Consider the following 144,179-nt stretch of genomic DNA (forward strand, 5'->3'; position numbering starts at 1 on the left):
TGTGCGACTTTGGGTCTAGATTTGATGCAAGACAAGACGCTTTTCAGAAAAAAACTGTTTATTTTATGGTTTCAATAGTGTAAAAAATAAACTTTTACCCAAAAATGCTCTCCGACGGAAACGCGCTGTCAAAGTCGGTTGACCACATGGAGAAGCTTCATAAATGTATAATTTTTGCGCGAAAAAATTGCTGTTTTCTGTGTTTTATTTATACCGAATCAAAAAGCAGCACCGATCTCAGGAAACAACCTTGAGTCATGCTCTGTGAGTCATGCGTTTAGCCTGAAAGGGAACTGACCAGGTTAAATCCCCATTATTTTAAACGGAGTACGTCACGGGGATGAGCCAGACTGTAGTCTACCCTCATCTTTCCCCCAGGAGGCTCTGCTTCCCAGCCCCTTTGTTCAGTCTAGCCGGTGGGTTGAGTCAGTCAGAAGGAGGCTGTGCTAACCCAACAAATCCAAATCACTGTGGGAACACCGACAAGAGAAAGAAGAGGCCGAAAAATATATATATCTGGGACCTGTTTAGTGAGAGGCGCACCGCAGGGGGAGAAAAGTTGTTCTGAGTGTTGCTGATGCTGCGTTTAACGTCGGGAGCCGTCAGGACCTGCGTGCCATTTATCGGCTCATAAAGCAGCGGTTTAAGTCCGTTATCTTCGCTCTAGTGTAGCCGCCTGAGCTAACACGCTGTTAAATATGAACCGGCAGGCTACATGCTAACCCATCACCGGCATATTGCTGACAGTGTGCAGTTGTTGCCACCATCCATCCACTGATCCACGCTGGCTCTCCCTTTCAGTTTCTGCTCAGCATCCATATTTGCATCCCAGGGAGTGGCAGCCACTAATCCCTCCGTTTCCCGTGGCAAGAAATTCAAAGTTGGACTCTCCTTTTTGGACGCGGTATTTTCTCACAGGATGGTGAGTATTTTCCTGCATTTTTAATGCGTTTTTGTGCCTTTTTTTCCGCTCCCTGGGAGGGGACTCGGGGTGTTAAGTGAAGGACGGTCTAGACCACGTTGCCGCAGTAGCTACAACAATGGATCAAACTGGCGTTGTGTTAGATTTTGTTGAGGTGCGCAGTATCATCCCATCGCTCCCCTCCTGTTTGCAGTGAAATCAGGTGTCGATTGGGAAATTATTCGGTGCTTTAGTGTGGAAAAGCTCAGGAAATCACAGCCGGGGGCCTTTATTTTTGACTCCACTCATAAAACCATCATTCTCGGCAGGTTTGCTCTGATTGATTGCTCCAAAAATGAACATGCTCACCTTTTTTATTATCTGAATGCGTGTAAATAAGATGGAGAATGATTAGACTACGCCTGGAATATCTCCCTTTTCCTCCTAATGCCCAGTGTCTAGTTTAAAAGCGTCAGCCAGATGTGTGTTGTTTATTATAGGCTATAACAGCATTATATCTTCTTAATGGGCTCTGGGCCATGATTTGTAGGCCATGTTCTACTTGGGTAAAGGCCTGCATTGGTTTCCACTCATGACTCTGCTGAAACTGATAAGTTGATCATGGATGAACGTATGAAGCAATGGGGCGTAGATGAGAGTAATTTACTGTGGCTCATGTGAGGATAGCCTCACTGTAATAACACTTCGAAATGTGCAGCTGGATTGTTAGGTGCCAAATAGTTCAAGAAATAGACAAAAACACGATGCCAGCTGCGGTCTGTGGAAGTTTTCTCACTGCTGCTTCAACGTTTGACTCATGATTACTCATGTCTTGCTCAGTGGCACCCCAGCAGTGGTATAGTGTGAGTAATAACAGTGGAACAGCAGCATTTATGTCTCTACTTTAAGTTTTTCTTTGGTATTGTTACCGGTGAAGAATCCCATCTTAGCAGTTCCAGTTTGGGAGGACAGAGTCTACCCATCTTGAAGCACAGAAACCGCATGTGCAGAATCACCAGCTAAAGTGATTTTTTTTTTTTAAAAACTTAAGAAGTTCCTGACATTGCCCCAAATTAGGTTTTAAAATGCTTTAAAAGATTTTATATAAAGCAGGGTTTCTCGTATGTTTGGGGTCCTGTGAGAACATTTTTCCAAGGACCCTCATAATCCAAACACAGATTAAGCAAACACTGCATGGACACATCTCCTAATCTTTGAATACAGGTGTTTTCAGTCTCAGGTTTCACCACTTGTGACAAAATGGGTCTTTCCAAAGAGCTCACTGAATTTGAGCATGGTAATGTAATAGGATGCCACCATTGCAGCAATTCAGCTTGTGAACTTTCATCCCTCCTGGATATTCCAAGATCAGCTGTAAGCAGTATTATTGCAAAGTGGAAGTGTTTAGCAGCCACAGCAACTCAGCCACAAAGCGGCAGATCATGCAAAGATACCGAGTGATGCTGAGGTGCTTAAAAGTGAGTAGAAATAACCGCAGAGGTCCAAAACTCTTCTGGCATTAACATCAGCACAAAAACGGTGCTCTGGCAGCTTCGTGGCGTGGCTTTCTGTGGCTGAGCGGCTCCTCTGGGTGTGATGTGTTGTGCACCATTCCTTACTATCTTTTGTACTCTGAGAGGCAATTAAGATATTCTAAAAATTTCTGACCTAAATACTAAGGGAATGGGTTTATTGCACCCTGAGTAGAGTGAATCATTTCATTACAGATGAATGTCATGTGTTGCAGTCATATCAGGGTCTGGCCCAAAGGATAATGGCCACATGTTTGTTTTATTGACGTGAATGAATCCCATCTATAGATATACACTTTAACAGCGCAGTTATACAGCATAGCTTTATGATTTATAGCTAATTTTTTGGACCCTTTGGCTGTGGATGGGGGACCTCTGAGATCACAGAATTCCCACATTAGGATCCACTGAGATAATGATAATGGCCTAACAGACCTAACATCTGCCATCAGCTGACATCAGTGTGTCGGCCTGAGAGCTGCTGGCTCTGGATGTGTATTAATAATACGCTATCAGTATACTGTTTTAAATATCACTTTTATTTTTACTTTAGATTCTTAAAAGTCATCAACTTCCAGTGTGACTCTTCAGGAGGGAGGAAGACCACATGTATAGATGGAAGCTGGATAAAAAACATCATTATTTAAAGCAGCTTCCTGGTGTTAGGTCGTATTCGATTGCAGAGGTGTTCCTGATAAAGTGCTCAGTGAGTGTATATTGTCGTCTAACCAGTTTTCATTTGTTCTGCGTAAACAGTCTGGTCCATTCACACGGGGGTTGGAGGTTTGATGGCACATTGTTTGTTTAGCTATCATGCTGTCATTTGTTCCCATATTTATCCCATATTTGTCATCCCCGCAGCTAAACATGGAGAGTGACAGCCACCACTCCCACATCTAGTGCCTGATCCAAAAGCCTTCATCACCCAGGGAGGAGCTCTCAGGTCCCGGCCGTCTCCCTGCTAACGTAGAATGAACATGCTCAAGTCCAGCGGATTGAAAATCCCTGGGCGCGGGGCCAAGCATTCCAGCCCAGTGGGAAGGACCTCGGCGGGCGGAACGTCCAGCCCCGTTGCCCCTAAAGACAGTAAGTCACTTCCTTCTCCTGACCCCATGGAAAATAAAATGTTTCTTTCTCCCAGTTATTTCTTTTCATCGCCGGAAGTGGCTCAGACCATTTATTTGTGTTACTGACTCACAAATGCACAGCTGCCTTAGATTACATCCTCGTGGTTCTTTATGATAGAAAAAGCATGGAAGGAGGATTGTGCTGTGTCTCCCACTTCTTTAAAAAGATCCTCCTATGTATTTACATATCCTGAGTGGTCTTCAGGAGTTTGGAAAGTCATATTTATCTAGCAATGAATGTTGATAATGGATTTTTTTTTCCCCATCATCAACTAACCCCAGAATAAACATGATTATTTTGGTCAGTAATTGCAAACTTACATGTTTTTCATATGAGATTTCCTTGAATTGGCTGTCAGTGACAGGGTTATATGGCAAAGAGTAAAGCTCATGGTGGTATACCGGGTGAAGATGGCAGCAGGCTCGCATACCTCAGGTGACCCGCATGGCAGCCATATAGAGAGCTGACAGCTCGCCAACCAGCGCCTCAGTCATGCACTGCTGAAAGCACACTGGGTGAGAGACCCTCTAATCTAGAGTCAAAGAAATCTGCAGTCCTTAACGAGCCTTCCACAGGTTCACCTGTCAAAACCTTTTACAACTTTTACTTCTGCCAGACTCAGCTTGTTGACCAAAGTCCCTCTGGCTCAGTCTGAACTAATCACAGTGCATTTGGATGTTTAGTGAGGACCAAAACCGCTGCAATGTAAAGTGAAGGGGTGTGCTTGATTTGTAACACAAAACAAAAAGAGAGCTTATAGCAAAGATTTATGACAAAAGGTAACCATTTCATCCTGATGATCTGGTTTTATCATCTTTGGTAGCCAAAATAGCACAAGATCCATCCATTCCTTAAACTCTATCCGGTCTGGGTAAAGGGTTTGAATTGCATTCCTATGCTGTGAGTGTTGTAACTCTTGATTTACCTTACAATATAAAGCACCTTGAGGTGACTGTTTGTTTTGATTTGGTGCTATAAAAATAAAATTTAATTTAATTAATTAATTTCATACTTACACATTATTTTTTCTCTTGTTTAGTAACACTTTTATTAAAGCTCATCTAGTACCTTTTTTGTATGTAAAAGATTAAAGGACTTCACTCTCTCAGAGTGAAGCTCTCTGAGTGTTTTAGTGTCTTTCAGCTTAATGTTTTGGTTTTACCTCCCACAGCTTTACAGCTGCTTGATTCACTCTCGTTGCTCTCATTAACCCCATTAGCCTGTCTCCGGGCAGCAGACAAGATATAAGCAGAACTTTTCAACAGAACTCTTTAGTGAAAATACTGGAATATTTGGATACTAAATAATCAAGTGATGGTTGAGACCAAAAACTGACCTAAAAGAAGTGTAAATGTTGAACTTGCATTTATTGGATGGCCAAAAACATACCTGCAAATGAATGGTAGTATGTTACCGTGTCTGCAGAATGTGTAAATATCACATTTGCTCAATTTTTAACATGGTAATTTGTCAGTATTGTGTTTACATCTGGGTGAGTTGGCCACAAACAGCCCAAAAACAAGCCAACACAAAAATATACAGGGGTTGGACAATGAAACTGAAACACCTGTCATTTAATGTGGGAGGTTTCATGACTAAATTGGACCAGCCTGGTGGCCAATCTTCATTAATTGCACATTGCACCAGTAAGAGCAGAGTGTGAGGGTCCAATTAGCAGGGTAAGAGCACAGTTTTGCTCAAAATATTGCAATGCACACAACATTATGGGTGACATACCAGAGTTCAAAAGAGGACAAATTGTTGGTGCACGTCTTGCTGGCGCATCTGTGACTAAGACAGCAAGTCTTTGTGATGTATCAAGAGCCACGGTATCCAGGGTAATGTTAGCATACCACCAAGAAGGACAAACCACATCCAACAGGATTAACTGTGGACGCAAGAGGAAGCTGTCTGAAAGGGATATTCGGGTGCTAACCCGGATTGTATCCAAAAAACACAAAACCACGGCTGCCCAAATCACAGCAGAATTAAATGTGCACCTCAACTCTCCTGTTTCCACCAAAACTGTTCATTGGGAGCTCCACAGGGTCAATATACACGGCCAGGCTGCTATAGCCAAACCTTTGGTCACTCGTGCCAATGCCAAACGTCGGTTTCAATGGTGCAAGGAGCGCAAATCTTGGGCTGTGGACAATGTGAAACATGTATTGTTCTCTGATGAGTCCACCTTTACTGTTTTCCCCACATCCGGGAGAGTTACGGTGTGGAGAAGCCCCAAAGAAGCGTACCACCCAGACTGTTGCATGCCCAGAGTGAAGCATGGGGGTGGATCAGTGATGGTTTGGGCTGCCATATCATGGCATTCCCTTGGCCCAATACTTGGGCCAAGGGAATGGGCGCGTCACTGCCAAGGACTACCGAACCATTCTGGAGGACCATGTGCATCCAATGGTTCAAACGTTGTATCCTGAAGGCGGTGCCGTGTATCAGGATGACAATGCACCAATACACACAGCAAGACTGGTGAAAGATTGGCTTGATGAACATGAAAGTGAAGTTGAACATCTCCCATGGCCTGCACAGTCACCAGATCTAAATATTATTGAGCCACTTTGGGGTGTTTTGGAAGAGCGAGTCAGGAAAGGTTTTCCTCCACCAGCATCACGTCGTGACCTGGCCACTATCCTGCAAGAAGAATGGCTTAAAGTCCCTCTGACCACTGTGCAGGACTTGTATATGTCATTCCCAAGATGAATTGACGCTGTATTGGCCGCAAAAGGAGGCCCTACACCATACTAATAAATTATTGTGGTCTAAAACCAGGTGTTTCAGTTTCATTGTTCAACCCCTGTATCTTTAAAAGCACACAAAACGTTTGCTGTAAAACACATACAAATTGTACTTTTAAATTCCTTAGAAGTTTTTAAGACCCTTTGGGTATGAAAACATATGAGCCACATGTCAGGAATATAATTATTCAACAATGCAGTAGAGCCGAGCTTCATCAGCTCTATAATCAAGATAAAAGCATTTTACCTGCGCTAAGGTCTGCTGTTTATGTATCAGAGGTATGGCCATAGTCATTGTTTTGTATTGTAGAGGTCAGTCTCTGTCCAAAAATGCAAAAAAAACCCCTCAATCCTGTGTGAGGAATGTGAATAAAAAAAAAAAATGAAGCCATATATCTGTGACCCATTTTTCTTTTTAAAGATTTCTATCTACAGACAGGATAAGCTAAATCTCTTTAACAAAACCTGAATGGTGTAATAAACGTTGCTTTGCTGTGCACACACTTGGTCATGAATCTGCTGAAGGATTAACTACTAACCAATACCAAGACTCTCAGAATTACAACCCTTGCCTGCTCAAAGTAATCACAGCTGTTCACACGCTAAAATGCAGCTGCACTGTTTGTCCTCCCCAACTGTGGGCTCACGTGACTCTCCCGTCTCACCAGCTTCACGTGCACGTTAGCTCAGTTTCTGCTAAGTTAAAGCTTCACGCCCAGCGGTGAACAGAACCGAAGAATAGCCGGCCTTCTCCGGCTGACGGTATGCTTGATTATCGTTAGCAGCGGCTTGTATAGGAAGCCTTTTATCAGCGCGTGTCATGGTTCATGCTGAAGGGTGGGAAAATAGCAACACTCTCACAAGTCGCGCTGACATTTTGAGTTTACGTACTGTTACAAGTTTACAATTTTTTTCAGTGTTACGTGATGTTTTGTTAATTCCGTTGTAATAACTATTACTTAAAGGTAATAGGTGCTTAAAAGTCATAATTAGCAGCTTATTAACATCATGTTATGTTAATAAGAATAAGTTAATAAGTGTTTATCTGTTATGTCACTGTTTACTTTCCCAACAAGTGCATAGTTAACTGTTATTAAATACAAAAAAATATATATAATCATAGGCTAGTTATAGATTTATGTAGTCTTGTTAAAACTAATGTATTATGTTAATAAGCATAAGGACCTAAATGAATATTACGAGGACATTAATATAAAGCATCAGGTAATTTTCTTGGTTTTGCTATTTATACATGTTACTGTTTTATAACATTCTCTATTTCTTAGCTGAGAAGGAAATTGTGCCTCCCAGCAGTCACAAAAATCACTACACATTAAGAGCTCTACGATTACCGTGACAGTTGAATATGTTTGACTCTAATGAAAGAGAAATATTACAATCCAGAACTGTTGATGGCTGTAACTCTGTGAGAAATCTAAACACAAGAAGCATTCTGAGAGCAAATAAACAAGTCTTTCATTTATCTGCTCGACTTTATGTTTGGCCTGGGGAGGTTCTTTTTGTTCCTCTCTGTGTCAGAGCCATAGCAGCTCAGATTTTGCCTATAATTATCCTGAACGTGTCCATTAGCAGCGCAGAAAAGCGGATCTCCTAATGTTGCATGTGGGACTGAAGCCTTGTTGCCCAGGGCTTGTCAGCTGTTACCGTAGGTCGCTGTGACTTCTAAATTCTCGCCTGCGGTTTTAAACTGTTTGGTTCTTCCATATGTGAAGTCATTAGCTTGCTCACATCCTGTTTATGCACAAAAGACACAAGCGTGATGGATGTGGCACTGATTTATTTTCCCCGCCGTTGTTCTTCAACCATGTAAACCTAATTGTGTACTGACATCTAACAAATTTCTAACACAGACGCATTCTAACTTCTGAAACTACCTCCAATTGCATTTCAGTGATCTGTAATAGATGCTATCAGAAGCACAGTGTCCTTCAGCCTTGGTGCTTAGATGCCCTGGCTGCAGCAGTATTGGACACTGGTAGCTACTGTAATAGTCCTTTTATAAGGAGAAATTCAGATGTGAAAGTCACAGCTTTCGTGTGCCACATGATCATAGTTCGTGTCCAGGTTAGATCCTTTGTCTTCCTGTCACTGTTTTGGGTTTGTGTTTAGTTCATTACTTTTCTTGTCATTTGAAGCTTTAGTCTTGTGTTTTTGAACCCTGGTTCTTGCTTTAATTTCATTGTCATTTTAGTGACGATTAATTTTTCTGATTTTGGGTCCCTGTGAAATTATTGACCTCAGCTTCTATTATTATTTTAGTCCAGCGTTTCCCTGTCTGTCTGTTCCTTCCTCTGTTATCATGTTTAATGTGGGTGTTGCTGTATCTATGTTCAGTATTTATCTTGTCCTCACCTGGTGATGAAAGGTGTGTCTTCCCCCCCTCACGACCTTCCCTTGGGTCTTTTAAGACGTTCAACTTGCTTTGTTCTCACTTTCTGGTTTATTTGGGGTTTTTTTTCCCCCACATTATTTAATTTCACTTACACTTGATGCTTGCTTAAAAGTTCTTGGTTGGTTTTTGGAAAAAACAAACCAACAAAAAAACCCCAAAACTAAACATTGATATTTGAGCTCAAATGTGCGCCATTCGCAAGATTAACCCTTCATTGATGCTTAAGGTTATCCAGTGTTTTTAAATGTGATGGCATTGGTCCTGGATTAGCATCCATATTGGAAGCAATGATGTATGTCTTAATGCTGCCATGACTTATGACCTGGTGTGTCACAGCACCAACACCAAAGAGCACCCGGCTGATGTCTCTGATATCAGTGGTTCTGATGAAATGACTGTACTTAACACCCCAGGAATGACAAGGGTCTGGTTTTAGGTACCCAAAAGACAGTTTTCTTTAAACTACACCCATGCGATTCCACCCATCTATTTTCCAAACCACCTATCCAGTTCAGGAGCACAGAGGTGCAGGAGTGTGTCCCAGCTGTCAGAGGTGGGTTACACCAATCTACCAAAGGGCTAGTCACAGTCAAAACTAGACAAAGTTAATATTTTGACTATCTAGTTTTGATAGGCTAGTCAAAACTAGATAAGCTCGCTCTCGCCAGTGTGGTAAATACACAAAGCTAGCTCTGTAGCTTAGCATAAAGATATGAGAACATGAGGGCATGATTGCCTGGCTCAATCAGTAAGATTATTAAAGCTTTAATTCGTCAGTAATGAATTGCAGATATATTTAATGGATTTAATGTTAGTGCCAAATCCGATTGTGGCAACCATCAATCTGCAACTCAAAAATCAGCCAGAGTAGCTGGGAATAAGTCACCCTAATACTTATAGCACTTGGGTTACACAGGAGTTATTCATATGCTCAGTTTTAGTGCAAGTATCTCTGTTGGTCAGCTGAATGGTTAGCCAGTCAAACTACCTGTTTAAAGAGGCAGATGATTGGTATCTTTGATAAAATTGTTAATACCTAAAGGAGGCTTTAAAACACACTAATGAGACCTCTGTTTCTGTGCCTCACTGTGGACGTGGAGGGATTAGTTTCCTGTCCCAGATAGTTTAATCACTGACCTGCCCTCGTACTCCAAATCTCAACCCCCTGTTTGTTGGTTTTAGTTGGGAAGCCTGTGTGTGTGTGTGTGTGTGTGTGTGTGTGTGTGTGTGTGTGTGTGTGTGTGTGTGTGTGTTGGGGGGGGGGGGGGGGGGGGGCACTGTGTCGGAAGCTGGCAGAGTTTACTTTGCTAAATTTAAAGAACTGTTTCGGCCTCTTGAGGAAGCTGCAGTAAAAGGAGTGAATAGAGGAAAGTATCCAAGACTTCCTCTAGCCACTTTTGATGTGACAAAAAAAAAATATGGAGCTGTGCCACCTCTCGCGATGCAGCGTCTCCTGTGACCTTGGAAGCAACAGAAATATCTCAGCTGCAGTTGTAGGCTGCCTTTGTGGAGACATGCAGCCTGTTTTTCCCCTTAGTTTAACTCTGTGAAATACTCTGTTCAAGGTTTTCCCTTGTTTACTGCCTTTCAATGCTAGTTTGTATAAATGTTCTAGTTATCTGTTCGCTTGTCATTTGGGGCATTAAATGATAGCTTGGAAAGATGAGAACACATCAGTGAGCACAATAAATGTCCTAGACAGTGTTTATTAAGTTTACATAATATTCTAAAGACATTTTAAGCATATAAAGATATATATTATGGCGCTTACAGGGAATATAAAAGTTGGTCATCACACATTAGTTAGAGGTAGCTTTACGGCCATTGCCATCTTGCTTTTTTAGCCACAGGTGACTGTTTTTAGATGAGAAGTTGCAGTGCTAACCAAGGTTATTAAGTTAACTAGACGTGGAAAAAAATGTTTAGTTAAGTAAAATTAAAAAATAAGACTTTTGAAAAAATTTAAACTAACTGAAATGGTTTTGTGAACTTGGAAAACAAACTAAAATAAAATAAAAATATAGTTGCTAGCAGATTGCCATGGTTGCTTTTAGTTTGTGTGGAAGATGCCAGCTTGTCTGAAAACACCAGCTACTTGCTAAGTGGTGTGAAACTGTGACAAGTGCAGGGCCTTCAAAGTAAAAGTTGCACCTTTGAAAAGTGCTGGTTTCAATGGCAAGGCACAGCTTTTACTCTGAAGGCAAACAGTCTCCACGTACAGTTTGTGTTGTACTTTTTCAAGTTCCACTGCAGCTTGGTGGTTAGTTAGTGAATATTTACAGATAAACTGTTATTAATTGGTATTAATTATTGCTAAAAATCTGGCCATTTTAACATGGGAGTCTAAGATGACTGAACAAATGGAAACTGATTGACAGTTGTGCCAACACAGTGCTGTCTGACAGGCAAGTACCCTGATAACTATAAGACTTACACCGCTATTTGGTGATTCAAAAGTCATCTGATATATATATTTTAATCTTTTAGACACCATCCATCCATTCTCTTCCGTGTATCCAATTTACAGTCATGGGGAGATTGGAGTCTATCTGAGCTACCATAGGGCGAGAGGCAGGGTACACCCTGGACTGTTTGCCAGAGTGTCTTAGGACCAACATAGAGACAAACATTCACACTCATATTCATACCTACAGGCAATCATCGGTTAACCTAACACCACTAACCCTGACGATATATCCGTCAGGCTCTAGTATTCAGTGCTTATAACAGTCTGAAAATACAGCCAGTACTGGGTCCAGTAAACAAATAGGTTTTAGGCAAAATGCCATTACAGGCTTCAAAATGCAGAGTCCAAAACTAATTGGTGATAAATTCGCTTTTGGAACCAGCTTCAAGTGGTCATTTGAGAAACTGCAGACTTTTGGCCCTTCTGTGTTGGCTTTACTTTTGCCAATTAGTGACAAACATATTTTTTAAATGAATGCTTAAAGAACTGAATAACCTGTAGATTTACAAAAAAAATTCCCTTCACACCGTCCAGTAGAGTGTATTTAACCATGCAAGTCTGCATGTGAGTGTGCTGCAGCAAGCCCCGGATCCCCTGTGGCCTCTGCAGTGAGGCTAAATAAAGCAAATGTGCTAATTTGTCCTTCAAGTGAAGGTTATGACATCTCTCAAAGTTCATATAAAAGCAACAAGTTGATAAAAAGTCAGAAAACAGGTTCAAGCTCAGCCCCCTCCATCTGTCACTTTATGTGCTGCTCAGCCTTACACAGCTGCCACAGACACTGCTGAAGATGACTGCACAATGCCAGCCTTGACAAACTGATTACCCTTCATTTAAACAAAATAAAGAACAACTTAGATACTGGAGGTAATAGCCACTGTGGAAGATGATCATAAATAAACAGAGTTAAAGAGGCCACGGAAAGCAGGGAGAGATGGGGGGATAATTGGGAGGTGGAGGGGGAGGGGGAGGGAAGGGAAGAAGCTGTGGAGGTCTCATTGTGTGCAGCTGATGAATAGTGGGATTCAGATGGTGGTGGGAGGTGGCCAAGCACAATAGTGAAAGTAAGGGCTGTGTTTCCAGTTCTCCTTCTGCCGAGGATCCTTTTACCCTCGCTGTGCTGTTGCCTCAGCAACACAAATCATGGGTTAGCTCAGGTTTTAAACACCACCTTGGGTTTTGCTGGCTTGGATCACATGTTGCACTGTTTGGATCTGTGTATCCTGTGATTATTACAGTATGATTAGTCATGCTTCGGATTTAAGAAGTGGGGGTTTTCATGCACTCTCAGAGTTGCCCATCCACACAGAAGGTTGTAAGGTAGATATATGCTCGCCATTATTAGGGCATGTGTATGAAGAAACAGCAGGAGAGCAGTATTAAAAATGCTGGGGATTAGGCTCCATTACGTAATCTTATGCAAACATTTGCAGTTTATTTTCAACTAGAAAGTGTCCTGCGTAGTGCTTGACTTAATGACAGCTCTTTAAAAACATGTGCAAGTATGTTTTTAAATGGGGAAAATTACTGACTTTAAACTCTCCAATGAATGGGATTGGTGTCTGCGTCAAAAAATAAAAAATCCAGAATCTGCTAGGTATTATTATCAAGTTGTGCCATGGGAAATGCATGATTTGGTGGGGTTTTTTTTTGTAAAGCAAATTTTAAGGGAATTGATTGTTGAACTACGTACCACTGATCTATGAATCATTTATGCATAAAAAATACACCTAACTCAAGGGATGAACTAGTGTTGTGTCTACACATAACACACAACTTAACAAAGAACAAATGTGAAATGGTATCTTCGGGCAGTTTTTTTAGTAGCAGCCTGTGGCAAAAACACTTAATTTGTTTGCATTTCTTTAATTAAAGCTGCAAAAAAAATGCCAAAGGTAACACAGTTGGGATCATCTTGACAGAGGACGGAACAAAAGGCAGCCAAAGAAGATATTTGAATGTCCTTCAAGAAGCCTGGAGAACTATTCCTTAAGACCACTTAAAAAAATTACATGAACACTTGCTTGAGTGAGTTCATGCTACAGTGAAGAATAAAGGTGGTCATACCAAATATAGACTTACAAATGCAGTTTTTGCCTGAACAAAACTGTATGTTTACAATCAATCATTGCACCTATTTCCAATATTCCTAACAAAATATAAAGAAATGAGGTGATGGCTCAAGACTTTTGCACAGTACTATAGTATCTTGTGATGGAGTTTAAAAAATAAAAAAAAACATGATATTTTATGTGGAACAGCAAGGCTTGACTACAAGTGTTAAACTACAACCTTTTTTTTTTTTATCAATTATCCCTGGAGTTCATAGTCCAGCTGGGATACATAAAACACTATAAAAATGTGGGTCAAACACAGACTGACTGATTGCTGACGCTGATGCTAAATGTCAGTTTACCCTGGGCGACATCCATTTTGACACATAATTGATTAATGATCTGAGTGCTCCCATCCTGTCATCTTGTCAATACCTTTAGTTCAGCTGGTATATTTGTGTGAAATGGTAAAAAAAAATGCCTCAAAGCACAAACTTTCTCCCTGATCAGACAAAAGTGAGTCAAGCACATTTTTTGAAAAGGGTTCATCTTTATGAGGACCGCTTCTCGACACTGAGCAAAACTGTCAGTATCAGTTTTCCTTGGAATAACAATTTACCAGAAGCAGCAGATTCCTAAAAGCTCCTGAACTCTATAATTTAGCTAATTCCCCTTTTTGAAGTTGTACCCATTTGCTCACATAGCAACATATGGGAGCAATTGGGGCATAACGCGCATAGAGCACAACCACTGGGGCCCACAGAGCCCCAGGCACTCTCTCTCTCTCGGGGTGTCGGGGAGACCGTCCTGGCACCAACCATTCCTGCGCACATACACAGATAAACACACTTTTACCGGCAGCGCGGCGCACCAGACCGCGTGCTAATGGTGCCCTGCTCGGTTTACAGGCTGCTGCGGATAAGAACAGACTTCCAGCTCATCTATGTGTCAAACAGGCGATATCACAGGGCTGCATGGCAGGGTTAATCACCAGCGCATCACAGATACCATCTCTCTGACCCACTTTTCAGAAGGAATTAGACTATCGCCTAATCTTGCACAAACTGTTCTGTTGTGCTCGATGTTGCCACACAAGCTTTTTTTTTTTTTCTGTCTCTCTGCTGGCATGACCCGGTCAAACAGGATGAATAGTGTGAAGGCGATTCTGCTGGACTGTGAATGAGGAGGGTCTTACAATGTACACAGTGTTTGCAACTTAAATGAGAGTGTAATCACTGTAAGAACTAATGACATCGTTTCCATGCACCTTTTAGTTTTTTTTTCCATTTAAGCACATTTGTTACTGCTGGTACCCGTTCTGCTTTTGTTATATGAACACTTTAACATATGAACATGGCAGATAACAGTTTCCTTTCCCCCCCCAGGCACTGCACTGAAGCCCACCACACCAACTAAAATCTCTGAAGAGGGGGACGATGTTTTGGGGGATTACACTGTTGGTGAGCAGGTCTGGGTCAACGGTGTGAAACCAGGAGTTATTGCCTACCTAGGGGAGACCCAATTTGCCCCGGGACAGTGGGCAGGCGTGATACTGAATGACCTAGTTGGCAAAAACGATGGTTCAGTGGGTGGCGTGCGCTACTTCGAGTGCCAACCCCTCCAGGGTATCTTTACGCGACCCTCAAAGCTCACCCGACAGCCAGTTGGAGAGGGGAGCGACAGCCACTCCACCGACTCAACCCAGAATCAGACTCAGCAGGGTGGCAGCGGTGCCCCCACCGGCCAACGGGTGGTGGTACCGCTCAGAGAGGGCCTGCTCAACAGTGCCGTGAAAACAGGAAATGAGTCTGGGTCCAACATGTCTGACAGCGGTTCAGTTAAAAAAGCAGGAGATAAGGATCTTCGAGTTGGAGATCGAGTTTTGGTGAGTAGCCCATATTACAGGATGTTTGATCTGTTTTTGACACTCCCCCCAGGTACCAGTACCACAGCAGCATGTATATGGTGGTACGCAAGGCTCTGTGTAGCACCGATGGACTACCAGTGCACAACCACGTGGGATGCAAAGTCACAGACAGACCTGTATTGCCCTTTTCATGTAACGCTCTGTGTCATTAACAAATCTGAAGATGAATCATTTCCCTGCCCCTGCAAATGTGGATATTACAATTTCTTATAGTTTCATTTGATTTTCTGTAAAGATTTGAAATCATAATTCATAGTAGTAATTGAGTAGTGAGCCCAAGTGGGAGGCAAATTACAATTTCTTGCAGGCCTCAGTAAAAATGGATTCATGCAGTGTAATGTGAGACATTGGTTGATCCACTGGAGAAGGTCTGCTTTCCCTTATTCGGTCTTAGTGCTGGAATTTAACCTTCATCCAACCTCTGTTGCATCTTTTTCCTTTCCCATTCTCATCAGCACCACGCTGGTGAGAATGTCACTAAACCTCAGCAGGAAAAAGATTTTTATTTGCTTTTTGCATTTTTCCCATTGGCTCCTGTTAGTCTATACAGTGATTACTGTATTGAATTATTGGCTCACATGTCTTTCCATTAACTGATGGACACAGGGGATAGCTACATCAGATCCTGTGCTGTCAGAAACGTGGGAGCCCGAAAGCCTTCCTCCTGGTCAATATTGTAAATCACTTCGGGTTACTTTCAGCACTTAAGAGAGGAGATACCACTGCTGACACATTGATCTGTGAATCCATCTTTTTTCTAAGCCTCTCCTGTGTAATCCATCTCACTGCGGCAGCTTTGGTGTGCTACCGTGCAGTTGTGTCACAGTTAGAAGAACAACACTGCCTCCAAAATTTTGTGAAATGAGCACAAAGTGTGAAACTCAGATTACACACTGTGGACAAAAAGGAAAGTCTATTTTTCTCCATTAGGTATTGAGTTATTTGATAGTAGCAGGAGTCGACACTCTGGGGGCATCTTTAGTTCTTTAGCGGGGCCTCGCCCTGCTCTCTGGCAGAGTAATACTAAAATACTGAACTCTGTGTGTGCGTGTTCAAAAGTTTGCCTCAAGAGGATGTTACGCAGATTTTTTTTTTTTGTTACATGTACAGCCTCAGAGCCTTGGCACCTTTGATGTCTGAGCATCCATGGGAAGCTCAGAACTGCCTCTCTTTTTGTTAGCTTTTAGTATTTAACCAGAGGCTGTCCCCGGAGGCCAACTCTGCTACTGGAGAGATCAGCAGAGGTTAAATGAGCCTTTTCTTCCAGTGGAATTTCATGTGATGTGGCTGCTGTTTATTTTAATAACTCAAAAGAATTTTTTTCCCCTTTACACAATCTGAAAACCACTGTAGTATTATTAATTGGGTGTACATGGTGTTTTATTACATTGATTTTGAGATTTAAGTTGATCCAGTTTGAGCAAGACTTTAGCGGATTATAATCTTCATTCAAAACAGAAGAAGAAATCATCCAACATTACCTCCACCACTTGTCAGTCATTAGTGGGTCTTGGCTACATGTTTCCCTCTCCTTTTCTGTGTATAGCTGCTGGCTGTTCAAGTGTTGGTCATAGACTGTAAATAAAAGATGGCTGTAGCCACCGTGACCCTGCACATTGGTTTTGGAACCTGCATTTTGAAGACTCCATGTTAACATTTTGGTCTCTGCCATGTTGTTTTTGAGCCAGAAGTCAACGTATGTTTACGAAGCAGTGGCGTACTAAGATATCGGCAAAGGTTAGCCAGCTTCATCCACGAACTGTACGGGTGCAGTGCACACACACACCTACTGTATATCTGCTAATTAGTGCTAAGCAACAACCCAATAAAATACTGTCAGCTAATTCCTTTAAAAAGGCTTTGAAAGCCACCAGCATGACAAACACAGGCTAGAGGTTCAGTTCAATTCAATTTTATTTATATAGCACCAAATTACAACAAGTCACTTTATATTGTAGGGTAAAGACCCTACAATATTAGAGAGAAAACCCCAACAAACAGACGAGCAAGTCTTTGAGCAAATACTTGGCGACAGTGGGAAGGAAAACTCGCTTTTAATAGGAAGACACCTCCAGTAGCACCAGGCTCATGGAGGGGCAGCCATCAACTGTGACCAGTTGGGAGTGAGGAGAAAAAGAGAGCAGAGATAGGATAATGAATTACTAATGGTTGAATGCAGTAGTGGTGTGTAAACACATGGAGAAGAATTGAATTAGTGGAGGTGAGGCCTAGCACACAGCTGTAGGCTACAGCTTACTAATGATGTGTGTGCACAGGCTAATGATTGGTTAAGTAGTGCATTAGCGAGCAAATAAATAATATAAAACTAGTATTGGAAATCCTGGAGCCAACAGACATAGACAAGAGGGATTCTGTAAACGACAATACTCATAATTTCCTCTGCAGCCGTGTATCCACAGCAACTAGAGATAAAAGATGCAAAATCTGAAAAGGATTTTAAACAAGCTGTGGTACCTTTTGACTAGAGGGGTCCTGGAGGTCTTGGAGTGGCCTATCCAGTCTCCAGACCTCAGTCCTATAGAAAACCTAAAGGACATTCAGAAAACCTAAAGGATTTAGAGAGTTTCTGTAAAGAGGAGTGGGCCAAAATCCCTCCTGAGATGTGTGCAGATACTGGTTAGATACTGCTTTTTCACAATGGAAACCACATCAGTAAATTTCATCCACCGTTTGCTCTTCCTGTCAAATGGAGTCCAGCCAACGAGTGCTCCAACGATGCTCGGTGGAGCCATTTGTTTACTTTTGGGTCGCACATCAGCAGCTGTCCTCCTTCGTAGCCCGGTCATACTCGACAGTGTGTTTTTGCCTTTAGCAGGAACAGTTGTTGTGCTTTTGTGGAGGTTGTTGAAGTAGCTCACTTTTTGTATTAGATTCTCTGAATCCTTTGACGATATTATGCACCGTGGATGATGAGATATTCAAGTTCTTCAAAGTCATTCAAAGTCTTCACAATTTTACCCTGAGGAACATTATTCTGAAATTGTTCTACAAGTTTGTTTTTTTTTGCAGATTGGGGAACCTCTGCCCATCTTTACCAGATGTTTCTTTTTAGTTCCATTTGTTTTTCCAGCCTTTTGTGGCCACTGTCCCAACTTTTTTGAGATGTGTTGTTGTCAGCATATTAAAAATGAACCATTTTCCCGGCTTTGTTGGAATTGGAGTTGTAGTTGTAGTCCTTGCGCTATGGGGTGACATGCCATTTATTTTGAATCATTTTCTCATGTTTATGGTATGTTATTGTTTATTAGTTTGTTTCTTTTGGTTAGATTATCTCGGTTATAAAATTATATTGGGATAGATTTGTTATTTTGGCCTTTGCTCACCCTGATGCTAATTTTAACTCCTGAAGTTTTGTAAACCTGCTGCTGTCAAGTATACACAACATTTATGAAGTTTTAACAAGTTCTTCCTGTGGCTGCTTGGGATTTGGGGAAGGTGGATCTTTTTCGTGTTATATCTCAGCCACCCCTAGATGTGGCATAAAAAGGCATAAAAAAAAAAAAAGAGCTAAAAATGAGACGTTGTCAATGTTGGGATTTAGCCGTGTAGAACAGTTTTATCTTGAATACCTTTGAGGAAAGCTTTTAGATGACTCTGGGAATAAGAGGAGCCAAGATTGGGGCTTATGCTGACTGGCTGTTTTAGCCCTGCTGGCATTTTGACACTGAGTCACTGAGACATCACACACCCCAGCAGACAGCAAACCATCTCAGTTTAATAACTTGTGACACCACAGCGTTTCTTGGCACATCTTCCTCTTTGGCCTCGTGGTTTAAGAGAAGGACAGAGTCAGTTCAGGAGTAGAATATTAATTTGACAATAGAAGAGTGACTCACCACGCCTTATTTTGGTTTGTCTTTGTATTCTATTTTAAGCTGAATCCAGTGATGTGTAAAAATAGTTTTTAATATGAGCCTCTGATGGACTCCAAAACAACAATTATGGTTCTTAATTGTTAGATAAATGTTGCTGTTGAATGTTGCAGATGTGGTGCAGAAGCATCTGTTGCTCTAAGTATTTTTCCTCCTGTTCATTTTGCACTGGGATTTGGAGAATCGTAGTCAGATAGCTAAACAGATTCTGCTACAGGTGGAGATTCAGGTAAATAAAATGATCACAAAGGGAAAGAATACAATTTAGTGATACTAGTTTTGTCATCTCTGACTGTAGCGTGCTTCCTTGTCTCCCTATTCTGTCTCTTTAAAGGCCAGCCACCCTCTTAAATGTTGGATATCTGTACACGTGATTTTTTTATTTTTTAGATTTTTTTTGGTCATACATGTGGTCTCCATGTGTGAAGGACATTCTGCAGCTGTCATTTTTGCAGTGTGTGTGGATTTTAGACCATCTTACTCACCGGAAACCACTTTTTTTTTTTTTCTGGCTAGAAAGTACAGAACTGAGAGAAGTGAGGATCCTAAATATATCACCAGTGACAGCTGGTTTTTCCCCCCTTGAACCAGAATTCACATTTCTTGAGTTAGCCTTGTTAAAAATCCACGTTTCTAGAATGAGCTGAAACAGCTGATCAGTTGATTGGCTGAAAATCAATAAGTACCGAGGTTAAGTCGGTACTTGTTGATTTTAAGTCTGAAAGTCATGCATTTTTCTGCGTTTTGTTGAGGTGTTATAGCCTAAACAATGAATCGATGTCTTTGACTGTGTCCGTTCCTGTCACCACAGGATGTCATGCTGTGTCTAATATATTTCTAATGACACAATCTTACAGTACACGTCCTGCAGTGTTTGCTAAAGACATATCATATTGCATAAATATCAGAGGACTGACAAATGAGCACATTTTGACAGATTTGGTTCCTGTACTGGCATGTGATGGTGAATATGAACAGGAAAAATGTGGGTTGATGTGGTGGAGTGTCACAGCTGATGGATGGTTGGAGTCTTTTGGAAAGCATTTAATGTTTCCTTTCATCATGTCCATGACTGTATTTGAAGGGTTTTTGATTAAAGAATTATAGTTTTTGTATCTCAAATTACTTCTTTTCTTCTGTTATGATAATGTTTCACATTATTTATACAGCAGAAATCTTATTAGGCTTATTAGGAAAAAGTTAGGTGTCCCCGAAAGCAAACAATGTCTTCATTCTGTTTGATTATCCAGGTAAAACAGGCAGACAGTGAGCCCAACACTCTGAACCTGCTACATGGAATTCAGACACCATTAATTTTATTATGTGCACCTCTGCATTTTATACTGTGACTATTACACTGACCAACTAGCTAATTTTACTGTCTCCACTGCAGGAACCGTCTTGGCTGACATTTTTTATTAGCACATTTAAACATGAAGAGCATCCCTGTGCACGTGATGCTGAGACTGAACAGCACTGGATTTTGAGGCCATTTTTAATATAGATATTTAAGAGGAAGGTAATTTTAGTGTACAACTTCTTTAAGGCTGAGTTGACATTTCATGTTTTTCTTTGCCTTTGTGCATTTGTCATCCTCTAGTTTGTGGTGTATTTTCAAGCAGTTGAATATGTTTGTGTTGCTTTGCAATGCAGACACAACTCTACAGCATTCTTTGCATATTATTAGCATCACTTGCCCTAAATTCAAATGATTTCCAAAGAACAGATGATGATCCGCGCTGATGGACAAGCTCTGCACCTTCTGCTGATAGACTGACATGTTGGGGTGTTTTCTTTCCTTATTTGGTTTATTTCTTGTCTTTTGCTTTTCATGACAATTGACTTCAGCCGCTCACATTTTTGAATGAGCAGTTCCAGAGAAAGCTGCAAGCTGCAATCAACCTGAAAGGTGTGCTGCGAAGCAAGTTCAACATAGTCAGGCTTTCTTTGAGTTAGCTGGTTTGACAAAACTTAAAGCTCCAGTCAGAGATAATGGCTGTCACAATGGTTGTTTTTATCTTTCTTTGTTAATCCAGGTTTTCTGCACACTCTGGCTATTCTTGTGTCCTTCTAGCTTTCCTTGTTCCATAGGTGTAACCTAACAATAGTCTGCATGTGCCACATTTAGTGTGGGTTACATGCCCCGCATACGGACGCTGTATTAGTCAGTTTAAAATGAAAGCTCCATCTCAGTAAAGTTTGAAACGTAAAGGGTCCAAATATTTCCTGAATTGATTGCATCTTAAATAAGTTCATAGAGTGGACACATTAGCAACAGTCTCTATTTAACAGAGGCAGAAGGGATTATGGGAAATGATGTGTGAAATTACGAGTCAAATTTGATAATTGTGTGTTAAGGAAAACCAACAGCGTAAAACTCAGTGATTATTATTCTTTCTCAATAATTTAATCATGCTTATAAAATTATTTTTGTGTTCACTTTGTAAGTGTAACTAATTTTTTTTTTTTTTACCCCTTTGTTGTCGTCGTCATCAGGTTGGAGGCTCAAAGATGGGAGTCATACGCTACATGGGAGAGACAGACTTCGCCAAGGGTGAATGGTGTGGGGTTGAGCTGGATGAGCCTCTGGGGAAGAATGATGGTGCAGTAGCTGGTACAAGGTATATACAAACACTATGCATGCTCCAAGCTCCCCAAATTCCTGTTGTCTTTTTTTAACCCTAAAAGGAAATTGAGGGGAAGGATGTGGATCCTTCTGCTCGGCTGTTTGAGCTCTGATCTGTTTTTCAATGAAACAGTCCAACCCTCTAGTCCAGAGCTGGTCTGCACCATTTTTTTTATCCTTCATATTTATCCCCTCAGATGCTTGCTTTAGCCCAGCACACATTGTTGTCTCTCCCCACATTTTTTGAAAAATGATACTTAAGATCCAGTAGCGAATCCACATGTTCCATTCAATCTCAAATTAACAAAACAACATGAAATAAAAACACAACATTGGAGGTTGTTAAGTCTTCTAGAACTTATTTCTTACGTAGACGGAAATGTATTTTCTCTCGATTCATAAATTCTCTGTGTCATCCTAGCTGTTAGTGCTGTCTATGATTCAGCATCACTCTCCATTACTGCATGTACCATATTGTGCATTTTTACACCAACATAATGGCAGCTTTTACAAACCATAGACTGTACATAACAGGCCCATTCCTTTTGGACTCCCATTGCTCAGCATATCTTTATAGCTGTCACCATGTTGGCTTTTTGAAACCAGAAGATCATATACAGATAGCATGGCGAAGTAATACGTTATTAGCTTATTGTAGCTAGTTTGATTAGCAGGTTGCATCCATGTATCTGCTGTATGTCTGCATCACACCGGTGCAGATACCTGCTAGTTGGTGCAGTAAGTAACATGCACACAACGACTCGAAATTAAATAACCAGACCTGTTTGTTAGCTCCCTTTCAGTTTTGGAGCCAGTCTCAAGTGGCCACTTCAGGGACTGCAATGATTGTTACTTGTGCTTCCTAATTTTTCACTCTTTATAAACAAAGCCTTTTCTTCATTTTTTTTGTTGTTGTGTTTTTGCTTTATATACTGTATGATGCAGCCGGCCTTCCTACTCGTTTCATTTTATTGCCATAATATTTTTATTGAAGATTTTGTCCATGAGAGTACAACAGTCACCTCACTCTCATTTTACTGATGCATTATTGTACTACATGGTGTTTTTATTTAAAAGAACAAACAAAACAAGAGAAACACACAATAAATAAATAAAAATGCAAATTAAATCAATAAAGTAAGCAAAATGTCTCTTATCAACAAAGGTAATTCAGTTTTTCAGCTAAACTAGAAGCTGATTCAAGAGTGAATGTGGGTACAGATGTTTACTTGAACCATGGAACTGCAGGGTATCCATTCTCAACAGTCCACTGTTTCATCTATTAGGTCCACAGCCTTTACAAAATCAATTAAAGCTCTCCAAATCTTCTCAAACAAGTTGTTGCTTAGAGTTATGGATATATGTTATTTCAGTTGGAAGGCTAGATAACATCTGCTTTAACCACTGGGTGGCGCTGAAGGTGTTGATGTTTCTCCAGGATTTACTATACACCTTTCTGTGGTCAACACACTGAGATCTATAAATACACATTCAGTTTTATTATAGTTATGCTTCTCTGGGTATCAAGCTATCAGAAATAATTTTGGATCTAGTATAATCTGTTTAGAAATTATCTTTTCATTTATGTTCTTTACTTCCTCTTAAAATATTTTTATTTGAATTCCACAGGCAATGTATTGATGTTCCTCTGGATTCACACTTTATACATGTCTAGAATGTTTTTATTGTATTTATTTAATCGCACAGGTGTAACATGCACTCATAGGCCATTTAAATTGTAGTACAATTATTTATAGACACTGACAGGGTTCTAGCCAGAAATTTTTTTCAGCCTGGTTGGGGTAATGCTAATGCTAATTAGCAAGCTAATGCTAACCACTAAAAGCTGCTCCCACCTGTTAATTGAGTGACGGGGCCTGCATATGTAACCAGAAAGCACCTCTGAAGCCTGGGCAGTAATCAGTTTTTGTGGACCTGTAGCTACATTTCTTGAGGTGCATGTCAGGTTAGGGTCAAAGAGGATTTTTGGTTATGTACGTAGGACCGATGCAGAACTCTAAATCAGGCCTTATTAGATCAATAGAGTGATAATTTTTGCATATAATCCAGCAGAGTCACACTTATATATCATGCATTTAATGTGTCCCAGAGTGCCGTTTCCTTCCACTAATGGGTTTGCAGAAATCACGTAAAAGCATACACAACAAAAACATAATCCACATGTTTTATCGATCAGCTGCTAAAAGCATTTCCTATTTTGAATATCAGCCACCATGTTGTGTACATAAACTATCACGTTTTTTAATGCAACAACAGGAAGTGACATCATCTTGCTGGGAACTGTAGTTTTTTTCCTGAAGGCCTTTCACAGCTCCACTGGTGCTGAAAACTAATGTTTGACTCTGGCTTTCTGAATACAAGTAGGGCTGCAACTATCGATTATTTTAGTGATGATGATGATACTTTATTGATCCCACAATGGGGAAATTACAGTTAACAGAACACCCATCCAAAAAGACAAACAAACAAACATGGGGAGATAGGATAGGTGAACTGTGGCCATACTGCCCCCCTTCTGGAGGCGCTGCCATTAAAAAGACAGAAACAATAGTGAAAACATATAGGGATGAGTGAGGGGAAAAAAATCATCTAGTACTTTGTATACATATGCACATACATAGTATAAGGTTACAAAAACCTCTGCGATAGAGCAGAAACTTATAGCATGGGAGCAGTAGCGTGGGGAGGGATGGAAAGAGCAGTCAGCGGAGGCGAGGGGGGGGCTGACTCAAACTCCCTCCTCAGCTAACAGTTCTGATAAGATGTAGAGTTCCTCAGCAGTTAAGTCAGGGAGATCAGTCCAACACAGGTCAGAAGAAGACAGGACAGCGGGGGCGTAGAGCATCTATTTACAAAACATCCAGGAGACAATTTGATAAGCGGCAGTCCAAGGCCGCCAGGGAGCCAAATTCCTCATTCTACGACTTGTTTTGGTACAGACTGTACTGATTAATTTGTTAACAGCCTTCAGTCTTTCTGGCACCTCTCTGTGGCGAAAAAATCCAATTCATCTGAATCTTCTTGGTTCGTTCCTTTGCCGTGCAGAAACAGATACATACATCTCTACGTCTCTTCTAAACCAAATGCTCTTCTCCCCCCGTCCTCCCTTTCTGACTGTCTTTCTGAAATAAAAACATGGTTTTCTGACAATCTTCTCAAATTGAATAATGATAAAATGGAAATCCTGCTGATTGGTGCCAAATCTACCCTTGCAAAATCCAATCACCTCACACTCACCATTGATAATTTCACTGTCCCCATTTCCTCCCAAGTTAAGAGTCTGGGTGTCATCCTCGATAGCACTCTTTCTTTTGAGGCTCATGTCAAAAACCTCACTCGGTCTGCTTATTTTCACTTACGCAGTATTAATCGTCTCCGTCCCTCTCTTACATCTGCCAGTACTGCAACTCTTGTCCACGCTCTTGTCACTTCTCGTTTGGATTACTGCAATTCACTTCTCGCTGGTCTACCACTCAAACTTCTCCATAAACTCCAGATGGTTCAAAACTCTGCTGCACGTATCATTACCCGAACCTCCTCTACTCAACACATTACTCCCATCCTTCAGGACCTACACTGGCTTCCAATCGACTACCGTATCAAATACAAGATTCTTCTTCTCACCTTCAAATCTCTCCATAACTTTGCTCCCCCCTACATTGCTGCTCTAATCCATTCCTATACTCCCTCACGCCCACTTCGTTCTTCTTCGTCACTGCTCCTCACTATACCTTCTGTCTGCTTAGCAGATCTAGAGCCTTTTGTCATACAGCACCCCATCTCTGGAACGCTCTACCGCAACATTTAAAGGTCTTAAACAGCTTATCTCTTTTTAAATCTCGTTTAAAAACCCATCTGTTCAAACAAGCTTTTGGCCTGTAACTGTGTGGGTTCTAGGATTTTACCTTGGTCTTAACTAATCTGTTTTTTGTTTTGTTTTGTTTATTGTGTAATTGTGCTTTTTCTTTTGCTGTTTCCTCTTTGATTGTTTTTTACCTGTAAGGCAACCTTGAGTGCCCTGAAAGGCGCCCATAAATAAAATGTATTATTATTATTGTTATTATCTCCAAGATCTTACCCCTCCGACTCAGCTCCAGATATACAGAGTCTGAGTTTGAGTCTGCATTCCCGTCATAAGCAGCCTTACCAAGGCAAGACAGCTGCCTAGACTTCCTGAATTGCAACGACAAGCCAGGTATCTCCCGGTCCAATTCGGAGAAATCCCAGTGTCAATAAGCCAAATGTGTGTGTATTTCATTGACAATACGGCCAGGCAGGTCATCTTCCACACCACACAGGAACCATAACGTAGCCAGTTGGAATGTCAATTGAAAAGAGGGAATAGGGTTCTCCTTCCCCCAATCTCCTCATGGTGAAAATTTGATCAAAACAATGGCGTTGAGAGACCAGCTGAACAGATCCATAGTTATAAATTCCAGTTCGGAAGTTGTGTGAAGAGACGCTCTAAAGCAGCAAAGCAGGGGAAAAAGGAAGGGCTGGAGAGAGAAGAAAAGTGCGACCGTCTCCGCTGAGAGCTGAAGACAAAAAAAAAGAAGAAAAAATGAAGTATTCTATCGATTACTCCATCAATTAATCAAGTAATCGGATAAGAAATAATTTTTCTTATTAACAGTTCATCTACATATTTTAACTTCCATACTGCAGACGCAAGCAGCAATAAAAGCAGCAATCTAGCCGGGGCGGAGTCCGTGGGGTGAGCTCCTGTTTGCTAAATGCACCAACAGCAGAGCTCCGAAAGTGAAGGGGTGAAATCCTCAGCACTGCGCAAGGGCGTCTCAGCAAGGCACAGCACCTGGCGATCAACCGCTAGCTAGAACACTGCCCTGTATGAGCTTTAGCGCATGCTTTTTCCCCACTCTTGCTCATTTGTGACAAATCCCCGTTCCAGGACATTAATTTATATTTTGAATTCTCTGATGTGTTAGATATCAACAGTTTCATTTCATTTTACTATTTTATTGCTATTTTTATTCACAAATCAGTTAATGTTGCAAGAAGAGCTGTAAGGCAAATTCATTTGTATCCCAAAACAAAAACTTGTCTTGGCAACAGAACTGTAAAGCTGCTCTGTGACTTATAATGTCCTCATCCTCTTGCATATTTCTCTTCTTCTCTTCCTGCAGATACTTTCAGTGTCTCCCTAAGTTTGGCCTGTTTGCTCCGGTCCACAAGGTGATCCGCATCGGCTTCCCCTCCACCAGCCCGGCCAAGGCTAAGAAGAGCAAGCGGGTGGCCATGGGAGTTTCCTCTCTGGCCCACAGCCCCAGCAGTTCCTCCATCAGTTCAGTCAGCTCGGTGGCCTCCTCTGTTGGTGGACGTCCGAGCCGTGCTGGACTGGTAAGATGACTGCAGTACGCCTCAAATCCACCCTGAGAGCAAAAGGGCCGGTAATACAGAGTGTGATGTATGGTTTAAAATTTGGGGAAAATATTTTCTTTCTTGCAGTTAGATGAGAAGATCGATGCCACTCTCATGATTCAAAGCGGTCTCAGACAGTCCTGTTGTCTTCATAAGTACTGAAAGCAACAAATGGAAACACCTGTAACTCCCGTTAAACCACTTCTTGTCAGTTTTATCCATTTTTTTCAATTCAAAGTGGACTTTTTTTATTGAATGTCAGTTTTTTTTGAGACCCCAGCAGCTTTGCATAATTTACAGCTAAAGAAATGTTTTTTTTTTAGTTTTTTTTTATCTTAAACATGCATATTCCAGCTAAGCAGAAAATTCTCATATTGAGCAGGGGTGCGGTCTCTCCCTGACATGTCCATGTAAGGAAATCCATGCCAATTGACATCAGCAAGAGCCAAGAGTAGGAAAAAAAATATGGCGGAAGCTGAAACCTGAGCTTTTGACTCACATGGATGATTTGTAGATATACGCACGTGATTGTTTGAACCCTGTCCATGTCTAATATGAGTATCCGCCATTGTAACAGTTTTTTATATATATATATATATATATATATATATATATATATATATATATATATATATATATATATATATATATATATATATATATATATATATATATATATATAATAAGGAAACATATAATTAAAATGCCACTGAGGGGCTGCTGTATTTATACTAATCAATGCACGCTTCAATGCTAAGCTAATCTGACTGACTGCTGTCTATAGTGTAATATTTGCCACACAGACATGAGAGTGGCAGGACTCTTTTCATCTAAGTCTTTGCAGGTAAGCAAATGGGAATATTCAGTAAAATGTTCCCTTTTAAAGTCAATAAGTAAACATTATAACCACAGGATGCTTCACAGATATACATATAAAATACCATATAGAGTCAGGCCTGACCGAGTATCTCATTTCTCAGTCGCAAAGGATTTTTATCCAAGTATTTTTTAAAAATCCTCATATTTAAAATGAGTTTGTTCAATTACTTTTGAGCATCTGGAAATCTAGAAATGGCGAGCTATGCAGTAGGTTTGTTAAACCTCTTGAGTTAAAGCTGAAGGACTGCGCATCAGTCACATCTTGATTGCTTGATTTAAAAACCACTGTGGCATTGTACGGAGGCAGAATTCCAAAAAAAAATATCCCTTTCCAAAAACGTTTAAATGAACCATTAAAGCTAAACCATTAAACCATTACAATGTCTGAAAATCAATAAAAAATCTATGATAAAATTTTTTAATGTAATGAAATATCTTGCCTACAGATTCATACAAGAGGATGATGAGTTAGTTCATTGTACTGAAACACTCACTAATCTGCTGAGCACTTGATGTTTTCACTTAGGTGCCGTGTAGCGGGAGACTCTGAATGTCCAACTGTGCCTTTTGCTCCTGCATGGAAAAAAAACCAAAACAAATGCAGTCCTGCAGCTGAAAGTGAAGTCAAACATCTTGTTACATCACGCTGCGTCTTTAAGACTAATAACCTCAGCGGTAGTTGGCAGCAGACTGAAATGAATGGAACATCAGTGTATCTCCCATTGATTTTAGCATCTGGGTATGGGCCAGATCCTGATGGAGGACACTACCCTTTACTTTCCTTAATTGTTGGCAGTACTGAAGGCAACCTTTGTGAATTATCAGCCTGATGGCACAGCAGAAAATTGTCATTCCTAAAGAAGCCTCTTCCTCCGAAGTTCATTTTGTTAAGTGGTTAGAAAGTAGGCACCGTTTTAATTTGAATGGCTAATTGTAGGTGCAGATTTGTACAAAGCGCTTGGACTGAAATGAGCTTCACAAATTCACAATGTACCAATTGCTTACTTTACTTACATAATTAGTGTTGCATTCATAAAATCATGAATTGTTACCTTACTGGTTGCCAAATACAGAGATATATGACATTAAATTGAACCTGACTGACAGCTTTCACATAAATTTGTTACACAAAAAATTAAAATGCAATGTTTTATGTGAACGCTTCAATCTGGTTTGTTCTTAAAGAAACTCCATTAATGCTGCTGACATGAAATGAGGTATGTAGGTCTGGCAGAAATCCTGTCAAAGAGCATACTCTAGTGGCCAAATAAAATGTTGCATCTTTCACTGTGATTAAATGGTTGTTTTTGATCTCCTTGTTGCAGATACAGTACATTGCCAAATTGTTGTTGAATTGTTGAATTCAAGTGTTCCAGTCACTTCTATGGCCACAGGTGTATAAACCAGCACCCAGGCATGCAGACTGCTTCTACAAGCATTTGTGAAAAAATGGGTCTCTCAGGAGCTCAGTGAATTTCAGCGTGGTACCGTGATCAGTACTAAGTATTCCACAGTCAACTGTTAGTGGTATTATAACAAAGTGGAGGTGATTTGGGAATAACAGCGACTCAGCCATGTAGTAGTAGGCCATGTAAAATCACAGAGCAGAGTCAGCGGATGCTGAGGAGCATAGTGTTCAGAGGTCATTAACTTTCTGCAGAGTCAATCTCTGCAGACCTCCAAACTTCACGTGGCCTGCAGATTAGCTCAAGAACAGCGCATAGCGTGCTTCATGGAATGGGTTTCCATGGCCGAGCAGCTGCATCCAAGCCTTACATCACCAAGCACAATGCAAAGCATCAGATGCAGCGGTGTGAAGCACGCTGCCACTGGACTCTAGAGCAGTGGAGACGTGTTCTCTGGAGTGACGAATCACAGAGACTGCGAACCAGGCCTTCTCATCTGACATCAGTGTCTGACCTCACAAATGTGCTTCTGGAAGAATGGTCAAAAATTCCCGTAAACACTCCTAAACCTTGTGGAAAGACTTCCCAGAAGAGTTGAAGCTGTTATAGCTGCAAAGGGTGGGCCCATATCATATTAAACCGTATGGATTAAGAATGGGATGTCACTCAAGTTCATATGCCTGTGAAGGCAGATGAGTGAATACTTTGGGCAATATTCCCAAACAGTCAAATAATTCCTGAGATGAGAAGGACATTTAGATGCTTAAAAATATGTTTTTTAAGCCTTATGTAGCTAAATTTTTTTTTTTTTTTTTTAATATGACTTATTACTTAAAAAGCAAAGTCCTGTCACATCACAACGCAATCATGGTCCCATCATGAAAGCTTGCTGTCAAAGGCATGGATATATTGGATTCTGTTAGATCTCAGGGGGACCTGTATAGCTAACATGAGCAGCACATATCCAGTCTTTCTAAATGCATTAGGTCCAATCTGCCTTTCCTTTCTATTCACGCTTTCATCCTCTCCTTTGCCCACATTTCTTAAAAGTTTTATCTTCTTTACCCCCTTTAAAGCTGACAGAGACATCATCGCGCTATGCACGTAAGATCTCAGGCACCACCGCACTCCAGGAAGCCCTGAAGGAGAAGCAGCAGCACATCGAGCAGCTGCTGGCCGAGAGGGACCTGGAGCGGGCGGAGGTGGCCAAGGCCACGAGCCACATCTGCGAGGTGGAGAAAGAGCTGAGTACCCTCAAGGCTCAGCACGTGCAGGTACGAGGAAGTAGTGAAAAGATGATATTTTATCTCGGAGCAGCATTTGTGGAAAACAATTCAGAGCGAGGAATAGACACGAGGATAAACAGTGCGACAAAGATAGAGGGAGAGGCAAGGCTAACCCCTTTTCTCATTTCATTTGTACATCCTCGATTCCTTTCCTCACCTCCTTCCTAAGTCCTTCTAACTGGAGACACGAGTGGAGGAAGAGAGGAGTCAAGACAAAAAGCCTCTAATAAAATCAGATATCCTTGACTCGGAGCCTCATTTTAAGTGATTTCCATTAAATATGGCATGTGGCATAGCTGCATCATCCACGCATTTGAGATGTCATATGAGCCAGTTCAGTGTTCATTATATTTCTGCAGGAGACACCTTTGCATCCTCTATTATAGTTCTTCCAGAAAGCCTCCTCTCTCCTCACATCTTTCTTGTGCAGATCCATTTTAGGCGCACTGAGATTTAGGGTTGACTGAGGCTTACAGGGAGGGAAAGCAGCAGGGAGGAGATGAGGAGGCAACAAAACAGAATACAGAGACAGGAAGTAAAACGATGAGATGTAAACACTTTACCGAAATGATGCAAACACATGGAAAAAACAAACAAACTAAGAAATACAGGGAAGGATATTAATTGAACAAAAATCCAACACATGACAATTTTAACACAAAGCATTATTTTATGGCATGAGGAAGAATAAAAACCCTCAAAAGTCTGTGTCAAGAGGCAGAGGGCACTATTATGACCTCCCATCAGATTACAAGAGTCAGAGTCCACTATTTTTACACTGACATTTTACTTTTGTTTTTGGATTTATCTTTTTTGTTGCTGTTTGGTGGATTTGGTGGGAAAGAAAAGGTTTGGGTTAAAAGACACCATTTCACACACATTAAAAGGCAATCTCCCATCCACAACTAGCTTCTCTGACCACATCACCAAACCAGCAGTGCACTTTTCCCCACGGCCACCAACAGCACCTCATCGTCTCATTTCAAACTGCCCCTAAAGGCGCTTTACTATGCGACCCCTGCGCGTCCTGAATAACCGTCTGTATGTGACGACTTGGGAGTGACAGGTTGAAACAAACTTTTGTCATTGCGTACAGACGAATGTTGTTTTTCTCCCACAGTACGTCACCGAGAACGAAAATGCTCTTCAGCAAGTCAAAGCAATGTTGACCAGCACGCAGAAAGATAAACTGGAACTGGCCAATCAGCTTGAAGAAGAAAAAAGGTAATATCACTCATGCATACATCAGTGCTGGCACCTAGATTGAAATGTTAATTATTATTAAGTATTATATTTCAGAGTAACTAAAGCCTTTCTGGTTTTCTCATCAGTGTATAGAAATTTCATTTATCTTCATTTGAAAAGACCCGTGTCTCAGAGCTCAGGAAGTGACTGCGTGCAGCTTCCTGAACTCCTGTCATCACAGTGAGGTTACAGAAGCAGACACTGTCAATGAAGCAGTTACTGCCCCTAAATTCAGCTATTATGCATAAATGCATATAATGTATAATGATGACAACAAAGCAGGCGTATGCAATCTAATCTGATCCTTGCGCATAGATACAAATATAAGTGAATTTTGCTCTACAAAAGAAAACACTTTGTAGAAAACTGCTCAGTTAATGATCCTTTCTGGGTATTTTCCATAATGTATTCACAGGAAAGTGGAAGACCTGCAGTTCAGAGTAGAAGAGGAATCCATCACCAAAGGAGACCTGGAGGTATTTATAAGCATTAAAACAATGTGTGTGCTTCACCATGTGAATAACCTGAATACCACAGACCCGTGTTTCAGTAGACACTGTTTTCATGCTGTGCGACCCTGAGAGCGCCATCAGCCTAACGCATCGTCCTGGAGATCAGGACAGAGAGGAAGAAGAGGTGGCAAAGTGTTTGGGAAAAGGCGCTTGGAGGCACAAAGGCAACTCTGTGCAGAATTTCTGTGTGACACACACACACACCGAAATGCCAAAAGAAGAGTATCATTTTAGTTCAGTTCATTTGGTTTTAAAATGCATTTGTCTGCCTCTGGACTGAATCTCGTATTCCAAACAGTTTTAGCTCTTAGAAAAGGTCAATTGAGTTCAACAGCTTTTTAAAAAATAATACCGATCTTTGTTGTCATTTTTAGAAAATAGCATACTGATCCAACAGTGAATGAAAGCCATGTTTACTTACAAAAATGGAAAGCAGGCAGTCACTGTTAATAGACCTAGACATGCTCAAAGTGCAATTAAGGGGTTAGTTGGTGTATTTTCAGCTGTGGCTCTAATTGTATGTGCTTTAATTAGGTGTCAAACAAAAAGTACTTGTTTTTAACATATTCGTTTTCATTCTTCCAAGAGATTTGCTGACAATAAGATGAAATGTCAGCCTTATATAAAATGTATATGTTATCAAATTTTCCTGGTCTGTGCTGATTAATGTATTTCAGTCTGTGATGAATTAATCAGTACAGACTGACAAGATTGTAAACCATCTGCAGGCACAACTTTTGTGTTCTCCGGTCAGGTACCTGTGACCACAAAGTTGTGCTTAACGGCAAATTGCACTTTCTCCTGAAAGTGAAGCGTAACCTCAGATCTCCTCCTCAGCTTGTGCACCCTGCTGCTGTCTGCAGAGCTGCCCTTTCATCATCTGCTGTCAGCTGTTTTGATCACCTTCTTTGATCATTATGGGTGTCGTTTCCTTTTCAGCCTCCCTTTTTCTTTCTTCTTTGTATTTCTCTTTGTCTCTTCCCGTAGACTCAGACGAAATTGGAACATGCCCATATTCGTCAGCTTGAGCAGAGCCTGCTCCTCGAAAAGTCGAGAGCAGAGGCGCTCTACAAAGAATTAGAGAGGCGGAGGGTAAAAAAAACAAAACAGAACACAAGCCCTTTGCCTGTGGCCACTGTCCTGTGCGCTTCTGCACCTGTTTGCTTCTTTGTTGACGATAACTCACAAACTGCATAGGTCAAAGTCATGCCCCACCTGTCTCTGTGTCTAAATGCAAAAAAATACTTACAATCAATATGTATCAGCATACCGGCGCCATCTGAGTGCACTATAATTACTGTGGGCCCCACTAACAGGAGGAGGATAGGGCCGCAGTGCGCAGACACACATGAACGGGTTAGAGGTGTGAACTCCCAGCACTGAACTGCTATATAGCATTCACAGAATAACAGGCAATATGAGCATAATGCACTGTGGCATTTAACCACTCCATATCCTACAAAAGAAAAGACCAAAACCAACAGCCAATAAGCATTCGTCTGTAGATTTTTTTTTAACTTCCTCACTCTGAGACAATCAGGCCGAAGAATTTGGTTTGACTGATGGCTCGAATCTTTTACAAACAGTTAACATACTTGTATCATTTTACAAAGAGGGCTAAATACAGTTATAATCTGAGGTTTATATAAAAATATAAATAATAATTGATGGTCTAACCCTTTCGTACACATGCACATGTTGCAGTCCATCTGTTATCACGTGCTGAAATGACTGCACGTAAATGGTGAAACTGCACATAATGAGCGAGGGGTCACTGCGTGATTATGTAGTAGTGAATTATAAGTCACAACAGACCCTCTCTAAAGCAGAGCCTGCTCTTTTTTTTTTTAAGCCTTTTTAACTCTAATGAGGGTCATTGTGTACAAAACTGTACATGTTTTATTCAGTATGACTTCAAACTAGCCTCTGAGACCACAAACTTATCATAAAACTGTTTACTGAGGTCATAGATCAGGTGAGAAGTAGAGACATTTTCCCACAGACTTCTATACATCGCCCTCCTGCTGGTCAGTAGAAAGAATGCAACCACGAGGGTTCACTTTTTAGACCCGGAAGCTCTCCATCTTTTCTATAGTCCAGGGATCCTCAAATCCAGGCCTCGAGGGCCGGTGTCCTGCAGGTTTTAGATGTGTCCCTGATCCAACACACCTGAATCAAATGGCTGAATTACCTTCTCAGTATGCAGTCAAGTTCTCCAGAGTCCTGCTAATGACTTCTATATTTGACTCAGGTGTGTTGAAGCAGAGACACATCTAAAAGGTGCAGGACACCGGCCCTCGAGGCCTTGAGTTGAGGATCCCTGCTCTAGCTTTTGCAGACATTTTTTTCTGTCTTTAATCCAGCTGCTGTGTTATTTATTTAAAAATTATTTTTAGCCTATTTATTCTGTTAATGTAAATCAAAGTGATTACACTGAAAAAAGGTGCCAGTCATGGTTGCTGTATTGTATCAATTACAGTTTTTATTGGAGCTCAGCTCCCACATAAATTCAACCCAGGCTAAATAATTTCTCAGATCTGGTTTTGGTCTTTTCATGGGATTTGTTTACAATGATTTATCTATGGCATGTTACCGGTTCTCATTGTTTAAAATGTATATTGGAAAGTAGTAGGAATACAAGATTCCTTATAGTCAGTAATGGTCACAGTTCCTCAGCATGCACGTAATGAAAAACCACATCAACTCAATCAGGCTTTATCTGGTCCCTCCTCTCTTTCATTCCATCCCTTGTAATCGGAAAGATGGCGTCAGTCGAGGCTCGCAGCTGCTTCAGCTTTTCTTGTGTCTACTGTTAATTAATTTTTATTTAAATGGCGATCTTTTTTTTTTCTTCTTTTGTTTTTATGCAAACGCTGGCTTTCAGATCAGTCGCCTGCTGCACTTTGAGATGTCAGGATGTGTCATTTGAAACCGCACCCTATCACTTCAGCTGTAGAGGATGAATCTCCCCAAGCGCCGCACCAATTTTTGAGCAGTTATGTAATTAGTAACACATGAGAAGTTGCTAAATTATTTATGGGATTCATTACGGATTCTTCGATAAATGTTTCAAGGCAGATCATAGCGGTGATGCCCATTTTAGGCAGTGCAGCGAAGGACGTCCTTTACACCGCTTCGACATGCAGCGCTGCACTTCAGATAGAAAGTCTCTCTAATAATAGGCCGCGATATCACAAATCAAACTGCACACGCATGTGCTTTCAATTTTCAGCCATCAAAGATAACAAAACATTTTGAAAATGCTTGGATTCCTGTATGCAGTAAGGTCTGCTTCTGCCAACAGGGAAGATGCACTCATGAAGCAGTATCCTTGAGGTTGGGTAAGAGAACCAAGGTGAAAAAAAAAAAAAAAAAAAAAGATTTGATCTTGTTTTGGCTTTGATCCTCTCTTGAGCTATCTCAATTCTTGACTTCAAATCGACTTCAGATGCTGTTGAGGACATTAACCTTGCACAGACTCTTTTTACTCTTTTTACTCCTGTGTGTGTGTGTGTGTGTGAGCCGTAATCTGAATGCTACTCAGGCAGCGTCTCTGAAATGAATCGGCTAGTAGCTCTGGTCTGGTCAGCCGGGATCTGGGGTTGAAATTAACATCTGTGCACTGTGCAGCAGGTCTCCACTTTTTAATCTCCATTTCTTTCTTTTTATTTTGATTGGAAACAAATTTGTGGAGGATGTTTGCAGCTATGCATATGTCACTGTTGAGGTTTGCTTTATTATATTTGCTTGGCTGCTTCTAGATGATCAGAGAATGGCTGTGCTCGCCTCTCATTTTCCACCTTTCTGCACACACACAGTGAGCTGCACAAATGTTTGGACAGTGACACGTTGATCCTTTGGCTCCTCACTTTAATTATTTTGGATGGAAATGATACAGTGGCTTTAGCATTTAAGTGCGGCCTTTCAACTTTATTATGAAGCTAGCATAATGAGTATGATGTTTTATTTGGACTTTGATCCTGTGTGGAATGAAAACCTCGAGCGGTGCCAGTATTTTGATGCTGCTCCTCTAAAATTATGAGTAACTGCAATTATGGGCTGCCAGAAAAAAAGGGTAGTTGAATCCATCTGCCATCTGTAGAAGACTTAAACCCCTCTTAGTCAGTATTGTAAGATAAACAACAGATTAAATGACCATGCAAGTGGTTGCACAACCCACACAGAATTATTTCCCAGCTGTCCCCTCCATGCTCCGCCTTTTAGTGCCTTCCTGTTTTATTTTTTGGATTGCAAACTTAGTCCGAGTTAACCTCGTTTCCAGAAGAGCAAGGCAGCTATTATTAGAGGAATAAGTTCAAACAGGCAAGTTGCCGACTGACGAGAACTATGTGGTGTGTTTAGCAGTTTTAAAAAGTCAGGTTTCCTTATGGAGTTGGTTGGAGACAAATAAAATAATAATTAAAAACAAGGTGAATATTGGCAGATTCAGTAATAAGCAATGCTCCAATCTAATTTATTTGATATATTTCACTTATACTAATAAAATAAATATATTAATACAAAGTTCCCAACAGTATTTTCATACATTAAGATTTTATGTCCACTGTGTCATGGTTCTTGCTTTGATATTCATTATCTTTAAAGTATTACCAGACTTAATATTAATGGGAATCTTGAGGTCTTGTGGGTTTTGCATCACTTACATTTATGTTGCAAGAGTGAAACTCTCAGATGCCCTCAGCAGGATTGGGAGTTCCTAGCAGTTGTGTTCTTTCTTCACATAATGGGCTTTATTTCTGCCATATGTTGGCTTCATGTTATTTCTGACTAAATCTCAGTGTAGCCCCAGGCCACAGCACTGCACCAGGGAAGGATGTGGCTCTACAAAGCTTTATACACTAAAATGATATCTTAAAACTTGGCAATGTGGTTTAAGAAGTTGTTAAAATGAAAGGAGTAGTCCTCAGTTGACTCATTTATGCACTCTTTTTTTTTTGTTTGTTTGTTTTCACCAACTCCTGAAAATGTTTGAGCATTATAAGGAAGCTGCAGGGCTTTGATGGCCCATCCAATCTGACCTGATACCTGCATCTGGCCCTGTGCAGCCTCACCTTTTCCCCAAAATAAAGTTCAAGTTGATGGGATGCTGTTTTGACACATTTGAAGAGATCCGGCACATACAGCAGGCACACAAGTCCAACTGGTTAGAGCTGGACTTGTGGAGCATTGCTGTCCAAAGAGATGCCACCGAAGGCAAAGTCAGCCAAATTTAAAGCAGGTTTTGGATTTAACGGTGAATCAGAATTAGTTAGGGGGAAAATTTGCATCTTCTAGCACCACTAAAGCCCACCACAACCTGTGCCTTATTAATTTATTTATTGAACACAACCAGAAATGTAAAAACACTTTGGGGACAGTTGTGCTATAAAGTTTCCAAACAGGCCACTGAGAAAAATACTACAAGAGCCATTGTATTATCTTCAGTGGGAACCAAACTATCAAACAATCTGTTGCTGTCCACATACTTTATGTTCTTTGTACTGTTTATCCACTGGAATGCACTCTGTCATCTTCAGGACCTTCACAGGTTTCTCTGTTTTCCTTTTCTTAGTGGCTGATATCTGTTCTTAGTCATGTCACCTTTTCTTTGGTATGACACCAGTCTGTTGCAGGGGTTTCTACCTGTCGTAGTAAATATGATTCTTTTATAGAAAGGACATTTTTTTTCTCCTTAGAAAAACTTTCAAAAGCACTGCTGGATTGTTGCTTGCTTTCTCATCAGCAAACCACAGTTGAAGAGCAGAGTCGCATCATGCAGCTGGAGGAGGAGCTCCGCCTCAGGAGAGCCGAGATCGAGAATCTCCAGGCTCAGCTCAAAGGGGCTGACGCAAGCTCACAGAAAGCTGACCACGGCGATGCGGCCCAGGGGTCCGACACCCAGCCAGAGACCCTCCTGCTGCGCGAGCAGCTGCTGTCAGCGGGCCGGGAGCACTACAAGGAGAGCAGCGAGCTCAGAGAGAAGTACGAGACTGCCTTAGCAGCGAGCCAGCAGGAGGTGGACTCGCTGAAGGCTGTCGTGGAAAAACAGAATCTGGAGATCAGTGAGATGAAACAGAAAGTTCAACAGGCCACCAAGGAAAATGTGGAAATGATGGACACCTGGAAGGTACTCTGCTCTGCTTTTTTTAACTATTCAAGTCAGCCAGAGCAGTGTGGTCATGTCAGTGAACAGCTGTGTGTTTGTAACCATCTTTTCAAATGTGACGGTTTTCACATTTCTCAACTTCCCACCCACTCATATATATATATAAAATTAGGGGGGGATATTGACAAAATTTTGCTAATAGGATTTAAAAAAAAAAAAAAAAAAAAAAAAGATTAAACAAGGCGCTATAACAAGTATAAGAATGTTGGATTTAACCAAAATTTCATCCTATTAACAACTTTAGAAATCTCTCTGTGTCCCTCCATTCTTCACTGATCTTGTCGCTCGTTCATCCAACCCATTTCAAACTGCTGCTGACCCTAACCTAAACCTAATTCTAACTTTAACCCCTTAACTGGCAGCAAAAAAATCACCTGACAAAAACTACATAACGCCTTCTGGTTATTATTGGCTCTGAACAACCCATTTCATAGCCTATTAATCGGCTGCGTCTGGTCCGCGGGCCGAATGAAGTGCATTTATATGGCAGGCTAGACCCGCCCATTTTGACTGACACCTCATTCGGCCAATCATGTTAAGAAATGGGTTTCCCAGAGCCAATAATACTCAGAGGGCGTCACATAGCTTTGTCAGGTGATTTGGTGCAGCCAGTTACATGATTGGCCGAATGACGTGTCAATAAAAATGGGAGGGTCTAGCCTGCCATATAAAAGGGACTACAAACGGCCCGTCACCGGGCCCTTGCCAGTTAAGGGGCTACCCCTAAAACCAGGTCTTGAACTTCAAACTGTCCAGGTTCCTAGGAAGTCTCATTCTTTCAGTCAGTACCTGCAGCATGTGGTCGTAGGTGAGGGTAGAAACATAGATGATCCCATAAATCGACAGCTTTGCCTTTACGCTCAGCTCTCTTTTGAACAGACACAATCACACGCCCATTCAATGAGTTTGTATTTAAAGCTGTCCTCTTTTTAAAACAGTGACTTTGTGATTGTCTGCATGTAAAATCTCTGGGTTACATCATCACCTGAATGGGCACAAAATGATTTGAAAGTACTTGTTTTACAAATACAACCAGTGTAACCTAAACCAGCAATCTTTCTCTTACAGGCTAAATTTGACAGTTTAGTCAGTGACCACCAGCGATCCTTGGAGGACCTAAAGGCATCATTGAGCAGTAGTCATACTGCTCCCGAAGGTCAAGAGCAGGACGCCCAGGAGCTCAGGGCCACCCTGGAAAGCCTGAAGATGGAGCATCAGTTAGAGGTGGAAAACCTCAAGGCCAAACATAAAATTGAAGCCGCCATTCTGACAAAGGAACGAGAGGACCTCTGTGCTCGTCTGCAGGAGGCCAAAGACCAGCTGGCTGACGGCAGACAGACATGGAGGGCCGAACTGGAGGCCAAAAGTGGAAAGCACGCACTGGAGGAGGCTACAGATAAGCTACAGAAAGCGGAGCAAAGGCTGGCAGAGATGGAGAAGCTTCAGATGGAGCAGGACAAAAGAGCAGAGCAGCTGAGGGAGAGACTGGAGCTGTCAGAGAAGCAGATGACGGACTACCAGGCTCTGCAGAAAGCTCAGGAGGCAAGCCAAGAGGAGATCCAGAAACTCGAGGAGAAGCTGAGGGTGACGGCGAACCAGCTCCAGGCCGTCCAGGCAGAACGCTTCACGTCTAATGATGCTAATGTGAGTGGCTGAGGAGCGATAGACAAAGGCAGTACCTGCAGTATTTAGATACAAGTTGAACACCTAACACTTTCTCCTCTCTCAGGTGATAGAAGATAATGAAATTTCAGATGAGAAGATGAAGCTAAAACAGAATATAGAAGGTATGAGTTTGTGTTTCTCTTGATCCAGCTACAGCTTCATAAAATAACAAACCAACCACATACTTCAGCTGCTCTGCTTTCCTACTATAATCACATTTCTGCCGTCTGCTCCTTCTTCTTACTTCCCAGTGATGAACAGTGTTGTATTATTTTACACCAGATATGCAGATTTTTCTCATCATACTGTCCATTTGTGTTCATGAGAACTGAAGAGAAATTTAAGCTTATTTTATCCTTTTTTTTACATCCACAACAACAATTTTGGTGCTCATTCGCCTTTCTCCCGAGAATTGGACGTAAAGATTAATATTGTGTTGGTACCATTTCTAACGGTCTGCTTTCACCACTAATTTGTTTTTAATTTTTAATCAGAATTTTTTGTCAGTAAGAAAACTAAGCTTGTGTTTTCTGACACTTATTTGTGTGAAACACGAGGCTCCAGCCAGCAGCCACTTAGCTTAGCATAAAGACTTGAAGCAGGAGGAAACAGGCAGCACACAAGGAGCTCTGTCCACTCATTTAATAGGATTTCACAATATCCTTCTAAGTGACACGTAAGAGGGTAACAAAAAAAACTACAGGCCTAGCACCTTGGAAACTTTGTTGCACTCCAGTCACACATCACTGCGCTTATTTGGATTAACGCTGCATCCTCTGAGCGAGCTGTCTGATGACTGTTATTGTGTTTTTCTTCAGAAACAATGGAGAAGTTGTTGAAAAGGGAAAAAGAAGTCTCTACTCTCACTTCCCAGGTTGAAGCCCTCAAATCACAAATCGGAGGTAAACAACCGCGCGGTGCCCTTTTCCGAGCTCACTGATGTCTTTGTTTGTGACAAGATATCCTGAAATATTGAGTTTCTGTGGAGGCATCATGTCTTTTCACATACAGGTGTTTCTGTGTTTTTAGGAGATTTCACTTCAGGATACAGAAGGGCTCAGCTTTATTTGGCTGCAGCCGTTTCCTTCAAGTTTAGGCTTTAAACTGAAAAGTTTTCAGATCTTCCTCAATAAATAAATATGTGCGTTTGTGGGGTGACTCGAGGCTTCGCTTCCGACAGTCACGCCGAGTTCATCGTGCGGGGGATTGTGTTCCTCACCGTTCCGCTCTTTGATCATCACCCAGAAATCTTTTGATAAGCCTCATCACATCAAAAGGACCCAAAACATGCTTTATGTAGTTCAGATAATCAAATTGACACACTTTGAAGAATGGATCGTAAATAATTTAAAATGAGAAAAGAAAAATATGAAACTCAAGGAGAAGAATACTTGCATTTGTCTCTTATGCAGCTGTTTTAATGCTCTGAGCTTTAAGCCATCATTGGTGATGACCCTAACCTAGAACAAGGTGCAATTTTTGTTTTTCTTTAAAAAAGAATTGACAGATGTAAAAAAATGATTTACATTTTCCCTAAAGGGAAGTTTTTGCTTGTTTTCAGCATTAAAGCATAAAATAAAGGAAACCCTTGATAGATATTAGTAATAAGTGATCTACAGTAAAATGGTAAATGGACTAGTTCTTATATAGCACTTTTCTACTCTAGCTGAGCACTCAAAGCACTTCTACAGGAAAACGCCCACCATCATTACCTCATTCACTTGGCATCATCAGAAAAAAAACAGGATGCTTCAAAGATAAGTAGAAATGCCAGAGATCGCAGTATTATGTGAAATGGAAAGACTGTGCGGGCAAAGAGATAAACAAATTAAGAATAACATTTTTTTATCGTGAAGAATGAAGGGAAGAATTTGGGGATTTCCTCATTCAGTGACAAAGCTGATAACCATTACTGTGTGACCAACGCAGCGCTGCGTTAAAAACTGGGGGAATCACAGATCGCTACTAAGGGTTCCTGCCTCCTCCAGGCTACAAAGAAGTGGGGCCATCCAGGTTTTAAGAAACCCCCAATTCAAAAGCCAGAAAATCTGTGATGTCTTTGGGGTACTTTAGTACACATGGAAGAGGTAACCTGCACACCTGTGGGGGTATCATTAATGCCAAATTATATACATTAGTCAGTTTTGGAGCAACAAATGCTCTTTCAGAAAAGGCTTTTCTTATTTCAACAAGATGATGCCAAAAACATACTGAATGTACGAATGCAGCCAGGTGCCATTTAAAAAAGAAAAGAGAGTCCAGGTGCTCAACAGGACCTTCCTGTCACTAGGATGATGAGATGCTTCACCTTATGTGGGACCGCTTGGCATCTTTATCACTTGTCCATTGTCCTGCCTATTGTGACACATTTTTATTGGCTCTAGCTCAGGGATCCTCAAATCCAGGCCTCGAGGGCCGGTGTCCTGCAGGTTTTAGATGTGTCCCTGATCCAACACACCTGAATCAAATGGCTGAATTACCTCCTCAGTATGCAGTCAAGTTCTCCAGAGTCCTGCTAATGACTTCTATATTTAACTCAGGTGTGTTGAAGCAGAGACACATCTAAAAGGTGCAGGACACCGGCCCTCGAGGCCTGGATTTGAGGATCCCTGCTCTAGCTTTTGCAGACATTTTTGTCTGTCTTTAATCCAGCTGCTGTGAGGAAAGCAGGGAGAGCAGCCCCCCCGAGTTACAAGGTAAACACATTTCAGTAGAATTTGACAGGGAAATGACTTTGGTGGAAGGTGGTTTTTCTCCTTTGTGCAAAGAGAGCGTGACACAGTAAGTACACGAGAGCCTCACATTCTAGGCTGGATACATCAGGATTTCAGGCACCTTCTCAACACGCTGAAAACTTATTGTACTTTGAAAAGAAATGGAAAAAGACAACAGCGGAGGCCCCAAACTGTTGAGGACAAGTGGAAAAACATTTTGCTTTTGAGTTATAAAAGAGCATTCTTAAAAGAAGAGGTGATGAAATACAGTGGTAAACATGCCCGTTTCCCAGCCTTTTTTGAAACATGTTGTAGGCATAGAATTCAAAATGAACACACATAAATTTATCATAAATAAATAACACCTCCCCCCAGCACAAATATGATGATCTGAATAATCTGCATAACATTAAAAGAAAATAAGCTCTTTGTTTTTTAGTTCATAGATTAGAGTTTAAGATCTGCTTTTAATTGTACCGTACAGCTACGGTATATGAGTTCATGAGTTCAAATCTTCAAAATATTCATTTATTTTTCTCTTGCATTAGCGCTGGAGGGCAAAGTTCGCGGCGGAGAGAAGAAAGCCGAAGCCCTGGCCAAGGAGAAGATGCGCGTGGAGGCGGAGCTGGAGTCCATGACCAGAAAATCCCATGATGCCTCTGGGCAACTGGTGAGCATCAGCCAGGAGCTGCTGAAGAAGGAGAGGTAATTTGACACAGAGACTGTATTGATTTGACATTCTGCCTCAGCACTTTCTGAATAACAGAAGCGAAAAATTATACCCTTGTATTAAACATGCAGACGGAATTAAAAAAAAAAAAGAAACAGAAAAATCTTATTTGCAATTTGATAACGGATAACAGATACTTGGAAGCCGCAGACACCATTATTGATTTTGCTGCATGTATTATGAGCTCGAAGTAAAGGCAGTGCTCTTTTGCAGCTATTTGTCAGTTGTTCTTGCAGTTATTCTAAAGTAACGCCATCAAAAAGTATTATAGCAGGAAGTCCTGACTCGCCTCTGCTAAATGTAAAACTTTTCCATAAAGGAAATGCTTCATATACACACAGTATAAACACATAATAAAAGAGTAATACTCGAAGAGATGATCTTTATATTATCTGGTAAGACACACAGACTTAAAGTTCCTGTGATATTATGAATTCAAAGGTAAATTAGGGTACTGTTTAGGCAAAGAAATCAGGAAATAAATCATATTTGCATTTGAGAATGTTACATACAGTACATAAGACATTATCTCCTGCCTTTGTTTTTTTTTTTTTTTTAACCTGAAAGACTCTCAGATGTCTGAGGGGAACTGCAGAGTTTTCTCTGAGGAACCCCCTTTCACATTTCACACAGTCGAACACTGATGGCGCGCTAAAATGATGGATGACCGCATGTGCTCAGATTTCTGTCAGAAGCTTTATGAAAATATTTGTCTTTGTGCCAGCACATACGGCCACCCCACACCTCCTTTAAAGTGCTGCCTAAAGTCACTGGGAGCAGCTGGCTGAGTTTTCCTCTCCAACAAAGACCTGCCAGATGGCCACCTCTCTATACCGTAGAGTCTGACTAGCTTCACAAAACACCTAAGTCCTTTAGTGCACACTGTCAAAGAAAATTAAAAAAACTCTCCTTAATATGGTCATTATTTAACCACCGAAGCGTAAAAGGCAGTTGTCAGTGTATTGTTGCAGAGAGCAGGAGCGGGGTCTGTCCTTTGCTCATTAAGCCAGTCAGAAAATAAATTTTTCGGCGGTGCTGTTGAAAAAGTTATATTCCATTATTCTTACATTATACAGTCTCTACATTATTCATTTTTATGCTGTTAGTAAATGCTACACCACACTAAAAATCGGAGTTGGGTACACATTAGCGTCCTTAATGATAAAGCTGCTGTTTCAGCGTGTGATATACACTCACAGGCCACCTCTTCAGGTAAAACTTGCTACTACCAGGTTTCGCCTTCAGAAATGCCTTAATTCTTCATGGCATGGATTCAACAAGGTGCTGGAAATATTCCTCTGAGATTCTGGTTCATGTTGGCATGCTGGCATCACACAGTTTCTGCAGATTTCTTGGCTGCATGTCTGTGAGTCTGTGCAAAAGTGGTGAGTCTCAGTTTCCTGTCCTTAGCTGACATGAGTGGCACCTGGTGCGGTCTTCTGCTGCTGCAGCCCATCTGCTTCAAGGTTAAAAGTGTTGTGCGGTCAGTGATGCTCTTCTGCATAACTTGGTTATTTGAGTTACTGTTGCCTACCCATCATCTTAAAGGTAGTTTGGCCAATTTCCTCTGACCTCTGCCCCCAAAAAGGCATTTTTACCCAGAGAACTGCCGCTCACTGGATATTTTCTCTTTTTTCAAACCATTCTTTGTAAACCCCGGAGATGGTCTCAGTAGATCAGCAGTTTCTGAAATACTCAGACCATCCTGTCTGGCATCAGACGTGTCACATTCAAAGTCATTTAAATCACCTTTCTTCACCTTTTTTTCTGATGCTCAGTTTGAGCTTCAGCAGATCATCTTGACCATGTCTACATTCCCAAATCCATCAAACTGCTGCCATGTGATTGGCTGCTTAGATATTTGCATTAATGGGCAGTTGAAGCACCTAATGAAGTGGCCAGTTACTGTATATTCAGAGAGGGTACACAGCAACTAGTTGGTTGAAAGAAAAAAACATTTTAAGCTGAGGAAGCTGATAAGATAAATCAAGTAAAGCACCAATAACACTTTTCATATAATGAAAAAAGAGTCATGAATCATGCATGAGCTGCAGGGTGGGGTGGGGTGACTGAGGACATTGTCAGTAATCGTCAAGAACATTCCTTTAATAATGAAAAATTCAAACAACTTTTCATGAAATTAACTGATTTTGACTTAATGGGAAAAATTCTAATCAATCATTTTGGTCAATATGTTGATTACAGATGGACTCTATTAAAAATTTGACTTAACTCTTTAAAACACTGTCCTCTAAAAGCTGATCTCTTTTTATGTTAATGATAATTTAACTTACATAAACTGAACAAACTGAATAACTCTGGGAAGGAGTTGCACTGAAAGATAAAACAGGAGCGCCGCGGTGAGAGAAAATGTGCCACAATAATCGTTTTGTAATCGTTTTAGTAATCACTGGAGGCCCAAATAGCAGTTCACAATAAAATTTGATTAATTCCACAGCCCTGCCTCCACTCAGTTTAAAACAAGCTTTGCCGTATCTATCACCTCATAAACATCTCTGAGCAACAGACTCCCTCTTACATCACATACATATGATCTGGTAAAGGATCAGTTGTACGATGAAAATAACTGCACACATGTTAAAGTTGCTAAAACCTTTGGGTAGCATGCAGTGCAAAGGTGCACAAAACTGTTCTCCAGTGTTAATGTGGTTCATTGATGTAAGTATGTTGGCAAACAGCCAGCACACTTAAGATGATGTATACTGGGGCCTCGCAGCAGAATCAGTGCCGCCTCCACTGTTCCCACTGGCCTGTCTGCCTGATATATTCACATATTGTGAGTGCTTTTGGATAATAATGGTCTTTTAGCAAGGTCTGAGCAAATGGGGCGATTCATATGATGCTTGACAGCAAAACTGTAATACTTTTCTATCCATTTTTCCCACAGCAGAAGTTTCCTGTTCTCACTGCGATTCTGCAGGTCAGGAGAAAGAAATATGGACCAAAAAAACAAAAAAAAAAAAAACAACTTTTCCCTTGTGTCTGTCTTTTTTAAATCGTAGGAGTCTGAATGAACTGAGGGTGTTACTCCTGGAATCACATCGCCATTCGCGGGATATGGAGAAAGACCTGAACCGAGAAGTCCACAAGGCTGAGTGGAAGGTCAAGGAGCAGAAACTTCAGGATGACATCAAGACGCTGAGAGAAAAACTGCTTTTACTGGTGAGAACAAAGCCCTGTGGGGATGATAAATAAAAAAGAAATTAAATTTACAAAGACAATGAAAAACATATGATCATAGTTTTTTTAAAAAAAGAAAGAAGTACACCCTCTTTCAAGAATTTATGTTTTATGTATTAGGACAAAAGGAAATCATCTCTGGTCCTTAGTGGACTGTAAAATTATTGACTATGTTTCCACAGCTAAGAAATATTTCAGTGACTGCTATGCAGCAGCACCCTGACATGCCTGGCCTATATTTCGAGGAATGATACAACTGTTTTAACGCGTAAAATATAAATATAGGTTGAACAGCCTTATTAAAGATGTTGCGTAGTCAATAATTTTCCTCTCTTTTAAGTCATTATTTCCTCAATAATAATTTACTCATCCAATAACTGATTTCCAGTTTTCTAATAAAGACTAGAAAACTCTGTACATACTGTGAATACGAGTGATTCTCAGGTGCTTTTCAGTCCACGTTCAAACAGACTGCTGTGAAGGCCACTTTGTCTCATATTTACTGCAAAATGTGTATTAACTTAGATGATCCTGAGGTTTAATTTGCTTAGTATATTTGGTTAATTTCCATTTCATTATCACATATGAATGCTTTAATAGCAGACTTTATTTCTGGGTGTAACAGCTTTCTTATTGAAATTGCTGCTATTTCAGGCTATTTTATAAATCTGGAAAACAGCATGCTGAGGTATGCTCAGCCTTCCCGGGAAAGATCGTTTAACACTGTGAAGGTTTAGACTTTCACTTAAAAGAATTCTTGGCAGCTCATCTTTACAAAGTGGCCCGACTGTGTCTGTCAGGTAAAGAAATATTTACCGTGACTGCAGTAGAGTCACTGGCCTGCCTGCCTGCTTGCTTGCCAACTTATTTTCTTTAACTTACTCACCTATGTGCATATGTGTGTGTGGTTCTTTCAGGGTAGGGAACGGTCCTCCCCTGACCACCGGCGGTACTCAATGCTAGACCCCTCAGCTCTGGACTCAGAGGTGACCCGCCTGCGCCAGCGGCTGCTCAGTACTGAGGACGCTTTGAGGAACGCTTTGGAACACAACCAGCAAGTCGACCAGCTGGTCCAGGCCATGCGAAGGCATCCAGATAAAAGCCCGGTAAAAAATAAAATAAATCACAGTTCGAACCAAGAAAAGCCTTAAAAAAATGTTTATTCTGGGGATTCAAGCTTGTGACGGGAAGGTTTACCAGAATATTTCTGGTACCAAATCTCATCCCTCACCTACAGATGGATGACATTAAAACTGTTTTTAGATATTAAAACCAAGCTAACCAGCTCATGGCATGAGAGTGGTATTGCCAACATGCTGAACTGATCCTGTCTAATGATGCCAAGAGCAGGACTAAAATGATCATTTTTGGCTGTTTTTCAGGTGCATGGTGCAAATTCGGCTAATGGAATTCACCACCAGGAGTCACATAGCACTCAAGACGTTGGTATTCTTTCCTTCTATTTTTTTCAAGTCACTGATGTAATAATAATAATAATAATACTGGATTTTAATAAAGGCATGCATTTCTTTTTTTGTTAGGAACAACACTGATATGAGAGGCAGAGATGAGAGTGGGACGCTGACATGATGGGACACGCTGTGGTGGATGCCTGCAAAACGTCGCAGTTTACAGTTAATACCAAAACAGCGAATCGCTCTCTCAAGTGAATTTAAGTGTTGTTACAGAAAGCACCTATTAGCCAGTCATGAAGACCGCTTAAAGTACTACAAACGGGGAAAAAAAAGAAGAAAAAAAAAAAAGATATGGACGTGAAGAGATTATCAGTTCAACAACTGCTGAGAACTCAGTGTGGCAATTTGATGCTTTACATTAGTTAGAAAGTCTGAATCTACAAGTTGAAGTTTTATCATTCAGTGAAGTCTGACTGGCAGTTCTGAATTTTGATCAAGAAAGCATAAAGACTGATGGACAACGAGAAGAAAAACTGGGTCTCAGTCGCTTTTTATTTATTACTTTTATTTTGCTCCTTGGCTTTGTAATAATCCTGTCTACTGTACGTGAGCTGATGGCCTTTTTTTTTGGTTGTTTAAAAAGTTGGACTCATGTTTCACCTTGCTTGATATCTGATGAGGATTGGTAGCAAACATTACCCTTAATCTAGTATAATATTAACTCAGTTTTAAATACGCAGCATCAGGGTACTCTCCACAGTAATCCATAACACCTTACAATATTATTGAGAGAAAACCAACAATCGCTACTTAACCCTGTTCAGTGTTCACGCTCCTTTTTAAAATCAAACGTGGTGGGGTTAAAAGCCTTCATATTTATGGACAGGTTGAATGCATTTTAGATATTCTCCCAATACATCTGATTAATCTTGTCAAACCCAACAACTCAGTGCTAGCGAGGTAACTCCAACTACACGTGTCCTAAATGAAGTTTTAATTCAGTAACTGTTTGGGGTCGACAGTGTGTTGCAATATAGGAGAAGACGACAAAGTGGAGGAATGGTAAAAAGCAATGTTATGAAACAAGCTGTTTTAGCTCCTCCTCCTTTTGGCCAACTTTTTTTTTTTTTTTTTGATTGGCCGTCCCTGGCAAACAGGTTTGAGCAGCAGGTCGGTGGGCCTGCTGTGCTTAAAGTGAGAGCTGTTTGCCTGAAATGACCGTATTAAGGAAATCCCCTCTCACTGGTGTCATACAGAGCAGACAAATAGACCAACAGTGAAGTCCAGCAACACAACTTTGACTCCTGTACGGCCTCCGGCCGGCTGTTCAGCATTTCTGTTTGCAACAAACTGGAAAATTGCCCTTGAAGTTCTCACGTAGCTCCTCGGAACCTTTTGGTCCCAAAGCGCCTTGATGTCTGTAAACTGGTAGAAGCACGATGAGCACAAAATAGTTTAAGTGTTGACTAGAACTCTTTTAATAATCATTTCTCAGCCAACAATAAAACACAAATCAACCCCTTCCAGCCTTCGAATTCGCCATTCTGCGCCGGCTCATCAATACACATGAAGAAAAATCATCTGTTACAGAATTGATGGTGATGATGTTACTACCAATCCTCCTTTTAAGGTGTTAGTTAAGGTGGCTGCTGGGTACATCAATGAAAAAGTGGTCCTTCTCAGCCATTGCACGTGTGAGCCCCTTGTTCGCCTGAGCGTGATCTTAGTGGACGTGGGAGACCTGCTGAATTCAGCTCTATGGGACGTTACAGGACGTTTGTAGAACAAATACAGTGAAATGTTTCAGACTTTTTCATCATCTAAAACCGTCTGTGCATCAATACATCTTTTTCTCCGATCAGTTTTTTTATTTACTGTGGACTGTTTCAATGCTGATTCCTTCCATAGTTTTGTGTTAACTATATACAGTATGACATACAGTATGAACTGATGGCAATGTCCCTGGATTTCTTTGTTGTCCCTTTCTGAAGTCTGCTGAAGGGCTTTCACAAGAGCTAAAACCCAAACAATGGATGTGGGATGTTGCATTCGTCCTTTCCCAGATCGAAATCATCCGGATTTCATTTGCATCGAACATTTATACTCTTTAAGTCTTCCAAATATTGTTTTATCCATTTGTCAAACTGAACTAGGGGGATCCAGTTTGTAGTTGGTCATAGGGTGCTATTGCCTCACAGGAGACACTACACAGAGGTGGGGTGGGGGGGTAGAAAGCCTTGAGTAGTTTCCCCTGAGAACACATACAGGGCAGGCACTGGTCAGCTCAAATAAAACCTGAATTTTCCACTGGATATTGTACATGGCCTTTACAGCTGCAGGGTTCATACCCTTTGGAGTATTGCTGCAATGGTTTTGGAGATTGAGTCATTAAATATTAACCATGTGGGCAAGGGCTGCTGGTGTTTTATTTCACATCCCTTCGTGCTTATGCGACTTTCAGCGTGTTTGTTTTTGAGGCGAAGCACAGCAGACCGGAATATTTCTGCAGAGCTGGTTTAAAGCAGCGGTGTCGGATTTAGGAGCTTGGTGGTTTAGGAACAACCATAACCTACATGGCTAAATATTTATTAAAATGCAGTGATATCAACCAGAAGAGGTGGCAATAAATCCTTCATGAGGGAAAAGTTGCCTCATGGTGAAGATGAAACATCCAGATGCTGCACATTTATTTACGACCTCTGGCTTTCTAACCTCCAGATATATCAGTTTTATTTGTTGGCCTTGGCAAATGTCAGGGCTTATCCACATGTCCCAGTTTCTGCTTGAGGGCTGATTGGTTATGCAGGTGACATTTGAATAAGTGAGAAATTACTTATTTGTAAAAGCACAGCGCAGATAAGATGCAGATGTAATTTTTCCTTTCGGTGAAAGAGTATAACAGAGGAAAGAGGAAAAGTAACTGAAACTAATGAGAGTACAGTAGATGACATACAAAATTTATGATTCAAATTTATTTGAAATTGAGTACTTTTATAAGTATCCTTTACTCTAGGACAGGGATCTCAAACTCATTTTAGTTCATGGGACACATAACCAAAACTTGATCTCGGGTGGCTAAGATAGTTAAACAATTACATAGTGATGTTTTTTTTCCCCCACATTAAATAACCAACCAAGTAAAACTTTATTCATATAGCACATTTCATTCAAAGCAAAAGCTACCACAGAGTGCAGCACAACACTTATATAAATTTATCACAAGAAGTAAGGAAATTTGTGTTTATTTTTTGTTGCAACAGTGCTTCTCCGCAATAAATCTTACACTGTTGTAAAGCCTGTTTATTTCCCCTTAAATGGAACCACATTTGTAGGAAAATGCATTTGCGGGTTGAGCAGCAGAGTTGAGCATGTGGGTTGTGCCCATGAAAAACATGACAAAGCTTCTCTGCCAATGCCAAACAGCTTATGCTGCTACCGACTCTTGTCCTGAGCTTCTGCTATCCCAGCTGCTGATGATCAGGTTTGTCATCATTGGAGCCGATCTGAATGCAGAGAAATAACGAGATGAGATTCTGCAACCAGTGGCAATCCCGTATCTCCAAAGTCTGGGATTGAACTCTATTCTCCAAGATGACAATCCTCTGCCCCGCAGAGCGGGGTTTATCAGAGACTACCTCCAGAATTTGGGAGTAGAGATGATGGAATGGCCTGCCTGCAGTCCTGACCTCAACCCCAATGAACACTTGTGGGATCAATGTGGGCGTGCTGTTCGTGCTCAAGTGACCAACACAACCACGTTGACTGACCTGTGACAAATGCTGGTTGAAGAATGGGATGCTGTCCCACAGCAGTGTGTGACCAAACTGGTCACCAACATAAGGAGGAGGTGGTCCCATGCTGTTGTTGCTGTGTATGGTTCTTCCACATGCTCCTGAGGCCTGTTTGTTAAATGAATGAATTGTTAAATTGCCGAAATGTCTTGTTTCCTCAGACTTCAATCATCAAATCGAATAAACACCACCAAACAAGAATCAATAGAATAAGCTGTTTGGTGTTGACAGAAGACTGGCAAGTTTTTCATGGGCACAACCCACATACTCAACTCTGCTGCTCAACCCACAAATGCATTTTCCTTACAAATGTGGCTCCATTTAAGGGGAAAGGCTTTCCAACAGTAAAATTATTTTTTTTTTTTTTGTAACTTTATTTTTAATGGATTACACAAAGGAATACAAGAGAAAAAGAAAAGTAAGTTAACAAGTGACCAACAGTAAAATTTATTGTCAAGAAGCATAGTTAGAACAAAGAAATAATCGTCCAAACAAAAATTTCTTTACTTTTTGTGCCAAGTTTATATAATGGAAATCCAGATAAAGAAGGATATAAACAATCTATAAAATAAAAGATAGTCATAAGTAGAAAAAAAAAGCAGCAGAAATAACATGAAGATCAACAGTAGTTCAGTGAAAATTAAGAAACCTAAAAATTAAAAAAGTAGAAATTTGGTACGATGATAAGGTCAGCCACTATAGACTAACAGACATGGCTAAATGGGTATGTTTTTAAGCTCTGCTAATGTTATAGTGCGTCCAACAACATTTGGCACAGCATTAAAAGTAAAATTGGCTTCATTAGTATTTGTGGTGACCCAAGAAATAACCTGATCCGGCTGACCCGAGGGGTTGAGCTGGGTCATTGCTTACAAGAAAAATCAGCAAGATATTGATGTTTCAGACCATGCAGGGCCTTAAAAACAAGCATTCAGTTAAAAAAAAAAAATCAATTTTAACAGTAAATCGAGGTCAATAGAATGACCTCAAGACTACTTAAAAGGTCATACTAAAACTCTGGAGTTGATAAAGCTGATTTTTAAAGACTCCAAGTACAAGTTAACAGTCACATCCATTTACATAGTAGATGAGAAAGCCTGGGACACATTTTAAAAAGTTTTTTTTTTTTAAAAGTCTTATTACATGTTCATTGCAGATCACATTGGAGCTACAAAAGCAGGAAAACCTCACATGTAGCAGCTTGGGGACTAAACATTTTTACTCTGATTTAAACGAGTTTGTCACGATCTAGAAATATTGTTTTACTGTCCATATATTTTCACCCCTGCACAGAAATGGGGAAAAGAAAAACAGCCCTGCTCTAGGATCTGAACTTTACCCTATATCAAACAGACATGAGCTATTTTAGGCAATCACTACAGCTATGGCATAACTTCCAGGGCCACAAGATCCACGTAGCTGCTGTAGATCCACTTTGGACAGATCCTAATCCTAAAAATAATTCGGATACTGCACAGCTATCACATCAAAGCACCTACACACCAGTCAGGGATTTCTTAAAGCGGAAAAGTAATGTGTGAAGTTGCTGTCAAGTGGCAGACAGTGATTTAAATAGCCACAGTCCAAATGAGATATATGCACATAAAAGAAAAAAAATAAATAAATAAAATAAACACGTCTTTCCATGTACATTTTGCTCCCTGGGGTTTTTCCAGAGGTTCCTCGGTTAATCCTGTATGTAAATTGCAGCCAATAGATGCTGTTGTTGAGTTGGGCTGGGATTAGCAGGAGGCGAATGAGTTTCAATTTTACTGGATTACAGAACAAAGAAAGGGGAAAGGGACACCCTTCTCTGTTAAGGGGAAAAAACAGACATAAACTAAGAAAAAATATACACAAATAGCAGACAACTGGACGTGGGATCGAAGTCGTCGTGGTGATGATCCGGATTACGATGTTTTAGCAGATGGCACAGCTACATTGTGGATGGGAATTGTGAGCGTTTCTGATGGATTAAAACGGGGGAATAAACCTATTCCGGGATTGACAGCAGCAACAAGGCTATTTAATCGCTAATTAAGGTGAGATTTCGATGTCCGTTTTGATATTATTGTGGAGTTTTGTTGTGCGTTCTCGCGAAGCTTGTGGCTTTTTGTGATTGTGCATTTAGAAATTACAGATTATAACCTAATTTCTGGACTGGGGGAGGAGATGAAAGAAAAGTGCTAGCGCTAGCTAGCATAAGGGGGCTAACGCTGCACAGCTAGCTCAATGCTCTCAAGCTACCATTAGCTAATTAGCCAGCGATGATTAGTTAGACATATGGTAAGTAGCAGAGAAAGGTTACTGATAGTTAGCAGGTTTCAGGGACCCCTCCCTTTAACCTTGCGAGTGGAGCGCTAGCCTGTGTTTATGACTGGGATACAGCGTCCGTCTGTCTGCTTGGCAATTTATCCCCCATATTTTTGCTATCACTTACCAGAAGGTTACCCAGCTAATACAACAAAGCCAGCTAGCCGCATTAGCAAGTGTAAGAAAGGAGGCTGCTACACATTTTAACTTTAAGCCAAAGCGTTTGAATAACTAGCAGCGCTATCGACTTTCATTCCAGCCTCGATACACGGCACAGCGCCGCAGTTAACTTTAACGAGAAATTACTGGCTGTCCAATAATTGCACCCTGTTTTAAAAGTGTCATAAAACAGCGTTAGATAATCTAAATAACTAAGCCGGTCGCAAATATAATGCAAACATCGAGCGCTTAATTTGGACATTAGATTGCCATTTTCTCCTCGTTTTAATCTCAGCTGTCTTCTTGTAGTTTGAACAAGCGACCTGTTAAAGTTTGCTAAAAAACAAAAAAAAGACAGCTGACTGGAGTGAAACTATCAGCTTTAAGTGTTTGGAGAAATTCGCTGAAGTAGACACATCTCATGCATGTTTCTGTGATTTCACTGGTTTATTCTCCTCAGTCCGGTTTTTCCTTTTCCACTCAGCTGTGATGTGAACTTTTAGAAGTATTTCTCAACATGCTTTTTTTGTTTGTTTGTTTGTTTTTTAACTGCAGTGAAAAAAATCTGTTCACTAGTTTAATTTCCTTATATCACAGATATGCCAGTAAACTAGTGAGTTTTGACAGTTCCCGCACCAGTGAGAGAACCATGACATGCTTCCTGTTATTCTGGATAGTTTTTAACCCAGTGAAGTTTTGAGTATAAATCAAGCCTTGGCAGGAATCCTTTAAAGTTAAACTCCTTTTTAAATTTCTGCTTGACTTTGCAGCAATTAAAATCTCACCAGTGGTGACTTAAGGCCTCTGACACGGGGTGTAAACAAAGGGATTATGTGCTGTGTTGGAATGAAAAGTTAGATAAGATCTCTCAAACCACACCCTGACTTACTGCAAGGTGCTGTATGTTTATGGAAAAGAAAAAAAGAAATGCAGCTCTACTTAACTTTTCCTTCCCTCAAGAAATTGTGCACAATTTTCCAAGTGGAATTAACTTAATCTTAAGAGGTGTTTTATCTTTCCTAATCAGACCTCTTTCTGAGCACTGCACTTGATTGACATCTTACACTCGTGAGTTTTGTTGCACTTCTTTGGGCTGGAGAAACTAAGCATCTACAGACCTGCAGTGGCGCACACCACCAGTTGGAACTGGTTCAGTCTGTTCTCAGCTCCGTTTCATCACACACATGAAATATGCTGCTTACCAGCTTGAAACAGTGACTTTTGAGCACACCAATACATATCAGCAGCATCGTAAACAGTACAAGTAAACACTCAGCTCAGGGCTTTTTCTGGTTGAATCCAAGCATTTCAAAGCTATGAAAACGATGAAATAAAGAAAGACTTCGTTTACATTCAGTTCCACCCATGAGTAGTGCGTAACAAACTTGCTTTGAATGCTTTTCCCCTCTTTTTAAAAATCTGTAATTTTGTGAAATATTGTGTATCTGTGGACAGGAAAGGCTTGTTAAAAGGCACCTCCATTAACTGATACTGGCTGTAACACTGCGGAAATTTAACATCATGCAACACAGCCATTTATGTTGGTTCAGGAAGCTTTGCCATTAGCTTTAACCTTCACCCTGAGCACAGGCCTAATCAGCCACAATAATTGGAGACACCTGTGTGGGTGAGCAGGTGCGCTGGAAACCCATTTCTCTGTGCTGGTGGCCTTGAGTGATATTATCATTGTGTACTATTTAGAATTAAAAGTTAGATATAATTGGTGTTTATCTGCAGCCCCTTTTTATTTATAGTTTTCTTTATGTAATTTTGTCATTTTTGAAGCCTGTAGAGTATAAACACAACTTTGAGCCACAAAGACATAAAACGATGTCTAAATTTACAACGAGGAGTAGCATTGATTGTGGTAAAGCAGGTGCTGTCCCTGCAGCCATATAAGCTTCTACAAGAACACCTTACACTAAAATATATCCATATTGTATTTAATTCACTTTAGTCGACATGAAACGTGTAGGCACGTGTAAACATTATGAGTCACACTAAAGTTAATCTTGCCTGCCTCTGATGCAAGTTTGCAGTTTACTGTGTATTTATGGTATTAAAAGTGTACGGGCCTTCAAAAACAGTGGCTAAAGATGTTAAAGGGGACCTATTCAGCTCATTTCCAGCTCCATATTTCTATTCCTGGAGTTACACTGGAGTAGCTTTGCATAACTTACAGTTAAAAAATATTCCTTATTTATCATCACTCATTTGGTGCAGCCCAGCTCATCCTTCATTTTAGCTCCTCTCCCCTTTGATGCTGTGGCTCCGGAGATAGAGCAGGTCATCTTCTAATAGTAAGGTTGACGGTTTAATCCCCAACTCCTCCAGTCTCCAGTATTTTGAGTTTCTTTGGGCAATATACTGAACTCGCAATCCACTGGATGAATCCAATGGAGTGTGCATGATTCGTAAAAAGTGCTGTATAAGTGTGTGTGTGTGTGTGTGTGTGTGTGTGTAGTCTAAAAGTGCTTTGAGTCGTCAGTATGAGAAAAAAAGCTCCACATAGGTACCTCCCTGAAAGCCAACCCTCCTGATTGGCTGTGCCTCACAAAAAGAAGGTTTGAACAGCAATGGGAGGGGCTTCTGTGCTTACAGCCAGAGCTGTGTGTGTGTGTGAGATGACCATATTAGGTATATCCACACTCTTAATGACATCATACAGAGCCATAAGTAGAAAAAGTGTCAGAAACAGTGTGTTCAGAGCAGTCTGCAGTCTGAGCTTTTGGCTCTCAGGGATATGCTGACTTGATTGTCTGAACTTGGGGTATATTTAATATGAGCATCCACCATTGTACAACAACAACATTATATATATATATATATATATATATATATATATATATATATATATATATATATATATATATATATAGATATAGATCCTGCTGTTGGGCTTGAGGTGTAATAGCTATCTTGAGTTTCTTCTTGTGTTATGTGATTATAGAAACGTGTTTTGTATCAGTAAACAGCTTAACATTACAGACTATATTGGGTTGCATTTTTAATATGCATTTGAAACCCTTGTGTGATGACTATATCATAACCAGACAGAGGGGAAAAACATAAAGTGGGGTAGGCTGTTTCTGTGTCATTGGCTCTTCTAATCATATTTTTATGTCTTTCATGTCATATCAAGTTACTGAGCATATTATAGGCGAGTGCAATTAATTGAATTTTAATTTCAGTTCCAATTTTGGTTTCCACCGATCATTATAACAAAGTTTTGCAGTAATTCACGCATTTTGCAGTGCAGCATGCTCTTTTCCTTTATTTTTGCTCTTTCATAGATTCCAGATTTGCTCATTGCCAGGCTGGTGCTGTTTTAGTTCAGGTCACATTTATTCATTCAGTTTATTCAGTTGAACTGCAATCAGAGTTCCCGGAAATTCACTTAATAAAAAGAGGTTTTTTTTTTTGTTTTTGTTTTTTAAAGTTGGGTAAATCCACCATTTTTCTAAAGTCTGTGAGCAATCGCATTAAATAACCATGATGTCAATATTGGCCGAAATAATTATTAGGATTTTTGGTATAATTCAGCAACCCTAGAATATGAAGCACCCAGGAGCAGGAACTAAATTACAGTCCTTTCTGCAGGGTTTTCGTGGTTATCCAGGGTGATTATTCACCCAAGTACAACTGGTCTGCATATAGTTGAGACAAAGAGTCAGTGTTACCTTACTCAGCAGAAGTCTGAGCATTTCCCTGTTACTTTTGGCCAGTTGATAAATAAAAATGCAGTTTGTGCAACTGTTTTGTTTCATAATCCAAGGACAAACCCTTTTTTTGGCGGCTGACAAAATTTTTATATTCAGAAAAAAAACATATTATGTTAAATAAACTGAAAGACATGTAGCTTATAGTAACAAGGACCATAAGCTTCTTGTTGCGAGCTTAGGGAATAAATGGGCTTTTGTCAAAGTGACTGGATGAAGTCGTAGAGAATAGTCCCTGCACGCCTGTGAAGTTCACCTCATTCTCCATCAACAGCTGGATTTACAATAAATAATCTTGGCTTTCTTTTTTTTTTTGACTTCATAATAGACTCATTGATTCTGAGCAATGCTTTATTTATAAAAGCCGTTCCACGTTAAACTCTTCAATAGTCACTGAGAACCATAACAGCACTGTGACATTATGCTTGAGCTTCCTTTTGCAAAGCAATTGACATGGCATTATCCCGAGCCTCTGCTTATCCCCACCGTTCTTCCTCCCTTCTACTTCCTTTGCCTTTTAAATATGCAAGGGAAAGAGGCCATCTATTTCGAGGCCGTAATAATTTAGGAGGGAGGGGGGTAATGTTTGCTGTGGCCTCAGGGGAGGCAGATTTAGATGGCCAATAGACTTGGCACGTTCAAACTGGTGCAGCTGAACCCCACCACACCCACCCTCCTCTTCCTCCCTCTGCCTCTTGTCTGTCTCTCTCTGCCTCTCTGTCCTCTCTCTCTATTGAGTCAGTGGTTTGGGCTTGCCAGAGGCTAGTATAATGGTTCCCAGTGTCTGGAGAGATTAAAGGCCAGAGCTGCATTGTTCAAATGCCCCGAGATTAGTTTCCAAGGAGACGAGTTTCAGTTGCCATGAGAACATAGTGCCTGGCTTTAGCCGAGCAGCTTTCCTTTAACACTTCCTGTCTGTTTGCCTCTTCGTTTTTATTTACATGGCCCATTTTTGTTAGGTCTTATTTAGGTGATTTAGTTATTCATAGGATGCTGAAGTGCATTATGCAGTTATACCTGCAATCATTTATGTTTTGATAACATCAGGACTCATTTTAGTAATCTGAAGCCAGTACCTCTTTTTTTTTTTTTTCCTGCACCATCTGTTAAGGAGAAAGTAGAACCTCACAATGACTGAGTGCAGTCATTTATGACCCCAGCTTGTATGCACTGTTGTAGTGTTTTTAATCAGGAATTAAATGGGAATCTGCCCATTGGGGTCATGTCAATATTGGAGCAGAATCCCAAAGGTACGTCTTGTGGAGTACATTAAACTAAGGACTGAGGAATTACAGTAATGGATTGTGATAAGATTTTATTGATATCAATCCCACTGTCATTTCAGTTTGTAGCTCAGATTCTTTATTGATTCCCTTATTGATGTTTGTTAAAAAAAAAAAAAAGTAGGTCTAAACAGGTTTTTCAGTGTCAACACAACTTTTTTTTTGTTTGTTTGTTTTTTATCTTCGTGTCTAAACACAATGGGGGAAGAAAAGGTTTGCAGGTGACTCAGGTGTGCACTAGGGTTTAATCCCGGGATCCGGGATTCCCGGGAAATGCGATCAGAACCATTTCCCGTTTCCCGGGAAACGTTAGACGGGAAACCGGGAAAAAAGTCGCGCGCGTCGATTTGACTTTCAGAAAGAAAAGAAAGCTTCAGAATGTTAAATTTAAGGAAATATTGAGAGAAGGGTTCGTTTAATGCGAAAAGCATTACTCTTCATTTCAGGCACGTTCAGCCTCCGTTTAAGGCTTCAGCCTTCATCTCAAGCGTTTTAATAGAGGTATTACACAGTTGTGCTTTTTTCCTCTTTAATTTGTTGAAATCGTAGGCAATGTGTTTACCCTAAGGTATTTTGTATTATATAATTTTATATTATTATATATTGTTATATTGCATTATATAGCCTATAAAATATGCCTGCCCTGAACAATAAAGAAATATCTGTTTAACTTCGAGTGTTTCTTTTCCTCGTTTGCAACCGCTTACTAACAATCATGAATTAGGATGCGGGCCTAATGTGTGAAGAAATTATCATGAAATAGATTGCTTTAACATATTTCGCTTTTAAAATGGAGTTGAGTAAAATGTATATTTTTTAGGCTATAAGGATTGGCCAGTTTTTCAAAAGACGATTCACAGCGAACCTACTTTAACCCTCAGACACGGTGTTATAAATTTGCTGTTGCCAGAATGGCAATGACCAAGTCGTGGAGCATTACTCAAGGCCCTGTGTTATGCCATATTATAGTGTAGTACGGTAGTTAACTTTTCAATGACTATTACAGCGTTCCACTGGTGGAGATATAGCGCAACAGATGTCGCCACGACAGCGTGGCTGAGCCTTTATCAATGCTGTGGAGATGAACCGTATTGTTTTGCACCAGCAGTTGTAAAATATCTTGGTATAATTCCATGTACAATGGAGGAATATTCGAATTATATTTGTTAAGGGAGTGTTGAGGAACGATACAACACCGCATAGCTCGAGCACTCGAATGTCCAGATGTAGGTTTTATTGCGTTAATCAAGCCGACGTTGCCCCCTACTGGGCATAACAGGACATAGCTGGAAAGCTACCTCTACAATATCAGAATAGGTTAAGGCCGACACAGGCTACAGAAGGCCTAATTAAAATAAAAAAATAAATAAACTTTTTCCCGGGATTCCCGGGAAATGGCTCGTCATTTCCCGGGATTTGATTCATGTCATTTTCGGGAAAAATATTAAACCCTAGTGTGCACTGCTATTGAATTTGACATCATTATCTTGTAGGGCACAACAAACCTGCCAGTAATGAAAAGGATTTAATAAGTTTGGAGGCATATGATTCATATGGATTGGACAATTTGAAAAATCTGGAATCTGAATTTTTTTTCTCCCTGGTAGTCACGTTCTCCAGAGGATGAATCTTCCTGACTTTGCTTCCTCTCTTATAAAATTCATCTCTTTTAGTGAAGTCGAATTGTGCAAGTTGCATCTGGCAGATGGGAACAGCGGAGCAGCATGATGACTCTGGCATGGATCTGCCATTGCTTCTGTGCTCTGCAGACCCCCTGGGGCCCCTAAGAGAGGTGATATTGGAAAAAGAGAATAGAGGGGCGGGTGGATGGGGCATGGAGTTTGAGAACAAACAGGCGTGCATGGCAGGAATCCATTTATAGCCATATAACCGGAAGAGAAGTGTCTAAGGTGTGGTCCTGCTTCTGAACATAAGTTAAAATGGTTCCCAGAAAGATTTTGGTCTGCTTGGTGTTTTGTGATTATTTCAGCATACTGACACATAATACGTGGTGAATATATCTGCTCAACAATCACTTTAAAATTATCAGCATGATGTCCTGCTTAGTGTGGCCTGTGGACTCTTACTTGTTTAAAATAGGTGAAGAAAACTCTACCCCCTTTCTGAATTAATTAACCTACCAGATTCCAGTATCGGCTCAACATTCCGGATGCGAGCTTGTATTTGCTTAAAGTCAAACCACATGATGTCAGCAGAACCTGCTTTGAATGCAGGTCAGTGCTGCATGTGTACAGGAACGCATCCTCAGACACATGCAGGGTTTGTCTGTGTCGCTCTGTGGCTGCTTGTCTAAACTGTGTTCATCCGGTCCCTGCAGAGGCATGGCTCAGATCAGGAAGCTGGCATGCGATGGCATCAGGATGAACTCCCGCGGCGAGCCACAGGTCCCGCTGGTGTCAGCCAGACAGGAGATCCTCACCAGCCTGGTGTCTGCCCTCGACTCAGTGGTATGTTCGAGATTAAGCGTCACGCAGCATCATTTCCTGTTGAAGATTTTGATCTGTGCAGCCAAAATGACTAAGTTTTCCTAGAAATTTAGTGAAATCCACCATAAAATGTACATCCATCCATTTTCTTCTGCTTATGGGAAACAACAAAGTCACTGTGTGAAATAACTTAACTGGTCTAACTTAACCATGTGCATAGGCCTGATGTACACTGATGGAAGCCCTGCATTTATTCTTTGACTCATATTGGCTAATAAACGGGCCAGCATGCATCACGTTTTGGTCCGAATTTTTCATACACTCCAAAATTGACACCTTCAAGCTACCCGCATGGACAAGCCAAATGCCTTCTGGAGAAAGGTTTCATGGTCAGATGAGACAAAGATTGAGCTGTTTGAAGGAGTAAAGAACACTGTACCAACTGCCATGCAGTAATGATTGAATGTAAACTTTCTCACCACATCAGTAAGTTGTCATCAGGGCCTCTAATTTCCTCCATTTTTTTTTTTTCTGTTTAAGCCATCGGAGCCATGCGGTGCTTTCGTCCTTTGTAAACCTAAAAGCTTTCTTGTCTTGCAGTGCATGGCGATGTCTAAACTAAACGCTGAGGTGGCATGCGTCACCGTGCACGAGGACAGCGTGATTGCCGTCGGCACGGAAAAGGGGAGAGTGTTCCTCAACTCCAGGAGGGAAATTCAAACAGACTTCTACAAGTTTTGCCGTAAGCTCCGCTCTGAACATTGTTTTCCATAATTCATTCAGTCTTAGCAGAGCATTGATCACTCTCATTACAGCTGCAGCTGTGAGGCCGTTACTTAAAATCCACTTGTGTCCCAGTAGAAATCTGCAGTTTTGTGCTTGCACAGATGCAGATTATCTGACAGCTTTAATAACCACTGCGGCTCACTTTAACATCAAATGATGTCGCCATGAAATAAATCACCAGAGCAGATGCAGCGCCACACCCCCCCCCCCCCCCCCCCCCCCTCTTTTTTTCGAAAATAACAATGCATCAGCAAAGTGTCTCATCATGTCTTATTTAGCAGAGCCACTTTGATGCATTATGTTTGCAAATTTTCAGACGGTGCTTTTCACCGCTCTTTTTAAAAACCCAACGTGCCTCTGTAGGCGGAGACAGGTTTAAATTAATGTTCCATTTTTCTAAAAAAAAATGGAGCAAACAAACATTTTCATAGCAATTCTGACTCGTGCCACAGATTGTTTTAAAACAGCAATTTGGCCAATAACTGATACTTTTTGTTGTTTTGTTTTTGTTATGATTTATTGCTCCCTTTTGTGCCAGTGAAACAAAAAAAATGTTTTATAAAACCTCACTGAAAGTCAAACATTTAGCCAGTCCAAAATTCATGTGACACAAGAGAATACAAACATCGGTCACTGACATCTGTAAATATACTATTTGCTGATGGGCCGATTTCAGTCAAAAGGGGCCCATATCAGCTGATATATCATCGGATGCTGAATGTTTTTCACAGCGAAGTCATGACAGGAGGTGAAATACTTTATATTTTATATCTAACCAGGGGTCGGCAACCTTTAATATGGAAAGAGCCATTTGAACCCAGTTTCCACGAAAAAAACACTGAGAGTCGCAAATACTAGCGGAAGCCGGTAGCGGCTCCCGCGAGTGACGAAACGAAAATAAATAAATAAAATGATTTTATTTTAATATTTGAAGATCACAATAATGTTCCGATTTAGAACTACAACAAAAACCAAACTGACAAAAATAAAATGTACTTCAACTGGATGCTTACAAATTATTTCCGCAAGCCACACAGAGCCGCAGCTTAAGCCTGAAAGAGCTGCATGCGGCTCCGGAGCCACGGGTTGCCGACCCCTGCCATAGACAGTTTAAAAGATGGATGCAGCTTCCAGGTCTGAAAAGTGAAGCCAGCACCAAAGTGCTTTTCGACTTGTGATTGACAAGTCGTTACCCAGGTGAACACATAGTTTACCTTTTGTCTGGAGTGTCTCTCTGCTCTCTTCTTTTTCCCCCTCATCCCTGTCTGATTGTGGCTGCCCCTCCCTGAGCCTGGTTCTGCTGGAGGTTTCTTCCTGTTAAAAGGCAGTTTTCCCTTCCCACGGTTGCCATGTCCTTGCTCATAGGGGGTTGTGTGGTTGTTGGGGTTTCTTTTTAATATTGTAAGGTCTTTACTTTACAATATAAAGTGCCTCGAGGCAACTGTTGTTGTATATTGCTGCAATATCAATAAAATTGAATTGAAGGGTTTCGCAGTCAGATCTGTCTCTCGCTTGACACATCCAGCGTCAAAACACCAAGATGGTGACGGCGAAAAATGCTAGAGGCTTCACAACCCAAACCGCTGGGCGATGTCACGCTCGGTCGGTCCATCTTTTATACTGTCTGTGCCTGTAACACCAGTTTATCAAGTTTAATTTTCATAAGGCATCTGTTATTGAGAACATTGGCTCAACTTTGCTTTGATTTATTTGAGACTCAAACCGAACAGCTTAATGTTCCCTGCTTTATTGGAGATTATTTTCATTTATCTGCACACATTGTTGGAAAAACAAGCCATTCGTTTTCTATGACACTATTTTTCAAAAGGTGACATAGTCATTAGTTTTAGGAACCAGCCTCTCAGTCATTTGTGTTTTGTTTTGTTTTTAACCTTCAAAGACAAATGACTGACTTTGTTGGCGTGGGGGGTGGGGGTGGGGGGGGGGGGTGAAGAAGATAAAGTTTACTTTATTCTAAATCACACTGTAGCTCATTTGGACCTGTAAGCATTTGAAAGGTTCATATTGAAAGTGGAATGGGACTTTTTCTTTTATTCGGCGTCAGGGGTGCCATGCCTGCAAAATCTGACTGCAGCAAATTCCCATACCAAAGACCAGGAGGGCGATCTCAGCAAAGCGAGTAAGGATGCTGAGCACGGAAAACCGAGAGCTCCATCAGATGCCCAGTCCAACATCTTTGTTCTGAGGAAGATGGTGGAAGAAGTCTTCACTGTACTTTACAGTAAGTACTCATTGAAGCCATTTTTTAAATCAGATTTTTATAGAGCAGTGTTGAAGTAATCTCTTTTTGAAGCACGGGCAGCCACTTTTATATAGTTTCTTATAAGATGGGTAGCAAAGCACTCAATGCATCATGCGGTACGCAGGTGAAGCTGTCGGAAAGAGCAGCCTGGTCCCCGTGCCTTATGAGTGGATCCAGAAGGACCCTGGCTGTGTCGTGGCTCATGGTTTGCCTGAGGGAGTCACCCTGAAGAAGCCCTCTGAGTATGACACCAAGACACTGATGAAGATCCTGGAGCAGAGCCACCGCATCCACTTCACAGTAAAAAGGTGAGTCTGTAAAGAGAATTGTTGATTGTATCATATTCTAAAAGCAGCCGTTTCATGTCTTATATCTCCAACATGAAGATGAAAACTTGCGTGTGGTTGGAATCATATAAAATAATAGTGTCTGTAGTTTTTATTGGAAGTAGACAGACTGTGGTGCATTAGCTATGGATAGAGAGCTTTAACAGAGACATTCAGTGTTTCCACATAATTAGATTGTATTTGTGTGCACACTTGGTAAAGGGAGGTGCACGCATGCTTACATTTATAAATAAAACCATATATATGGAGCTATAATCAGCTGCCTCAGCAGTAAGTCTCCAACTCCACCGTCTTGGACTGCAGCTTGCAGTTGGTTCTCCTTGTTCTGGCTCTGCATAGCAGCATCAGCTCTGAGTGATCCTCAAGGTCACAGTGGCTCTACAGAGCCAGCTTACTTATAATCTAGTGGGTCAGCTGCTTAAATAAAAAAAAAAAAAAAAAGGTTATTTTAATGGATTTGACTGCTTTGTGTGAGCGATATTAGATGTACACATAATAGCAAAATTAGGGCTGTAATTGTTGCCATGTCTGCGTAGGTGGATAAATACCAGCTGAAGTGTGTTCTAAATAAAATGAAACGTGCACAGATTCATGTCACACATTTCTGTTTCTGTGTTTTGGAGCGATGCGTGTCAGTTAGAATATGTGCTTATCTAAAAACAGCTACCCTGTTGTGTCCTTAGCCTTAGATGTGGTTCAGATGTTCTGCCTTCTTCTTCTTTTTTTTTTTTAGACATAAATAATTAACAATAGCAGGCGCAAAATTCTTAGCAGTGTGCGTAATGTGCTAATGATGCGTCTTTTGAGTAGAGAGAGTTTTGAATTTGTGGTGGCCATTCTTTAAAGATTGCTTCCAACCCAGAATTGCTCTCAATTTGTTTATTTAAAGGAGTTCCACAGGATTCTGGCTGCTGTGGTCATCTTTAGTTTTGCGTGTTTCTTTTCTTTGCATCGTAGCATTTTTTTTTTTTTCTCACAGCGTTTCACATTTTACTGGTCTGATGCCTGGCAGGTAGTAGTGCGTTCTTCTGTTTTTGCTGTTTATAGGTGCTTTTAGGTGCTTTAGAACCACCTCTGGCAGTAGTAAGTGTGTTACGTCCAGGCACCGGTAAAAATGAGGGAACATAGATTTCAAGCAGAAAATAGTTGCATTAAATAGTTTTTTTTTTCCCCATAGAATGACTCTGAATATTCAAAAGTTGTCAGCACTTGCTCTCTAGTGAACAGCCTATATTGCAAACGCTGTATAGTGGGTAAGTGAACAAGTGGACCATTTGAACACAGCCCCTGTAACTCTAATCTGATGCTGTTTTTGCCTGAATCCGGTGCTTAGAACATATTTATGTGGCGTTAAAGCAATGATTTGTGCCCCTGCCCTGTTAGTGGGTGTGTTGAACTGTGTAGCCAGCTCTCCAATAATCTCTGCTGAGCTGGATACCTGTCCCCATGACAACAGTTTGTCTGTAGCACTCTGTAACAGGGTAGCATGAACTCTGAATAACAGCTAAAGTACTTGGCAAGAGTTCAGACTGAAAACAGCGCTGCATTACAATAATGCAAGTGGCTCAGTTATTAATCAAACGCTGTATAATCCAAGAAATCCACTTTGAGTAATAGATCCATTAATTTAAAGGCTTACCACCAAAACTCTGCACAGCATTTATTACACTATGAGAAAGGATTTTAAAATCTTGGAAAGTCAAAATGGCAGAAATTGTTTAATTTGTGGTGATGACAGTTACGTTTGTAGGAGGAGAAGTGCTGGTGCTGGAGCAGGACAGGATCACCAGCTTTGTCACAAGACAGCACTGCATTCTTTCTTTCTTTTTTTTCTTTAGTCAGTAAATCTTTATTGGATCACCGGCTAAAAGAAAAAAATTTTTTTTATTAGAACATATTAACATTTAAAACATGGCAGATGTTTCAGACTCTGTGTATAATAAAAGCGACTGTCACATGTGTTTGCCCAAAACAAATTGGGGATTTCCTCTTTCTGCCACTGTATAATGAAGCTGAATATGAACATACTGTGCAGCTTTTTATTGGAGTTTTTTTGGTGTGTTTGGAAAGCAAAGGACTACATGCAGAAAGTAAAGAGCCTAAATTATGTTATTAAAAGCTTATTATTTAATTCTTCCTGGTATCAAGGATATGTCCTAATCAGCTGGGTACTTGCAGCAAATCTTAACATAAGAATCTTCTGTATGTAGCCCTACAAATGATTTTCTTTTTGATTCTGTTGTATTTGTGAACAGGCAACCAGAAGATATGTCTCGAGAAGCCAAGTCTAGCACTGATGTCAATCACAACGCTTCCACTACGGTCATGACACAAAGCAGCCACGGCCCGGCGAAGACCACCACGCAAGTAGGCACGTCATCAAGTCCCGCCACTTCCAGCAACTCTGTTCTGTCAAACTTCTTGTACGGCATGCCCATGTCCTCCAAACCCCACCCAGATGGCAAACTGGATTTCAAACCCATGTCCCTCCTCAATCTTGGCAAGGACAGGCTGGCCAACTGGACACCCGGGTCTGACAAGAGCAAAGACAGTGCTAACAGTGGTAAGCTGACAATATAGCATGTGTGAAGGGTGGATTTTAGTAAGGCAGTGATTCCCAAAGTGTGGGCCCCCTGGTGAGCTGTGAAGGTACTGCAGGTGGGCCTCAGTAATAACAGAATTCGGTTTGAAATTACTCAAATATTGGCATTAGCACTTTACATATGACTGGGTAGCATTAGCAATTTATAGCCAACAGTCTGTGTTATGGTATGGAAGCCGCCTCAAGCAGTGCAGATCAGAGGAGGAGGGAAGGAAGTCAGACACAGGAATGACGTAGAGAATCTGGTTGGTTTACAAGTAAAAGACGCCGCGCAGAATAAACACTCTTCTTGCTTCTGAAATGCTGCTGATGCGCATTGCACGCGCACCATCAAAGACATCTGTTAAACTGATTATTCATAATTTATTACTGTACAGCGCCAGTTAACCAACCCTACTGACATGCTACAGGAAGCAGTAATTAAATAAGGTTAAAAGCAACACAAATGCAGACAGCCGCACAAACCAGCACGGTTCTGCAGGACTTGGATCTGGAAAATGAACACCATATAGGCCGTGTCAGAGGAAACTGAGTTAACAGCTCTGCTGAAGTAACACATCTGCACATTATGCACAGACGTGCAGACATTAACCCCCTGCGGGTGCTATCACTACTAACTTGGAGTGTAACAGTTCTCTAGAACCATCACTGTTCATGATTGGATCGTAAAAAAAATCAACTCCATTATGGTGCACGCCCAGTTCACTTGTTTCCTGATGAGGCACACTCAACAAGCTGATTGGCGTATGCGCGTGTGTGAAATGTTTTGCATGGTGTCATGCGTTTAAGAAGCATTTAAAATACAATTTGATTATTAAAGCATATGATTAAGAGCTTCAAAGAGCTCTTTAATACACATGAAATATCTGTATGGGCAATGTTAACCCCATCCATTAGATTGGGCTCGATTTTAACTGTTTTCTGTATATTTTCTTACCCGTATAATTTATTTTTTCCTTCCCTTCTAACTGAACATCCATAGTTACTGTAAAAAAAAAAAAAACACAAGCTGACCTCAAGAAGAAAAATAGCTATTATTGCCTAAAAGTGAAGATGTTACTTTTATGAATATAGGTTCAAATTAACTTATTTGACACATGATGATCATAATGTTACTGATAAACAGTGAAAGCTCAGTGCTTGCTCCATTGCCTCGGGTCTGAACAGAAAAGTGTTACATTTGCAGTCTGCGTTAAAGTCCATTGGCATTCAGTTTTTCATTTTATTATACTCGTATTTTAGAGGAGTCATTTCACTCACAGCCCCCCGGTAGTAGATATGTCGACTTATGTTTAAAATCTCAGTGTTTGTCTCTTAAATGTAGACAAACACTAAAAAAAAAAAAAAAACCCTTAAAAAACTTTTCCTTTTTTAAACCTGGTAAATGTGCACCTTTGTAGTGAATGCATGGTTGACAAGTTAACATTTCTACCTGAAATGAATTGAACATGAATATAGTTAGTTTTGCATTTTTAGATGAGACAACAAGGCTACCCGGTGAGCAGGGTCAGAGCCCCCCTGGCATCCACATCTCTAAGAGGCTACTCTTCTCCATCGTGCATGAAAAATCAGGTACGTTTATATATACATTACCAAGGTGTTTGGTTTTATTTTAAATGGTGGTGATAATTGATGTGTTTAGGATTTCTTCACTGACAGTATTTTGTGACAAATAGTCACAAATAGTGTGATTCACTGGTTGTTAGTTTTAAAATCTTTTGTCACATGGCGATCGCTGACGTGTCCTTTTCTTCCTTAAAGCTTTGACCAATATCTTTGTCACCATTTATAATAATAAAAAAAAAGAGCACCTGTTACAGTCAGGGTATATGCTCTGACAGGTTTGTATTTATATTAAATTTGCTACCCTGGAGGAGGACTTTGCATATTTTTATTATTGTTCTCACCTGGATTTGAAAGCTGGTATGTACAGTAGTCAAGCACTGTTTACTGAACTGAGGCTGACCTGCACTAAAACTTAAACATTAAGGGCTAAGCTATTGGGAATAATCCTTTAAGAAGATTGCGCTGATTTACCAGGTTGTTGCTGAGTAAATGGAAAAGATTAATTTCAGATCTTCAGCACTACAAACAAATAAAACACTTTGAGAGGCTAAAGCTCCAGTAAACACTGATTTAAGAACCACATATTTTTCCTCTTCGTCTCTACAGAAAAATGGGACGCATTCATTCGGGAAACCGAAGATATCAACACACTGAGAGAGTGTGTTCAGATCTTGTTCAACAGCAGATATGGTGAGGAGGTCCTCTTTGATTTTCTTGGGGTGGGTGTGGATTAGAAAGGTGTCGCTGCCTCATTAAGCAATTGTGCATGCACAGCAATGATTTTACGCGCATCTACGGGCGCTGATAGATTGGGGTCGCTGCTTTGGTTTGATCATCTTTATTTCAGTGATACATAAGACAAGTGTTTGCAGCCACAGTTACTCTGAAGATGTCAAAGAAAACAGCTCAACATGAAGAAATATACAGCTGATGATACGCTCACTACTTCAGATATTTGCGATGATTTGCTGCAAACCAGCTGCAGGATGCCAGTGCTGTTTTACTAGTGAAAAGCTACCAAGTGCAGATGTTTTGGAATCAACTTTAGAACCTTTATCTGCATAATCTGAGATGATGATGGATCAGCATAGCCGCTCTACATGCACACACACATTTCTTTGAGTGAGAGCAGAGATACGAGGATGAACTCGTGTACGGGCGTGGTTCATCACGGCAGTTCAAGAATTAGTCATGACCTCCATTCTAGTGAATCGTGTTTCTGGATACGAATTTCCTGTCCTTATTTTCATGTGACTGAACACAATTTTTCATCAACCCGCTCTCATACGTACTGATTTGTGTCCATTTATGCAAAATTAAAATTTTATACTTTTAAAGGATGAAAAAAGTCCCCATTTGTAGGTTGGAGGGGTTGATAGTGGAGCTAATAATTTTGGAGATAATCATCAATATGTTTGCCTTTGGGAAAAAAACAACAAAGAGTGGAGACCATGGAGGAGAAAAAAATGTCTGCCATTTTATTTGTTTCTATTGTGGCAGGCACTGCATATAAAACAAAACACCAGGACATGACCACAAGGTAATTAATTAACACATAACCAGCAGACCACAGGTGGTACGAGTGGGTCACCTCACCTCATCCTCCCTCACCCTTAACACTGGATCCCCCCAGGGCTGTGTGCTCAGCCCTCTGCTGTACTCACTGTACACCCATGACTGCGTGGCCACGTCAGAGTCCAACGTCATCATCAAGTTTGCTGACGACACTGCTGTTGTGGGACTAATCTCCCACAATGAGGAGACAGCCTACAGGAGAGAGGTCTCCCGCCTGGAGAACTGGTGCCAGGAGAACCATCTCCTGCTCAATGTCAGCAAAATGAAGGAACTGATCGTGGACTTCAGCAGGAAGCAGCAGAGGGACTACCATCCACTTGTCATAAGTGGTGCTGAGGTGGAAAGAGTGGACACTTTCAAATACCTGGGAGTGACCATCTCACAGGACCTGTCCTGGACTCATCACATTAACATCACTGTAAAGAAGGCCAGACAGCGTCTCTACCTCCTCAGGCGGCTGAGAGACGTCAAGCTCCCACTCAAGGTGCTCAGGAACTTTTACACCTGCACCATCGAGAGCATCATGCGTGGGAGCATCACCACCTGGATGGGAAACTGCACCAAGCAGGACTTCATGGCTCTAAAAAGGGTGGTTCGTTCAGCTGAACGGACCATCAGAACCACCCTCCCCAACCTGCAGGACATTTACACCAAGCAGTGCAGGCTGAGGGCCATGAAGATCCTAAAACAGCCCAGCCACCCCAGACACTCTCTCTTCTCCCTGCTCCCATCAGGCCGGCATTACTGCTGCCTGAGGACTAAGACTGAAAGGTTGAAGAAGAGTTTTTACCCACAAGCCATCCGTCTGCTCAACTCTGAGCCCTAACTGGACCATTATTGCACAATGTAAATATTATAATATTCTATAATTCCATTGAAATGTGTGTATAGTATATAGTGTATAGTGTGAATTACTTATTTTCATTTTTATTCTTCTTATTTATATGTGTGTGTATATATGGTTGCAGGTACAAAATACATTTCACTGTGTATTGTACTGTGTATAACTGCGCATGTGACAAATAAACACTATCTTATCTTATCTCTTGCTAATCATGCAAATATGTATGTGATATTTCTCAGGAGGTGCAGGTCAGGTTACGGTGTAGATTTTCTGCATGGCATTTAACTCATAATGCACCTGCACAAGTATAACTGCCAGCAACATCAGTGGCCACTTATGTTGTAGAGCCCGCTGTTGCCGATTACATTGTTTTTGTGATAAAAATCGAAATTGAAATCAAATTTTTATTAATTGCACAGCCCTAAATGGTAGTATTGGTTTAATGCATTAATGGGAAAATAAGCTATAAAAAAATCAACTTGATTGACAAGCTATTGGCGATCACTGTGATCATCGTCCATCCCTGAGATTCATCAGCACAACCTTACTGGTGGCTGCTAGTTCTTGTGAATTAACTCGACATTATGTAGAATTAAAATAAATATCTAAAGGATTTTCTCTGTTTTCTACCTCCAGCTGAGGCGTTGGGTCTAGATCACATGGTGCCTGTCCCCTACCGCAAAATAGCCTGCGATCCAGGGGCCGTGGAGATCATCGGCATCCCTGACCAGATTCCCTTCAAGAGGCCGTGCACATATGGAGTTCCCAAGCTCAAACGCATCCTGGATGAGCGCCATGGAATCCGCTTTATAGTCAAACGGTAACAAAAGCTTTAAGACAGAAACTGGGGGAAGGTGCTGTTAATTTTTTTTATCTTCTTGTTGTCAGACTGTTATAACTAAAACAAGAAAGCACATGTATGCAAATTTTCACAAAAGCCTATTTTACTCACTGACCAGTGATCCATCCAGATTTACCCACTTGATATTTAATTATCACCAAACCGCAGAATGGCGTCACTTCATAAACTTTAATTTAGGAAAGATTTTTTTTTTTTTTTTTTTAATAAGCAGCTACCAGCCACGCCAGCCCATACCATCTGTTTGTTAAATGTCTGTTTCCTTCAGCACACTATGTCCCGCTGAGTGGTAAACCATTTCCATTCATGTCCCAAATGACTTTCCCTTGCCAGCGCATTGCGCTAATGGCTGCTCTTCCATCCATTTGTTTGAGCTAATTTAAATGAGCCACCATGCCTTGTTTGAGATAACACATCTTTTAACGAATCCTGCAGGCAGCTCATTAGCCTTAATACAATTAGGAAAGATTGAAAATGTCATTAATTCAGATCAAATCACATTCCCATTGTCTGTGAGAGATGTTCCAGATGCAGGCAGCGATGTGCTTTTTTTGGCATCTTTCTCTGTTGTCAGACTATGATCATTTTTAAACAAACAGTTTGCTCTCTTAACTGTAGCTGAAATGTTGTGCTCATTTAGTTCTGCAGCCATGCTATTAATTATTCTCAGATGATATCACACGTAATAACCCTCCGATTTTCACTCGTCCCACACTTCAGTTCATGAAAAGATACCGAAAATATAATAACTGTAAATTCCCATCATAGTCACTAAACTGACATTAGTGAGAATAAGGTGGCCATTATTAAGTACTTTATCCTCTTTCAAATATGAATAGTAGACAAATACATTTTTTTAATGGTCTTTATGGTCATCTCAGGCACGCAGCTTTGTGTTTTCGTTGAGATGAACAGCCAATCAGAAGAAAGTTGGCTTGAAGACAGAGGAAAGGGAGCTTAAGTGGCTGTGTAATAACCATCCAATTTTATTTCCATGTTATGAGCAGTTCAGTTACAGAATGAGAGGCAGGTAGATCGGCCTTTTTTTCATCTCGTCGAGTGTCTGCCTTGTTCAGAGCAAACTGCCTTCACAGCTAATGGACTGGAGTGAAGACGTGCATTGTCTCGTTAGTGCTTCTTTTATAATGTCTATAAATTCCCGTCAGCCTCAGTTGAACATGAATACTGAACTGCCAACATTGGCAAGCTAACAAGCTAGCATTCCTAAGAATAAGTGGAGTTTCTTAAAGGGGGCTTTACTTATTTTCTGTCACATATATACTATTACAATTGTTGGTGTTCATATTAATCATGGCCAGAGTTTTAAATGATAAGATCAGCATATGTAAAATTAATTCCTGTGAGGTAAAACCTCATTTTTAGACTGCTCCAAACGCTCAGGTTCTAAAAAAATATATTTATTTCTGGCTCCATGTGATGTCAGTGAGAGTGGATTTCCCTGTATGCTAATTCCAGCACAGCAGGCCCATCCATCATCTATTCAGATCTTTTGTTTGTGAGGGGCAGCCAATCAGAAGAAAGCTGCCTTAAAGAGAAGGGAAGGGAGCTAAAATGGCTTGTTTCAAGCAGAGGATGTTCAAATGTTGCATTTAAAGTAGGCGTTGTAGTATCATGAGCATTATTTAATGGCTATAGACTTTTACCAGTCAGCTTGTGAACAAATCATAGATGAAAACGATCAACCCAGCTTCAATAAAGTTTGTAAACAAATAAGATCTAAGATTGATTATGATCACACAGAAGAAGAATGCTTCACTGGCAGAGAGAGAGCCAGAAGGAGGGGGAAGCAGTCCAGGAGTATATCACAGTTAATCCACAGTTAATTTTAGCCAGAGGAATTCAGGAATGGCTTAGTGATCCTATTGTTTGACTCATCATTTAAAGAGCATCTAATGTGCTAAAACGAACTGTTAACTGTGTTCTACTTCCAAAGTTTTTTGCACTGTGATTTTTGTCCTGGGACCTGAAACAGTCTTTGAACAGAGTGACTCACAGCCTGTATTTCTTTTTGTCTTCCAGAATGTTTGATGAGCGGATTTTCACCGGTAAGAATGTGATTGATTCTACTTATTTGTTTCTTTCTTTTTAGTACCATTCACCCAAGAAGGTGATTTGGGGTCATGTCACTAATAACGCTTAAAATTCTCTATACTTCAAATGTGCTTCACTTCTTACACCTCGCCTTTAAATTTAGTATAAGAGTAGGCTCTACTGACTCCCTTACAGCCCCATTATACCCGCCATGCGGCGCAGCACTGTACAGAAAATTGCTGTTAAATTGATGTCACATTCACTGTCACCAGTCACCGTTTCTCCTGGTCGTGCGCCTCTTGATTTTTGTAACCAGGCGCGTTGTGCCACTGCAGCTGACGCTGCATGGAAGACACAATCGTGTTGGTTTTTACCGCCATTTTAATGATATAGAAACTCAGAGATTATACGGAGGGAGATGTTGCAGGAGTTTGAAAAGATGAGACGTTGAGTTGACTTCTTTTTCTCCTGTAACAGCTGGGGCATATTGTCTGAGTGGTGACACCTATTGTTTAGGAGAATACTGCAGTGGGTACCTGTGCTGTAATGGCGAGCAAAAACAAATGTGGCTGTGTGACGATGTCACCGGCAGAGCAGGAAGCGACCAGTATATATAATAGGGTATAATAGCCCCATCAGTTTTAGCCATAGAAAGCTTCTTGGTCTGTGCCTGAAATCTGCATTATTTTTAATGGCCACCAGGGGTGATATCTGTGGTTGCAAAGAGATGTTTGGTCATATAGAACTCTAAAGGCAAATGGCCCTGATGACTTTATGACTCATTTCAGGTCATATTGAATAAATCATTAAGTCCATTTAGTAAATGTTGCCCATTCTATGTTCCCAGAAGAGGGATTGTTCAGTATAAGCTCGCTGGCTAACAATCACAAGCTATTAGCTGATGGCAAAGGTGAAAAAGCTCATCTCGAGTCTTCATAACAAGACTTAATAAGCAAATAAGGGGCTACATCACAGTGGCTACATCCATTTTTCATACCGTTAGCCTAATAGCATAATTGCCTAAGTCATATTTTGGCCAAAATTGAGATATTTGTCTAAATGAATCTACACTGTTAGCAGAGTAGAATTAGGTAGGTATCTCAAAATATGCCAAAATATGACTTAGGCAATTATGCTATTAGGCTAACGATACTATATGTGCTTTTATCTTGATGAATGCATTAAAATAGCAACCCAGTGTGTGAGATAATAACCATGATAGCAGATTTTCACTTAGCAATTCAAAAATTTTATGATATTTGGAGGGGGGGGGGTGATCTCAGTCATAGAAACTTTTAAAGTCGAAATACAAGTGCATAAAGGTAGCGACAGCCTGTAAGTGTAACAGGCAAAATGAAAAGTTACTCAATTATTTAACATATTTTATTGTTAAATATCATGGTTCCCTTCAGTGCATGGTTAGCTTGACTCATAGCTTGGCACACAGCCCTTAACTTTTCAGCACTTGATAAAAGTCAGAGAAAATTTTGTTCATTAAAATAAGGAATATTCTGGTATAATGTAATTATTTTGGTAGCTTTCCATATGCACTTTGTGAGTGGCCTTAGCTGTAAAATATTTGTCAAGAACCTTAAAATTTATCACAGTAACCGACCAAGAAGTTTATTTATATGTTTACGCCCCACAGATGTTCTTCACTAATGGCATGCAGTGTTTGTTTATCTTCTTCGTCTTGTTTGTTAAAGCTGCTGGCAAGATTGCAAGGGAGGAGGGCAAGCATGACCTGGGCTCCACGCCTGAAGACAGCTTCCCTGACAGTCTGAGCATCCCGCCCACCACAGCTGAGCTGGTCAGCAATCCTCACAGCAGCAGGTCAGAGCGTGGCCCACACACAAACTCGGCATTACCCTGCAGACTTTGTTTATAGTGCTGGAATTTGAGATAATGGCACGCAGCCAATTTGTGTTGCTGCATTCGGTGGCATTGCTCGTAGTAATTAAACGGTTTAAATAGGAGATTTTTCTCTTACATTGCCATGATGGGATTGGCTTTCCTAAACGGACCTCAATACATATGTTTTGTTGGATTCTTAACTTTTTTATTGCTACCACTGCGTCCTGTCTGTCCAGTACATAAAATTGGACAGACTGAATACTACAGTAGTACTTCAACTCTGCCGCCTCTGGCTCGGCCTCCTTAAAAGACAGGTGGCGGGGCTGGCGGTGGCAGAGTTGAAGATGCTAAGCTTTTTGTTAGGAGTGACCAGGAGGGATAAGATTAGAAGTGAGTACATCAGAGGGACGGCTCAGGTTAGAGAGGCAAGGCTCAGATGGTTTGGACATGTGCAGGGGAGGGACAGTGGATATACTGGTCAAAGGATGTTGAATATGGAGCTGCCAGGCAGGAGGAAAAGAGGAAGACCACAGAGAAGATTCATGGATGTAGTGAAGCACATGTAGAGAGTTGGTGTCACAGTAGAGGATGCTAGGCATAGGGTGAGATTGAAGCACTTGATTTATTGTGATGACCCCCAAAAGGAAGCGGCCAAAAGAAGAAGATTGCCGTGATGGGACTAGCTTTCCTAAACAGCCCTTGATACATCGTTTGTTTTGGGCTCATTTTGTTTCTGTTTTTTTTCCTTCCTCTGCATTCTCTAATTGCCTAAATGGAGGAAATATCATTTGTGATAGCTGATTAAAGAGGACAGTACAATTTCTGTCCAGTACATTAACTTAGCTAATTAATATACCGGACATTTCAATAGTTACCTCACTGTAGTGTTTCCATCAGTGTGTTATGAGCCTACTTTTGGAGGTTGCCAGGAGAATGGTACCTGTCTGACTGCATTGTGCCAAATGTAATGTGGAGGGGGGACTTGGGGGGGGGGGGGTCTTAGGAGTTGGGCTTGGCCCCTCAGTTCCAGTGAAGGGAACTCCTAATGCCTCAGCATACCAAGACATTTTAGACAATTTCATGCTCCCAACTCTGTGGGAACAGTTTGGGGATGTCCCCTTCCTGTTCCAACATGACTGCACACCAGTGCACAAAGCAGGTCCATAAAGACACGGATGAGTGAGTTTGGTGTGGAAGAACATGACCGGTCTGCACAGAGTCCTGACCTCAACCTGACAGAACACCTTTGGGATGAGTTGATGCAGCGACTGTGAGCCAGGCCTTCTCATCCAACATCAGTGTCTGACCTCACAAATGTGCTTCTGGAAGAATGGTCAAAAATTCCCATAAACACACTCCAAAACCTTGTGGAAAGACTTCCCAGAAGAGTTGAAGCTGCAAAGGGTGGGCGGACATCATATTAAACTCTATGGATTAAGAATGGGATGTTGACGAGTGAATACTTCTGGCATATGTCCATGAATGTCCATTAAGCAAGTTAGGCTCAATCAATAATTGAATCAAGTGAGCAGAGTCAAATATGATTCAGTTCTCTCCCGCTGGTTCATACATTTTTACATGTTACTTGCAGTAATGTAATGCTTATCCTCTTACTTGGCACTCATGGCAGTTTTAGACCACAAACTGCATTCACCCATTCACTCACACCTTCATGCAGTGTTTTATACCTGTCAGTGGATGCACTGGGTACCGTTTGGTGTTTAGTACTGTTATGGCCTCTAAATCCATGACCCATAACACAAGTGCAGTTTAAGGAACTTTCGTTAAAAAAATAAATACTTGTGAAGACTGAACGCAGATAAGGAAGATGGGAGCCCTGACAATGAAAAAAAAGAGGAAGAAGACTATAAACCAACCCCACAAAAGGCCATTGACATCTACTCCTACATTAACGTTAGTAAACGAAACTAATGAAACCAGAACCCTATTAATACAATACGTTGAATGAAAGCTGAATGTCTGCACTTCAAGAGACCGTACAGAGGCAGAATATCTCTGTATGGTCATTGTAACATATGGACCTAACTGTACAACTTCTCTGGCTTTATATCCATGCGGGTGAGCTTAAGTAGCCAAACAGCACTAGCGATAAACCAGAGAGAGACAGAGCAGGTTAATAAGGATGACAGAATCAATAATCAGAGGGTAAATGTGCTGGTGCATCGATGCAAGTATCTAGCCCAAGGATACTTCGGCATGCAGACTGGAGAAGCTGGGGATTGAACCGCTGACCCTAAATGGCACACTCTACATCCTGAGTCTTCGCCGCCCCTACGTCCCTTTATGCTGGAAATTAGAAATGCACTCCCGTGTCTCGCCCCTCCTCTCGCACATATGCGACTCCACGGTTCCGTCTGTGCCAAAGCACAATAGGTGATAAACATTATAGTGGGTGGATAGCGCTGCATAAATCAAGAGCAACATTAACTTGTACTGACACCCCCCCCCCCCCCCCCCCCCCCCCCCCCCCCCCCCCCCCTATTGGAGCTGTGACTGTGGTGCCAACAACTGTGGAAACACTGCATACCCTGAGGTTACTTTTCAGATAATGCAAAATAGAAGAAAAATCACCCGGTCCTAACCGTTCTGATTTATCTGAAGTGTTTAAAGAGGCCCAGTGTTGGGCTCAGGGGTCATTTAATTTCCCTTTACAGAGGTTTGAAGGAGACAGATGACTAAAAATATGCCAAAAAATATATATATATTTTTTTTCACCCTTTTTGCAAATCACCATTTTTGTATTTTATTTTACCTCACAGATCAACAAGTGCTTGTGTGAGTCCCTTGGCTGATTGTGAAGCAGGTACGTGCTAATAAATGACATTCAGCATACTAAAAACGCTCTCTGATATTCTGCTGTGTGAAGTAACAAACGATTTGAGCCCTGAGTATTGAACAAAAGTTTTACCTGTCCTCTGAAGTCTCTTTCATATCGTACTTTGCAGTCTGATCCCTTCCAACACATTCTATCATCTGCTTAATTCTGTTTTAACACGACCATAAAACACAGTGCTGATGGGAACTCGTGCAGAATGAACTGTTCAATCCCCGCAGGTCCTTCAGGAGATTGCATTCCTTTGAGGAGGATTAAAACAGAGCCTCCAGACGGGGAAATCATTCAAGTTACGGTGCCAGGTAGGCGAGTACACGCTTGGCAGCCATTAAGTTTGAGATTTTCACTGCTGAAAAACACAAACAGAGAATCCAGATGCAGGTTTTCATAGATTGCCACTGTGGTAGACGTCACTGAAGCCTGTGGACTGTTTTCATCATCATCATCATTGGCGTCCCTTTCTGTGATTCCCCTTCTTTGACATCTTTGCTTGCCTGACAGTTTTGCATTTGCCAGTTTTGATTAGTCGGTTCTCGCGGGTGAGCACTTTATGCAGTGGCCAAATCTGATACCCAAATTTGTTTGGATAAATACAAATGCAGCCAAAGCAAGGAATTACAAATAACAAGAGGGGGATTCCCATCTCAGCTGGAGCCAACTTTCGTTTGAGTCTTGGCTACCACAGCATTTACTCTGCTTGTTCTATTTTTAATAATAATAATAAAAAAAACAGATTTAGCTTGGGTCTTTCAGTGAATGGCTTATCCCTTGTATGAGTCGAAACTGTGCTGTTTAGAGCAAAATAAGGCCTTTAAAACACTTAACATAAATAGCATAAATCTTCACTTGTGTTTGTAGTTGCAGATTTATTCTATATATTTTTATTTTTCATTTTTTTTTAAATCCAGTAGTGGCTCCATAGTGTACACACAGGGTTACACATTTCGCCTAGCAAGCGAATGATGGAGCCTATCCCAGCTGACACTGGACGAGAGGCAGGGTACACCCTGTACAGGTCGCCAGCCTGTCGCAGGGCCAACACAGAGAGACAGACAACCCTTAACCTAACCCCACTAACGGCATGTCTTTGGACTGTGGGAGGAAACCGGAGTACCCGGAGAAAACCCACACAGACACAAGAGAACATGCAAATATTAGAATGGTTGCTTACTAACCTACTAAGGTTACTATAAGGTATACTATTGGTTACATTACATTAGCTTAAGGATTTATATAGTGTTGGCCATTGTAAACATTTTAACCTATGGAACATAGGATCTTTGAGAACCATTAGAACTGATTGGTTCTGTCAGTTCAGCTTCCCCAGCTCAGTTAAAAAGTATGCATTTCCTGTGTTAAACTGTGTAACTGAATGCACTGTAAAACAAGGCTGTTTAGTTTTCTTAGTGTTGCACGTTTACAAGCTAAAATCAGTAACAGGAAAGAATGAAATAATGCAGCTGGAAATGCAGCACCAGTACAGGTAATGTTGCAACCGCAATGTGTCCAGTTGCTGTTTGGACCACAAACATGAAAAACTGATGAGAATAACTGTTTGTTTCTCTAGATGCTGGCACGAGTGGGGAGGAGCCCAGTGAGTCTGTGGCCGAGCCTGTCGCCGCCGCACCGTGTCCAGCCACAGCCTCGCCCTCTGCTCCGTCTGCCTCTTGTGCTCCGCCCCCCACTCCCTCAGCTCCCCACCCCTCAATGGAAAACCACGCAGGTAACCTCTTCTCCATCATCTCCAACCTTCATTGTCACCTGCCTCCTCACACTGTGGCTCCTGGAATGCCAGCTCCTATCAAGGCCTTACTGATGCCTCCTCATACTGTTTTTTTTAGGGAGATAATTAAGCACGTATGAAACCACTTTTCTCACATACCTTATCTTTCACTCTTCCACTTCCTTATAACCTAACCTCCCCAGTCACTAGTAGCCACACCCACAACCTTAAATATACCCTCTTTCCCCAACTCTGACCTACTGTGGCTGTTCTCTTCCTCCAGCCTTACAAAGACAAGTGCTCATCTGTGAAATGCACCATGCATCAACTGCAGCTGTTTGACATACTCTTTAGCTTTGAGTTGCTCTTTAAAGCTGGGCACGCACATAATAACTTTGAGGCCAATTATCAGTGCATTTTGGATGTGCCAACTGGTTGAGCCCGGTTGGACTCCAGCTGGACTCAGTCGATGTTTACAGTCATGAAAAAGTCGTGTAAAGTGTGCATTTTTTTAAATATTTGCAACTGATGGCAGTCAGACGCTGTCATTCAGGTGATGGTAAACGAGGACAAGAAACTGTGAGGGAAAAGGTTTGTGGTGTAAGAGCAGACATCTCTCACAGCAGTGACAGAGACTCTGAGCAATCCTGAGACAAAGGCAGCTGCAGGCAACTCATAACCCTACAGCAAGTTCACCTTCATCCACCTTTATCTTAGAAGTCTTCTGGACTAAAGGCTCTCTTTTAGTCAGCTTAGCTGGAGCTGAACTAAATAGCGAGTAGTTTGAGTTTTTAGGCAGGGCCAAAAATACTCTGCTGTGCTTGATTTATTAACTCTATTATGCTTTATACATACACACACAAGTCGTGTAATGCTGTGGAAAATGTATAAGCAATTTTGATTGCTTATCTGTCTACATTTGTTGCACTGCAGACAGGACTGACTCTGAGTGACGTAAAATTTCCTCAAAAAAGGAAACGGGCTCCTGTTTACTTGAACTGCAGACGGTGGCAAAGTTTTACGTGAAGCAGGCGTGTATTAGAGGCTGGACTCTATTTCAGATCCCAGAGTTTATGAATCCTTGTTTTGAAGCGGTCCCATTTCAACTATTAAGCACCAGCCACACGGGAGCATCGTAGCTGATGGTCAGTCGCTAGCAGTCATTCCAGGCTTTGGTTGCCTAGATAACTCTATGATGTATATGTATGTATGATATACTACACTCATGTGTGTCAGTCAGCAGTATCCTTCGCTCTCATTGGTAGTCACTTAAAGATGAGAAAAGTATCACTTGTGACCCCACCACCACCGCCACCGCTTTGCATTGCCTGAAGTTATTTCACCCATCATCACCTGAAGTCAGAAAATGTCATTGACTTTCCGAGGTGTCTGGTTGCCACGTCGCTGCTAATTAATTCCCTAATGCATCACACTGTTAACACAAGCTTCCCTCTTCTTGTGTGTGTATCAAACGAAAAGCCCCCGTAGCATTTTAATGCACAAAAAGTATTTTTGAAAGAGGCTTGTTGTTAAAAATTTGGGAAGCTCGTATCGTGATGGTCGATGTTCAGTCACTACTGACCTCATGTTAAAAGCTGGGCAGTGGACTGTGTCGGTTTTCCGGTTTCTGCTCCACTCTGACTGTCAAAGGCCTTCAACCTGCTCCTTGCTGGTGGGAATGGTCTGGATGCGTCCTGTCTGCTTCAGCTAGTTGTTAATTTTGTGCCCACTTTTGTCCTTTATGAGTCCACACTGAAATGTTTTAGTGATTTACAAGATGCACGGTGCATGTTGACAGAGTTTGAGTTATTTTATCCACTAGTCCTCTTGCCCACCCCAACAATTAACTAGTTATTGTATTAGAGAGATCAAACTTCTCCTCATAGGTCCTGTCGAGACTCCTAAATCCTACCCCCCCCACATAGAACTCGTTTTCTCCTTTAAACCTTAGGTGAATAGTGTAAGGTTACCAAGGACATTTGAGTAGACGCCACTCTCTTTCTAACCTCCACCAGCCTCATTCACCCGGTGCTTTTAAAATGCGATGGCTTCATTCAGATTGCAAACTAATACATGCAGCTGTATCGCCGAGATTTCTGACCGCCCCGCTGTGATGGCAGAACTTAAAGATTACATTGAAAATAAAATAAAAAAATGATTTGCTTTCAACAGTTTTCCTTGTTACTAGAAAATCCACTTCACTGTCACCAGTTTTCATTCAAGCATTTTCCTCAGAAAGCTGTTCTGAAGAAAATGAGATCTGTTAAAAGTGCAAGATTTTAAAATATAATCTTCAATCCTGTAATCAAATTCCATTCACACACACTCTACTGGGATGGCGGCAGAAATCTCATACTTCTAATTTTAGTGAACAGACACTTTAAAGTTTAGCACTCTGTTCTTCCTCTGGATGCAGAAAATTCCTGTACTATCAATCACATTGTCCAAATGTCAAAAGCAACTTTCTTATGTATAAATTAATATATAAACGAGGGGTGGTGCCGTTACAATGCTACAGAGAGTCTGCTCAGAGTGATCTTGGCTTTTAGCATTCAGTGCTTTTAGGAGGCATTTTGTTTTCTTTTATTGATTTGATTGTGCTTTGCTTAAGTTTTCCTTTCTTTCACAAATGACCACTAAAGGAAAGACAGTGAAGGTAAGTGCACTCAGTCATGATTTGCACCTCAGTCATTTGTCAAAGTATTTGAATGACAGCAATTTGCATTAATTTTCAAGGTAAAATAGTTCTGATATTCCCTGCTGCGTGAATTACAGAGGAAATTCAGATTGCACATGCACTAGGTAGACAACTGTGTATATGAGGAAATCCAGTTCAGCTTCCTATAGATCTACATCCCATCATTTTCAAACTGTCCTTCAGTATAGCAGAAGGTTTGACTTCATTCACCTTAACAAAACTACAGTCATGCCCTCGAGCAATTCTGTGTCATAATCCTGCATATGGAGGCCTCGGCGCTTGCTCAAATGTTCAAGCCAGTGTCTTTTTCAGCAAACATGAAATAACATACAATATTTGTGTTATTGACTTTTTTGTGATGGTTGCAGTTTTTAACTCAACGGGCCGGATTTTGATGTCTTTTTAATGTTTTACGTTCTGTTGGGTGAAAGCGAGCTCTCACCACGGCCCGTTGGGATTGCATCATGTTCCTCCTGCAGCTTACACAGATCCTCCATGTAGTGATGGAAACTAGATGCCAGTTTCAAACAGTGCAGTATTGTGGTTTTCTTCAAACAGGCTCAAAATAATGAGGGAAACTTTGGCGTTAACAAATGATTAAAAACTAACTTTCTTTATAGTGTTTGGTTCTTGCACCGTATTGCAACAGGACCGAGCAGTATGGCTTAAAATAACATGACAATATAGCAGTAGTACAGAAACTTGAATATGAAATAATTATATTCAGTGGATTTAGCCATAAGGTTTAAGGTTAAAGCTTTTTCCCTGCAGCAAAGTGTAATTTACTGCCCAATCCTGAGTCCCGACTTGTTTGATTTTGGCCCAGATAACATTCACATCCACATCCACAGTCAATTTAGAATCACCAATTAATTGAGCGCGCATATCTTTGGACTGCTGGAGGAAACCCATGCCAGCAAATCCACGCATAAAGCCCAGAGTTAACCAGGAACCTTGTTGCTGTGAGGCGACAGCACTGACCTCTGTTCCACCGTACCGCCCCCATTGATTTGTTGAATGATGGAAACACCATTTCACATACCAGTTTCCTCCTCTTATTTTTCAGAGATTTTAAAATCCTGCCCTGGAGACTCATACACAGAACACATCATGAAAACATTACACACCTACCTCTGCTGCTGGCTAATTGCAAACAAACCCCCCCCCCAATTCTGTGTTTGCATGTTTAACACGGAGCAGCGATGTCTAATAACGGCCTTGGATAAGCTGTATGTGTGTTCTTGACGGCAGTATGCCTGGAATCATTAATTTGAAAGTGTGGTAAAGCAAACATTCAGTGTGTCCAGACTGTACCAGTAATATTCCACTGATAGAAAACACACAATAACATTGAATTATCACAGTCTCATATTGCACCTGTTGTTTTGTCCGTCCCCTGCGCGCGCTGAGGGTAGACACGAGGTGTCAGATAAAGAGTTTACCCTTCACACTTGTAATCGTTACTGCAAAATGATGTTAGGGATGCCTCCAGTCAAAATAGAAGCAAAGCTCAGTTGCTGCACTGTTATCTCTTTGACTCTGATGCAGCGAAGCAACGTGACAAATCAAGAGATTGATTCACACAACTAAAACCGTGCGTCTTTGATTTAACTGTTGCATAAATGCTTCACGGTAGCTGGTGTGCCACTGCTCTCATGTTTTTCTCGCATCTTGCAGCCGAGTCTCTGTCACCCACTGCGGCCCCGCAGAGCATAAGAAGATCTTCTGAAGGTAGGGTGGACTGACTCATTCAGGATGTTTTGCTGCACGCAGTGCATTTGGCCCACACTCTCGCTGTGTGATAGTGTATAACCTTGCCAGAGAGGCTGATTAGAATTAAATAAAACTCTCATCCTGCTTCCTCACCTTTGGAAATATTCTATGTTCTGTTGTTTAGTCTCATTTTTTTGCACCGTCACCACTCCGCTTCGCTACACCCTTCCGCTGTTAATGTATCGCACTCTACACTGACCTGGTAATGACACAGTCAGTTTGTCATTACCGGGTCAGCGTAGGGCAGCTAGAATTTATCAAATTGAAGTTGGCAAGTGGAGACGTAGTAATGTTCACAGGTGGGAAGCTGCCTAACCCCATCGACCTCGTGTAATAATTCTCTTTCGGTGCTCTCGGTGCAGACCTGTTCGTTTTTCATTTGCTTGACTCTTTCAGCAGGGAGCCTGGTGGAGGACATTGGTGAAATGATTCTTCAGCTTCGGAGACAAGTGGAGAGCCTCTTCAGCATTAAGTACGGTAAGCTACCTGTAGCGGTGGAGCTTTTTTTCCTTATCCACAGCAGGGGCAGGAAGTTATGCCAGAGCTATAAATTTTGCAGGAAGACTTTGATCTTCCCTTAACCAGTGCGGAGCAATTTAAAATCTTTTTGAATATTAATATTGTAACATTTAAGGTTTTAAATAATTCAGCACATCAGAATGAATCTGTTAAGCGCGGGGCATGAAAATAAAGAATCTAATTTTCACATCAGAGAAGTTAAAGCAAAAAGACACAAAGCATTAGTCACTTTGTAGAGGGTCACAGCACACCAGCTGCTGTCAGACCATAGATATTATATGCAGTAAGAGTGAACGGTGGTCTTTGTTCATGGTAACACTCAAAGTAATTAATGAGGTCTGGTAACTATTCAAATCGATAGGCAGGATTAACCAAGCACGTTTATCTGCTCCTAATATATTTTTAAAAAAAAAGATTTTTAATGTAAGTGTTTCAGTTTTTAGTTAAATAACTTTTTAAGTTCATCCGGCTGAGAGAACGATAGACTCAGGCCATGGCGAGGCATCCACCTGTCCATCTGTCCGTCTGTCCATCTGTCCTCACAATAATCTGCCAACTGTGATGGATCGTGAGCTAGATGAGCTACCTGCATCAGTGATTGGGTTAATGCATGTGGCAAATCAATATGAGACTGGTTCAAAACGAGGCTGTTTTTGTTTGTCAGTAAAATTACAGACTGTTTATCATAGCGTAATCTGCATTTCTACAATATCTTAACATTTTTGGAGCGAGAAGTGACCATATTTGGATGGGAGGGTTAGAGGGCCGCTGATGCTAGCTTGTCTCGTTAGCGAGGTACATTTGTTAAGTGACCGCTCATGTTTGTCACACAGCCAGAGCAAATCATAGACTGTATAAAAAAGATGTGACATCACCTTTTAGTTAGCAAGGCCATCTTAGCATATTGAAACTGGATGCAACAAACGAAGGGCAGATCTGGCTGAGTACCAGAGGGACACTACATGCTCATCACATGATGTGGGCTCATCCCAAAGTATACTCCTTTTTTTTTTTTTTTTTTCTACTTTAATTTATAAAATTGGGTAAGTGGAAGAAGATGGATGGATGGATGGATGGATGGATGGATGTCATGGTCCATCAGTTTTGTTTTGTTTTTTAGGTTTTGAATTCTTAGTCAGCTGTTTGAGTTTGTATTTCTGTTTAGCTTTAATTTTGGTAGGTTAAGTTCTGGATTTCTGTTTCGATTTCCTTATTATTCTAGTGAATCTGAGCCTTTGTTATATTATGGAGTGTCTGATTTGTGTGTTTGCTTTTTTTCCTGTTTTAGAAGTTTATGTTTTCCTTTTGTATTTTGTTTGTTTTGCTCTTCTGTCTGCCCCGTGTTCCTTTTACATCATGTCATAATGTGAGTTTCACGTCTCTGTGTTTAGTAGTTATCTTTTGGCTTATGTCCTGTTTTACTCTGATTGTTGTCTCCTGTGTCTTGCTTTGAGTTTTGTTTGCCCCCCATGACTGCCTTGATTTCTTTCAGCTGAGCCTTGTTCCCACCTGTTTCCACTTGCCCGGCAGCCCTCTGTGTATAAATAGTCTGTTTTCCTTGTTGTCCTAACAGCTACAGCTGCCTGTATCAGGACCCACTTAAGCCTCAGTAAGGGTGCTTATGTTAATAAATAAATAAATAAATAAGTCCCCCAGAACTGTTATGAAGGTGTAAATTAGCTGTAGAGGTCAAAACCAATTTTGAAGCCAGCCTCAAGTAGTCATATGAGGATATGCACTTTTGGCACTTTCATATTGACTTCATTTTTTAGCAAAGGCGGCTGCTTGGTTAAAACTGAGTATCTGCCACGCAGGTCTGTGTACCGTTCCTCGTTTGTTGATTTTTACCGTTTTTCCTGGATTTCAGCAGACAGAAAGAAATAAGATCAAAATTATGAAACTGAATAAGCCAGCTTGAATTAAATAAATCAATAAGCTTTGTGCTTCTTTTTCAGCTCAAGCCCTGGACCTTCCTGAACCAACCAAGGTGCCATACTCCAAATTCCAGATGTACCCTGAGGATTTGTATGTAACCGGGCTGCCAGAGGGAATCTCCCTCCGAAGGCCCAACTGTTTCGGAGCAGCCAAACTACGCAAGATCCTGGCTGCTAGCAGTCAGATCCAGTTTGTTATAAAAAGGTGAGACGGTAAACAGATGGGCAGTAATCTGCACAGTAGATGGTGCATTGTGCTGTGTATTTTTTTTAGTGCTTTGTAGGTGATTTGTAAATATTGTCACAATCTTTTCCTTGTGTCTAGACCTGAGCTCTTAACTGAGCAGGTAAAACAAGAGATGCCTTCCATCCCTGTCTGTGATTCAGGTTTGTCTTTTTTATATGCTTACTTTTTCATCAACAGCATCATTTAATCCAAACAAACACGGTCTTATTTTTTCTACTCCGATCTGAATAGCGAAGGGTGTAAGCATGCGCCTCTTACTATTTAAAGCTTATAGTTTCTTTGCACACTGCAGAAAATTCCACCATCTGGAAGCCCAGATGATATATTTGTATTAGTCTCTGCACAGTTGAAGTTTTGAGGCCAAATCCAGTTCACACACTATTTTTAAAACAGCTCCTCTAAAGAAAAACAGAAAGTCCTTGCAGGGATTTTCCTGCAGCTGCCTCCGCTTTATTTGTGACAAAGCTCCTAACATTTGTTTTATTCAGTAAATCTTAAGACGACAAAAGTTTAACCTTTAAATGCTTTTCCCAAAGAGCTGGATGCCAAGGATGCAGCACCAGTAACAGAGGACACCGCAGCTGTATCGAAGAGACCTGGATTCTCAGGTACAGTCAGGCTGCAGGTTTCACCGTCAGTCAGATTAGATTTGGTGCCGTTAACCGTTTAAACATAAATCACCACTGCATCCTGACATTTATGGCACTCTCCTTGAAAACCACACAACAAAGTGAAATGCTGAAATGCATATTTCTTCTCCCTCTGTCAACAGAGTGTTTGGAGTCCAAGCTCTCCAGGATCGACCTGGCAAACACGCTACGAGAGCAGGTCCAAGATCTCTTCAACAGGAAGTATGGGGAGGCATTGGGCATCAAGTATCCCGTCCAAGTGCCTTACAAGAGGATCAAGAACAACCCAGACTCGGTCATCATCGAGGGCCTTCCCCCCGGCATCCCTTTCAGGAAGCCCTGCACCTTCGGCTCCCAGAACCTGGAGAGGATCCTGGCAGTCGCTGACAAAATCAGCTTCACTATCACCAGGTGCAGCTAACAACTATTAAATATTTTCTCCCGGTACTGGTAACAGAATTAAAGGAAAGGCAGCTCATGTGTAAAGGAAGCACTTTCCCGGTAATATTCATCAGCAGTGATAAACCAAAATCATGTTCCAGTGTTGTGTACCCAAAGGTAAACAGGTAGCACTTGTACAAAGCTCCAGGAAACAGCTGACAGATTTTAATTTCTCAAGTGCAATGTGCACTAGAAACCAACCTCAGTGCAGACTTGCAGGAAGGAACACCTGCTTCTTTTTTTTTTTCAGCACCATTTTAATAACATTTTAACATGAACAGATTAAAAAAAGCAACAGGCGAACAACAAACTGCAAAATGCACAAATTCAAAAAGCACAAAAGCAACAAAAAACATCCACTGACAATTACTTGGAGTGACACTCACTACCAGATCCGAGCCCTTTAAATATTTCACACATTATCGTTTCAGATGTTTGTTAACCAATTTATTTGTCTGTACATAGCTAAATCTTTCTTGTAGTAAATTATTTGCTTGGATTAAAGTGACTTTAAATGACCTGCTTTATTTCATTGTGTTGTGTGCAGGCCATTTCAAGGACTTATTCCAAAACCAGGTATGAGCACATTCCAATTTCCTATCATATTAATATCCTATCTGATTCATTAACCATCATCTACCACAGAGAGCTAAAACATTTAATACTGATTAAATATATTTTTCACCAACTTCATCAGCACCTCGACGAGTCACTTTACTAAAGAAGGCCTACGCTTCAATAAATGGTGAGGAGAAAATGTTTTGACAGCATCCATTACTGCTGCTGCTTCTATTTTGAATGTTGTCTTTGACTGATTCTCTGCTCCTGACAGATGATGATGACATCAACCGCATGGGGGAGAAAGTAGTCCTTCGAGAGCAAGTCAAGGAACTCTTCAACAAGAAATACGGTAAATACACCCCCGGTGTGGAGTGATTCATCAACTTGAGTTTTTGATGCTGAATCTGAAGAGTTTTAGATTGAGAGGGGGGATCATATGAGAACCACTCAAAGTAGATAACCTTTTTACCGTGAACCAGTTTTCTCTGCACGGGGGGTCCAAGTTGTGCGCGTACACAGTCTGTTTCTCTCAGAGGAAAAGACAACGTGCGCCTTATTGCTCAGGGTGAGTGGAGCCTCCTGAGAAAGGCCTGTGCCTGGAAAGGGCAAGAATCGCACCAAAGGGTCCCACAGGTGGAAAAAAGTTTCTGCCATGTGTGCAAAAATTGTTTGTCAGTATGTTTAGGCCTTTTAAAAAACACATTCTCTCTCTGTCTCTCTTTCACTCACATACACACATGCATGTGCACACATACACACAAAATTCATGTTAAAAAATAATATAGCAATAATGAGTAATAGCAGCAGCATCATTCCTGCTTTTGATCAGCACCATGGACAGCAACCACAGTGAGGGTTCAGATTTGCTAAAGTAACATAAAGACAGCTGTAATGTGTCTAAACATGGAACAAAAGAGAGAAGCTCGTGAACCACAGGTCCTCACAGACTGACTGGATTCAACATTTCTCCACATATCACACACATACTACAGTATGAGTGCATATTTTCAGCATATAAGTGGTAACAATGTTTCTCACCCATCCGAACTTCATCTTTCAGGCTTTGCGCTCAGCAAAGTCCGAAGTCCTCCTCTTTTTTCTCTCCTTCCTCTCTTGAGCATCTTTTTTTTTTTTTTTTTTTTTTTTTTGCTTTGCTTGCCAACCATAATTTAAAATGCCTCTGCATCAACAAACTACTCTATAACACAGGTTTTCCACAAGTCACAGAGTACACCATCAGGAAGTACAAGTAAACATGCCCCTCTGCCATCAGAAATGTTCAGAAAAGGCACCTGCCTGTAATCAATGAGGTGTAAGCGGACTGAGTAAATATTGCAGCTAAAATTCAGTTTATAAGGAAAAATGTATTCTGCATAAATAAAGCCACCCTGTGAGAAGTTACACCTTTGTTGAGGTCTTACTAAAAGGTCTCAAAAGGCATCGATACTGCACATTCTTTTCAACAGTAATGAAGACACACATTTCATACCTACAGTATGTCAGCTATAGGCATGAGTTTCCTTTATTTATATGAAATCTTGTGCCTGCACGCTTAATATTTTTCACAGGAAAAGAAAAGCTGTCATTGATTGTATTGTTGTTGTTTGTTCTGTGTTTAGGGGAGGCTCTGGGCTTAGATCGCTCCGTCGTGGTCCCGTATAAGCTAATCCGTGGCAGTCCAGAGTCTATAGAAGTTAGTGGCCTTCCAGATGAAATCCCTTTTCGAAACCCAAACACCTACGACATCGTGTGCCTGGAGAAAATCCTTCAAGCCGCGGATAAAATAACATTCAACATCAAGAGCCAGCTACAGTGAGTGCACAGACACCGGCATATTCGGCACCCTGTTAGCTATCACCATACTGTACATTTCAGTGGGAATTTAGGGTTTTGCTTCTTGGTGGTTAAGCTCATTATGGTTTATTTATGCTTTGGATTTAAATCCAGCCTCTGAGATGTCAAAGAATAAATCTTCCTCAGCAAATGTAAATAATATGAAATAGAAAACAACATCATGACATCCAAGCAGCTAAGCTATGATGAAAGAATGAAGGCAGAGCCTTAAATCAGGCACAATTCAGGGATTTTTTTTTCGAGGTGTGCAGCCTAAACAGAAGGCTAATTAGAATTCCTCCTTGTTTTGCATAGTTTTTTTTTTTTTTTTTAAAAGATTACATTAAAAAAAAAAAAAAAAGAAAAAGAAAATTAGTTCTGTGTGACCTGAAATGACCCGGCTCTTTCTCTCTCTCGCAGACCTTTTGCAGAAATCTGTAGCCAAGCTTGTAACACAGGTAAGTGATATAAAATAGTTTTCTGCTGATGGAAGTAAGGCCTTCTGGGCTGAGTGTGCCTCCAAAGTAAAACCGTTTGCTTTGTGCTTTCAGTAGGAACAGACGCTTCCACTAATCGACGGAAGCGCAAGAGAGTCCAGGAGAGCAACCAAGTGCCTGCCTCCTCCGACCTGGGAATATCAACCAATCAGATTCCAGTGATGGTACATTCAAAGAAATATCTTTTCTTCATCCTATGAAATCATAAGCTAACTGACGAATATAATACAATATACAATAGGTCAAAACTTGTCACTAGCACTTCTCTGTTCTTCTATTCTTACTCATATTATTAAAATGTCTTAAATGCATATTTACCTTAAAGGTACAGCACAGTGGACTGCTGCTAAGACAAAATATACAATATAAATATATCTCAGTTTTTTTTCTCAGTCATGGGCTGCTGCATTTTTTTTTAGGAACCCCCCATTTCCCTCAAGTCAGCAGAAGCTTTGATCTATCTAATCTATCATCTAAAAGAATCCATATCAGTTTAAGTGCGCGCTGTATTTAGAGCATTTTCTCCACTTTTTTGTCAGACAGCAGCTTCTGACGAGGAAGCTTCACCAGCCCCAGCAGGTGGCAGCGCCTCTCTCTCTGTGACAGGTAGTCTTACAGACGTAGTTTTAGTGAAGTGGAAGGTAAGCAGCGTGGTTCTTCAGGGATTTGATTGAGAAAATGAGCGGTTGTTTGTCGGCTGTGTCGGAGTAAACGGGTGACGCGACGTGCAAACGCGCGCTGCACGGGCGTGTGCACAACAGCCTACAAGAAAGGAAGGCAGCAAGCACTGCTAAAGGTAGTCACGCTGCATGCAGTGTGTAAAGTTTCAAACTCAGTATACTGTAGACAGCTGGGAAAACACTTGATACCATTGTTGATCAATAAAGACCAATATAAATAATAACATCACTGACAGTGCTATTTTTAAGTAGTCTGACATGCACAAAAAAAAAGTAACATAACTGTGTGGTATTTAAATAAAGACTGTTTGGAAATACTGAACATGATTGACTCAGATAAAGAATTCAGTTAAGCTGTTTGGTGATCAGACTCTGATGGCCCATCATAGCAGAACAAAATAGCCCAGCGCAGTCGCCTCCACAATCCAGTGTGAGAGCCGCTGCTTAGTGATCGGCCTGCCCACGAAATGAAAAGCTGGTCACTGTTTCAGAAACTCTTAGTCCTGTCCAAATTATCATGCAGGACACGAACAGGACACAGCATGTGCAACCTTTGTTCTTCATCAGAAGAAAAAGGGGGCGGGGAGACTGCACATAGGCCGCCCTGGGACAAACTGACATGTTTAGCCGAGGCTAAAGTGGCTAATTTGGCTATCGGGTAAATGCCAGTAGTTAAATGATATGATGGCTGTTTGGTCTTTATGAGGGATTTGAGAGGTCAGTAAAGTTCCTGGTTCGACAACATTGAAGTATTAAACAGCCATGTCGGTCTTGTTTCAGCTTCATTGCCAGCGCTTTGTAATATTGTTTGCATACAGGCTCTGCATCCTTGGCCTTTCACTGGTCATTTGCCTCGTATGCAAAATACTTGAAGCAGCACTTGCCATACTAAGCCAGCTCAGTGTTGTGAACACTGACTGTTGATGTGTTGAGCTGCTATAGAGGGGAGAGGTTGTGTGAAGTTGTGAGTCAGCTGGAGGAGGCAAAGATTGTTGGTATCAATACTGTTGCAAATGAGTATGTCATCTTTTATTTTCTTTTAATTTTCTTCAGTCTTATTGTACTGGTGCAAAGTGCACCACATTTCAGCAACATTTGAAACATGATTTGAGGAATGGGATTAACAGTTTCTTAAAGCTCATAATCCTACTGGCATGTGTTTAATCTCATCTGTTATTAGACTGTGCCCAGTTTATGTTTTCTAAGTGTTTCCTGTCTTTTAGACTAGTCCACTACTCTGATTTTTTTTTTTTTTTGCTTCTCATTTAAACAACTAGTAAATTAGTTGTTAACTCCATACAAATGGGCGGCCTGAGCAAACCAGAGAGCTGGCATAAATTGGATAATTTAGGACAGGGCCAAAACATAATGAGCGAGAGAGGCAGGAAACCCCGGTCACCGATGGATTCAACGTTAGATTACTTTTTGTAAGTCTAACTTTAGGGGAAAGTAATTGATTAAATGCCTTAAACTGCAGCAGATGACTGTGTGTTCAACTTTAAGTACTGAAATCTAATATTAAAATAGGTTTAGAGGCAAGGTCGGCAACATTTTGTAGTAATGAAATCATTTTCTCCGCCATTATGACCGACTTTCCTCTGTCGTTATGTGTCTCTCCCTGCAGCAGTGGCCCATGTACATGGTGGACTACAGTGGAGTGAATGTGCAGGTTCCCGGGAAAGTCAATTACTGAAGGACAAACCAGGACGGCAGCAAAGGGATTCAAAGAGGAGTTTAACACTCTCAACTCTTCTGCGTTGCAACACTAACACTTTGCCAGAGTGCTACAACTCAACAATCTCTGCAGACTGGATACAGAGAGCTGCAGGTTTGACTCTGAGAATGATGCCCCGAGTGTTGAGGAACAACAGAATGTATGTGGGTCGAAACGTCGCAGGGCAGATCTTGGCTTGACGGGACTGCTATCAGCTGGTCATGACAGTGATATTGTTTTTTTACAAACCACAAATATTACTGAAGTCATGTTATTTGCCCTCGCTTCTTACAAAGTGAGTCATGCTGTTGTTTTCCAGCATTTGGTTGCAATGTATTACTGACAGAAAATGTCTTTCATAATGATATGGTTCCATATTATTCAGATATTTGTACTTTTTATTTATTATATTTATTATTAAAATATAACATTATGTGCAGGGATGTAAAATATAATATTCTGTTACACAGCTCTTTGAGGAACTATCACAACACTAACAGATGCTACTAGCTTTCAGCAACTACAGGTAACCGCTGAAACCACATTAAACAGCTGAAACGAAGTGTCTTAATTGGGTGTTGGGGTGACGGCAAGATTTTAAAAATTAAAGGAGACAAAACGGACTCAAAGTCTGCCCCACGGAGCAGGGGAAATCTCTACTGGCATTGGAAAGGAGACACTCGGTAAACAGCCTTTTTTATGTTAGCACTACATTAACAATTTGTAAAATATTGTCATTTTAAGTCAGCCTGAATGTATCATGTAAAGAAAAGAATGGTATGTTATTCTGCGATGACTGTCTCTGGACTAACAATATTTAATATGCTGTACCTTAACGCCAATTAGGCCTTTGAAATAAAATGTGTTGCCTTGCACTTTCATTTTGTGGCAGTTTGTCTTGGTGTGGGCATGGGTGGGCAACTGCTTGGGGCCCCAGGCCGGGGGGGCTATCATGGGGCTTAAAAGTCATCTGCATAGCAGTTATAAGAAATGCCCTTAAAAGTACTCTAAATGTGCTAAAGAGGGAGAAGATAAATAACAGAAACAATAAAGGCCCCAAAACAGAACCTTGTGGTACACCGTAGGTGAAAGATGTGGAAGAGGACCTGAGCTTAGAAGCAGCCAGAGAAAAGGATCGATCAAAGATAAGAAGAGTACCACTTCAAAACAGACCCCAATACACCCACCCAGTATCTCAGCCTAGCAAGTATAATGTGATGGTCTGAAAGCAGAGTTCAGGTCCAACATCAACAGAATAGAATCTTCCCCTGCATCACTATGCATGAAAACCTGGAGCAGTTTCAGTGGAATGAGCTCTAAAAGTCAGATGGAAATGATCCAGAATGCTGTATTTGTCTAGAACAGCTATAAGCTGCTTTGCTTAGCATGTCAACGCTTAATATGACATTATTTCTTTAGTTTACTTTGATGTTTGACGTTGCGTAACTTGTCTAGCAAAGCAGCCTAGTGTGTCCAGCTCTGAGGGCTGCGACATGACCGAGCGAAGTGCACACAACCAGCAGGTGAGCTTTTAGTTTAACTCGTCACCTGAAAGAACTGAGAAGCCAGTAGTTGGAGCATTAACACTTCAAAACCAGTCACTTTGTCTCAGGCATTGTTACCAAATAAACAGCTTCTGCCATTTCCTTGAATAATGTTTTAACTCTTGTTTTATTGGACTCTTGGTGGCGGTGGTGTCAGATTATTATTTATAACTGATGAATACTGGTTGGATGGGCCCCTGGTGAATTTTTGCCTAGAATCCCAACAGACCAGGGTGTGCCCCACCCATCACCTAAAATCAGCCTCACATTGAAAATGAAGGGGTTAAAAATGGAGAAGCTGCTATTTATCGTGATTTTACTATTTTTGCACAAGAAAAAAAAAATCTGAGGCAGTGAATGCTGAGCAAATTGTATTTGTCAATGTTAAATTTATAGCATTTACTTACTAGATAAAAACATTCATTAGTAGCTCTTCAGTTTAATAGCTCAGTAAGTCCCGTGGATATTTCCAGCTGAACTGATTATAAGTGATATAGTCATATTATTTTTTCAGAATAATATCTCAGTCCTCGATTTAAGACAAAATGATCCATATTTATGACCTAGCTAAAATCAGAGACGAGATATACTTTATTCATCCCATATTTGGGAAATGGATTGGTACTCAAACTATTTTTTTTTTTTACTCTATTCTGAGATTAAAACAACTAGTAATTTTAGTATTTTTGAACAGTGTTTTAAACAATACAGCAAATAATGATTTTTATTGTAGCCCCCAATACAACTCAATAATGTGCAATCAATGTGCCATAAACTGGTCTTGGAAGTAGCTGAAAGCTTTGCTGCTGTGAACAGATCTGCAGAAAACAGGTCAGTCATTGGTAGATACACGTTAGCTAGGAATGCTAAAGTCTGCAGCTCAGCATGCTGCTTAGTTTCCCACGTTTGCTGTTACGCATTTAGTTTTGGTGTGACAAAAAGATAGCACCCTCTAAACTCTTAAGACATTGTGGACGCATGGATAGGAACTTTATGAGAGCCTTTAACTACTACTCTTAGATGGTATAATTATGTACGCAAATTTTGTTAGAGACTGTAAAAAAAAGTGGTGACCTAATTTTGTCATAAATTCAAATTAGGGGGAAAATCCCTAAGGAATCCAGTGGGACACCAATCATGAAAAAAGGGCATGTAACATCAAACACATCATAGAAAAGTCATCAAAAGTACAGTTATTATAAAGGGGGGAAACTACCCAAAGAGAACAAAGACCTTTTTTTTTGTTTTTCATACTGAGCTGTAAATGCATAGTTCAGCTCTCAAGTTGGGAGACCGGGGATTGGCTCACTTCTGCAGCCTGCCTCAAGTGGCCACTCCAGGAATTGCAGTTGCGGCCAATAGTTGGCTACATTTTTCACCCCCAGATGTTGCTGCCTTGTTTCTTCCATATTCCTTTCTCTATGCTTCACTTATGCACCAACCTTCATAAAACTGTGCCCCCGTGGTTTTCACCTCATCCTGCTGAAAAAAAAAAAAAAAAAAGAAAAACTGACTCACAGCAGCAGAAACCTAACCTCCTTGGCAGGGGAACATGGGAAGTTATTGTTGTCATCCATAATTCTCTGCTTGCTGCTGGTAACTTAAACCCAAAGCACTTCTGTGCACTTAAGAGTCCATTAAGACAGAGTCAAAGTGAAATACCCTGCCAAGTGGTCATGTTGTCCTCCTAACATTTCCACTAGAAATAAATGTTTGAGTGGTTAAAGGAACATTTATTTAGCAGGAAGCGAGGGGTTCGTGCTCTGCAGCTAGATAACGGTGAACCTGCTCAGAAGTCACCGAACGACGCACTGAACACACAGGGCATACATAAAGGACTCCTCACCAGCTACATCCTAAAGGCTTTAAAAGCACTTGTTTATATGCTTTGTACTATGAATGATGGGGGCACGCAGAGTCACAACTAGAAGATAGAGATCCAAATTTGTGTTTCTTTTTTACTTTTCTCAGTGGAATGAGCAGCCGTGGACTTAAGTGGCTGGGACTGAGTAAAGCCTGAGTCAAAAATTCATGGCAGATGCTACAACAGGAGGGGCTGGCTTGGATTCTTAGCAGCATGCCGACATGGTCCAACCCAGGACCGGTAATAACCTGTGGTATTTAATACTCAGGGCCAAAGTTAAGCCTTAAAGTTGGCCTGTGTTTAAGTCTATTCATAAACCTGGAGTCATGCCGTGGCAGGTGCCTGATGCAGGCTGCGTCACCTCTATTTGACCCATCTGTCATATTTCTTGATAAGTTTCTTGCTTAAGCCACAGCCAGTTGAATCTGATCAAACCACGTGCATCCAGTGTGATGAGTTCAACTTTTAACCACACTGCGCTTTAAAGGTACTTTTTGTAGTTTCCTTCTGCAGCGTATATATAAATGTCACCACCAGGGGGCAGCATTTTGACAGCATTAAGATGTTTTTAGATGTGTTCTGCTACATAACTTTGTCTTGTGCTAGGCTGCCGCTGTAAATAATAATAATGGACTCTTTATTACTTGCCTGGCGGCTGTGGTACAAAGTGATATCCCATGAAAAGTAAGGTTGATATTTCTATAACATGAAGCAGATATTTTGGCCATAAGGTCATAGTCGTTGTTTCTTCACATCAGTTGATCGGCTCAGAATGTGTTTTTACCGTCATACGGTTGGACAGAGATGCTAAGGCTGGTGGCTGGAAAAGTGGGGTGGGGGTCCTACACGTGTCGCTGTCGAGGAGAAGATGTGTTGTCCTGATACTGAATTACTGGCAGCTGGTATGCAACCGTGTTGTGTACCAAGACGATACTTGTGTACATTCCACCCAAGGCAACAGCCGAAGTTCCACGTGAAGGTCTCCATGAAACTGTTGCTAGGATACAGACTAAACATCCAGAGGCACTGTTCATAATTTCAGGAGACTTCAGTCTTGTTCCTCTCCCTTCCCACCTCACTGGATAAAAGCCGGCTCTGCAATTGGAGCCAGACTGGACACGGTCTCGGAGAGGTGGTGAAGAAATGCACGCTAAAGCCACCTTAAACAACTCTTATCAGTCACTTTATAACATCTTCATGGAACAAAAAAACATCAGTACGTGAAGACTCCTCGGAGAGATGCAGAAAATCATTCGTACCCACGGCCATCAGGCTTTTCCACTCTCATACAAATAGCAGATGAGCTATGCCAGACATATACATTTCCCTCCGGGATGAATAAAGTTATTCTTTAAAAAAAGCATAATTAGATGATTATTGTTGATCAGGTGGGAGGATTGAATGGCTAATCATCATTGTTCTTTTTGCCATCTTTTCCTTTTCACTCTTTCTCCAAGGTGCCTTAGGTGGACCACATATATTAAGAGTTATGACAGGACTATCATTTCATCACAGTACCAGTACCAGACAGTACCAGTAATGTGTACTTTGGAAATTTGCTAATAAATTAATGTAGCACTTGTTAATAAATTGGGTGGTATTTGTTTTGACAGATGAAGAATACTTCTGAAAATAGTCCTATTTGCTAATGATCTAACATTATTCTCAGTTATAGAGAGCTGGAGTTTGCTGCCTGGGATGCACACGTAGTTGGTACATTCTAATGTAAATTACCCGTGGACAAAAATGGGCAGGAATGGCTGTGGATGTCTACACAGAGGCCTGTGTAGACATAAATTTCTCCATCTGATGGTGAAATTTATGTCACTTGGACCTGAGCAGGCTCGCGGCTGCATTAAGTATAATCAAGGCTTAAGAAGTTTTCAGTTGCAGGAAGTGATAGTGACGTTAGTGGATTGACACAAGGTGGGTTTAATGTGTACAAGATTACTGGCTTGTTGTTGGTGTTTGCGACTCGGCGCTAATTAAAATGCAGTTTATGGAAGCAGCTCACTAACCAAGCTTGCTACATTTAGCTGAGCCACCCTCTCGTAAGTTCTGCCTCCCCGAAACAAAGATATCAGCAACTAAAACACTAAAACTGAAGCTTCAAAATCCAGAACCAATGGATGACATCACAGTGGCTTCGTCCATCTTTTAAATACAGCCTGTGATTCAAAACCAAGAGTCTCCCAAACACAAAGTGTTAGTGTAGGAGTTTTTTAACTCTGCACGTTCTTGGAGTAGCAACTTGTCAATCCCATAATAGGGCCGCTCTGAAGCATACCCTGCTTTATTCTCCTTGTTGACTCAGGCTGTTTTTCCCCAGTTACCGTCTGTGTGTTTCAAAAACATGGTGTGAAAGGGTAGCCTAGCTGCTTACCCTGCTTTATGGTCCCTTCTGACTCTAATGGGGGGAGGGGGGGGACCACAATTTACAAATTCAACTTCATGTCCTAAAACTATAGATTGAACCCATCAACCCATCATCGACATGTTTACTGAGGTCTTAAATCGTTCACTTAGTTTTTAAATTAGAGTCGCCCCCTGCTGGCATGTCTAAGGCACTTCAACCCTGGCTTCACTGTGAGCTGAGGAAGCTTCACAGACTTGAGGTAAAAAAACAAAAACGTAGTTACTCATCTACATTATTCTGTCTCCTCAAATTATTTAAGAGGTGCTCAAGCTAGAATTTTAATCTTCATGACAACAGAGAACCAGCTGATACTTTGTTTACCTAACATCAAATATTATTGTAGGAGTCATTTTATGTTTTATTCTAATGATTTTTTTCTGCTTCTCATCTCCCACATTTACAAACTGTAACTTTTGATTTATAAGGATGAAGAAAGTCAGGGTGATCAGTGTTAAAGAACTTCCATTACTTCTTCAATCTTTGGTGTTTGGAGACAAGCTTGGCTGACATAATTGAAATCTGATGATGGTCACTGTGAGAGTAGAAACTGACTGCTTTGGCCTCCTCCCTCAGCTCTGTCTTCACCATGACCGACTGAAGTAAAGCAAATACTCAAGATGATACCTGTTATTGTGACCTCCTGCAGCGCCATTGGAGATCTTCTGTGCTCATCTTCTTTTCGCCTTTGGAAGATGACAGCTAATCTGTAATGCCACAGGGAGCCATCTACTGAGAGCCATTAGCCATGATGATTGCCCCCAAGTGGTCATACAACAGCTAATTAGTGGGGGGCCATCTACAAGGACCTGAAGCACCCCAAAGTGCAAAAACTGCAACACTAACCTGCAGATTAAAGTTTCATCAGCTCACATAACAGATTCTGGGATACTTTAAAATCCTGCTATAGCACACAAGAGACAACGTCAGGGCTCATTTTGCATTATGTCTTTATTGCAGATACTTTTTTCTTTTTTTGTTTGTATACATGTCAAGACTCGGTTGAGCAACTGTACTGCAATACTGTGAGCAGAATAATGCACATGAATACAGGAGGCTGCAGCCCGCAGGGACATTAAAATGCTCGCTGCGGCCGCACTTATTTTAAATCGAGACGAGTTCGATGACCTTGATTGTCACACTAAAAGTTATCTCATCCAGAGCTTTATTTTTTTTTTTAAATTTTGTCTCATCTCAGCAGCCGTTTACATCTGTTTGGACAGGAGAACTGAGGTCATCGAGGAGCTGTACACCTTGTCTCCTTCTCACACATGGCAACACAAAATGTAAAACACAAAGTGATGAAACCTCGAACTGCAGGATGCCGCCGGGCGTAAATACTGCGAATCCGAAAAAGAGAATAAAAATAAAATCACCATGCGAGTGCTTCTGCTCATCAAACTGTGTTAAATATAACATGGTCAAATCAGAAGTAGTGTTAAAAGTTTAATTTGTTTTTAAACATACTTTTGTTTAATTCAGTTTTTTTTTTTTTATTTACAACAGTAAAGTATTGCCTCTTCTCATCAATATGAACTTTGCTACGTGAGGTGTTGGCGTCACTGAGCTAAACATGAAGGTTTTTAGCAGAAACACTTTGACGGAATGAGTTACCAATTTAAAAAAAAACAGCACTGCCCTTTTCCAGGGAGATCGCACATCTTGCCAGCTGAATGCAACGTCAGAACTAAAGTGCTTGTGAGATTTTTTTTTTTTTATCCCCAGTGTAAGCTCCCATTCTCATGGTAACCTAACAAGAGGATACAGATGAGGCTTGATGAGGGGAAAAAAAAAAAAAAGGAGAGTCCAAAACACACACACATACACGCAAAAAACTCCAGTTGATGGAGGTTTGATGAAAGGCTCGGAGTCAGTGGAGCCCTGTTTTTCTTTCTTTTTTTTTTTTGAGTTCGGTCTCCTGTAATATGTGACGTACTCAAACAATTCTCAGCAGATACTCCACTGTGTCTCCTCACAAAGAAGATTCAAGGCTTTTATTTAGCTCACATTCCCTCCCTCCGCTCACTTAATGAGGGTTGGGCGGACGCTGACATGAATTTATTAACATACAGATGTTGCAGGAAGCCCACCTGGCCACAGAGCAGGGTTCGGAAGGGATAACTCTCGGTGGTTAGCAGTAAGTGGAAGCGTGCGAAGCTCGGAGCTGTGACCTAGCTGGTGCTGTTGCTGCTTCCTGGGGGTTTGAGGCAGTCCTCTGTCACGCCCTGAGAGGCCAGCTCAGACAGAACATTGTCCAAATAGTTGGGGTCGGGGTAGCCGTGGCCCGACAAGTTGGACATCATCTCGGTTTTGTGGTGGATGCCGTTCCACACCACTGTGTCGGGCTCTCCGGTCGTGCTGGATGTTCCCACGGTGAAGATGAGACGCCGCATCCACGCCACCTTCAGCAGCTCGAGGACCTTTTTAAACAGAAACACGAGGAGCAGATGTGAAGTGCAAGCTGAAACATAGCTGGATTGTAATTTTATCATCCAAGCTTCTCTCGCTGTTTTCCAGTTCTTAATGTTTGGATTTGCTACTTTTCTTTGTGTAACAAGTAATTTTTCTGGCTGTTGCCTTAGAGCACTCGTGAAGCCCCTCAGAGAGGCTGTGCGTTTCAAAGTAAAGACGGACTTCATGGGCAGACAGTTCAACAATTTATGATGAACATTTCACATCATAAAAAAAAAAAAAAATGACTTGATGGATTTTATTATCTATGGTACAAAATATCATAAAGTTCAGGGAATCCAAACAAATGTCTGCACACAAGAAGCAAGGCTGAAAACCAGCACTGAATAGCCACAATCTTCAAGTACTGCAATAAAAACAGACTCGATTCTGTGCTCACGATCAATGCAACTTACACTGTAAAGTGTGAGGAAAAAAAAAAAAAAAAAAAAAAAGAAGAGATATAAACAAGATCCCCAAAAAGGAAATGTGCAGTGCACACGGCTCATCTGTAAAAGAACCACTAATGCTGAATGACATCATTCCAGCAACACAACACTGTGTAGTAAAATGTCTGGATGCAAACTGGCCTCCCTGCGGTCCAGATCTGAAGCCACTGAAAACATCTGCTGCATTATGGCATGAAAAAAACAAACATTTTTCATTAAAGAGCCATCTCAGCTTTCATGTCACTCTTAACAAATTCAAAATGAGTAATTATATATTTTGCTTTGTCCAATTTGGAGGAGTCACAGTGGATGGCTAGCACTGTAACCCTGGCACCCTGATTCCCTGCTGTCAGTGCTCACAGCTGCAGCAGCTGCCACTAGAAATGGGAAACCAGCAGGATTACGTAACTGCAGCTAATCACAGCAGAAATGCCGCCTGATGGAGGTAAACTGCGCTCACTGCTGAACGCCATTCTGACTACTGTTTACTGCACTGTAACACAGGCTGCGTGTCCAATACGGGGGATATTCTCATTATCTCAAATCCACGCAGCGCAGGCAGCATCCCACCAGGGACTGATGCTGGAAGTGAGTCTGAGGCCCGGCACAGATAAACTACAACTGGAATAATTTAATCCAATTTTCCATTAGTGAATTACATTAAGAGATTATTTATAGACGCCAAAGAGTACAACTGTGGTTACTAGTGAGCATGGGATTAGCCACCGATGCACCATCAAAGCAACACAACTCCATAATGAGCACTCATTTAATGACGAGAGCACACTGCAGTCCCGATGGAGCATCATGCAGGTGTTTGGGTAGATGGTGTTTCACCTGTGAGCAGTGCTGATTTAAATCCAGCAGAAAGAGGTGGCGTGTTGATGTTTTTACCTTTCTGCCCTTGTCGTTGTCTGGCAGGAAACAGAAGCGGGGGAACCCTCTACAGGTGTACGGCTGGCCTGGGTTAGGATGCTCCGGACCCTGGTGACGAGGACACACAGTGACTGATGAATGGTACGTTATAAAGTTTATTATTAGAGAGCTGTCCCTTGGACCACTCAGATAATCTAATCAAAGATTTTGCAGATTGTTAACAGTGAACCAACAGCTCAATACAAACTACATTTTAAGTGCTTATAACTTCAGCTCAGCCGTGTACGTGGGTTTTTGATCAAAATAAATAAATAAAAATCAATCTTCAGGCAGAAGAAATTGGAAAGAAATTGGGCTTTTTCCCAAGAGACTGTAATAAAGGAGGAAGTAACTTTGAACTGCTCACAGCAGGATGTGGGGAAAGGCTCTTTTACAACAAAGCCTGAGCATCAATCTGTTAAACCACTTTGGAAAGCCCTGGCTAATGTGAACAAGCTGTCGCCCAGGCAACAGTTTTTCTTCCAGTCCTTCTCTAATTAAATGTCCAAAAGCACTGGCACAGATACAGAACACACAAAACACTCCTGATTTTGAGATTACCCTTATCTTTCTGTTCTTAGTATGAAACTCAGACCAATCCTGCTGGGGAAAATTCATCAAGACACCGTTGGTCCAAACAGAAGACAGCCTTCCTCCTCTTTGCTTGTAAAAACTCATTCCTTCTGGCAGCTTCCGCTTTTCTTTTTTTTTTCCCAGCTCTCTTTGAACTCGTGATTGTGGCCCACATCGAGGATGGTCTGAGAATGAAGTTGTTGCCAAGTTTTGACCTTTTCATCTTCTTATTGTAACATTTTATAACATCAGTAATTGGTCTACTTCTAAAGTAGAAGTTTCTAGGATTCTGGTTCCTTTTAACTGCCAGGAAATGATTTTCTCCAGGGGCAGCAGATGAAACTGTGCTATCAATTCTGACAGCCTGTCAAGTCTAGCAACACCAACCCGTGTCCATTTAAAAACCACCAGCCGGTATTTGAACCATCTGCCCGAACATGCTTTTTCGGTCAGTGAGACCCGCTATGATGTGTGGCTTGGAGATGGTGTCACTGACAGAGTTGGAGATCAGAAGAATTTTGCTGGGAGTGACCAGAAGGGAAGAGGATTAGGAATGAGTATATCTGAGGGATAACTCAGTTTGAGATGGTTTGGATATGTGCAGAGGAGGGATCGTGGATGTACTGAACAAAGGATGTTGAATATGGAGCTGCCAGGCAGGAGGAAAAGAGGAAGACTACAGAGAAGATTCATGGATGCGGTGAAGGAGGACATGCAGAGGGTTGGTGTGACAGAAGAGGGTGCTAGGGACAGGGTGAGATGGAGGCAGAAACGGGGCAGCTGAAAGAAGCAGCAGTAACAGTAGCAGCAGAAGTACCTGTATGCCGGGAGGTATGCTATAGATGATCTGGATGGTGCCGCAGTCTGGGTGGCCTGGCAGCGACTGCGCAATGCTGTAAATTTCCATCTTGCCTTTAGGCTGTGTGCCGGTCTTCTCGCCATAGATTGTCTTACATGAGGGGCACTGCAAGCTGCCATCCTGAGTAAGACACATGAGAGACTGCTGTCAAACAGGAGAAGCGCTGATCAATCTGCACTGATCAGTGTTTGTTTTGTCATTCTTTGTGTCACCAAATCACAGAAAAAGAAAAAAAAAAAAAATCCCCGCCATGTTGAAGTGGCCTTTCATCGGTGTTTGCATGTGAAGCGAGGGCAAGTTAGGAAGTGCAGTCAGTGAGTCGGCATCTTTCAGTCTTTGGCTTTAGAAGAATCAACGATTGTTTGGGAAACCTTGGTTGGTGTAGCAGCAGCTACACTGATACGAGTCCCTTACCTTCGTTCCATTGTTGTACATGGCCAGCATGCAGAGCATATGCAGGGTGTGCCCACACTTGATGAATTTTCCCACTGTGTCTGGCTGGATGCTCTGGCCTCCCTCCTCTGTGGACGGTGTCTCGTAGCCAGATGGGTTGGACAGTTGGTCCATGCAGATAATACAGTCCTGAAGGTACATGAAAATGTGTGTTCAGTGCAAAATTACACAAAACAAACTCAGTTCATAGATGAATTTCATTTCCAATTACCATTTGGCTCAACAATGATTATCGAACAAGATAACTGACATAAACCAATTATTGTGCTGAATTCGTGTTTGAATCGTCTCTCCCTAAAAGCCCAAACTCACTTTAGTTACGCTTGAGCCAAAATAAGAGAAAGTGAGCCTTTTGGTCTACGAGCTCTGTACTGAGGACATCAGAGTCAGAGTTTCAGGAGAAGGTACAGAAACAGTTACAGGTGTCAAAACACCAACAAGTCTGGGGCTAAGGTGTACTGAAGGTGTAACAGAGGAGGATGCCAGGGACAGGGTGAGATGGAGGCGATCCATAAACTGAGCCCCTGGATGTGAAGGGAGTTTTAGGCCTTGACGATGGTGGTTCAGTCTCTGACTACTCATTTGAATTTTACTTGAATTATACTTAAAATTCAAGGAAATCCAGTATTAAAAAGACTTCAGCTGAATGTTTAATAAGCAACTGTGTAAAATTATTTTAACCTCAATATTGACCAAAAGGATCATGAATATGATGCAAAAACTGAGAATCAAAACAATAAATGAACATTTCTTTGTTTTTAAGTTTAAGCCCGAGCTCTGGGAGAAGACGGGGCGGAGCCCAAACACTTACCTCATCTGGCACTCCAGCCACCACCTCCATATAGCGCTGAATCACCTCCTCAGATCTGTGAGCTGAGACTGAAAGCGGAACAAAAAGAGAAAATGCAAAGTCAATGAGTGAATGAGCTGAAACAGTCCAACAAGCATACAGAGCACTACAAGAAGACAGATTCTGATGAGATGAGATGAAATGGCTTGCGTCACAATCTCAATATACAATTTTAGTCAAACACTTCCCCTGTCTTTAACTCCATCTAACATTAAATTGTGGCTGACATCCTCCAATCAAGAAAGAGCCGATGTAAATGCGTGACGCAGAGGGGCAATGTGAATGCTTAACAGAAGGGACCGTAAAATGTTGAGTGGCAACATGAGGGATGGAAACGGACACCATCTACATTTTGTCACCATATTCTCTCAAATGCACACGCGTGAGTGTCAAGTCTGTTTAGGAAAGACAACTCTGCAAGCTAACTAAATGCTCATCTTCATCATTTTACATTTATTGCAAAAGACAGCGCCATTTAGATCCAGATTTTTTAAAGGTTTATAAGGTTAACTAATTCTTCCCAGCTGAGAAACATGGAAAAAAAAATCCTATTTAATACACACTAAATCCAAGTGATTTGATGCAGGACCTCTGTAAAGAACAAAGAGAGATTATGCCTCAAACGCCAGCAGTTTTTTTTCCTGATATCATCAAATGTCTTGTTTTGCATTAGAAGCTGGAACAGTAAGGGTTTTAACATGTCTCAAACTGCTATTCTGTCCTGCAGCAGTGGCTCCTGGACTCATCACTGATGTCTTTAGCACCAAAATGACAATGTGAACACCCCCCAAAAAATGATCTGGTGCTATAATAAATGGGCTACAAAAGAAAGCAAAAGCCATCAAAGTATTTCAGTGAGGGTGTAGCGCTACTCTGAGCTGCTTGACACGCTATTTCCCCTTATCCACACTGACTGTCTCCCCATTTTTTCCTAAAGTTTGTCACTCATATCTACACACTTGTCTATAGACTTGAAAACAAGAGGATTGTTTTGCTGCATTCGCACAACTTAATGCAGAGTTGGCAGTTAAAACTAATGAGACGCAGGACTTCAACAGCCTGAATTACACTGGAGGGGGCAGCAGCAGAAAAGCCTGATTAGCTGAATCAAAGCTGTCACAGGTAGTCTGTACAATGAAAGTGAGTCAATGCAGGATGAAATGTTCCTCAAGCTTGTGGTGATGAGAAGTAGACCAAAGGATAATGACAACAGAGAAAAAGAGGAAGATTGAGGGTTGATGACGTGGTAGCTACCTCGTCTGTGCTGCCTCTTTGCTCTCTTAACTGAACTGCTGGTGCTGCTGCTGCTGCTGCTGTGGGGCTTGATGGGCCTGCTGGCTGGGGGAAGGAGAGGAGGAGGAGGAGGAAGAGAAAAAGGAGCAGGTTGTTGATGCGGTGGCGGTTGCTGCTGCTGCTGCTGAGGGAGGGGGGCAGAGGTGAAGTGCACGCCGAGTCCCACTGCTGACATCAAAATGGAGGCCATGCCTGGAAGTGGGGGTGGGGTGGGGTGGGGTGGGGGGTAGGGTGAGAGTTGGTTTGGGTCGAGGCAGGATGGAACAGGGCAGAGTGGGGCAGGTAAGCAGGGCAGGAGGCAAGTGGAGATATGCAGGAGCAGAAAGGGAACAAATCAGGAGGCATGAGAAATGTAGCAGCCGCTGATGCTCCCACTGCGAGCCTTGCCATACACAGTTACACAAAACATCAGACTCAGACAGCATTGAGATTTTCAAATTAAACACTTACTGCTTGTGTTTAACAAATGAGCCTGGTTTACTGTCTCTGTCCCTTATCTCAGATCCACTCTGCTGATTTTGCAAACAGGCCTAATGTTGCTGCAGTGCTAACATAAATCTCATGGGCTAAGGGCAAAACACAGAGTATCCTGGAGCTGGGAAAAGATTCACTGAGAACTTACTGTGCCCAGAAGCTCAAAGTTTGACCGGTCAAGCTACAGGGAATGATTTACCAGAGAGTAATAAGCCTCTGCAAGGTTGACTAAAAGTTGCAATTTGACGATTAAATGCGGTACATTTTAAGGACATGATGTACCTCCTGAAAAGAAAACTTGAATTTTCATTCTTGTACAAATGAAAAGTCAGACTGCAGTGCAGTCAGAGGTTTTGGCAGGTACGGCCTGACTTTGCCTGACGTGCTTCTAGAAGCTAAAGTTAACTATTAGCAAATGATGGGCCTCTAGTTGTGCTACACAACTGCTGTTGCTCAGCAAATGTTTTGGCTACTCAGCCTCTTTATAATCTGATACTTATTAATGAGAATATTTAACAGAGTTTAACTAAGACATGAAGATGTTCTTATAATATGAGGTGCTGAGGATGTGATGAAGGCTACAGTGTTAGGTTCTTAAAGTATAACCCGCTTTATCATCATTTTTTTACTACTCTAAATGGAACTATAACATGCAAAATCAACACCACTTTGTACTCAATAAGACTTCAAACCATCATATATCCAGTGAGCAGTGGGGTCACTTCACCACAGACTTCAGAGTCATTCAAAAGAAAGCAAGTTCACTTAATCTTCCAGAACTGCAGACATCTTTCAAATACAGCTTACAGCTCTGCTTAAAACTCCATGTTTAAAAATATATAAAACTATTTAAATGGACCAGTTTTACAATCTCCGTGTGCACCTCGAATCGTTCCCAGCCCACTGGAAGTTTGGTTCTTATCATTTTCATGGGCGTCAAACTCGTCTCTGCTGAGTATCATCATTGGTGATTAGAGCGGCGTCTCTGAACCGGAGACCAAACAGCAGTTTTAAGTGGAAAAGTCTGCAGGGTCGGACCTGAAGGGAACTCATTAAAAATTTGATTCCAAATGCCAGATTGTCAATGTGGGCATGATTTTTATTTATTTATTTTTTAAATATCATCAAGTTATTAAAATAAAGTTTACGAAGGGTAAGATGTAACAAAAATGGAACACTGAGCATCAGACTGCTAAAATATGAGATGGTGAGATTAGACGCTACTGTACAAACAGGAGAAACAGAGCCAAAGAGGATCACCGCTGTCAAAAAGTCTTATGCATAACTCCATTATATAATGAAAAGAAAATCCAGTGCAAACTGCCCCTGGTAAAGCTAGCATGTCACAAATCTACCACAACTAAATGCTCAGCTTTAAAGAACAGCAGAACCCCTCCCAGTGAAAATCCAGTCGTGTTTGGGCTCTATTTTAACATCCCGAGGAATCTGAGGGAGGACATCAAGCACAAACTACCTGAACCGTAGCCGCTGTTAGCTAGCACACAGTGCACGGTTAGCAACACCAACACACAATTGTTGCCCACTGCCAGCTCTACTCGCTTACTCTACTCTGTGGCTTCCTCCTTTCCTCAAAAAAATAAATAAAATGAAACTGTTACATTCATGTTATGCAAAGTTAATAATAGGTCACAATTTAACACCTTGAATAAGATCCTGTTTTCTCCAGTGTGAAAATGGCAGGCCAGTGACGGCCTGAGCAGCGCAACGTTCATGTAAGCAGCTCCACCTGTATGTCATTTGGTGTAAAGATGATTCAGGTAACTTAAGCACTGGTGTGCACCAGTTTGTGACAAAGCTATCCTGGGAATGCGTACGGGGCAATCTCAGAGCAGGAAATAAGTAAATTCCGGCTCGTTAAGAAGCCAGCAGTGCTTATGTTCTTGACTAAACAATCACCTGTCCAATCTATAGTACTTATATTCATTACTAACCCAATGAGCATTAAAACTGAAAATTTGGAGGAAAAAACTGCATGAGTGCCCTTCCATTTAAATTTTTTTACAAAAGTCTCAGTTCAGTGCTTTCACTAATGAGGCTCTGATCCACTTCCTCCTTCCAGGCTGATTGCATTGATTCAGTCGGCTTATCACAGCCCACATCCTGACTTATAATTTCAAGAGCTAGCAGCAGAGAACAAAATAATGTTGCGCTTTTCAATTTTAGTATTTTATGACAATTACAACCTGCTGACATATGGAATTAAACTACCCTCAAATTTCACCACTGCAGGAAAAATCAATGTGCTAAAAATATGCGACCATGAGTCATTCACAGGTGGGAAATATAGCATAGTACACCTACGGCATTAAACGGGACTTCACAAGTATTAATAATCAAACACAGTCTTTCTATACCAGCTTGGCAGTTAGTGGCTATGGCTGTTGGCACACCAGTAAATCAATGTGGTCGTGCCCCTTAAATTAAAAAAAAAAAAAAAAAAGTCACCCCATGCAGTTGTTATTAAAGAGCGAATGAAGCAGTTTATTACAACTAGGCTGCAAACGCTTTCTTTACTAAAGGTGGGCATTTTAACATGGACGTCTGTGGGGGGTTGACTTGGTTTTGGAAAGAGCCTCAAGTAGCCATTAAGGGAACTGCACTTCTGGCACCTCTGCACTGGCTTCATTAGACTGAATGTGGTTCTTGTACATACATTTTGATATAGCCCGACGGACAGATTGGTGGGCCGATATTATCTATCAATATCTGCATTTATAGCTCATAAGATTAAAAAAGTAAAGGAGGGAAAAAATTGTCCGATATATCGGATTTTTAATATTGGTATCCATCTTAAAAATCCTATATTGGTCAGGCTCAATTACAGTTAAAATAAGATAAGTCTGACGCAGTCTACACTGCATGTAACCAGTGACAAGGGGCCAGAATATCTGTTACATGATCAAATATTTTAGTTTTTGTCAAGATTTAAGCTGCAGCAGTTTGAACAAACTGAAATCTTTTCAGTAGCATAACTTGAAAAATGAGAAAAATAGTACATTATTACAATATTCAAGTCTGCATGAAGCCTAAGAGGATGTACTAAGAGGAAAAAATGCTCTCATAGTTGACACAAACCTGAAAAGTCAGATGCGTATAAAAAAAAAAAAAAAAACTTTTTGGTCAATATATATATGCCCATTGTCTTAAGAGGTGTGTTAGCTTATTGAGCAGCTCCACCTCATTGTATTTAAACTATATGAAATGACAAAAATGAGTTAGCATTATGCTGATACCAGTAATTGGATATGCAAAATGCAACACTATGAATACTTCCTACTCAAGTTGAGGCAAACATTTGACTTTTAAAAAAAATCCAAATTGAGGGGATTTTTGAGGGGAAACTACAGAGCAGAAATTTCCGAGATGTTTCAAGCAGGGCTGACCTGATATCCAGTTTTCACTTTATGCTTATCACAGTCAAGAAACTCACGATCATAACAATATTACTGCAATATCAACAGAAAATCTGAAGATCAGCGATAATATCAGCAGTCAAATTTACCAATATAATTGTTGACTGTTTTGTAATTCTGGCAAATTAATTAAACTCAAAGATACAAATGCATGGAGGTGAGTCTGTAACCACTTATGTTATCATATGAGCATTACTGACATGATATCGATATTTCATCTTATTTTTAAATACACGGTTGCAAGCCTAGTTTCAAGCAAACATGAGTGCGCTTATGACAAAGCTACAAGAAAACACTGCAGTGTATAAGACATGAAGCACGTGGACATTTTGTCACGTATGGCAGGATCCTGAATGTTGATTTTGGGGAAAATACTACAGTAACTAAGAAAAATAAGTTTGACAGCTTTGCACAGGGCGATCCTGAGATTTTCTGCAGCATTAAGTTAGAGATTTCCCACACTTCTTCTTTCAGCTGCTCCCTTTAGGGCTCGCCACAGCAGATCATTGCCCTCCGTCTCACCCTATGCCTAGCATCCTCCTCTGTCACACCAAGCCTTTGCATATCCATATTCACAACATGATTAACTCAAATGAAACACATCAGGCTCTGTCAAAGTCTAGCAGGGTCTACGCACGTAAGCATAAGCGGTCCGCATATAAGGCAAAGACTATATGTTGCCTTAGTTAAAAGAAGTCTATGCATTTTCTTATTATTTCTGACCATTTTAAAATGAATTTTAAGCTTGAATAGTAGGACACTCGTATCGCAGTCCTGGTGATATTCCTTTGGTGGAAAACCAAAAACCTCTTTGGTGCACACCAAAATTGTTGTATATGCAAGAAAAACCCTGCAATAGTGCTTCTAACTATTACGCTGTTAGAGACTTAAGACATCAATCAAAAACCAGTGCTGGGTGGAGCCGGGGGGGGTCCACAGCTGTCTTGCAGAATCAAGTCTGAAGGATGAAGTTAATCATGCTTTTGCATCCAGAGCCAAATGTTTTGCACAGCATGAGGAAACTTGCGTAAGCTCATGCAGAAAAATCGAGCTATTTCAGAAGCTGTTTTTGGGGACACTGCTATGACAAACGGGATGGTATCTGTTAAGCTTCTCTCTGATCTTTGCTTTTAACATTTAGGGGGCATACATTTTTATTTTTACCTCCCTCCTTCCAGCCTTTTCTGGCATATTTTTTTCCCAAACAGACGGACACTCACAGGGGGAAAAAAAAAAAAAAATGCAGGGGAGTGACATGTAAAATACTAACAATCTACTAAATAAAACTTGCAACTGACTGAGAGGTGTACTACAGGACAGAGAGAGCAGAGGTTACACCAAGGATAGATGGTCAGTGACCCGTTTACCTGCCAGGGCAGAGCTCACGCTGGTGGATCCATTCAGCTGCACAGAGATGGAAGGAACACTGGAGGGCAGGAAACACAGACAGTGACAGTCAGTTAAAAAAACAAAAAAATAAAAAACCAAACAAAACAAAAAAACAAAAAAAAAAACAAAAAAAAAAACCAGCCACAATGAACCAGACAGGAAGAACAAAACGAAGACTAAGAACGGTTTTAGTTTCCAATGCACTCACAGAGTCAGTGACATTAGGAAAAGCTTTGGCAGTAGATCCAGAAGAAAGAAAATTAAACCTGTCAGGGAGTAACTGCAAAAAGGCTTATTTACCTTTACTGACTGTCTTCAGCTCAGTGAATGACTAATTATCTATGTCTAAAATTGATTAACAACAACTCAACAGTGACTGCATGTGCATAGTGCAACCAGGGAGCGTGACACCGCAGTCAATATACTGATGGATATGTGCTCAATGAATCTCTTTACTTTCCAAAAGAAGAAAAAGCAGCAGCTGTCAGTCCTGAAGTATGATGGAGCGCTAAACTAAATCCAGTTAAAGGGCTGCAAAAGTGGCTCAGTGCTGAGATGGTGCAGGTCTATTTCTGTAGTCAAGGAGCCCTATGCTCTAAAGTCTGAACGCCATTGCTTTAATGATTCTGCATTATGACAGCATGTCCTCAGCAGTAAAGATGCTCGATTATATTCCAAATCATTTTGGTAGTTAATTGTAATCTTGACTGTTTAACGGGATTAGTCATTAATTTAAACATAATGCAGTGACTGAGCTTAAAAGTGTTTTATGGGAGAGTTTGTTAGTCATTAAATATAATTCAAATGAAAAACAAAAATTAAAAAAAAAAAAAAAAAAGAGGTGAGGGGATGCTGGACCCAGACTAACGGGTGTTTATGACCATGAAGTTCGTGTCACAAGGGCACCCGCTGGGAAATCTGCTGGCGCAGATGGGGCGAACAGAACCCTAGGTGGCAGTGACCCATGAGAGCCACACGGTGAGCAACAGAGAGCTGAGGCCAGGAGCTAAACTGTTGCAGAAAGTGCACCAAGTTAGAGAATCATTTGTCCCCTGGTTGGATGGATTCCAGCTGTGACGTCTTGGTCGGCAGCTGCTGATGGTAGCCCTTGTTCTGAGATCTGCTGCTGTAGGTGGAGGCAGAGGGCAGAACAAGGAGCACCATAGACAAAAGTGGAGGCACTCACTAGACAGGAAGCTTGTAACATTTTTCAGTTATAAAGTACTTGAAGAGGAGTATTATAATGTACCATTATGCAACAACATTTTTTTTCTTTTAAATGCATGGGTGTACCTCCTTTAGCATCCACACCCAAAAGTGAAAAAATAAATACATATCAAGCAGTTAAAACTGTAATTGGCTGTAAGACAACATTAAGCAATTAGTTTTCTCTTTTTAAAACCAACAACTTGATGAGAAATCAAGTGTTGGCTTTAGTGAATTTAATCACTCACTGCAAAAACTTAGAGAATTCTTTCATAACATGTAACACTGTGCCTGCTAGGTGCTCAGCAACCATGGTTTTAATACACCAGGATTAATTTCCAGTAGCTGGGAGCAGGCTAAATGAAACTCAGTGCAGAAGAAAATTAGATTCTAGAGAAGCTCAAAGTGAACTACATACTTATTATACCACTGAATTAAGCAATTAGTCCTGCAAGTCAGCTTTCTGTTCTTAATGGGAACAAAAGGAAGGGAGGTCAGTGATGACACAGACAAGAGTCACAGGAAGTGAGCCAAAGCAAACATACCAGTGAAGCACTGGAGATACCGATCATTTTTTCTGCTTTTCCTGTTTTACAAGAAAGGTCAACACAGACAGAGAGAGGAAAGACAAAGAGGACGAGGAAAGCAGACAGAGGACCTCGTAACATGAACCCCTCACACCTGAGTCACACAGTATAGCCTAGATTTCAGATACCAACCTTAAGCCATTGGCACTGGTAGAGTTGGTCAGTGGTGCAGAAAGTTGGCTGCCAGAGGCTGGTGGAGGCCAAGGGCTGCCCCAGGACATGCCACCAACTGAGAGGGGTCTCCTGGGGTACGGCGAGTAGACAGAAGTAGGATGAGCCGCTGCAGCTCTTCCTGTCCCTTGAAGGCTGGGCCGGTTCAGACTCCCTGATGAGAAGGAATGTCGCGAACGGCTCGGCATGGGTCCGGTGCTGCTGTGGCTCAAACACTGCTGGCAGGAGCAGGCGGGGCCCGAGGGGATAGCTGGGGGTCCAGAGGAGGCCAGCGGGTAGGGGAGGTTGCACTGCCGTCGCACCTGGCGTCTGAACCCTGTTGATTTGTTAACCTGGGCCAGAGATGTGAGATCCACTATATAATTGTATCCATGCGGACCCAGGTCTGCTGTGCCTTGGCGAGCCTGATAGCTGTGCTCCAAAAGGATGGAAGTTCGAGTCTCATATGGGGTCCAGCCTCCTTCATCGTTAGCCCATTCCCAGTAAACACCACTACCAAGACCTGAGGACTGGGCAAACAGAGACCTACGTACTGACCGGGTCTTTCCTGAAAAAAACAAAAACAAAAAAACAAACACATTCACTTTTAGAAAATAAGCTTAATGAAAACTACAACGTTTGTTTTTAGACATAAGAGAAAAGCACGCTGATCTATCACTTATATGTAGATGCCAGCAATGTAAACACCAGAACCAATGCCAGATTACATACATGGCTGTATAATTTCATTTGATAATAAACGCCTCTACCACAAACTGTGAAGTTACCCTTTAGTCAAAGTACCTTTGCGTGTTAATCTCAAAATGTTCTGACCTATAGCAATGATAAGTGGACGGGATAAAATGACGCTAAAGCTCAGTAACTTTATGGATACTTCTCAGCTTAGATCAATCAAAACAACAGCGCCCCTGCAAGCTAATGCTAGGTAGCTAACGTTATAGCCATCCGGGCCTGTGAGGTTTGAGGCAAAACGTTAAAGAGGAATAAACATAAAGGTCATGCCATGGCGTGTTAGATATGTTTACCTGTGTCCTGTCGAAACTGCTTCAAGCTTGGTATGTCAATGAGGTAAGGCGACAGGCTGGGGTCTGATTGTCCGAGGCAGATGCTCGTAGAGCCGGGTGCTCCTCCTCTCTGGCCCCGCGGTGACAGACACCGCTCGATGTAGGCGCTCACCTGGCCACTGTAAGGCCGCCAGTAGCCCTGATCATCCTGCCATTCCCACACTGCTATCATGGGCTGAGACTGCCCAACGGATCCAGAAGGTGCAGCTGATACGGGGGGCCCGTTTCTAGACCCATTCACCCTGGCACAGGACCCAGACACAATCGCCATAGTCACCAAGCTAGCCCTAAGCTAACAACAACTCGTTCTGGTTAGCTAATCAACCGATTGTGGCTGCGACGAAGACAAAGTGTGCTAGCTGGGCTAGCTTGGCTCGTTAAAAAATTCCATTATGAATGTGTTAACGCGCCTTTGAGGAATTTATGAGGTAGGTATCAATTGGTAAACAGCCCAGATAAACACCTAAGTACATGTTTGCAAAGCTCATGCATTCACACCGTTCAGCAGTACTTGGTTAACGTTAGCTTTGTGGCAGCGTTACCAGGAACCCGTCTTCCTCTGCCGCTACCTTCAGGGACCGTCGGTAATATCACCGCTCAGCTCATATCTGAAATAGTAAACCCGCATGAACCACTGCTTCCAGTTTCTGAAAGCTATATTTAATTTAGAGCACAGTGAATAACACTACATTTAATGTCTTGTTTTTTTTTTTTTGCTTTGTTTTTTAATTGTTCATTTCCTCATTTCAGTTTTGTTTTTATTGTCTGAGAACGCTCAGTTTCAGTGTAGGTTTTATTAGTTCTTAAGTGTTAGATTCAGTTTTTCTGTATAGCGTAATGGGTGATAGTTGTCAGAGGCAAGATTTAAGTAAAACATACAGTACAGCAATACAAATACTTGACACACACTCAATCAATAAACACAGACACCAAAAATGTATATTTTATATTAACACCTTGGTAAGCACACAGTGTTGCTTCATTTATTTTGTTTTTAATTTTAATTTCAGCTAATTAAATGTTTTTCCCCACACCTAGTTTCAGTTTTTAGTTTAGTATAATATATATTTATTATATATAATAACCTTGAGACACTCTTTCTAATATGGACCCTGTGTGAAAGCTCCTCAAATACATCTTTAGTCTGGTGTTACTTTTAGTTAAATAAAATAAAAATGAATGAATAATTATTAAAATTCCAATTAGATTGTTTACAAGTGAATACTGTAGCCTGGAAAGAGCTTAGATTTTTATCTCAGTCAATAACACGCTGACAGTCTTCATTCCTGGGCTGTGGTGGTGCAAGGTGATGATTTATTTAAGGCATTGCGGGTGGGGGTTGGGAGTCCTTAAGGTGGAGCTCAGTATCTTAGGTCATCTGTGACCAATACTACATCTATGACGCTTAATGCAGAAATTCTTAAAACAAAAGTATGTATACCATTTCTGGCAAAAGCTTTTTGTGCACAGCTCCTCACTGCTGAATTTTTCACTTACAAGGTGCTCATGAAGGTTGCATTCTTCTTCTTTCACACTGTCATCCTCTTCTTTCCCTGCTTATTTATTCAAAGATTAGACACCCCCCCCCCCCCCCCCCCCCCCCCCCCCACCCCACCCCCCAGCAGTAGCTTTTCTGCCCCCAACTGGAGATAAATAGGTATGACACAAATAACTGCATATGAAAATCTACCAACAGCTTTCTAAAACCTCAGGCTAGTTGCCTGAATACTTACTAATTATTAACCAGACACACCTAAACTGAATGTTGTCCAAAATGCCTGGTCTATCACAGGTAAGTGGATATGTAGAAGACTAAAGATGGCGATAAATGGCGTTCTGAGCCACCCTCCAGACAAACTAGATTATTACTCGATCTAGTTTGTAAGGAGGGTGTTCATTAAATTCACCTACATGATAATAGAACTGGACAGTTCTGACACCAGTGTGAACATTGATTAAAGCAGTGGCCAAATGGGATTTGAGCTTTCCCTTTAGCCCATAAAGTGACACATAATCAATAGCTAAGTCCATGCCAAGTAGTTTCAAAGTGACAAATGTAATAATAAAAGCCGATAAAGTAAAGGATGTGATGTTTCAGTGTAAAACTAAAACCATCCATCTGGGGTTTTTCTAATGTAACGAGAACACATTGTCTCCGCACAAAAAAAAAAAAAAAAAAAAAAATGACACTAAAAAATGATACAGCAGCCATTACTTGGTTACAAGACTGAGTCAAATGATTTAGCAGGGAGAACATTGCTTTGAGTCATCATTTCCCAAGGTCTTTCTCTGAAAGTACTGCAGCTTAAATGGTTTCAGATTCATCAATGTAAAATTAATTTATTGCATCTGATGTTCTTAGATGAAGTACTTATGTCTTCTGTGTAACAAGAATGCAGAAAACACTGAAATTATCTAATGCAAAACCATGAAGGCAACTGAAACATTTGCTGTCTTATTTCCCATATTATGGATACACATTTATTTGCAAATCTGTCTGTGCAGACAGTTTTGGTTTTATTTGCTCAAGTTGTGAAATATGCATTTGAGAGAGCCCCCCCCCCCCCCCCCCCCCCCCCCCCCCGCCCCAGTACAATAGAGGTAACTGGGACTTTGTTTGCAGTGCCTGGAGCACTAAGAAATGACATTTAAAAATTTAACAGGAACTGAAACATTGTCCCTGCAATAATCCACAGGCATCACTATGATTAGGTTTCTAGGGCCAGTTTTCCCTCTTTCTCAACCCACTTAAAACTGAGAAAATAGAGATGAAAGAGAGGCACTGTGCACTGCCATAATTCTTTAAATAAGCAAAATAAAAAAGCAAGTGTAGGCACAGTGCTGGACTATCACTCCATCCAGAGTGTGTCCTCCTTTTAGCCCCGTGAAAGCTGGGATAGCCTCCAGCCTACCCGTGACCCTTGGCTGGATGAGCAGTTAAGAAAATTGAATAATGGAATAAAGTTTGAAGAGTGTAAAGCTCCAGCAACACTTTTAGAATATAGAGCAATTTTATTGTTCGACTGTCAGGTTTTGGCTTGTGGTCTTTGTCAGGGTAATCGCGACACATATTACAGACAACGTTTTAAGGAGAGGTATGGAGCTGAAAGCATAAACAAAGCTGCAGGTGCCCCACTGGCAGATATGTATGTATGTGGCAATATGACTCTTGAAATTTACTCAGATTTCACTTTTTAGGAATTTTCTCCAGTGAATGATTAGAAAACTGATAAAACATTTAGGATACCAATGCTTGTTTCTATTACTCTACATCATAGATATTAAATTGGTGCAGTTATACTATTGAAACTATGATATATTCTGTTATATTGACCATTAATCACACCCGCTATTTTGGCTGTGTGAAAATCAATGCAGGATCAAGTGAATAAGTCACAGAGGGCTGGAGACCAGTCCACAACCATCTGGCAACCATCTGTCACTAGAGAAGTTGCACCATCTGAAGCTGCAGTGCTGAGGCACAACTTTTACTTTGAAAGTATTGCACTTTTTAAAGTTGTATTATTGCTTGTTAGCAAGTGTTAGCAGACGAATATGAAAAACTGCAGTCAACCGTCTGCTAGCAACCGAAGCAATCGCTAGGAGGATTTTTGATGCAGCACCTTATTTGCAACTGCAGCGTGAGTTAGAAACCTCCAGAAACCACTGCCAGCCAGTGGGGAATGCAACCAGTGGCTGCATCACATATGAAATAGAGCAATCTGTGCATGTAGGAAAACTCAACAGAAAAAAAGTTCTAAACAAAAACTAGATTTTGGCTTTAGATTGCAACATTAGGCTGTGAAATGTCACATGGACTTCTTTTTGCACTTGTGGAGCAATGAGGACTCAAAAAATGCTGGGAAAAAAAAAGCTAAATAATGCAGTTAAAAAATCAGAACATTTTGACCCATCGGCTGCTCCTAGGGCCTGTAATGTGGAAAATAGTCATCTCATGAATGTGCCATTTTGCATGTCTTCATTAAATAAGCTAAGAGTATTGCACAAAAATAACCTGCTGATTCTGAGTGGGACAGGTGGGAGGAAAATTTCATGAAATGGCCCTATAGCTGGTTGCCAGGTTGTTGAAAATCCTTCTTTTCTTGATCAGCTTCTTTCAGCAGATAGATTGATTACTTATGTGCTGCAGGGCATCTGTTTGCAAACTTGCTACTAGCATTTACAGCTGCAACCTTACCTGCAGTCACACTTATCGATGTTAATAAATCATGGATTTCATAATTCATCAAGTCTGCAGTTGTAAATGCTAATAAGCAGCTTATAAATGGATGTTGGTCCAGATGTCTTGCAGACCTTTACTAGAAGATAAGTGATCAAATAGTCAGTTGTAAGGGAGAATTATATGGCAGAGGGCTATGATCCATGCAGGATTTTATCACAAACTTGCAAACACCACCTTATTCTGATCCGTTAGGTATTGTAAATAGCATATTAACCATTTCTGAATCTTTAAAATGCGATTTAAAAATCCTGGCAACAGGGACAAGTCTCCACACGTATTATATGTCATTTGCTGTAGTTGTCCCTATGCTTCCTCATTTGAAATACAAACTCAATTCCAAAAAAGCTGGGATACTGTGTAAAAAAAATAAAATTCATACAGAATGCAATTACTTGCAAATCTCATAAAGTCATACTGTATTTGCAACAGAACAAAGAAAATCGATGTTTAAGCTGAGAAAATGTACCGTTTTAAGAAAAATATGAGCTCATTTTGAATTTGATAGCAGCAGCATGTTTCAAAAAAAAGTTGGGCCAACAAAAGGTTAGAAAGGTTAGGGGTACTAATTAGTTTTCAACTAATTAGGTTAAAGAGCAACAGGTCAGTAACATGATTGGGTATAAAAAGAGCATCACAGAGAGGCAGAGGTTCACCCATGTTCCTCAGTGTGTATATATAGTACATATTATAGTACATAATATCATTGAAAGATTCAGAGACTCTGGAGTAATCAGTAATGTGTGCAAGGGACAAGAGTGAAAATCAAGATTGGATGTCCATGATCTTTGGGCTTTCAGGCAGCACTGCATTAAAAACAGGAATGATTCTCTCATGGAAATCACTGCATGGACTCAGGAACACTTTCAGAAATCACTGTCTTTGAATAGAGTTCACTGTGCCACCCACAAAACCAAGTAAAATCTCTGTCATGCTAAGAAGAAGCCATATGTGAACCCAAAAAGTGGATTCTGTTCATCTATTTTCAGTAGGAGAACCATTTAATCACTAATCCCGGGGATTTCTTCTGTCTTAGCTGACTGCAGGTTTCCCAAACCTTAAACAGTACAGCTGCATAACGAGCAAAACTAGCACCTAACAAAGAGTCATGCGCTCAGTTTCATGATTGTTAATATGCAAACTGTCATGGCCACTGATCAGTGGGTATGAGTTCTGTTCACTTGCTTGCCTGGCTAATGTATCTGTGTGGATGGCATTGGCTCTGTGTTGTAGTGACCTCATAACACCCAGTTTGTACACCGGTGGATGATCATAGCCAAACCTTAAATACTGATCTGCATGCATTGGATTACCAATGGCAAATTCACAATCTAAAAGAGCTACCCTGTCATTTTTTTAGATCCTCCCTGGTGGACTTGATGCGTTTGTCCACCAATTTAATGTGATCAGTGAACTGTGGTATGTCCTGAGATTTGATTTTCACTCAGGTGTCATCTACATGACAATGGCTGGGTGTTGTTCCAGGATAAGATATCAGAGGGCTGTTCTCCACCTCCTCCATATTGTGGTTTCTCAAGTGACATCACTGCAACCTTATTTGCTTGAGCCAACATTGTCACCAGGATTGTAAATCGTCCGAAATGGCAGACAATTTAATCTCATGTGGTTAGTGATCATGTGTCTTCAACACCTCAATATAAATTCGCCACCACAAGAGAAATCGGGGAACCCATGGCGCACCAATTTTTCTGCTTGCAGGATGTGAAATATGCAGACTGAAGACACGGTTCCAAGAGCAGACACGGCCGGTTGGTGTTGAGGGTGGTCCTGTTGTGAATGGTGGCATAATCCTGTAATTTTTAACAAACTACCTCCACTGCTTTGTAAACTGGAGTGAAGCGAGATGGAACATCATAAGAGATAATTGTTTCATCTGCCTCCATAATGACATCTCTCACATTCTCCGCAAAATCCAAACTGTTCTGTTTTCATCCCATAAGTTTCTCTGTTCCTTGTTTTAGTGCCTCCTTATTTCACAGTGTGCACTTTTTTGTTTAGCTTGCTTTTAGTATTTCTATTGAGACTTTTGTTTGTGTGTTTGGGTCCTAAGATGAAATTCAGCTCTTGACATGTTTGAATCTGATTCTGCAAAAACATCTGACGTTCCTGCACTTTTCCCTGAACAGTCGTTTTATGTTTATTTATGAACTGTGAACAAGCAGACATTTGATTGGCATTTCTTGTTAAAGTTTTGCATGTACAATTTCAGTTGGTTCCTGCAGTGGCTTTACTGCAGTTCAGCTTCTTATGAAGAAATGCTTTCAAAGTAGTTTCCAAACCTTCCGATAATTTACGCCTTTCAAGATGACAAACAGTAAATAATAGCACACTGCTATAGTTCAATTCATAGCAAGGTGACAAATTGTAGAACATCTGATTAATAGTGAATCTCCCACATAAACACACTGAAAATCTTTGAGAAGGTCAGATGATGTAGATGTCTGGCACAATGGCAAACTCGTCTTGTACTTGAGTAGCTACCTTGAATGATAACATAGCCTCACTCCTCAAAAAGCAGGCTGCAAAAGAAAACACTTGATTTACAATTAAAGATGATGCAGTCCCAACTATTTATCACTATTTGAGTAAGACTGCTCTCAATCCTACATGCAAGTGGTGTGACGCAGGTTTGCGGTAAACACTGTGATGGCAGCGGTAACATGAGTAATATTTGTAAAATAATTTGTCCTTGGAGCTCTGCCCATTTTTAATAACTGTGCACACCTGGCAGCTGCTAGATTGTCAAGTTTGTAAAGCGCACAAAAATCTGGTGATAAAGACCGTCCCCTCTGTCTGACTGCAACTTTTCACTGCTTTTACACTCTGTGAACAAACATGTCTGAAAGAGCATGTGTTTGCCTGAGGGTTTGCTATACATTCGAGTGGATGGAAGGGGGCAGGGGAATCTGGAGAACTGTGACCATATGAGAACTTAGCATTAATTTCTCCAGGCATTATGTTATCACTCATTTCATCACTGGTTATCAAGACAGAGCCACTTGCTTCCTGTGCTAACAGCAGTGTCACCCTTCATGCAAATAAGCCCACTTTTTTCTAGCTTTAGACGAAGAGGATGCTAACGTTAGGCTCTCTGTTTCACTCTGACCCAAAGGAGTAACACTACACAGAACCTGCATGTCAGCTGGATAGTTTTCTCATATGGAACTCTGCCATCAGCCATTATTTCAGGTGGGTCACCTAATTCTGGGACCCACCTAAGATGACGGGTTAGGTCATCTGCTAATTGGATGATTGGTAGTTTTATCCCCAGCCCCTCAAGTCCACATGTCAAAGTGTTCTTGGGCAAGAACCACAAATTGCCTCGATGTATCCGCTGGTATGCGAGTCTGTGTCTAATCCATAATCAGCCCCCTGTGTTTATATCATACAGTCTTCTCTGTGTCCGTTGACAAGGTGGTTTTTATGCTTTCTTTTTGTCTTTGTTGTGGTTTGCTCCTTGTTCCTGTTTGGAATTTTTATGTCTTTGGGGCGCAGTACCTCTTTTGTTAGTTTCACTGATCAGCTGGTTATGGCTTGCTTTTATTGTTTTGTCTGCTAATGTCCTCAGGCCTGTCCTATGTAGCAGGATATTGACCTGTACTACAAAGCAAGTAGTACAGGACCTCACTTTGTAGTAGGCTCTGGGTGAATTCAATATACCCAGCAAAGGGTATACTTCAGTTATCTGGATTCACTTACCCTAACAGTGACAATCGGGATAAGCAGTCACACTAAACTGGTTATCAACTCACTTAGTTAACTGAGTTTCCCCTGTGTGTTCACATAAAAGGGGAGGCTTTGGCAGCATCTGACCAATCACAATTATGGATAGGAGTACTGGCAGCAGAGCGGCTGTTTTTACAAAGGATGATAAATCTATAATAGAACAAATGAAGAGGTCAAATACGTAATACGGACTGAAAGCAAGACAGCTACTGCAGAAAAATCAGCAGAATGCGTCTAAGAGGAAAAGCGCTGTGTGCCCGCTTTACTCTTTAGCCTATTTGAAGCCAATAAAAATGCAGACAGACTTATCAATATCACAACTTGATCATTAGGATACAGGAGAATCTGATGGACTGTAACTGAGTGTTTCTTAACTCTTTTGGGGCGTGGGGGGTTTCACGCTTTACTGAGATAGGACAGTGGAGAGAAGACATGTAAGCTGGGAGAGAGCAGGGGGAACCACTCAGTAAAGGGCCTCAGGGTGGATTTGAATCCAGGCCTCCACAATAACCTTATGGCATATGGGTGGCCTGGTCCACCTGATGAGGTATATCGGTGCCCATATTTCATTACATTCATGTTTAAAATAGTTTCAGTTTTTTTTCTTTCAGCTGCAGCCTTGGTGCTGTTTAACAGTCTGAGAGCAAGTAAACGATAAATATAAAAACAGAATTCAAATGTAGTGCAAATTTGATATAAGGGCAGCAAGATTCCCTGTTTAAGAATCATATATTAATGCTTATAGAACAATAAAATTGTAAAAACAAAAAACAAAAAACAAAATCAAGGAATGATATTTTATTTCTTATTGATGCTCATCAGGGAAACACAAAGACCTCAACATCACAGCTCTATCACAATACTGTTAAAAAACTTTACACCCTCCTACTAGAGCTGCACAACTGTGGCAAAAAAGATAATCATTTTAATCAACAATGAGATCACAATTGTTCATTGATAGTAGTAACGAATATGTTTTCAGTGCACTATTACATGACAAAAACAAACCTACTTTCATATCCATGCTACTTTCCTGCTAATGTGTCAGAATAAAATTGGTCCTCCCCATTCACCTAAATTTAATGCAGCTCTTAGTGTGTGTGTGTGTGTGTGTATATATATATATATATATATATATATATATATATATATATATATATATATATATATATATATATATATATATATATATATATATATATATATATATATATATATATATCACTGTGTGTCTGCAGTAGATCAGTAGTATTTCAGCATCCTGTCTGACATGAGTAACTATGTCATGTTTAAATTCCCTTAAATGATCAGATGCTCAGTTTGAACCTGTCTACGTGTTTAAATGCATTGAGTCTCTTCCATGTGCTTGGCTGATTGGCTCTTTGTGTTAATGAGCAGGTGAACAGGTGTATCTAACAAAGTGGCAGGTGATTGTATTTACTTTTAGCCACATATCAATTTTATTTTCTTCTATTTGCATTCTGTGTCTGTCCCTCTCTTTTTGGGAAAACTGTAACATTATTATGTCACTAAATCACAGTTTCATCTCTAATAGATTTGGGACCTCTTTCCTTTTTGATTCGCAAAAGTGATTTGTGAGCACCACTTAGACAAGGATCACAAATGGTGCCAGCATCCACTTTCCCTAATCTCTCATGCATGGGTCGCAATCATGTTGTTTTTTTTCAATGATGAGCTAAAGTGCCAAAATTAGCAAGAGAGAAGATGATCTCTTGTTGCGAGTCGCAGCTTGCATGTTGCAATTTTCATGAGATTGGCCCCAGGACAGGGGTTATGGAGATGGGCTGGATGATGTGCATCGAGTCTTTCAGATCACTGGGCCTGAATGGTGAAAAAAAGATTTATCCTTATCCAACATTTCCTGGAGAAAATGAGAATTTTATCACAGTGCACTACAATAACCTCTAATTTTCCACCTCACTGTTCAAAAACCTGCTACTTGGCTTTTTATGAAGACTCTGTGGTCAGGGCCTGTGCACTCTGAATAGTGTCAATTATACGAATGAGCCCCACTGCATTTAAATTAAACTTTTCATGTGCCAGAGTTATAATGCAAGGGGTTCCAGTTGAGGATGAAATAATGAAATATTTCCTCTCAGGGAACCAGGTCCCAATGCAGTCCTGGCTGGCTCCAGAGAACCAGAACAATCTCCATTATCCAATGGCACCATGCCCACATTGGGGCTATCAGTATCAATAAAAAGTCCACTCCCTCACTCTTTACAGTGCGGCAGACTCAGGGTCAGGCTTCCACATCTATTCTCAGTGGAATATGTTTCCCCAAGGTAAAGATGTGTCAGACACTGAGCTGTTTTCTTTAGGACAAACTGGCCGTTCGGGAAGCTCAAATGTCAGTGAGTGGTTGAAGTGGAATGTGACAACATTTCCCTTGGGTTTATTGGAATAAAGTATCTGTCTTTATCTCACACAAATAGCTCTTTATCTTTCCCAGTTTAGAGTCAGTTCCATACATTTCTGCAGAATAATTAGTGTCCAAAAAGCTGAGTGTGACTCAACAAAATTCTGTGCCCAAATTTGTAACCACTGGTATCAATGTCTGTGGGTGGGGCCACTGCAAAAAATTACCCTGGCCTCTTACCGTCAGCATCGTCCATCAACAAAAGATTGAAATCCATCTCTTCTCCTCTGACTGTAGCTAACATGGTGACATCACTGAGTAAATCCACTGGAACCACCTCTGGACTCCTAAAAGAAAACATCACCAAATTTTGCATCATTGTTTACAGGTTTTAGGAACTGCTGTTACTAGTGTGAATAAAAAACAAACAAACAAACAAACAAACAAACAAAAAAACAGTTATAAAGCCAAATCCAGGGGGAGCTGTATGAAATCTGTCAGCAAGGGAGTTGCAGTGTAGGGGGGGTTCATAGGTACCAGGTTTTGGCAAGAAAGAACAACTCTTGGAATAAAAAATATGCACATTCTTCAGCAGCTTAGAGTTGGTCCCTTTTTTTAAAACAAACAAACAAACAAAAAACAAAGAGACAAACAACGCCCATATTAACTTCTGTGACACAGCCTTCCTGCTGTTTTACTCCCGGCCACACACTGAAAGCTCACTAGCTCAAAGGACTAATGCACCAAAAATCTTTCAGCATCAGCCTGACATCAATGGATACGTGACATTATGAAATGGACTTTCAAAGAACTGATATGTTTATAACTGTAATCAATATGGCTCCACATTAGCTAGAGTAGATTTTAATGGTAACCCAGATTCACAGGAAATAAACCTTGCAAATCATGTCAGAATGCCAATAGAAACTTCTCAAATCACTCATGCAGGAAAATCTGGTTCTCTAGATGTTCAGACTCACCCCAAAAATGATAATTTCCCTAGAATCAAGCTGCATACGCTTAAAAAAAATCATCATGAGTGGCTGTGATGACACAGGCATCATGACCCAGCTGTATTGTGATATCTTTATAACATAAGGTAACATATTGTAGTATGACTCCTCATTCAGTGTGAAGGCTGGTACTCTATCAAATGTAACCCTATTTATGAGGGTCACGCAACAATGTTGCAGGTACCATTTTATTTCGGCTGCTGCCTTGCCACAGCAGATCACCTGCCTCCATCTCATCCTATCCCTAATATCCTCTTCTGTTACACCAACCCTCTGCATGCCCCTTCCTGTCTAATGTATCCACCATCCCTCCTCTGCACATGTCCAAACCATCGCAGCCTCACCTCTCTGTCTCCAAACCGTTCAACCTGAGCTCTCCCTCTGATACACTATATTGTCAACAGTATTTACTCACCCCTCCAAATCATTAAATTCAGGTGTTCCAATCACTTCCACGGCCACAGGTGTTTAAAACCAAGCACCTAGGCATGCAGACTGCTTCTACGAACAAGTGTGAAAGAACGGGTCACTCTCAGGAGTTAAGGGAATTCCAGCACGGTACCGTGATAGGATGCAACCTGTGCAACAAGTTCAGTCAATTAATTTCCTCAATAATAAATATTCCACAGTCAACTGTTGGTGGTATTATAAGAAAGTGGAAGCGATTGGGAACGACAGTATCTCAGCCACAAAGTGGTAGGCCATATAAAATGGTGGGTTAGCAGATCCTGAGGTGCATAGTGAGCAGAGGTCACCAACTACAGACCTCCAACCTTCATGTGGCCTTCAGATTAGCTCAAGAACAGTGTGTCGAGAGCTTCATGGAATGGGTTTCCATGGCCGAGCAGCTGCATCCAAGCCTTAAATCACCAAGCACAATGCAAAGTGTCGGATGCAGTGGTGTAAAGCATGCTGCCATTGGACTCTTGAGCAGTGGCAAGGTGTTCTCTCTTCTTCATCAGGCAATCTTATGGAAAGTCTGGGTTTGGTGGTTGCCAGGAGAACGGTACAATTTGGTGGCACTCATCTCCACCCACTCCGCCCTGGCTGCACTCTGTTCTTCACTTCTCTGTACCTGCAGCATTGTTGTTGCAGGTAGCAATTTTTGAAATACAGCAAGTTTCTTTCGCAGTTGGACCTCTGTTGGGAAATAAAGAATATTTTGAGGTGGGGTTAGGGAGCGGGGGGGGAAACCATACATTACTGTTTAACACATCCCCATTTCAAGTCTGGCTATAGGTACTCTTTTCTTAACTCCTAAATAAAGTAGCTGAAAGTGCATAAACCTAACCAAGTACTTTTTAGTGTAGCAAAGTAAAAGGCCAGTTAAAAACGTAGATATAGCAGTAAGAGGGGGAAAAAAGTGCAAAGGTGCAAACAGGGTTCAAACCGTGATTTCTGACTGATAATAACCTGCGAGTTATTCCATCAGCACCTCATTAAACAGTCATCGCTAAGAAGCCAAATTGGGTTGCTGTGGCTAAGGAGTTAGAGGAGGTTGTCTGCTAATTGAAAGGTCAGTGGTTTGGGTCTCTCAGTCTGTATGTGGAAATTTCCTTGGGATACATACTGAACCCCAAATTGCCCTCATTGCATCCATGTGCACCGCGACAGATTAGTGACCTATACAGCTGGGACAGGCTCCAGCACCCCCTGCAACCCTGAATTGGATAAGCGGAAGAAAATGGATGGATGGTGTCCATGTTCATATGTTTAAAGACATAATTAAAAGGCCATATTAATGTGTAAGTGCAGCCTGTAGCATAAAAGCACTTTAAGTGCTCAATAAGAGTAGAAAAGAGCTATATGAACCCCAGCCCATTTGCTAATTTTGCCACAGCTGGTGTGTCAAGGCACCAATGCCAAAAGGTAGGAGACAAAACGGCATTATGTGATGCCCTGGGCTGAAAACATGTTGCAGGATCTTTCTTTTGTCATGTATTGCCATCCATCTGACTGTAAAGCCGGCATAAAATCCCCACTAAAATATATCTTCATGTACAAAGTATACAGGCTTGCATTAGGCTGGGGTAAAAGCTTTCGAAAACATCTCACTTATTGGCAGAAGTACTAATTACAACAAGAGAAACTGCCACTAAAGGCAGGGGAAATGTGTCCAGCAGTTAATGAAAATTATATGTCTGAACTCTGTGTAAACATGAGGGTGGGCTTCCTGTACATTGTGCATTATGTATTGCAGCTAGAGTTGACAACAGTAATTCCAGTCACCAATCAGTCAAGCTGTAATGCAAAAAACTGCTGCTTAAGTCACCCCCCCCTTTTGTTTTGATGTTATGAATCACTTTCACCAAGCATACTGTCAGCTCTTGGTCTGGTTAAGTTTTATATTTTCAGACACGTCTGCCTATCTGCACTCAATAGGAGGTACTCCTGCCAATGCATATGAGCCAAATTCAGGCTCTGGCTTGCACAGTGATTTAAAGACTTCTAAGGACAACTAGGAATGAGCATACCTTTTAGCGAGATAATGTTTCTGAAAGACAACAGTTGGCTTTGTCCAGACATAAAGTTTCATCAACCAAGCATGGGCACAGAAAGCCTGACAGCTTAATGGGATTGTTAAGTTTAACTATGAAATGCAGAGTGTATTTTTGGCAAAGCAATAAAAGATGTGCTTTGCTTACAACCAATATGACACAACAATATGGGCAACATCTTGTTTACAGTTCAGTCTGCCTGTCATGTGTCCCGTTGTATCAGCGAAGACGAGTCGGCACAGGCTTCACATGCATTATGTAGAGAACTTTAGTTACGGCGGTGCCTTTCAACAACCCAGATTCAAGTACTGATTTGAACTGCAGTAATACTTTTTTTTCATAACAAAACAGGAACTCAGTAAATTTAGGTACGTAGACATGCTCAAGACAACCTGCTTAAGTCCAAACCAAGCATCAGAACAGGGAAGAAAGGTGATTTAAATGACTTTAAATGTGGCGTGTTGGGCTGGTCTGAGTGTTTTAGATCCTGCTGATCTACTGAGATTTTACAGAGAGAGTGGTCTGAAAAAGAGAAAATATTAAGTGAGCAGCAGTTCTTTGGGTGAAAATGCTTTGTTGATAACAGAGGTCACAGGAGAATGGCTACCTTTAATAAGATGAGGAATAGCACCCACACTGACCAACACCACACTGGGTGCCACTCCTGTCAGCTGAGAACAGGAAACTAAGGCTACAGTTTGCACAGGCTCAGCAACACTGGACTGTTGGAAAAATATTGTCTGGACTGCTGAGTCTTGATTTCTGCTGCAACATTCGGATGGGAGGCTCAGAATTTGGTGTAAATAACATGAAAGCATGGATCCATCCTGCCTTGTATCAACAGTTCAGGCAGGCGGTAGTGGCGTAATGTATGTGGGATATTTTTTGGCACATTTTGGGCCCCTTAGTACCAACTGAGAATCACCACAGCCTACCTGAATATTGTTGCTGACCATGTCCACAGTGCACCCATGTTCCAGTGACTGCTTCGAGCAGGATAACATGTCGCAGCACAAAGCTCAGATCATCTCAAACTGGTTTCTTGAACATGAAAATGAGTTCACTGCACTCAAATGGCCTCCACAGTTATCAGATCTCAATCCAACAGCGCACCTTTGGGATGTGGTGGAACAGTAGATTCACATCATGGATGTGCAGCCAACCAATCTGCAGCAACTGAGCGATGCTATTATATCAATATGGACCAAAATCTCTGAGGAATGTTCCCGGCAGCTTGTTGAATCTTTTTAATAAATAATTAAGGCAGTTCTGAAGGCAAAAGACCCGGTACTGACCCAGTCAGTACCACCAAGGTTTACCCACTCATGTGGCCGGAGAGTGTATATTGTTCAGGTGGTGTTTGTGAAATCCCCGTGATCTCAGCTTTTCAGGGACACTAACCCCAACAAAGAAACAATGACTTTAGATTGATCAAAGTAGATTTATGATATTCTTGCATTTCATAAACCTGTTTAAAATCATCACAGTCACCAAAATCCAAGACATTATTACAACAAAAGGGCAACAAGATGGGGAAGTTTTGCTGAAATTATGTTGAAAGATACATTTTAATTCTAGTCTGATCAATGAATACTCTGAAATGTGTCTGACCTATAAAAGAGAATACGTAACACAGGATGCTCTCTGTACATGCTGTCTGAGTGCAAATATTTCAGTGAAACTTCATCTTTTTTTTTTGTCTGTACACAGCCAAAACAGTGCCTTCAGTCATGTAAACAGGATTATTTATAAGGTCTTCTTTTTTGCAGCTTAAACAGCTTCAAACTGTCTTGTAGGGTTAGAAATAATGACATTATCATTTGCATGTAAATGTAGCAATTTGAAAAAACAAATGTAGTCTTGACTGACACTTTTTTCCCCCCTAAATACAGTTTATTGTACAAGAAAGGTTATCTGTAACTACATATTATTATTCCAAAGTGACAGTCCTGGTTGTCTCATTACTCACAGAAAGCAATGCTGACAAGGATTTTAGGATTGGGAGATGTCAAATTAAAAAAAGAGATTTATATATTCAGCTCCCAAAGGCATGCATTTATGCTGAAACAGAGACATGAATGAAAGCCACATGCTGCTCCAAGACCTGCACAACAGTTCTCTCTAAAGCCACCTCACAGTTACAAAAATTTAACTGATCCATTTCAAAAGCCATGTGAGGATAAAATATACCCCCTAATATTGATGTTATCTGTTATAGAATTAACCACAGATGTAAGAATAAGCAATTGCTTATGGCAAACTATAATAGTAACTACACAGATTGTGAAATGTAAAAGTCAACATGTCATCCATGGAAAAGCAAACTTTTGTTTTTGTCTTTTATAAATTTGTATCATTTTATTCACTTTTTTTTCTCTGCTCTCTTTTTTTTTTTAATGAAATCTAGCTGTAAAGGTGCTGACATTTGTCAAGGTTTAGTATCCATGGTATAAATGGGCACTCCGGTTTCCTCCCATAGTCCACAGACATGCAGTTAATGGGGTTAGGTTAATTGGTGATTCTAAATTGTCCATAGGTGTGAATGTGAGTGTGAATGGTTGTCTGTCTCTTTGTGTTAGCCCTGCGACAGGCTGGTGACCTGTACAGGTGTACCCCACCTCTTGCCCTATTACAGCTAGGATAGGCTCCAGCCCACCCCGCAACCCTGAACAGGATAAGCAGAAGCAAATGGACGGACGGATGGATGGATTGGATGAATGGGTATAAATGGATGGGTGGATTTTAGTGGTGGTTAGCAGTGTTGCCTCACAGCAGCAAGGTTCTGGGTTCAGATTGGCCAGCTGGGGCCTTTCTGTGTGGCGCTTGCATGTTTTCCCCATATCTGCATGGGTTCTCTCCAGGTGCTCCAGCTCCTCACGCAGACCAAAGACAAGTATGTTAGGTTAATAAGTGACTCTAAATTGGCTGCAGGTGTGACTGTCTGTCCATCTCTCTGTATTAGCCCCTGTGATAGACTGGTGACTTGTCCAGGGTGAACCCAGCCTCCCACCCTATGATAAATGGACTTCAGCCATATCAAAACCTTAATTAGACAAGTGGACGAAAATGACTGAACTTCAAAAGAAAAACCCATCATTATAAAACTGGTCTAATAAAGTTTATTATGACACACAAAAACAGAGGTGTGCTCAGTTTTCCTATTGCAGCTATACAATTAATCAAATCAAGAGACCTTTGGAGCTGACTTGTGTTTAAGAACATTTAAATATTTAAGCTAAAATATGCTTTTAGGCTTGTACCTTCAAAAAATTCTTTAAGCGGTTTGATAAATATGGGTGTTTTTGTTAAACAGATTATATTCAAAGACCAGATTGGTTGCAAAAATTCACAAGTTAGGCTTGAATTGAATGGATACAGACTGAGCCAGAGATAATAATCTTCTCGGGCAACGTTCCTTTTAACGTGGCAGTGCAGTGCTAGGACATCAAGCTGCAAAGCAGATGCTGCGATTGAGACGGGATGATGGATTGTTCCCGGCTGTTAATGCTGTCTGTAAACGGATTCTGAAGCATGCTAATGCACAACTGAAGTGCGTCCCGGTACCAATTTAATCCACTGCTGTGAGTATGAGGTTAAGAAGCACTTTGAGATTACACTGAGGAATTTACAACACCAACACCAGCCATTGTGTTATAAACCTGCATTGCACATTGTAACACTTTAATGTCAAAGGTAGTGCTGTTAAAACCCATTTGCTGTTGGGTGTAGAGGACTTTTAACTGTACCTGCTGCTAAAGAGAAAGCCTTTCCGGGTACAACAAATAGTGCAGTTCTAGGAAAAATGTTTTTGGACCCTTTGAGACTGTATGTATTTCTGTATAAATATTACTTACAATATATTATACTTAGTTTATTTTTAGACTTTAAATGCGACAAATCTACATTCAGGGAGGTTCAGTAAAAACGGTGGAAATTAAAGACCATTGTTACCCTCCCCACGAGAGGTCAACCAACAAAAATCAACCTAAGAGTAAGAATGTAAGACTCTGGGAGGTCACAAAGGAATCCAGAGTGACTTTTAAGCAGCTAAAAGCACTGTTTGTCATGGTCCTGGCAGGTCTAGCTGCTTGTGGGTGGTTGCTGGCAGTGCCTGTGAAATTGATTGCTAAACCCCAGTAATACAGGCCTAGAGACCAGTCAGTGATCCCCTAATAATCACCATTTGCTAAAGAAAAATGTGTATTCCCTGAGCAGTTGGTGAGTGGTTATGATACGTTCCTTGCTATTGCTCAGTGAAACTGATCGCAAAGAGGATGCTTCTGTCATATGACAGCCGTGTGGCAGGCAGGTCGTGGACCCGAATGCAGGATGCGGGAGACACGACTAAAACTTAAAGATGGCTTTAATGCTGAAGTTTGTTCCAAAACAAATAAAATACAAAAACAAGACAGGACTGGAGCCAGGAATTCAAAACTCAGTTTATGGGAAGACACAAAGCAAGGGAGAACACAGCTATGAGGGACGACACAGCAATGAGAGGAGAGGAAACAGGTGGGAATACAGCGGGAACAAATCAGGAATAACGAGACAGACGAAGTACAAGAGACAAAAGACCGCTAAAGTAAAACAGGAAGTAACAGATAACAAACTCACACGTGAACCTGATGGAGAGACAAAAACAAACACAGAGACAAGACTGAAGGAACAGAATGACCAGACACAACTAAACCAAACAACCATGGAGACAGGATACAGAGGGACAAGACTGACACGGAGACACTAAGGACAGAAATGAGACTGGACACAAGAGAACTACCATCATCTAACGGGGAACACAGGGGAAGCATAATAACTAAACAAGGGATAGAAAACAATAACTAATACCCAAGAACAGAACCCTGATAACTAAGACTTGGAGAGCCTGAGAATATAAATACCAAACACAGAGACGAGGACTAAACCACACACGGAAACATAAGACAGGAATAGAAAGAGACTAAGAGAATAAAATATCACTGAAACCATGAACAGAACTAGATAAGAACCCAATTCCTAGAAATAAGATAAGATAAGCTAAGATAATCCTTTATTTGTTCTACATTGTGGGAAATTTACAGTATTGCAAACAGCAAAGGGACAAAAACAAGTATAATATGTAAAAGCTGAGAGAAAAATACTAAAATACTCTACAACAAAAATCTCTAAACATTTATATACATTTAGTAAAAATGAATGATGATAGCACATTTATTGCATTTGTTGTTAATTGCACGTGAACATTATTGCACAGTTTAGGTGAAATGAGTAAAAAGTAAATAGTCTGCTGTGGATCAGCGCTGATTGTAGAATCTGACAGCAGCAGGAAGGAAGGACCTACGATAACGAATATAATATAAAAGAATATAAATATAAAGAAACAAACCAGGAACTATTATAAAAAGACAAGCTCAAAACTTTGGATCTTAGACACAGCTGCACCAAAAACCTTCTTTGGTCACTAACAGATTGTCGTAGTTTGCACAGAAGACGCCGGACTTGACTGCAAACATTCACTAAGTGATAGTGAAATTGTGAAAAGAGCGGCTCAAACTGGAAACAGAGACAGTTTGCCGTCAAAGTAAAAGTATCTTATGAAATGTGTGAAACATGTTGGTTTCAGTGGCAAGGCACAACATTTATTTTGAAAGCACAGTTTTTCCAAGTTTCACTACTGCAAACTACAGGCAACCTCCAGCAACCACTTGCCAACCAGCTGGGAATGCATACTGTTCCCTCATGACCGGAGGTTGACAGGACGTTGCCTGGCCTGAGTGACTAAGGCCTTTGTTGCACTTATTGCTGTTGATGGATCAAACCAGATACTGAAAGCCAAGGCTCACGTGCAGATATGTAAAATTGCATTGTTTTTCCTCATGAATTAGGTCCCAAATTAATATTTTTTATTGAACTTCTATTTGAATCTATTTATGATGAATACATGTTTGATATTTTGGGTCACATTTATGCAGAAATCTAGAAAATTCTAAACTTTTTTCATCCAGCTGAAGGACTTACTTAAAAAAAACAAATAAAACAAAACAAAAAAATGACAAAAATGAAAAAGATGATTTTTCATCTTTTCCTCAGTCAGTGTGATAAAGTCAATGATACTATCTACATGCATCAGTCCACATGTTCACCAATATGAACATTAAATGTATGAATGAGAATAAGATCATTTTACTGTCTACAGCCAAGCCTGGCAGAAGAAGGTGTCAGGCAAAGCAGGGATCTGAAGCCTGTAATCCTCGTGACACCTTCTCAGTGATGATACTGTTTAAAGCACAGTTAGTCTCCAATCTGAATAGCGTCTGGAAGGTCCACCTGTACAATGTTCAAGATAAGCGTCTTAATGGTCTTATGTCCAGTTTGGTCTGAGCTACATGCTTGAGTGAAAAGGAATCTGATGGGATCAAAGTTTAAAAAAAAAAAAGATGAAAGAAACAAGTCCAGTAATTTAAAAATATTGCTAATCATAACGATTCTGCAAAGCGTGCTCGGAGAAAAATAAAGCAGACAAAATTCTACCCTGACAAAGAGAGGTCGTTTCAGTGGCACTGGGAGCATAAAAAGGTTCATAGGATGGGAGCATAACTATGTGAACAGATGCAGGGCCTGACCCAGAGTGTGATCCCATAGTAACAGGATTGCACTGAAGGTTAAATGAGGACACTGCTAACAGCAGAGCCAAAGTTCGTGCCCTGGGGATGATGATGTACTATGAACTATTTATTATATAAAAGATGCTGCATAAAAATAGAGAAAGAATTGAGCTGCTACATATGAAGAACACTGATATTATTATAGGTTAATGATTTTAAAAAAGGTTTTTTTTTTTTTTTTTTTTTTTGCCAAGGTATTAGTATTGATCCTCTACATAATACAGATTCAAAGAGCAGTTTTCAAGGGAACTGTTTAGGAATGTGAAACATCTGAAACAACAAATGTGCGCTGGAAAGATGATATTCAGTTAATTACATCTAATGTGACAAATTCACATGCCCAACAATAATGTAATGATTTATGCATTATGTATTTTCCTCTAAATGAATCTGGGACCGATGTGCATGTTTATATTTGCAGTAATGGTGTCTGTGCTGCGAGAATGGCTCACAAAGAATTTTCAGTGTCAGTGTCCTTGATTTGGGAGAAGCATTTAAAGCTTCTCCAGCTTCAGCATTTCAGAGTTGATGAAGGGAAAAATGTCCCCAAGGAAACAAGTTTTCAGTGCAGGCTTTTGCACCAAACCAAACGAGAAATATGAGGCCAAACGACCCAATCAGGAGATGAATACATTTAAATTTTATGAAACCAATTCTATTCTAAATACAGACCTTGAAGTTTGTATTCAAACTGGTCTCACTGGTTTACTTTAAATCTCCACGTCCTATTAACTTTGATTATTTTTTCCCACCAGCATTTCTGGAGAACCTTCAACATTTTTTTTTATGCACCTAAAGAATGTAAGTCTTTAAAGCTCCGTTTTAGCCTCCTCTAACCCCTAAAATATTCAGCTCCAAGTACTCTAGTATGATCACCATAACTTTATCGATCTGTGGCTTGTTGCTGTATAGTCCGAGCCCCTCATGCGCTTGTCTTTTTTAACAGGCTGCAGCTTGAATGGACGTCAGCCCCCCCAAAGCTCTTCAGTTGTCATTCTGGGTCTCCAAAGCTTTTCATCTGTAACATTCATGTCTGGCATGCCTTTAATCTGAGTCCTTAAAAACGCCACAGTGGATATTTTAATGCTTCAGAAAACACTCACTCTGACTCACTCATCCTGAAGATTTCAGTTTGGGTGTGAAGCCTGGGCTCAGCTGAAGTTTTGTCTTTTTTTTTTTTTTTTTTACTGTAAAATGTACCCATTATTGATGTTACTTAGGTATATTCAGTCAGCTTTTATTGATGGATGGATGCATTAAACAAATATAATACATCATAGGCTTTGCTTGTACTTTTGTGTCAAGTCAGTTTTACACACCACATTTAAACACGACGTTACAGTAAGAACAATAAAAATGATTTAACAATAAAAATACAGCAATAATAACAGTAATTAATGAAATAATTTTAAATAACAATAAAAAAGATACACTGGCACAAAATGGCACAGTGAGTTAAAACTATTCTGAAAAAGCTGTTGAGCAGAGGTACGTTTTCAGCTGGGACTTGAATAATAGACGACCTAAATGGAAGAGGGAGACAATTCCAGAGTTTTTTATTGCTGTATGAGCCAATGAGGAATTTGGAATTACTGAAAGCTGCTGATCAATGGACCTAAGGGAGCGGCATGGAAATTATAAAAAAAAAAAAATCCAATAAATAACTTTTAAAGGACTTCTAGTTTTCAGTAAAGCTCAAATTAGGTCTTCACTCCTAATTAGTTGCAATTAAGTACATATAGATGTAAAAAGTTAAAATTTGCTATAACAATAAAAATCAAGTTTGTAGTGTTTTATAACTGTCTTAAAGACTTTTTTTTTTTTTTGCAAGGTGTGTACACGTGACTTTCTCTTGAATTCCTTTAATTTGTAACATTTTACTGATGCTAGAAGAATCTGGGCTTATTTAAAACTCTGTTTGGCTCCTGTGCTTGTTTGCTTTTGCGAACTGCAACATTTGGAACCAAAATGGCTAATGATGTCAGACTTAGCAAGCAGATTATGAGGAGTGCGCTGCCACTGGACGTTTAAGCATAAGCCAGTGCATTGGTTAAAAGCGCAGTTATGGGAGAACTAACCTACACTTTGTTTTTTAACAGAATCTGCGTACCTGTAAAAAATAAAATAAAGAGTGTTGGTTCTCTTGCCATTTTCCCTGGAATGAATATTCCATCTCTTGCCCTCACTGTGTCCCAGCAAAGAAGAGGAGCAAAGTAAAGATACCGGGTTCTGTGGAAACTTGAATTTTGGTTTCGCTTTAGGCTAAAATGTTATCGCTCCATGCAGATGGAAGGCATCTGTGAAAATACCTTTGAAGATTGAACCTGCTGCTGGATAATGTGTAAAAGATATGTGGCTGTTTATGCAGTTTAATCACAGAGTAAGGTAGTTTTGAGGTCACAAATGGGTTAAAGTCAGGGTAGAAGTAGGTCTCTTTGCTGTGATGTTGTTGGAAAATCTTACCTTTAAAAAAAAAAAAACATGATAGCGCAGGTGTAGGTTATTCCTTGTGTCATGTCAAAATGCCTTTTTTAAAATGTTACGTCACTGAGCAATGTAATCCTTCTAATAGTGCTCATCTCTCTTGCACTAAAATTGTCTTTGCAAAATTGGAGACAGTTTGTTTGCATTTAGTCTTTAGCAGATTTCTGGAGAACGCCTCAGTTCAGAGGCTCGCTCCCTCTGTGGTGCCACTGTGTGCATCAACATCCTGTAATGTGGATAAAATCACAAGTTTCCCATTTTGTTCCTCTGAGTGACCGAACATCGGATTCACCTCTTGATAAGTTGCCTTTAATAAAGTTCTTCAGTTATTGCCACTCACTGCAGATTAAAACCATATTTTCCAGCAGCCTGAAATGAAACATTAAATTGTCACTAATTCCTTCATGCGTAAATGAAAAACAAGTTTACAACTCCTTCGTTTATGTTGTGCTGTGCGCGATCCCCTCTAATAGCACAAATCTGCTCAGTGGACCACAGACAGCTGTTGATATTATATTTTTTTGTAGCTGGATTAAAAAGCTGTAATACCATCTAGTGCTGCCAAGAAAATGTGTTAAATCATAAGAAATAGGCAATTAAAAAGCGAATTAGTAGCGGCTCAGATGTTTATTGCATGACTGGTAAGCACGGGCTGCACCATCACATGTTGAAAGTTACAGAACACAAAGAAAAAAAAGCCTGGAAAAGAAAACTATGGGCCATTATCTGCTTTTTGTACCCCAGGTATCATATTTTCAGTGGATCTAGATTTTGGCCCCCTCAGAGCACGCTGTGGCTTTAGTAAAGGCTCTCCAATCTTTAAATAATAAGAAACTGAATCTAAATTCAACTCATGGTACAAACATACTCAGTTCTCATACGCTGCTGTAGTGACACAAGGAGCTCTGGGTGTGAAAACACCTGTTTCACACAAATGTCACACTGTGTTGCAGGTCAGTCAGTGCCCGCACACTCTATCTTGCACTACACTGCATGCTGAGCTTGTGTTCTGCACTTTGAAACACCAGCGTCCCCTGTGAACAGTCTCCAGCGCTTTTGCCTTTTAACTCTCTGGAATTACAAATCTGCTTCCTTTCATGAGACCTTGTGTAGAGGGCTTGCAGTGTGGTGCCAGTTCTCAAACTGTGTCACGACCCAGGCCTGCCTCTTTAAAATGATGTTCACGCATAGCTAAAGTGAATTCTTGATTACAGAGGTGAATGTATTATGTCTGAGACCATATTTGTTTGAAGAGACTGCCAGTGAAAATGCAGGATACCTTTGATTGACATACAGTGGGTACAGAAAGTATTCAGACCCCTTTAAATTTTTCACTCTTTGTTTCATTGCAGCCATTTGCTAAAATCAAAAAAGTTCATTTTATTTCTCGTTAATGTACACTCAGCACCCCATCTTGACAGAAAAAAACAGAAATGTAGAAATTTTTTTGCAAATTTATTAAAAAGGAAAAACTGAAATATCACAATGGTCAGAAGTATTCAGACCCTTTGCTGTGACACTCATATTTAACTCACATACTGTCCATTTCTTCTGATCCTCCTTTAGATGGTTCTACTCCTTCATTGGAGTCCAGCTGTGTTTAATTAAACTGATTGGACTTGATTAGGAAAGGCACACACCTGTCTATATAAGACCTCACAGGTCACAGTGCATGTCAGAGCAAATGAGAATCATGAGGTCAAAGGAACTGCCCAAGGAGCTCAGAGACAGAATAATGGCAGATCTGGCCAAGGTTACAAAAGAATTTCTGCAGCACTCAAGGTTCCTCAGAGCACAGTGGCCTCCATAATCCTTAAATGGAAGAAGTTTGGGATGACCAGAACTCTTCCTAGACCTGGCCGTCCAGCCAAACTGAGCAATGGTGGGAGAAGAGCCTTGGTGAGAGAGGTAAAGAAGAACCCAAAGATCACTGTGGCTCAGCTCCAGAGATGCAGTAGGGAGATGGGAGAAAGTTCCACAAAGTCAACTATCACTGCAGCCCTCCACCAGTCGGGGCTTTATGGCAGAGTGGCCCGACGGAAGCCTCTCCTCAGTGCAAGACATATGAAAGCCTGCATAGAGTTTGCCAAAAAACCCATGAAGGATTCCCAGACTATGAGAAATAAGATTCTCTGGTCTGATGAGATGAAGATTGAACTTTTTGGCGTTAATTCTAAGTGTATGTGTGGAGAACAGCAGGCACTGCTCATCACCTGCCCAATACAATCCCAACAGTGAAACATGGTGGCGGCAGGATCATGCTATGGGGGTGCTTTTCAGCTGCAGGGACAGGACGACTGGTTGCAATTGAAGGAAAGATAAATGCAGCCAAGTACAGAGATATCCTGGAAGAAAACCTCTTCCAGAGTGCTCAGGACCTCAGACTGGGCCGAAGGTTCACCTTCCAACGAGACAATGACCCTAAGCACACAGCTAAAATAACAAAGAAGTGGCTTCAGAACAACTCTGTGACCATTCTTGACTGGCCCAGCCAGAGCCCTGACCTAAACCCAATTGAGCATCTCTGGAGAGACCTGAAAATGGCTGTCCACCAACGTTCACCATCCAACCTGACGGAACTGGAGAGGATCTGCAAGGAAGAATGGCAGAGGATCCCCAAATCCAGGTGTGGAAAACTTGTTGCATCATTCCCAAGAAGACTCATGGCTGTACTAGCTCAAAAGGGTGCTTCTAATCAATACTGAGCAAAGGGTCTGAATGCTTATGACCATGTGATATTTCAGTTTTTCTTTTTTAATAAATTTGCAAAAATGTCTACATTTCTGGGGGGTTTTATTCTGTCAAGATGGGGTGCTGAGTGTACATTAATGAGAAATAAAATGAACTTTTTGATTTTAGCAAATGGCTGCAATGAAACAAAGAGTGAAAAATTTAACAGGGGACTGAATACTTTCACTGTATGAACAAGCAGCTGGAGCCTGGAATGTCCTCTAGTGGCCAACCAGCAGCTTACAAAGGATGTGCAAAACAAGTGAATTGCTTTATAATAGGTTGCCAGGTAGGTCAAATTTAGTAAAGTACAGGGAATTTTGGTAACTTGTAACAAATTTTTTGGAACCTAATCCCCCCCATAAAATTATCATCTTAGCTTGGAAAAAAGACAGACAATATATTATTTTTTGAAATACATAATTAAAAAAAAAATATTTGTTAGCTTTAGTGGTGGGTGACCAGTATCATTTTCTTCCTAGTTTTTATTCTAATCTAAGGTAACTGGTTGCTAGCTGTAAATTATACTGCAGCCCAGCATTAGACAGACAGAGCTCTGATCTGTCTAACTGTATCCTGAGATTTGCTTCTCAGGGAAAACAAGATTACTGTGGAGCAGGAGAACCCACTGAGAGACCATTTGCCACCTTTTTTTTCTGTTACATAGAGTTCCCTGCCGTTTCTGCTGCATTAAAAACAAAGATCTAAGCTCAGTATTGAACATGTCTGAGAATGCCAGTACTGAGTCCATAAGCCTGTTTTTCTGTGGCATGTGGTCTAAAAGAAGATGACAAGTTGGACCGATGTTCTGAGAACAGCTGAACATTCATCTCAATTGCAAAGTGAATACATGTGTTCTTGTTTATTTTCCTTGTTTGCCTCTCAAGTGATTGTAACTCATACAGTAAGTCTGTATATTTATATTTTATCATGCACTTAGAATTTTTCAAATAAGCATGCAGACATTTGCATATAATTTTCTGCACAACAAAAAAGAAAAAAGAAAGAAAACATGTACCTCATGTGCTTAACAATCTTTAATTTGAAAAAAAAAATATGTATTTGGCTCATTCTACACTGTAAAAAAAAAAATCTCGTCAAATCATGGAAATATTCCGGGAGCTGGGACACCAGAAAAATTCAATTAGAAAAATAAATTTTATGATCAGTAAAAAACAAACAAAAAAATCCTGCTGACAAGCGCTGGTAGGGCTCGAACTACCAACTTTCTGACCAGCAGGCGACCATAGGTGAGGTCGTAAAGACCATATCACCCAAATAAAGCACTTCACCCTCAGACTGCTGGCTTATTTGTGGTTCCTAGGATACTTAAGAGATTTGGTCCTATATAAATAAAATTGAATGGAATTGAATTCATGACACAAAATATCTGTTATTTAACAAACAAATCCACATGAAATTACAGACATTTTTTGTGTCATTATGCACTCAATACATCAGATTTGAGATATGTATTTATATCAATAAACTAAAATGTATTAGTTTTATCTCTAAAATAAACATGACATATTCGGGAAATTATGTGACTCTTGTGACTGTATT

At 40.9% G+C, this 144,179-nt stretch overlaps 3 protein-coding genes across 7 annotated transcripts; 2 read left to right on the forward strand and 1 right to left on the reverse strand.

Annotated features, from left to right (window-relative positions):
• The first annotated feature begins 332 nt into the window (after positions 1-332).
• On the forward strand, positions 333-50,721 carry clip2 (CAP-GLY domain containing linker protein 2). 3 transcript variants are annotated; one of them, XM_030746326.1, is made up of 18 exons: positions 333-922; positions 3,295-3,519; positions 14,631-15,130; positions 21,562-21,686; positions 26,857-27,070; positions 30,453-30,650; positions 31,783-31,886; positions 32,323-32,383; positions 35,724-35,774; positions 38,163-38,546; positions 39,654-40,229; positions 40,315-40,372; positions 41,069-41,152; positions 43,513-43,669; positions 46,718-46,877; positions 47,813-48,001; positions 48,278-48,341; positions 48,437-50,721. In XM_030746326.1, the coding sequence occupies exons 2-18, from the start codon at positions 3,405-3,407 to the stop codon at positions 48,451-48,453; spliced, it is 3,057 nt and encodes a 1,018-aa protein (XP_030602186.1). In that variant the 5' UTR covers positions 333-922; positions 3,295-3,404; the 3' UTR covers positions 48,454-50,721. The 3 variants fall into 3 exon arrangements, with proteins under 3 accessions (XP_030602186.1, XP_030602189.1, XP_030602188.1); XM_030746328.1 differs by having other exon boundaries at positions 336-922; positions 48,278-48,337; XM_030746329.1 differs by lacking the exon at positions 35,724-35,774 and having other exon boundaries at positions 334-922.
• Positions 50,722-53,870: 3,149 nt separating this feature from the next.
• Positions 53,871-95,754, forward strand: gtf2ird1 (GTF2I repeat domain containing 1). 2 transcript variants are annotated; one of them, XM_030745970.1, is made up of 27 exons: positions 53,871-54,143; positions 61,914-62,043; positions 62,623-62,764; positions 64,874-65,050; positions 65,196-65,379; positions 67,674-67,981; positions 69,497-69,592; positions 70,193-70,276; positions 72,642-72,825; positions 74,905-74,930; positions 76,623-76,749; positions 79,551-79,594; positions 79,846-79,926; positions 81,192-81,347; positions 85,723-85,776; positions 86,215-86,295; positions 88,293-88,476; positions 88,597-88,658; positions 89,055-89,126; positions 89,291-89,558; positions 90,136-90,164; positions 90,286-90,333; positions 90,421-90,498; positions 91,769-91,961; positions 92,403-92,440; positions 92,534-92,643; positions 94,784-95,754. In XM_030745970.1, exons 2-27 carry the CDS (start codon positions 61,918-61,920, stop codon positions 94,850-94,852), a joined length of 3,021 nt encoding a protein of 1,006 aa, XP_030601830.1. In that variant the 5' UTR covers positions 53,871-54,143; positions 61,914-61,917; the 3' UTR covers positions 94,853-95,754. The 2 variants fall into 2 exon arrangements, with proteins under 2 accessions (XP_030601830.1, XP_030601831.1); XM_030745971.1 differs by having other exon boundaries at positions 86,218-86,295.
• Positions 95,755-101,627: 5,873 nt separating this feature from the next.
• Positions 101,628-117,437, reverse strand: dtx2 (deltex 2, E3 ubiquitin ligase). Of its 2 annotated transcripts, XM_030746775.1 has the most exons (9): positions 116,824-117,437; positions 115,760-116,345; positions 113,813-113,871; positions 108,499-108,729; positions 107,206-107,273; positions 106,356-106,523; positions 105,900-106,061; positions 104,489-104,578; positions 101,628-103,114 (listed from the first exon to the last, which is right to left on the reverse strand). In XM_030746775.1, exons 1-9 carry the CDS (start codon positions 117,131-117,133, stop codon positions 102,866-102,868), a joined length of 1,923 nt encoding a protein of 640 aa, XP_030602635.1. In that variant the 5' UTR covers positions 117,134-117,437; the 3' UTR covers positions 101,628-102,865. The 2 variants fall into 2 exon arrangements, with proteins under 2 accessions (XP_030602635.1, XP_030602636.1); XM_030746776.1 differs by lacking the exon at positions 108,499-108,729.
• Between the last annotated feature and the right edge of the window lie 26,742 nt (positions 117,438-144,179).

The sequence above is a fragment of the Archocentrus centrarchus genome, chromosome 14 (assembly GCF_007364275.1).
Source record: "Archocentrus centrarchus isolate MPI-CPG fArcCen1 chromosome 14, fArcCen1, whole genome shotgun sequence".
Classification (NCBI taxonomy): domain Eukaryota; kingdom Metazoa; phylum Chordata; class Actinopteri; order Cichliformes; family Cichlidae; genus Archocentrus; species Archocentrus centrarchus.

Coding starts and splice junctions, on each gene's coding strand:
- clip2 (XM_030746326.1), top strand. CDS start 3,405: ATGAACATGCTCAAGTCCAGCGGATTGAAAATCCCTGGGCGCGGGGCC. Junction 21,687..26,856: donor GGTGCAGTAGCTGGTACAAG/GTATATACAAAC, acceptor CTCTTCCTGCAG/ATACTTTCAGTGTCTCCCTA. Junction 40,230..40,314: donor TCACGTCTAATGATGCTAAT/GTGAGTGGCTGA, acceptor CTCCTCTCTCAG/GTGATAGAAGATAATGAAAT.
- gtf2ird1 (XM_030745970.1), top strand. CDS start 61,918: ATGGCTCAGATCAGGAAGCTGGCATGCGATGGCATCAGGATGAACTCC. Junction 90,165..90,285: donor AGGACTTATTCCAAAACCAG/GTATGAGCACAT, acceptor CAACTTCATCAG/CACCTCGACGAGTCACTTTA. Junction 90,334..90,420: donor GGCCTACGCTTCAATAAATG/GTGAGGAGAAAA, acceptor TGCTCCTGACAG/ATGATGATGACATCAACCGC.
- dtx2 (XM_030746775.1), bottom strand. CDS start 117,133: ATGGCGATTGTGTCTGGGTCCTGTGCCAGGGTGAATGGGTCTAGAAAC. Junction 113,872..115,759: donor ACCAGTGCCAATGGCTTAAG/GTTGGTATCTGA, acceptor CCTGCCCTCCAG/TGTTCCTTCCATCTCTGTGC. Junction 107,274..108,498: donor AAAGAGGCAGCACAGACGAG/GTAGCTACCACG, acceptor TTCCGCTTTCAG/TCTCAGCTCACAGATCTGAG.